This window comes from Melanotaenia boesemani, chromosome 24 (genome assembly GCF_017639745.1).
Source record: "Melanotaenia boesemani isolate fMelBoe1 chromosome 24, fMelBoe1.pri, whole genome shotgun sequence".
Classification (NCBI taxonomy): domain Eukaryota; kingdom Metazoa; phylum Chordata; class Actinopteri; order Atheriniformes; family Melanotaeniidae; genus Melanotaenia; species Melanotaenia boesemani.
In genome coordinates this window covers 12,899,502-13,032,515 of record NC_055705.1, presented here as the reverse complement: position 1 = coordinate 13,032,515, position 133,014 = coordinate 12,899,502, and the positions used below count along the sequence as shown (strand labels likewise).

The following is a 133,014-nucleotide window of genomic DNA, read 5'->3' as shown; positions in this document are numbered from 1 at the left end:
GCCTCGGCTCAATCACAATGTCACATATATACAGTACGGTGACACCAAAGGACAATGGTGACCTATAAGTCCCTGATGGAAAAAAGTGCGGAAGTGCTCTTCCGGTGCACTAAAACCCACAAGGAGAAGGAAGGATTACCCTTAATAGCTGGATCTGTTTGTAGTAAACTTCCGGCTGTTTGTAGTCGCTCAACTATGCAAAGAGGAGGGGGCTGTGATGAGATGTAAAAATAGGAAGCGAGACAGAGTAAAAGGGAGGGCTGTTGTAAAGTAGTAGCAGAGAAAAAATGAACATTAGATAAACGTAAAAAGCCAAATGTCAGTGTTGAAATGAAGAGAATGGGATTCAGACAGCATGCAGACTGAATGCAAATCATTTTGTTGCTGCTTTGTATGCAAGCCCAGAGGACCTTCAATGGCAGCATGAATCCAGTTTATTCGAATTCCACTCAGGACGAACTAGAAGCAGCACAAAGAAGACATTTATGTAAAACTAACAGAAACTCTATAAAACTGTATTTGAAAAACCTTATGAATATCCTATCAGATAGCCAAAAGAAAAGGGTTTGTGGAGAAGCAACTCATAATATTCACCCATTTAGATGCTAACATTCGCAGCATATCTTACCAATAACTATAACCTCCACAACTGCATGGCCACGCTTATTTAAACACTTAAAGAATTTCTGTTTACACTTTCCTTTGCAGGATTTGTATTTGAATATGGTTAAGTCTTTGGGAAGTCGATCTCCCACGCAGAGGCGGTGAAATTCCTGCACCAGTAGACCAAAGCCACAAATTATGATTAAGCCTCAGTGGCTCCTTCAGAGTTTTCATGTGGCTAATGTGGTTTTAAACTCTGTAATTAAGACAGTATAGGTGTGTGTTTCACCCAAAACAATGCTCTGCCGCACATAAACAGTATGGGAGCCTAGGACGTAAAACATGGCCTTTTCAATGTCACTGTAGTAGTGAGTACAAGGAGTTATAGTAATATTATTAGGAGAAACATAACTCATTTTGTAACCACAACAGTGGTAGTGTAAGTTTTAGTTTATCTGTCCATTTATCACAGTTACAATACACATGAAGGTGGAAAGCTCACAGGAAGAGTTCTTAAAACCTGTTGTGACTTCCATAAATGAACTTTTTAATGAAGATTAAATATTTTTAAAATGTCTTGTTGTTTTCCAAGAGTCTATTGTACATTGTACAAGTGCATTGTAAATGTTTCACTATGGTGCAGGTTGCCCTTGTTGTACTCAAACTATTACGACCTTTAGACATAGTGTGACGTTGAGGCATTTAAAATGTTTAATAATCAAACCAAAAGCATCTGGGTTTCATAATTGTTATGGTTTGATAGAAGTTCAGCATTGGACAAAAAAATGTTCAAACAAAAAATGGGTCATTTCAACACAACCAGCTCTGATAATTTTCTGACCCTCACCAGTCTGAGGCTTATTTAGGAAAGATATAAATGATCACTAGTTTTGCCTGACATATGATGGAATATTGTCATAGTGATGCTCTCATGTTGTATTTGGATGTAAAAATACATGCTAATGATGAAGCTTTTGCAGCGTTCTGCTTCATCAGAAGACTGAATGAAGTTTGCATAAACATCAAAATATATTTGAAAAATTGTACCAAAAACCTTTGCTATAAAATAGAAAAAAAGTCCTTAACCCTAGCTTAAACTAGGAGATGCACAGACATTTAAAGGAGGCTATAGATACATTCCTAGGAGCAGCAAAGCTGAAAAATGAATACAGACTCTACATGGACAAGCTACAAGAACAAATAAACTCATAGTTCAGTTCTATCCACTGAAGTAATTTATGAAAGAACACAATATGACAAAAAACTTATTTAGGCTGCAAGAGACATTGAAACTTGAGTTCATGTGTTGAATATTTGCCTTGTAAACTCAATCCTCCTCCTCCTTCTGCAGAGAGCCTGAATAGACAAAGATCCACTGTCTCCTTAATGAGCCATCACAAGACTTCAACTAAAACCATGACTTTCCTACAAATACTTCTCATAGAATTCCTCTTCAGTTTTATTTGTTTGTCTCTTATTTGTTGGAATTTAATTAGAAAGTTTTTGAAACAGCATATGCACTCACTGTTTGGAGCCACAAGGTTTTAAATATATTATTTAAATGATTTTAGCAATGCTGTTGTGTTATCATTAACATTTTATTTAAACTGTAAATTTCCTTAGCTTACAACATTTAAACTATATATATATAGTTTATATATACAGTATATATATTGAAATTGAGTGATTGAGACATTGACTCACTGATCCACACCACCAGGATTTACAGCAGGGACATTCGGATTGAATAAATGTGGCCAAATGGTAACAAATAGGGAAGGTGGTCCATACAGAGGGCATTGCACTCCCAGAGGGCAAAATAACTACAGCGCTACAAGCACCTTGGCACACCACAAGTAAATGGCAACCACAAAGAAGCCAGAAGGAAAGCTACCACAGTCAAATTTCTGAAACAAGTAAGTCAAGTCCTCAGAAGTCAGCTCAATGGCAAGAACAAGATCCGGGCAATTTACAGCTATGCCCTGCCAGTGATTAGATACCCTGCTGGGATAATATGCTGGCCAAAGAAGGAAGTTCAGACCACAGATGTTAAAACAAGGAAGCTCAATGAATGGAGGGATCTACCCCAGTGTCCAGAGACTATATACTAAGCACAAAGAGGGAGGCCGAGGACTACTGAGCATCAGAGCCACTATCCAAGATGAAACATCCAAGCTCTATGAATACATGATGAAGATTATGCCCAAGGGATGAAGCACTGAGTCAGTGTCTCAGGCAATGGAATCTGGAGGAGAATGAAATGGAGGAACCGTCATGGGAGAACAAGCCCCTGCACAAGATATACCACTGACAGATAGTCGAAGTAGCAGATGTGAACAAGTCCTACCAATGGCTAGAGAGAGCTGGACTAAAGGACAGGACAGAGGCGCTAATCATAGCAGCACAGGAGCAAGCCTTGAGTACCAGGGCAATCAAGATACAGGCTGTGCAAAGAGGCCCCCTGACACAATCTAGCACCTCACACAAGGGTGCAAGATACTGGCAGGCAAAGAATATATGGAACACCATAACCAAACAAATCCCAAGGTGGTGGAGAACCAGAGGCCTGAGATCCTGTAGAACTTCCAGATACAGACCAACTAATTGGTGGTGGCCAACCAACCAGACATTGTGATCATGGATAAGCAGCAAAAAGCTGCTCACTATCATCGATAGTGATCGATGTACACATTCCAAATAATGGAAATATCAGGAAAAAGGAACACAAGAAACTGGAGAAATACCAATGATTCAAGGACAAACTGGAGAAAGCCTGGAAGGTGAGGGCAGCAGTAGTACTACTGGTCATCGGAGCACTGGGGGCTGTTTCCGCCACACTGGAGAAGTGGCTCCAACAGATTCCTGGAGAAACATCAGACATATCCATCCAAAAGAGCTCAGTCCTGGGAACAGCTAAGATACTGCATAGGACCCTCAAGCTCCTGGGACTCTGGTAGAGGACCTGAGCTTGAGATGAACAGCCACCCAGCCTACCCAGGGGAGATGGGAGGTTTGGTGAGTATTTCTAAAAAGCATTGCGTAAGTAGATTCTACATTTTCTTTTTGTAAATTACTTGGGATGACAATATATTTATAGCTGTTTTACACCCCCATCGCTCCACTATGCTATTTATATGAGACTTATATTAGTTGTTTATTAAGTCTTGATCCAACAAAAGAAGAACTATTATAAGACGGAGCTTTTTCTTGGCTCTAGATTTCTTTGTTCACGTAAAACTATACCACGCAGTCTGCTCTTCAAACCGATTAACTTTACCTCTGCTGTACTACTACTATAACATAGCACATGACTTCTATTTGATACTCCACATGCTATCTCTGTTTGTCAACTGTAACACATTCCCATGCCATGTAATTATCAACAGTAAATCTCTCATTAGAATAGCATATCTTGGAAGCTGAGATTTGAGGTGTCATTCTGCAATTAAGTACAAGTTTTGAAATATATTCATTCTTAAAAACATGTATTCACATGAGACTTTCTGTGCAACTTTGCTGACACATCAGCTACTCATAGCAGTATACCCTAGTTACTGTAGGTTCTTTATCGTATCTCTAGTTTTCTCAATTGAATAAGATGTCACCTTCCTTTTCTCACTGCAGAGTCAAGACTGCAACCAATTTAGAGTGAAAAATTCACTTTTCTGTAGCAGAAGCTGAAAGGATGACATGTCTTACTGCATTTCAAAAACAGGAATATATGCCAACCCTTCACTACTTGGACCAACTTAACATATGTTGGGGGACTGGATAACACATAAATGTAGCTTTTGTGCATTGGAAGGATGCTGCTGTGTCAAACCAAACAGCATGAAACTGCTTACACGCCACAAATACTCTGTTAAGGATTCTGCCGTATCAAAAATGAAATCACTCCATGGTAAGACCTCCAGTTCCCATGAGAGGATCTATTTGGGACACACTGACTTAATTACCCAAACCAGACTTAACGCTGCTGCAAGCCTGTCTTAGTATGAGGCATACCAACAAAGAAGTGAGCCAGCAACCTGTAAGTGAAAAAGAAGAGATAAAAATACGCAGTTGTTCAACCTTTCAAAAATACTTTCAGAAACCCTCAAAGGAAACATTCCAGATAGGCTTGAAATTTCCAACTAACCTCTGTGTTAGGTCAGTTTAGCACATGCAGTTTCACATTTTTACTTTTCGAACATTTTGGTTTGTTGAAGTATAAAAAGAATCAGTTCCATTGGAGTGAAAACATATTTCTAAACAGCATGCAAACAGGCCTCAAACAGAAAAAGAAGAAACCAGATCTGTAACCCTACCATCTTTACCCTTCTCACTCATCTGCTAGTAGAGAAATCTATCAATGGCCAATATTCTTCTATGAGCAAATATGTAAAGATGTACAAAAAAAAAGCTAAACAAGAACCCCCAAAAAGTGTGTCCCTATTAAGACTGGTTAAACCTATAAGGACAGCAAAGACACAGAGAGATAGTTTCCTTTGTCTTCAACACATAAAAAAGACCAGTCTACCAATAACCGATGTTTTAATGCAGAATTAAATACTCATACAAAGCAGTTTGAAGTGATCTACACATCATATATAATTCTGCCTACAAATATTCCAAAATCCATTAAAAAATCCACATTATGCCCAAAGAAATTTCCTCATTTGTAAGCCAATGACCCCTCAAAAATGTATGAATGAATTTAATCGTTTTTAGCCTTGTAACACAACTAAATAACAAGAGGAAACTGCAGTTAAGTTGATGGATCATGGTGTAAATTTAAACCAATTAAGGCAACCAGGTCAGACTATACAGGAGGAAGAGGGGAAGAGATAGAGAGCCCTGCTATTTATAACTTCAAACATTTGCCAGAAGCTGTACTCCCACCAAACCAACCTGTTTTAGAGTACAACCAGCAGGATTTTTATATAGGAGCAAAACACTTTTACTAAGATATAAAAAGTAAATTTAGCTCCTGTGTCAGCAAGAGACAGGATAGCTAACAGATCAAACTGTAAACACACTAGGCTACAGTAACACAGTCAAGCATGTCAGTCTCGACAAAAATGCTTAATTGTTTGGTTTAGCTGCTTCAAAAGCTGCTGGATCACATCGCTCGTACATGCAGACATTCATTGAAGAGTAAATTTGGATTCTTGTCAGTTTCCACCCATTAAATAGAGATGGAGATCGAGTAATCGCTGAGAGATCTATTAGGCATCCATTCAGACCACACAGACACACACAAACAGACCGCATACATCCCTTTAATCTGGCAAAGGATTAAGCATACAATTAGAGGAATGAGAAAGAGAGATGCTTGGAGGAGATGGAAACAAACAGGGTAGAGATTTTATTTAATTTATTTTTTTTTTGTCACTGATGATTGCTATTGTCAGAACAAATGTGTTCACTATTCATTGACTATAAAAGCTACAAGTCAGCTAGAATCTTATGTAGTAAGACTAAAAAAAAAAAAGTCAAGTCTAAACTTTGAAGTAATTTCTGTCAAAAATGTTTCTGTGCAGCTCACTGAGAAGACCTCATTCAAAATATTTCCATAATGTCTAATCCAGTTATAGTCACAAACATATCTGTTTATGGAGTAGTAATTCACACATTCAAATTTTTCATGTTTAATTCTGAGTTCATCTTGATCTTGATACTGAAGCTCATCCCTGTTGTGAATATAACCTGGTCTGTCTCCTTGCAAAGGAGTAAATATAATAACTTCTATTTTTACTTAGCTTAAAGAAACACAGAACAGAATGTCATGTTCCTAATGTAATATACCCACAAATCAGGAGCTGACTACCACTATTTGAGAACTGGATAACTTTAGATATTGTATTTTGGTTTTTAGCATTCTGCAATGTAGAAGTATCAAAGCCCAGAGACCTAGTGAGAGGATAAAGAAAGAGTCGCTGTAGGCCCTGCTGGCCTGGGTGATCCAAAACCTTGGCAACAGCAACAAAGAGCCACTGTTTGCTAACTCGGTCTCTCTCGCTCTCTCTCACACACATACACACACACATTCTGTAATGTGTAAACCTCAGTGGTTGCAAGCAAGCTTACTCACAGAGTCACACCAAAAATGGCCACCAAATGTGAAAAATGTGATAGTGAGTGTGTTTTTTTTTCTCGACATACTAACTCACTAGCCTATAGCTTGTGGTTTCACAGTTTTTGCAAGAACCCAGCTACCTCAAAAGTAAGTACACATAACAGAGTCTGAAATGCTGTTCACTTGCAGCTCCAAGTCAAACTGTATGACCTACGTACAAGCAAAGGATTCATTCAAGGATTCATTCCAGTATGATCCAGATGGAACAATTACACCTAACCTGATGAGCCAGATGGTTGCACATGCTCAACTGTGATGTAGCCACTGGGAATTATTTGTAAAAGAGCACTTGACAAAATTTTCATGGATAACTTCAACCAGTCAGATCAAACTGAGTGGGTCAGTGTGTATAAAAGAAAAGCATGCCACTAGGTTACAAATATGAAACCATACATTGTTCCCTTAAGGTGCAATACCACTGATGACTACTATGTACTTGTTTAAAAATATTTGGCTGTTTACTTGAACATATAACAGGTTATTCTGTCTAACAGTTTTGGGTAAGGAAACAGACTCCATCTTTACTTTTAAGATTAGACTTAAAATCTTTTGTTTTGGAGGATATGGGGGGGTATAAAGGTTATGGTTAGCTAGCTTGGGTAACCTTTAGTGACCTATTTAGTTGAGTGCCATTGGGATATGTCCCATGATGCACCTCACTGTGCTCTGGGTTTCTCTCCTTATGCAGTATTCTTCACATATAAAATATGACACTGTTGCTACCATTATTTTGTTTTTGTCTTTTTCTTTCTCAGTAGGTATGCCTGGCCTTGTTGACCTCTCCTTCCTGCCCTCTACATGCCCAACTTGTTGAGGCTGTTGGGCGCCTTTCCTAAGTCTGGTTCTGGTTTAGGTATTCCTTATTGTTAAAAGGGAGTTCTTCATTGTTCTTCATTCTTCATTGTTGCTTTATGAGTGCTTTTGATGGAAAATTGAATTGATAAGAGGATTTTATGAAATCTGCTGGTTTCCTTAGTGAGGCAGTTATTTATTATGAATTGCCTTACATGAAAACTATTATTAAAATTGGACTAATGTGGATCATATAATGAATTTGTTTCAATTGTATTATAATTAGTCTACAATAAATTGGAGTGAGTTGGGCTATATCTTTAAAAGTGCCTTGAGATGACTTTGTTTTAAATTGGCCCTATATAAATAAAACTGAATTGAATCGGTCAACCAAATGATTTGGTTGTAAATGCTTATGAGGGAACAGCCATGTCAGGCCAAGCTTTTCTTTGTGTTAAGCCAGTCATCTATCAGTCATGTACTCCCTAAACTGTGTCATTGGGAGTCAAACTATGGTAAAAGAAATCTAAAGGGTCACAAGTTTGAACGTGTTGAAATGACTTTTAAACACTGTTGTCTGATAAGGAAAAGGTGTTGCTTCACAGTTTGAGAATGAAAAAATTTAGCCTGCTAGAGCACAAAAAAGATCAACATCCAAAATCCAAGCTTGCTAAAGGGATACTTTATATAGTAAATTGATATTTTGGCATATGTAATTGTCAACATGTTGCTATTTGTTCATTTTATTTGCACTATGCCAAAACAAAACAACATGTAACCAATGTCTTAAAAAAAGAACATTGTGTTTACACCAACCGTGTCATGGAAAAAGGTTTGCCTGGAGCTGAAAACAGTTCCCTTGTAGTGTGTTCACGGAGAACTCAAACACAACAAAAAGATTAACAAAGTTGGTACACGGATTTAAGCAAATCAAATAACATTAAATAAATGTAAGTCTCCAAATTAGTGACCACCATGACAGGTGCAAACTATGAAACAGGACATTGTGAAACACACAGCTGATAAGTGAGTCATTTATTTATTACATGTCTGCTTCCCGTCACCAGTGATGCATGAATCATTTGAACATGGGGCTTTAAGACAGTTTGACTACAGTTATTTGCATAGCAGCTTCACCAAGTAGTGAGAAAGTCTTGAATAGGGGAATTTCACTAGTAGACCAAGTTAAACAAGAAATTTGAAAAGATGATATGTTTAAGTGTTTAGTGTGGAAGAGTGTGAAGCTTAAGTCTGTGCTTCAAGAATATTAAAGGGCTGTAACCTCTCTGAATTTGTTAAAGGATGATTATCTATTAATAAAATGGAAAGCCATGATTTATTTAAAATATATAGTTAAGGATATGAGGTGAGAACTTAAATGTTTCAAAGAAAGGTAAAAACAATAGATAAACAAAAGATGTGTGTGTGTTTGGTATGTGTCTTGGAAAATGTGAATTGATGTGAGATGAACTTTGAGTCTGTGTGTACTTTTCTTTGTGAGGGGAAACGGGGTATATCTGTCTGTGTTTGTATCTTGGTACGTTTCTTTATCTTTTTTTTTTTTTTGCTAATATGCACATGTTTGTCTTTTGATTACTAACTTTCAGCTGATCACTTTTTACAGCAACATGGCCATGTGGTCGAGACTACCTGTCAATAAAACTACCAAAGCTCTGAAAACTTAAACATCCTTCACAGTATCTTAATATCTTGTCACAAACAACAAGCTATTTTGGAGTTGTGGCTCAAAAACTTTGGAAACCACTGTCTTAAAGCAAAATCTGTTCTTTTTTAATGCATAAACATTTATGTCGTCAGCAAAGATGCATATCTTACATGTGCTAGATAATTATATGCCTCTATACAAGCGGTTAGTTTATCTTCAGTTCTGAAAAATTATACAATACAAATACTCAGTACAATTGTTTTGTATAATATGTTATCCTGCTAGTGCATCTACGGTGTCCACGCAGGGACAAAATACTGTTATTTACATTAGATAACTGAAATCTATAAGAGATATTAACAATAAGGAAGCTTATAGGGCCTTCTGTACAGAAGCGTTATGTTAACAGGGCTTCAACCATGCCTAGGACACTACTCTTTTGGAAGGAGATCTCTGGGATCTGTTAGCCTTCCCCTTCAGTATCTGTCAATATTCTTGTGTTTTTTCCCTTTGATGTTGCTGCTGTACGGAGCCACTACATCTATCACTACTTCTCTCTTGTGTAGTTTGTCAACCACCACAGTGTCTGGTTGGTTAACCATCACCAGTTTACCAGTCTGGTCTGAATCCTAAAGCATATTTGCCAAGTCATCTTCCGCCAACTTTGGCTGTCTTGACCCTGCCACATTGGGCCTAGTTCTTCAATCTGTCATTAGGAGTTTATCGTTCCGTAACGGTTCCACTTTGAACTTGTGGCGAAGCCCTTGTGTCCTTACACAAATCATTACACTGTTGCAGAACCAGAGGAGGTGTGAAGTTAACTCAGCAGAGCTCCGTTGCATTGTGGTGTGTAAAATGTTCATCTTCATTATCCTTTATACCATTTCAATTTTCTGTCTTTAATTTTCTTTTTTTAATGTAAAGTTCATAGTTTTATATATAGTATTATTGGTATTTTAATGGTATTACCATTTTTTTGTTATTGTACTTGCAATTTCTTTTCTCCTTTTTCTGGGGGGAACCCAGGGAGACTAGAAGGCCTTAAATGGATAGCTAATGGGGATCCTAATAAAACAATGAAAGAATAAACAATCACCTCAGTTAGCCATAAGTGGCACACAGTGTTACACACCATGATCGCATGATGTTAAAAATAGAAACAAACACCATGCATAATCACGTTTTATGACATAATGCCAGCTTGATGCATGAGAGCTTGCAAGAGACAGGCCCATTCCATTTCTGTCCTCACATGCCAGCTCAGACATGTATCAGTGGTGGGTTAAGTTTGACTCCACCAACCTCTCAAACCATCTCGGGACATTCACACGTGACATGATGCAAAGTGAAGGTTCAACAGGCCTGGACTGAAAAGGCGTATGTGAAAAGACCTACTGAGGCATCTCTGGTATGAGCAACCAAAGAGGAAAAGTAGCAGCTGAACAAGAGACTCTTTTGTTGTGTCGATATACAGTAGTAGCGGTTTAAAAGTTCCCATCCAAGCTGAAAGCCAGCCGAATACCTGCCGGCTTCCAGCCCAGTTCCATTCCAGTTCCAGCCAGCTGCCTTCCAACTTCCAGCCGCCAGAGAGGCCCCCTCCTTCTCCTGGGAGTGTCGATGTTTTAATCAAACTCCACCCATTCCTTGTAATATAGGGTAGACCCAGAAGATGGCGCTTCTCTCACAGACTTCTCATCGCCCGTAGTCTGTCAGATTTTATCTGAATTTACACTGACCGGCAGAGGCGCCACTCAAAGCACCTCTGATGGCCAGTCACAATTCATAAAAATGCATAAAACTTAATACATAATCATCGTTTGACGTGGAATGTGAAATTGTAACATGCTTGTGCGCTGCCAATTGTTTTATTCAGAAATGAATGCTAGTAGGTTAATAAAACCTTTCAAATACTGGATCACAGCCCCTAGCTCTATTCTCAATAGGATGTATTTATCATACTGATTAATCTTTTAATATTAGCATTATTAACATAGACAAATCAGATTTGGATCAAGCAACACAGAATCTGTTTGAGGTAGCTAGGAAGGGTTATTTTATTCTCATATTATTTATTTCACCTCCATAAGAAGACAGGGCGACAGATAAAAGCCCCACGCAGGATCGGAGATAATTTCTTCCACTTCAATGTGTCTAATCGCGGGGGGACATCCAACACTCGCTGTGCTGCGACTTCCTGCTCGCCGGGAATCCCGATTACGTCACCCCTCCAGGTGGGCTATTCCCCGACACGCTCTGATTACCATTCCAAAAGGTACTGTATGCAGCCCCCAACTTGAACATGCGCCTTCTTCAACATTCGCACTTGCTCCAGAAAATTACCATCTCTTAGGCTCCTCCACCACCACTTTGACTGTGGATTGATACGTAAATGAGCCGCAATGAGGCAGCTGAACAAGTGACCCAGTTTTGTGATTGTTGCACATTGGGTAAGAGTGGTCAAACGAGTCCAGTTTGTGTTGTCATGCTACCAGAAATGAGTCTTCACTCTGAAATGGTTCAGTCAGAGGAATATAAAGCTGTTTTAAAAATGTTGAGCAAGCTTAAAATAAACATTCATAGGCTATCTATGTGTTTTAGATTAACACAATGATAAAACAACAATAGGCTATAATAATGGAAAAGAAGCGGTGCAGCATGGCAATGATGCGTTAATGGCTCGGGTCGCGGGTTAAACATCAGTCTGGTTCGGATTTAAATGGAATAAATACATTGGTGACGAGTCGGGTTCGGGAGTCATTCTAACGGGTTAGAGCAGGTATGCGTAGCAAAACGGAACCGTGCAGGACTCTGCTCTAAGCAGTTCGGACTTGGTTGACCTGGAACCATTTGACAATAAAATCTGGAGCCATCCTGCAACGCGCTCGCTTAGGCGTCCAGTTAAACCGTGTTTATTCAACCAGTCCCTACTTCATTGCATTCATTCTTTCCTCATAGCCTACGTGCACATTTTTTTCAAGATTGTTTATGTCAGTTTTGTTTTGGAAAATGAAAAAGGAGTCTTTGCGCAGAACTTATAACATTATTCTAATCTTGCCACTTGCCTATTTTATTATTGTGTATTTTTGTAATAACATGTAAATTCACTGCATAGGAACCAACTAGTCTACTGAATTTTGTGTGACAACACTAACAGAACTGTTTTGACAATGCAACAATTACAAAACTGCGGCTCATTTACTTATCAATCCATAGTCAAAGTGGTGGTGGAGGAGCCTTGGAGATGGTAATTTTATGGAGCAAGTGCGAATGTTGAGGAATTTAGCCTTTGTTCAAGTTGTACAACTTGGTATACCTTTCAGAATGATAATAAACAGAACAAGACACACCAAACCAGGAGCTAAGACCACGAAGTTCAGCATCATGCTTATCTATCTTTGGCGTTTTTACACCAACATTTTTATACACTGGATAATGATAATAATTATCGATTAAAGCCACGGATAAAACTGCTGTTGTTAAAACACACCCATCTCTTACAAAATCTAAAATGTAAAACAAAAAAAACAACAAACAAAAAATCTGGATCACTGTAGAAATATCTTTATTCATTGCTGATCATCTGGCCATTGAAGCGTTTTTATTTGGAATTGGGAACAAATATTTTCCACCCTGTTATATTCTGTTCCACTCTGTTATGTTCCATTCCACCCTGTTAGTAAGGTGTTTTTTATTTTATTTTTTTTTTTACTAAAAACATTGAGGACTGTGAACCTTGTTGCACCATATTAGGAAGTGAGGAACATTAAATTGATTTTGCTTTTCTGTTCCCAGGTCAAAAGGAATGTAATTATCTCTCATTTGAAATACTTGATTATGCTTTCCTTTTGGCCTTTGTGGAAATAGAAACGTGATAATCTCTCACTTGAAAGCAAGCTGGGCGTACAATAGTGTGATGACGATGAAAACTCACATGACCAATGCTCAATAAAGGGTACATGAAAATGTGAGAAATGGTCAAAAGCACAAATACCGTTTGTGGTGAGTGAAACTATACAGCACAGTCCACAAGGCTCTTTTCAAGCACACTCCTCCCCCCAAGGAGTATGCTTGAACAGCTAACGGCAGGTAATGGCTGTGTTTACAAATGTAAAGGTGCTAATTGTTGGCCATTGAATTGTTAATTTCAAACCGGGCAGCCTTTTGGTTGTACTCTGGGCATGGTAGAGGGATAAGAAATCTCTGGGTTTTCTAGTGTTAAACACTGGAAGCGCCGCCAGCGGTCTTTTGATGACCGCCAGTCATGCTATCATGCTTATAGTGTATTAAAAACTAAACGGCTGAACCTGGTATTTTAGGACTTTTATTATATAGTTGTTGTCTATAGTTTTACCTGCTTACTTGTTTGGAAAAGTAAACACATCAATATTTACGAGCAGTTTAGCACGTCTAAACTTCCACAGAGCCGCTCAGGGAGACTCTTTCTCAGCCAAACTGTCGTATATCACGGCTATGGAGTTGTAATAAATGGCCGCCCTACTCTGCTTCTGATTGGCTGTAAGATCACAAACCCTGTGTGATGATAGGCTGCTGGTTCCTGTCATTCCTACCAGCCTTTGCGCATGTGCCTGCTTCAGACAGCGGGCAGGCAGCTGTCCCACCGCTGAGACACAGTTGTATGACGTTTTATCACGTTTTATCACTAGATCGCTATGAATAAAATCCAGGGACACTTCATTTCACAGTATAAACCATTTATTTACTTATCTACTTAGGATAATAGCACTTTGAGGCCTAATTCAGAATATAGGTTGGGCTGGGTCCGGACTTTTGTGATCCCTGCTTTACACATTATCAGTATTATGTTATTTTTACCTGCCGATATTACGTTATGATTTTGTCAATATTCAGTTATGCAGCAGCTGTATCAACCCCCACTGTGAATAACTTACGTTGCAGTCAAATGACCGCTGGCAGCGCTCCTCGGGATGTTTAGAAAGCTCGCTGCTAGTGACATTCACCACTTAGCCGACTTGAGGAGGTTGTGCTTTGCCTCATAACACCATTAGCTACACATGTCGGCTTTTTTGATACATTTATTTGACGCCATTTTCAAATCAAATCATTTTTTAAATGTTGGCAAAAATGCAACAAATGAGCGACACAGCTCATTATAAACTGTTTAGAGAGCAGCAAGATCAAATCACTGCTCCTCCCCGTGGACAAAAGAGGGATTGCAGCTGTTTTTTTACTTGGGCTGCTTAGGGGCAGAGCCTCGCTGACGACGTCATTGCGGGGGATTACATTACCCCCACAGACCTGTGAAGGATCGGCCAAGGATCAGTCAAGGACCAGTCAAGAACCAGTCAAGGACCCATCATGGAAACAGGGGAACTTTTAAACCGCTACTACTGTAGTGCAACTGCTGTTAAAAGGGCTATTTAAATAGTTTTTGAAATCTACAATTGTATATTCCCTCAATTAATTTCTAAATAGCTATTTTTGGAAACTCTAAGCTACACAACAATATGACAGCTTGCTTAGTCGGAATTAAAAATTTATCAACTGAACAACTGAACAAGATTTTTAACTGTTTCTGGCAGCACAAGAAAAGCACTAAAAATCCTTTTAATGGCACGCAACTTCCCAAAGATCTTTGTGCACTTTTGACTTGTTTTTCCTCACTAGTATTGCTGCAACTGACAGCTTTCTCACCATCTCATTCACCTCTGCCATACTACACTGGAAAAAGAAGGGGAACTAAGCTGAGGGAGGCCAAGAGCAATGGAGAAAGTCAGATGAGGGGCAAGAGGAAGTTGTAGAGGGAGGAGTTGAACAGGGAGAGGAGTAGATGAGGAGGAGGAGACTCCTCACATGACAGTAATGGCATGTCTGCTTGTCCTTGGAAAGGACACCGGTGTCTCAAAACAAACTATTTCTTTGTCTACATTTCCTTCACTTTCCCTGTTTTGTTTTCTCTCTCCTTCCCAAGTCCTTCCAAAGTCAAGTCTTTCCTGTCCTTTCTGTTTTCAATGACGCACACACAACCACCTTGTATGTTTTTTTTTTTTTTTCATTCTGCACTTCTGCTGTTATTGCTCAACAGGAGTTTATTCACACACACACACACACACCTGTAACCTCCCACTTACATGCCCCCTTCCTCTTCATTATCATAATCATGCTGACACACACACACACAAAGAATTCCTCTGCTGACTCCTCCCCTCTGTAAAAACCTTTCCCTGGGGCCCTTACAATATTCCCTCATGGAAAACTACCAGTACACACAGTACCCCACACACCGGCACCCACAATGACGTCTGTGTTAACATAGAGAGCACAAAAATGGGCAAGTGTTGAATAGAAAAAAAAAAGATAAACTTTGATTATACTAATAAAATCTGATGTACTCAACATTTCAACTTGAAAATTCCTAAAACTGTATGTCAACATACACATGACAACATAAATACACCCCCGAAGGCTGACTGACGGTTAAATTAACACAGACCCTCTTCTTTCATTGAACAAGTTGCAGGGAGAGAGAGTTAGCAGTTTCAGCCAGCCCCATTTAAAGCAACACCACCTCCCAATGGACTAATTCTCCATTGACTCAGCACTGGCTGGCAGGCTCTTCACTACATTTATTACCTATTTCCATTTCCATCTATTGATTGAAGATGCAGCTGTAACAAAGTCAAGATAAATGTTCATGTACATACCTGTGCTTGTCATAAATCTAGTGTAACATCTAAACTCTAACATCAATTAGGAAATAACGAATCACCCAAGCATGATTATGATTCTAAGCTACTGTTCTAAACTGGAAACACAAGTCTTTTTTACAATTGCTGTGGAGCTTTGAATTTTTCTATTGAGGCCATGTGTAACTGTATGGGGAGTTTAAAGCGAACAAATGGGCACATTGATAAAGTTTATATCACAAAACTGGTACAAAACCTATAGAACACAATCATAAAAATGACATGAGAGAATGTTTGGAACTTGTGTTGAAAAGGAAGAAGCTGGGTTGTACAGCATCAAACAAATAAAGTGAAAGAATAGGAAGAACTTCAACTACTTACTCGCAAATGACTGATGTCCTCCCTGTTGAATTTCTGTCCCATCAGTGAAAAAGCGTAGAAGACATCTGTAGTCATAAAACAACGTTTTTCTTTTCTTTCTGGCCCTGGCTTTACCTAAGTTAATCTTCTCTCAAATTTTATTTTCTTTTTTAAGGGTATTTTTAGGACAATCAGTGCAATTCAGCTTTATTTGTATAGCGCCACTTCACAACAATATCATCTCAGGGCACTTTATAGAGTCAATTCGAGCCAGTTCATAATAAATAATAATATAGTAAAGGAAAACCAACAGATTGCATTGAATCTTGACTTTGATTCAATCCCCCTCCTAAGCATGCAAGGGGTGACAGTGGGAAGGAAAAACTCCCTTTTAACAGGAAGGAAAAACCCTATGGCAGGACCCAGCTCAGGGAGGGTGGCCATCTACCTCGACCGGTTGGGGTGGAGAGGACAGGAAAGAGAGACCAACTCTAACTATAAGATTTATATATAAAAAAAAGGAAGTTTTTTATGATCAAGAGTTAGACATCTTGATCATAAGGATAGTGTCCAAAAAATTTAAGGGCTGTAGTGTATTTGTTAAAACTGTTGTCTCGATGTTATTCAAGACTGGGTAAACTGGCCAGATATAATCATATTTTACATATCAGAAAATGCTAATCTGAACCTGTTTGGAGAATCCATATTGGATATACAGTGGATACAAATAATCTACTTAACTGCCACTAAAATACAAGGGATTGTTGGCCACATGGTAACAATAAAAAAGTAAATAAATAAAAATGTTGCCCATCAAGTTCATTCAGACAGCTTGTCAAAAAATGCTTAAAGTCAGTAAGAATACAGAGACAAAGTAAAGCATGAGATCGGCAAGATGATTAATGCTCACTTTTGTCAAACAGAACAATAACTACTATCCAGTCTATCAAAAACGCAAATTATCTTAATCTTGTTTAGGTTTTTCACTAAATTACACACATTTTTTTTATTCCATCCTTTAAAGAGACAATCAAATGAAGTCCAAATAAACTGAGTGCTCACAGTTGTTTGGGATAAACTATTTTTTGCATATTTGGGTGCAACTTTATTTCCATAATGAAGCAATTTTTACATATTTTTACTCAACCATGCAACCATACTCAGTCAGCAGAATTTAAAACTATGCCACAAATGTTCCAGGAATGTCCAGTTTACCAAAAAATATGATGTTAAAAAGCCTTTAAAAAGTGCTTTCTCCCCTATTATTTCATGTAAAAACTCTTTAAGATAATTCTGTTTGTGTTCAGTGATAGTTAATGAATCAAATCTCTTTATTTGGATTTTCTATTTTGGTCTATTTCAGCGATAACATGTTTTTAAATCTAAATGACACAAAAATAAGCTTTTTAACAGAATGAAGAGGCATTAATAAACAACTATAAATTAAACATGTGCTTGAATCTGTATTAGATTTTGTTCTTTCACTCCTGCTGTCTAAAAGGATTATTCTTATATCTTTTTATACAAAAGTGGTGTTTTTATACAAACACGGTGCTTTGAGAAGCCTTGTGCTAAAAACCCAGGGATTAGACAAAATGACAGCTTTTACCTTGTAACCTCACTTTCCCATGTCCCTGCCATCTAGTTCAGAATCAAATTATCGGCTTTGAGAACTGAAAAAACAATAATAAAAATAATATATAAATATTCATGCATATGTTTCTATAAACACAATAATAGTATAATCTGCAACAGCAAGGTTTTGCCTTTTTGAAAATACCCAGTTTTCTGCATCAATCACTTAACATTGCTGGCCTCAACTTTGTCACTATCATACACAAACATGATTTAATTAATCTAATAACACATGAACAGTTGCATATTTATTTATTTTCTTAATTTATTAAATAATTTAAACAGTCATTGAAGCACTGCGCATCAAAAAAATTGTAGCGGGAAATTTTGAAACACAATATCAGACCTTTCAGTCTGAGAAATGCTAATTCATCAGTTTGTACTGAAAAGTATTAGTACATACATGAAAGAAAGAGCTGTTCTACACCTATGGAATAACTGTGAACTGTGCAGTCACGAATAGTGTGGACAGTCTTTCATTGATTTTTTTATTCAGGATCATCACGTCAGGTCTAAAAAAGGGAGCTCCAGGGCACAGAAGAGTAAATATTTAAAGTGTGCAATAGCCAATTCTAGATTTAAAAAAAGTGCTGAACTGGAGTTATTTAAACTTTAGCGGATTTATTTTTATTTTAACGACTGTTAAAACCTCATAAGCATCTACAGTAAATATTGTAGTTGGAAGGTGTTACCACAAATAAGGTTTTATGAGTTATTAAATTCAAGAGTTTACTTCTAGCCTTTGATGTGAATATTCTGGAAAATTAGGACACATTTTTAGGTTAAGTGTCATAAACTATTTCATGCAAATCTGTAACAAATTTCATTCAACTTAGATTTCGAAGTCTTTGGTTTACATAGCAGCTATTAGCATCTTCTTACCTATGGTCTGGGGACTATGTTGCATTTTTTCAAATACATTATATAGTGTATTTCAGTGTTTTTTTTTTCTGTTTTTCTTTAGTATACAATCAACACAGCTTTTCCTTTTATTTCACTTTCTTTAAACTTGGAGATATAACTTTTTAAAGAAAGAACTGTACATCTCTACTGAGATCAAGCTCAGAAGATGTTACAGCAAGGAAGCAAACTGACATTTTGTGTCTGTATGAAAAATAAACACAACATAGCACAAAGAGTACACCAACAAAGACATCGTGTTAAAGAGAAAATGTCTTTAAAAAACTGTAAAAACTGCTTATATTTGGTGTCTTGAATATAATAGTTGAGCAAAAGCTTCATCAATAGATAAAATATACAAGATACAATAAGTGATAATGTTCAGCTCCTTATGAACATAATGAGCACAAATATAACCGATTCATACCTATCAATAACTTTATCATAGCTTTAGTTCACACTTCACTCTAACCTAAAAAAAAAGGCAAAATAAACATACATGTCTCCATCTTTTATGTGACCCTTCTGGATCAGGATATGCACAGACCACATTCTGAGAGTCTGATGTGGGGACACACTAATATAGGCCGGTGTTGCCTGGCAACAAGGTTTCATCCACAAGTGTCGGGGTGTACTGTCTCCACCACTGACATGGTGGTATTTGTGTGAACGGATAGAGGACAAAGTGACATAAAGTAGTAATCATGACTTCATGAAGACAGGAGAAGCAGGACAGATTTAAACGGTGTGAAAAACTCTAAAGTATCTGAACAGAGCGCAACGTCTGAACTAAGTTTGATGCGGTCCTCGAAAACAAGGATATCTCAGAATGAGGCTGAAGACAATGACATAAAAGGCTGAGTATGTTCTGACCATTATCATGGTTATTTAAATAGGAACATAATTATCTCAGATGTTCATAAGACATTTGAGGTAAAATATAACAGGGATATTTCTACCGAAGACGGGAAAGTTTTCCCTGTGAAATCTTTTAAAAAATTTTAAAGCAGCTGCAACTACTGACTGGAAACTGCCACAAGAAGTTCTGATCTGCTTTAGCCAGACTGTAAGTCTAAAGCTAAATGTCCTCACCAGAAAGTGACGATCACCCTTTAACCATAAACGTGAAAGAAAATGTTTATATTCAATGTATAAGTCACAGTATTATAAGGTTAATGGAAAATTAGATTGTTTGCATATAACAGATAAGGCTAACCAATGTTATATTTTTCCTTTTTTAAAAAATGCAATGAATATAAATGCAAGCACAAACTGTAGAAGATAGTATAGTCACACATTTAAGTCCTCACCCTTTCCTGACATCACATAAAAGAGTTCAAGTTCATGAGGATTTGTGCAGAAAGGGGGGCCTTAGGAGCTGGTTTTGACAGGGGAACAGCAAACGCATTTTTGGAACACACTCATGCTTGCACACAGTAATAGAAATTGACTTACAGAGGGAACCTCCTGAGGCCAGTATGAGGCTGGCTGCAAAGTAAAATTACTTAAGATCCCCTCTGAGCTTCTGCTGTGGAAAAACCTGAATTTAGACGTAGATTCCACTTACTGCCCTGCTGGATCATTTTCTTGGCCACACACACGAACAGCATGAGCACGGATTTGAATCAGGAAAAAAATGAAAAAAGAAGTTGAAACATGCACACACTGAACATCATGGATTTCTTTCAGGCGCCCGAGGGACCGAACTTAGCCTCTTAATGATGACGGAGCCAGAAAGATGGATTTACTGTGGTCAAGAGGGATCGAAAAGGCCAGCCATGATGGAGTTCAGTAAGTTTCCCACTGGCAGACACAAGTCTCAGCATCCTTTTTATTTATTTTTTTAATGTCTTCTTCTCTATCATTTCAGAGGACAAGTAGAACTGTGACATTTTAAATAAAAAGCAAAGACTGACACACCGTCATCTTATCCTCATTACTATGTTGCCATGACAACAATCTACACCCCATCAACCAAAATAACCTCTCCAGAAGTACACTCCATTACACATACACACATGATACAGTGTATAATAAACTTCTAGCAGCACAAGAAGGCTGTAAAATGAGTGTGAACAAGCTCATTTACTGGAGTTGTAATGACCCTTTCCCATGACATTTGCATTGAGGCTCCAGTGAATGTTGTCAGTGGTCCTTGTGACAGTTCTACAATTCGACTTGAGTTCACCGATACCAAACCAAATTCACTGGACAGAAAACCAGCTCATTAGGTTGAGAGAATTAATCTGTGTGGAACGATGGAGGAAGATTTCTGCAGCATTAAAAGTGTCTCAAAAGCACAGAAATCAACATTATTAAAGAAAAAAAAAGGTTTTGAACCACCAACAGACTTTTTAAAGGGATGAAAGACTTTTATGAGAGGAAAGCAGAAAGCTAGCGGAGATTCTTTGAGGAAATTACAGGGCTTTTTTTTTGTTTGTTTATGGGTATACGGTTCTTCTTGATAATCTGATTTAATTATTTATTTGCTGTTATTTATTTACTTTGAATTATGGAATCTATGTAATCTTGCTGGACCAGACTGAAGGGGACAGACAAAGGAGGAAGACAGCAAAAAAGGAAAGCAGAAAGAAGAAACACAACAGATAGAAGGCAACGACCTTTCAGTCCAAACTATCACCAGACAACCAGTTACAGGACTTCAACCAGCCTCCATCAACCAGGCCTTTATGGCAGTAAACAGATGGGAGCGACTCCTCGGTGACCTGAATGACTCTTAGAAGAAGCAAAATCACACACAGACAAACAACCACAGGGAGAATTTAGAGTGACTAATTACCCCAACATGCATGTCTGTGGATGGTGGGAGGAGGCTGAAGAACCTGGAGAGAACCCACGAATAGACAGGGAGAACATTCAAACTCTGCACAGAAAGGCCACTTTTTACCCCCCCTCCCCCAGACAAGGCTCGAACCAGTGCCCACCGTGGCTTTAAAAGCTCACATAACATATACGGAAACTTAAAAGAAATCCACATGTATTTCTTCAACTAAATAATAAAGGATGTCACAATACACTGTACGTCACATGTATCTATTTTAATCTCTTTTACCCGGCCTAGAATATGAGAGAAACATGAATATATTGGAGGATTACAGCCCGCTGCAGGTCAGCCATTACAGAAAAGCCTCATTTTCTTTCAATCTGATCAAGGCAGGATTTGCACAAAGCTGTAACATTTTTAAGCTGCATGTTTTTGTTCCATGAGTGAGGCAGCCACACTTACAGCTGCTATCATGAAAGTTTAAACGGGAATAAATCTGTGCCAAAAATCACTGAAACTGTCATAAAGAATAAGTTCAAAGTGATGGAAAATGAACATCTTGTGACATTATGCATTGATTTTTCTCCCCTATCTACTACCTCTCCAGCCCTCCTCCCATCTGTTTGTCTGCCTGTCGTTTTTTTTTACACACTCTTGTGAATGAAGCCATGACACACACACACACACACACATAGATATGGACACACACAGCAACAGGCGCAGCATGGTGTGTGGTGTGGGCAGCTGACATTTCACTGCAAGCAATCTGCCCGTCAGAGTTGGATGCACTCACGCGAATGCGAACACAAACTCAAAACTAAATCACACACACACTCATACACGAAAATTTTCTCGGTGAATGAGATTTTTTCATCTTCTGCCTCGTTTACTCAATCAAACACACGTGCGCTGGATTCCCGTTACATAATATGTCATTCCCTGTACTGACTTTTTGCCATTTAGTTACCCGTGTGTGCATGGAATCACCAAATGCCTCAGTTTCAGTGTGGAACACGTGTGAGGTCTTATGTAACCGCCTTATAAACTGGCAAATAATCACAGTCATTAGCTCATTCAATGTAAACCGATAAATTTTACATTTTACAAAATCATGAAGACACAAAAAGCTTAATTTATATAAAACATCTAATAAAATGAATTAAATAAAAAATAGTAAAGAAAGATATATTTTAAAAATAGGTGAGTTTTGTAACAGCTGGTAAAAACTACAGACAGAAAACCTTATAAATTTACCTACTGAGCTACTGAATGTAATATATTTTGTAAATAAAAAGGCAAATTAGATTTTTTTTATTAATATTAAATCACAAAACAGAGAACTCAATCATCAAATGGGTAATTTTCCACAAGAATAGCCCAAGGATTTACAAATAATTCTTTGTAAAACAAGCAGGATCTTGACACAAGCTGCTTCAGAAGTCATGATTACAAAGAAAGGAAATAAAATGCAACTGAATTACTTCTAAATGATTTGCCTCCACTGACTGCTACAACATTAAAAACAGAAGAAAATAGGTGAACAAATCATCGCTTCCTCCATTATGGTAAAAGTACTATTAATCGTTACTAATCCAATTAGTGTAAAACACTAAGCAGCAACCACTGAGCAGCAAATTATCATTATGTTTCATTGATGTTCAGAACCTTCAACCCAATCCAGTAAAAATGAGTGACTAGCGAGGCTTAGAAATAATCGCAAAAATGATTAAATTTGGAAAAGAGCTTTAGGATTTTGCAAAGTCCTATGAACTTAGAAGATTAAGTGAGTTGGCATGGAAGGAGCATTTATTCTCGGTAATAACACGTGCATATTAAATCATTAATGCACTTTATTTCTGCTTTTATGAAACTGTGATTACATTTTTAAGTAATTTTCTTTTTCTACATATATATGGATTTTATAAATTAACATAAACATTCTTTATGTTTAACTGAAAACAGTATAAGCCTCATTTTGTGCTAACTCAATGAAAACTAGAACTGCTGCGACATTACTGTAATCATATTACGTTTTCCTGTAAATGAGTACAGTGTGGCATCACTGGGTCCTGTAATCTCATTACAGCTGCTGTTAAATAGAGCAGTTGATCTTTTAACTTGCTAACCGCTTAACCCCTGTAGTATGCCGCTCATGTGGCAAATACTAAGAGCAAAGTGAACATGGATGAGCAGGAAGTATACAGCATAAATGAATTTATGCACACAGTTATGGTTACTGTAAAAAAAAAAGAAGAATTTGTTGCCAGTCAATTTTAAATCTGTCTGTAATGTGGGCTTAAGATGCTTAATGGAGTTAATCAATCAATCAATCATTACTCCACTGCAGCCACACCTCTGTGATCTCTTCCCTCATAACTGTAAGTCTCAGAAGGAGTAACTCACTGACTAATTTTGGCTAATTAAATATAAGCTAAACAATCCTATATACATCACACTCTGTCAGTAAAAGGTACAACAGATTTATCCATCTTTAAGTTTGATTTCTTTTTGTTGCAAATGAAAAATGCATGACTTACAGCCAAGGTGCTGCAATTGAACATACACTCCACATATGTATGTGTGTCATACAGTAAGAAAATTGAGTGTATTTAGAGTCAGAAATAGGCATAATTGCATTTCCAAAAAGAACAGCAGCTGTTAGGAGAACTCAACATTTGCAGCTTTTCCAGTGACTAGTTGCTGAGCATGTGTGTGTGTTTGTGCATGTGACATGGTAATGAGATATCAGGAGAGGTAAAAGATGCTTTAGAAAAAGTGTAATGAGAGCAGAGATCATTACCAGCTCTGATCTGCACTCATACTGGAAAGACTGACATGATGCATGATGTTTCTTTCCTCTGTAAGCTTTTTTCTGCTGAAGGGACACTTTCAGTTTGATTGAATCAGTAAATCTCCTCTATGTGTGTTTGTGTGTGTGTGTTTTTCCAGAAGCGCTGCTAAGAGCAATAATGATGACAATGCCATGTAAGCTACGCATAGTTAGTGTGTGTGCACATCATTGCCTGAAGGAGGTTTCACACCATCATTATCTCTCCTCACTGGAGCTGCAAGTTGCTAAAAAGTGGGCCACTGTCATTGTCAAACAAACGCGGAAAAAAGGGAGAAGTGGAAAGATGTAAAGAAAGTTTTTGGTTTGCTGAAAAAAGAAAACAGAACTGTTTCATAAAATTTGACGGCCATCATCTGTTTTCACTATCAGCTTTTAATATTTAACATCAGATCATAACACTAGCTAACCGCAGCCACTAAATCATGTTTGTAAATCCGAACGAATGAAGCTTTCGCTTTTGTGGTTTCGGGAATATGAACATATGGTTAAAATTGTGGAGATTATAGGTGATAAAACCACATCTAACACACTGATATTACATAAATGTACACCTTCAACATGTGGAGACATTAGATGGGTTAAAAGGTAAATTATCTCTTTGAAAGCAGTTTAGTTGTAGCAGTTACAAATATTTATGAAAAGCTTGACTTGTCTCCATCACAAGACTTTTTCTGTGTATTTTGTAGACCAAACAAGCTTAAAACTTAAGAAGAAGTAAAAAAAAAAAAGCTAAATCTGACAATTATGGTAGAAAGTCCATTAAAACAACAGGATTTGGGAGGTGTGGAGCACAGTTTTGTTCTGATTAGCTTTCCCTTCGGAGAAGAAAGTAATTGAGAGGGGTTTATGTGGCGAAACACGTGCATGCACACACTCACAAACTGGAAGCCATGGCAACCGTAGCTCTAGCATCAGGATGTGTGCTTTAAATAGCCTTCATATCTGTCTCACTGTATCAATTGTTTGCTGAGTATCTTTGGCACTGTGTAAAAAGTCTGGATCCACCTTTTATGAAACAATAAATAGGTGCAGTGATTTATTGAAACATGCAAATATAAATAACAAAATAGAATATAAAGCAAAAACAGTTTGAAAGTTAATATTTGATCTGAGCACCTTTATTCTTGAACCCTCATTGTCAAGATTTCTTGTAATTTCTTGAAGTAGTCTTCAGAAGTAGCTCTCCAGGCTTCTTAAAGGACTTTCCAAAGCTCCTCACTGATGGTTAAGATGATCCCACACTGCTTTTATAATGTTGAGGTCCGGGCTCTGAGGAGGATTCACTCCATAAAACCTGCTGCAACTGATTTTCAGTCCAGTCCTCTGTTTCCTGAAAGGGTTCTTGGCATCAATACTTCCATGTAGACCATTTCTGATGAGGCTGTTGTTTTCTAATGGATAAATATTGAGTCCTTCTATTGCCTATTTATCTATCTATCTATCTAGCTAGCTAGCTAGCTAAAGCTAGGTTGGCTTTCATATCTCTTCTCTGGTATACCCTTTTTATATGGTTTACAAAGTTTGACTGATTGCTTTTTAATTTTTAAATTAATATATGTATCTTTTCATATATGCTGTCCATGCACACAACAGTTTAGGTGTTAAAGGCCTTTTCTATCATGTCTAATATATAAATTTGTCCACATAGTTTTAAAGATAAATGGAGCCAGAAATCTAGAAAAAAAAATCAGATTAAACTGAATAATGGAAATAAGTCAATGCTTTGTCTCCAAAAAATTAGACTACTAAAAAATGAAACATCCTTCCACACTTAACAGACACACAACACACAGATTGCAGCAGTCACATTTCACCGGGCTTTCCCTCAGCTATGCTCTCGCCTTTTCACACACACTCATTAGATAAACAAGCCACTAATTAGATGCATTGGTTAATTAAGGCCAGCTAACCACATGAGCTTCACAATGAGCAGCTGTATGAGAGTTTGTAAACACATGATTGGCATGTGGTGAGGTATAGCTAGCTGCACACGTGCTGCACCTCCATGTCAGAACAGCTTTACACACATGCAGCATACCGTACAACTACAAACGCCTACACTGCTGCATGCTGTCATGGAGTCCACAAAGATCAGAAGCAAAAAAGTGACAAGGAGCGAGCGATAAAGAGTCAAAGGAGACAGATCAGCTGATGTAAACGGTCAGAGTGTACAGCAGATGGTTACCAGCAGCGACCCAGTGATGTGACGGCATCTATAGCTCTCCTCACATCTGTCATAACATCCCAGAGTGTGTGCGTGTGTGATTGTACGTAATTTACTTCCACATCTGCTGCTAAATCTCTTTTTGTGCATTACGTGTTTCTGCTCGAGAGCAAATGTCAGTGTGCTGTAAATCACTCTCATCCCAGCTGCATTTAGGGCAGCAGACTTCCACAAATAACAATTTGTGCTATTCACAATGTTGGCACAAAATGTCAATGAATTGTCATCATGTCGTTCTCTAACAATTAACAGTTTCTGTAGAATTTAGTACAACACGCAGAAGGATGGAATGTAGTTTATTATGTAACTACGTTTTCATTTGGATTGCTTGTGGCTGCATAATCAGACTGGAGGTTTGATTTTAAATCCAAATATATTTAGAATATTTAGCTGATGGAGGCTAAACAGTTGCTATACACAGTAGAAAGGAAGGAAAACTAAAACTTCAATTCACACTGTAAACAAATCAGTGCATTTTTTCCCCTCTGGAAACATTCCTCAGAGGTTTTGCTCCATATTAACATGACAGCATCACACAGTTGCTGCAGGTTTGTAGGCTGCACATCCATTATGAGAATCTCCCGTTCCACCACATCCCAAAGCTGCTTTGTGAATAGCATCCCAGAGATGCTATTCTACATACCTTGGTTGGAACCAGTGGTTAATTGAGCCACTGTCGCCTTCCTATAATTTAAAATCAGTCTGCCTGTTCTCACTGGATATTTTCTCTTTTTTAGACCATTCTCTGTTAATCCTAGAGATGGTTGTGTGTGAAAATCCCAGTAGATCAGCAGTTTCTGAAATACTCAGAACAACCATGTCACATTCAAAGTCATTTAAATCCTCTTTTTCTTCCTCATTCTGCTGCTCAGTTTGAACTTCTGCAAGTCGCCGACTTGTCTTGAGTTTCTGCTATCTGATCGGCCTGTTAGCTATTTCTGTAAATAAGCAACACTCATAGCTCCAGCCGAGGAAAAAATATCACAAACTTGGAAACTGGTTGAGCTGTGCAGTCTTTAGAGGTGAGAAAGGACCCAGTACAATACCCCTCCAACATCTATCAGCTGTGAATGTGTGTCTATTTTCTCATCAGGGAGCCTTTTTTTCCACATTTCTCCACATCTGTTCCTGATCGTGAAAGCTAACACAATATTTATCCAATAGAGCACCTGACACGCTTTATTAAAACAAACACAATATGGAGCAGACTTATAGGCCAAATCCAGGATCGGGAGTGTATCAGCTTCTCGCGTTAGAACACAAAATACAGGCCTGGGTTTACACACAACACAAACAAGAACTGATGAGAGGTTCAGAGTAAATGCTGGTGCAGCTTTGAGCTATCAAGCACCCTCTTTTGAGCTAAGTCATCAAAGCAATCTTTGATTAAATATAAACAAAAAAACAAATAAAACGAGTAAGATGCAAGGTTGGAAAATGAAAAACATCTAGCAACATGACAAATGTATTATTGACATTAGGTATTAGGTTGACAGAGATGCTGGCTAGCACTAAAGATTAGAGAGTGCCCTGTTTTATGAGCAGGTTTAATCCCAGTAAAGAAAATAATTGTGCATTTTACCTTTTATTGTAAAAATTCCCAGAAAAAAAATGAATGAACATATTCTAACTACCAAAATGCAGTGTAACTTAAAGAGAGTTGCTTGATTTAGCCAATACGTAGTCATGCGGTTCATGTAGCATTCCATAGTCCCAAACAATCCCCTTAGCGATGTTAGCAGCTACTAGGTTTCCTGCAGTTTCAGGTAATTATTAACCTATAATGTGTACTGATTACTACACTGAGGTCTCCCTCATGCAGTGTATTAGTCTTATTGGAAGAGGTGAAGTGGTTTTATATTGGAGGAAAGAGGTTTACTAACATAACATTACATACATTTTAAGGATATGTATGCATGATTTAGGTTCAACCAATTAATAATAGGACTTGCTCAATTTCAGCATTTGTGAGGTTTACCACAATTTTTAAAACCTTTAATCACAATTGTTTTTCTGTATGAGGAGCCGGAAGCTTTACTTAACTTGGCTCTTAACTGCAGGAATATTACTGAGGTTAAGATCGATCTGCTTCCGTCTTCTCTTCAGACTGTGAAACCTGAAGAAATCAAGAAATATTCCTTTTATCTGTCCCAAAGAACTGCACTGAACTGAGGAAAATTTCCATTCAAGCAGCCTCTTCTGCTAAAATCAGATGAAAATAACTTCTTAAGTTAAAGTAGTTCAGATGTCTTGCATAAAAAGCACACCTGTTTTTTAGATGTTTCATCCATTATGCTTCTGACCTGTCATAAAACCTAGATCTTCATATGATTCATGACTTATTCTCATGTAAATTGGTGTATCTTGATGGTATTGTGGCTGTTTTCTTAACCAGCCCCTGCCCACTTAAAGCAGAGTATGAGCCAATCTACCTTCAGAAATTTTAAATAATTTCTGAAGCACACAAAAATGGCCGCCATGTCTGATGAATCATGGTCATCAGACCACTTTGCTGAAGATGGGATGGCAGCAGGATGTAACTCAGGAGGAAAATAACCCAGTATAGTAATTCTGGCAAACTGGGTCCTGGCCTTCATGCTGGTTGACACCCCTTCACACGAACACAATCCTCTCTGTGTGGGTTTCAATGGGATCATTAACCCTGCTACATCGCAGAAACTTTTCAGGAAGGAAATGAGAACATCAAGCTGTGGACTTGGTTTCCAAAGTCTCCAGAACTCAATTTAATTCGGCATCTGTGAGATGCATCAGGAAAACATGGAAATCCCAAGAAGCCACACCTAAAACTCAGCAGGAAAAAAAAAAGTCAATTACTTCTTTAATAGTTTTGAATGAAATCCAACAAAGAGGTGTGCTTCACGGCCTCATGAGCAATATTCTCTAACTTCTACCTCTTAAGACTGAAAGAGTTGATTTCACACTTTCTCTTTTATTGATTGCTTTATTTCACTGAACTACCTGGTCAGCCAAGCGTAACTGTTATTCCCCAGAGCCGACCTGTTTTTTGGGATGTCCAACAGTTTGTTGTTATGACTGTCTGCAGCATCTGTCCTAAAGAAAGTTCAAATTTTCAAAGCAATTGCATGAAAACAGTTAATTTTATTAACATAAAAATGGCTTCACTGCTTCACCCTATAACAAATATAGGGACAAATGCTGATCAGATCTAATAATAATAATAATAATAATCTGATTACATTCAATCCTCTCTGTGCCTCACACATATTCACACAGATGTTGTTTATATTTTTTAAAAAAATGCCCTCCTCCTGTCTTTCCCAGAATCCTTTGTTGTTTCTAGCAGCATGCTTGCAGGTTGCATGGAGAAAGGGGCGGAGTTAAGATGTCAGAGGTCACTTGACAAAAAAATGTTTGATCTTTCTTCCCCCCCCTCTCCAGGTCTTTATATTATCTACAACTTCTTCACCCCAACCCCCTTACTTTGGTTCTCAGTAGACAGTCACTCTTCTCTTTCATAGCTGTGAGGGATAGGGCTCTGTCTTAAACTGTCTACGTGCATTTGAACACGCTTCTTCTTGACTCTGGGGGGCCATCCGACAATGCCTTCACAGATATCCAGAAAGATGTCGGTAATTTCCACTGAATTCATCTATGGAAACAGGCATAGATCAAGAACTGAGACACACTTTTTCTTAAAAAAATAAATTAATAAATTAAACTTTCCTGACACATAATTTGTATTTCAAATTTTTTAGAGTCTGATTAAGTTCATGACTCTTTCCCAAAATAGGTTTAGGGTGATTCAAATGAGAAGGGGAGTCTTACAAGTCATACACAAGTAATGTGAAGCTATTCTCTCAACCTCTACTTACTCAGGGACTGTAAAGGTCAGAGTAATGTACCTTAAAGAGTAAACCTCCTAAACACTCATATTCATTCTAGGAAGTTAATCCCAAACCATTTTATCTCAAGTCCAACACGTCACCTAGAATAAGTCTTGAGCGCCATCTAATGGACAGTATTGAAAAACACACTGTCAGCCATGTAAACACTATGCCTCAATGGTTTTGTTTTATATAATCTGAGATAGCAGCTGGAAAGTTTCAGCTCATTCTTATGGGTAGAAAGCTCAATCTGGTGAGATGGAGACAGATGAGATGGATGGAGATTTAGGTGTAGACTTGACATTTATGACTCCAAGATACATAATCGCCTGTGTTTTCTTGACAGTGTGATTTTGATTGTTGTCTTGTTGAAATGTGATGGGCTAAAAAAAGTTTTAATTCTGGATTGCATTGTATTTTATTTCCTTTTCTTTAAAAAAAAATCCTTTTCCACCAGTTTCCCAGCCAGACTGATTGTAGGGAGAATATGTACACCTCCATTACCATGTCTGACAGTTTGGATGGTATTATTTTTAATTAATGAGGCTCTGTGCCTGGTTTTGGGGATTGTGGTTAAATATTTACTCTTAGTATTATCAGATCAGAGTTTTGTTTTCTTCTTGTGGTCATTCTGATGCCTTTTGACAAAGTTCCACTGGTTAGATATTGAATATCAAAAATATATTCTGTATGTCTGGCACGGTCTGGTACGTCTGTTAAGACATTAAAACGTGTTTTAGAAACCTATTAAATATGAAGAAACTTTAAGTGGTAAAACTTTTGGTGTGCATCACTAATACAGGCTCTTTTCTTGGCTATTTTAAAACTTTAAGTACATGAATGTAATGCATCTTTATTTAAGCACAAAGGTTAAACATCTGCCCAGTTTTTACACAGCTGCGACATTGCACTGTTCCATAAATGAATAAATAAAAACAGCAGGGCCTGCTGTCTACACAAACAAAGGATGAAAAGTTTTCTTGATTTGAAGCCCGGTTGACTAACAGTTTGCTTGCAAAATGTCGTGGCCTTTCTCAATCCTGCTTTTCAAACTGAAACCCAATCTCTGGACAAAGAGCAGTGCTGTGCTTTTGAATCCTGAAGCAGTCATCACACCTAACAGCTGCAGGGATGACTGCATGGATGGGAATGTCACAGCACCCGTAAATGGCATCGGTATTGTGGTGCGAGTCCTCCAAATGACTGATGTGAATTTAACAAACTGTTTACAGACAGACATAAAATAGATTAAATATTGTTTCTCCTCTTTAGTTATCTGCTTCATAAAACTCTAGTGAAAATCTAAGTTTTAGATGTTATTCCAACTACAATAAGTAAACATATTACAAAGGGATCATAGTTATGCGACCTACACTGAAGGTCAAATATGTATGCTGACAGCTTGCAGTGTGTATCAGTGGCTTCGGCTGTCTGAAATACTCTTGAAGCGATAACTTAAAGAGCTATTGTCTGAGAATGCAAGCAATAAGTGTTAACACTGGATTCAGAGACGACTGTTAGCTTCCTAAGCACCTACTTGTGCGTAAAAGACAAAGATTTAAGGGTGACTTGCTCTTTAATGTTAAGATTTTACATCTCATATGATAAAGCTTTTTTGGGGCAAATTCTGGAGAGCAGGTTGATTTTGGTTTTATGGTTTCTACACATTTGGTGAAAAAACAAATCACTATGCACATCTGGTCATCTAAAGATTAAAGCAACACCATGGATGCTTCTCACTGGGGCACTCCCGAACGAAGGCTACCTTGGCATCCTTCTTGCATCCTCAGTCTGATGTTGACTTATCCTGTTTTGTTATGTCCTTTCTTCTTTTTCTTTTCTTTGCAACCTCTGATAAAGTTCTCCTGCGTTTTCTTTGATGAATTAGCGATGGTGTATATTCAAAATGGCCGGTGTGTTGATATCCAGTTGCTGGCGTGTGACACAGTGCCGTAAACCAAAATGCAGCTTTTAAGTGATACTCAGGGATAAAAAAAAAAAAAAAAAATTGTGAATCTGAGTTTTTGCTGAATCGGGTGATTTGGGATGCTGTAGAGCAACAACGGTTCCAAGAACATACGTAATTAAAGTCACTGTGCCAACAAAATGAGTCAGAAACACAGAGTTTTAAGGTTGGAAAGTTAAGTAGTGTTGCTTTAAGTTTACTTGCACTGTGTACAACAAAATCATTCTCTCAAGTAACAAAAACTGCTCATAGCAGTCTATTATCATCCATGTGGTAATAAATGTTTCGCTTTTTTTCTTAATTAAGAACTTTAGAAACTTGTCAGCTACTTGCCCAATGCTATCAGTAAAGCTAAATTAAAGGAGGTGATTTAAAGTTTTCATCCAACGCATGAAAAATGTTTCGCAAATGCTAAATGCTTTTGACTCCCTGTCACAGATTAAATTAAGGCCAATTTTTATTGTTGTATTCAAATTGGAAAAGCATTTTCCTTACAAATGTGGCTCCATTAAAAAAACGAAATAAACTAACTTTTCAACACAAACAATGTATTTTCAAGAAGCATTATTACAACCAAGAAATAATCAACCAATCTTCTCATTTTATTTGGGGAAAGAATTGTTAAAAGGGAACATCTGAGAGGATTAAATGTAATAATATGCAGTGTGCTTTTGAACCAAACAGTGTTTGTAATGTCTGAAAAGTTGATATAGATAATTATTGACTTGATCACTGCTCAATATAAATCATGTGCTAATACTGACGTGAGACAAATTTGACCCTATTTATGGGTCAATGTGATTCATGACACACGGAACTCCGACAGGAGGGGTGTCCTTTCTCTTCTGAGGATCTGTTGAGCCGAGTGAGCCAATGCAGACCTCAGCCTCGCCTCTATCTTTAGTGGGCCAGAGTCTATGAATGGAGAGCCTAACTTTATCTGGCCCAGCGTCATCGAAGCTGCCGGTATTTTTAGTGGGTGGCTTGAAGTGGCAGCAGCTGCGAAAGCATTTAGTGCCCCCTCTCCACCCATCTTCCATTCCTATCCTCTCTCTCTCACTCTTTAGCTACTGGACAATGACAGAATCGAAGCTGATGCAAACATGGCCCAGTCCACGGAAAAGCTGCTGTAATTTTCCTTTATGCCACCTGAAACCTAACACCAGAGGGGACTTAAGCAAAAAGTGACAATGGAAGGTCTAATTTTTCTTGTTGTTCAATGAGGAAAAGTACTGAGCAGGAACAAAAAAAAACACAAATCAAGAAGAAGAACAAACACAGAAGAGTTTCACAGTTTTACGACTGCAGCAGATCGTCATTTTTATGTGTCAACGATTAGCTGAAGGTGGGGCCTTATGTCATCTGAATGAACTTAACGCGAGCATCACATTTTACCCAAACGCTTTAGGAGAGCAAGTCTTAAAGAGAGTGGTAAGTTTCTCCGTTAAAACAGACATCAAATGGTTCATGTTGTAGCTAAACTTTGAAGTTGCTGATAAAATGAAAACAATGCCACAATTCTGAGGCAAATAGAAAACTTCCACAGCTAAGTTACAACTGATTTAAATGAACCATAGATGCGGGAATTTATGTGCCAGTTTTATCCTAGTTAATGTGTGCAGATGTGTTTCTGTTCAGTTTGAGTATGCTGTGTGACACATGCTCAGTAGCGTCTTGCTTTGGAAATACTACTTTATAAATACACTCTTCAATGAGTTACAGCACCAGCTGTGAGACAAGCAAGAGTGTTGTACGTTGAAACCAACTCTACTAAACCACTAAACATTATGCAAACACTACTGAATATGCTCATCTCTGTTGAGCTTTGGCAGTTGCACGGAGCTTGCAATGAAGACGTTCAATATCAAAATCTTCATTCAGCTTTGAAGTATTTTACTCTGAATGCTGATTATTATATCAACTTTAACTATCTGGATATTCAACCATAAGTTAAAAGAAACGTTAGTACTTTCCTGGAAATAGTTATTGTTAGGATTGCCTAAATTGGGTCTAAGTACTGTGGTCTGGGCAAGTTCTGAGAGTTCAAGTTGACTGATTCTTACACTTTCTTTAACTTACAGCTCAAAACCTAACTTGGTCCAACACTGAACCAAAGGAAACTTCTTCACTAAAAACTAGACAAAAAGTAACATTATCATGGATATTTTTGGTGGTGCTCCTCGTGTTTTGGGCTATCCACGCCCTGTAGTGGCGCAGCGTGGAACAGATGCAACCCTAAGGTGCCAAATTGATGGAGATCCTCGTCCAGATGTCATCTGGGAACGTAAAAATATCCAAATTGTGTCTGAAGGACGATACAAGCTCTCAGAGGAGGGAAAGGTGTATTTGCTAACCATTACTGGAGTGAGCCCACAAGATGCTGGTCAGTACATCTGCAAGGCTAGAAATAGCATTGGTGAAACCTATGCAGCAGCCTCACTCAAAGTGGAAGGAGAGGTGCAGGGACAGGATGGGGAGCTGGTGCAGCTGGGGGTTGATGGTGTAAAGGAATCAAAAGAAAATGAAGAATTTGGAGGCCACTTAAATGGCTACAATACAGTGCAAAATGGTGCAGGAGGCCAAGAAATTAATGGAGGGTGCAAGTGGAACAATGGGATAAGTGAAAAACTGGAAGAGGTTGATTTAACATCCAGCGACAAACCTCGATTCCTCATCAAGCCCTTGTCGCTGCGTGTGGATCGTGGAGAGGATGCCGCCTTCTCCTGCAAAATATGGGGCACGCCTTTGCCCGAGGTGACTTGGGAAAAAGATGGTAAAAAGCTGAATGACATCTTTGAGAGTTCACACGTCAGTGTGAGCAATCAAGAAGGGGGTTGGTTCCAGCTCAAGATCTACAGGACACGCATGCCAGATAAAGGCGTTTATACCTGCAAGGCTGTGAATTGCCATGGTGACGCATTGGCTGGAGCTGTCCTTCTTGTTGAGCCCATACCAGAGCGGGAGGATAGTAAAAAGTCCTTAAGTGGTCACACTAACAGCCAGTGGTCACCAAAACACAGAAGCGGGAGGCACAGTTTGTCGAAACTGGTGGAAGAACCACATGTCAACGCATCCAAAGCCAAAAAGTTTGCCGTTACAGAGGGGAAGCATGCCAAATTCCGCTGCTTTGTAACCGGAAAGCCGAAACCTGAGATCATCTGGAAAAAAGACGGGGCTCCCCTAGAGGCCGGCAGACGTCACCTGATATTTGAAGACAGGGAGGGTTACTACACATTGAAGGTTCTGTACTGTAAAGTCCAGGATACGGGGCTGTATGTGTGTGCTGCATCAAATGCTCTTGGAAACACACTTAGTGCTGTTCACCTGTCTGTGAAAGGTAAGCCATCGTACCCCGTTTTTATGAAAACTGCTCAACGCTGAAAGCTTCAAAACTGTAATTACCTGTGATATCCATTTTAAATGCAAACTTCTTTAAATGAATAACAATGAAAATAGTTTAACTTTAGTTAATCTGTCTTTCAGGGACAAAGACAAGGGTTGACAAAAGTATTCACCCCAGTTGGCATTTATCCTATTTTATGCGTTTTACACTTCACCAATTTACATTATTTTGTCATAGACAAACCAAAAAAAAAAAAAACTAATAAACAAACAAACAAAAAAAACTATTTAAATTACAAGTTGCTATTAAAAAAACAAGGGAAAAATGCCATGGGGGTAAGCTTAGATTTAACATGGATTTTAGATAATTAAGATGTGTTTTAATATTTAAATTCAGTAATTCAGTGTTTTTTAAACATGCAGAAGACAACTGTGCTTCACATTAAGTTATCAGAATCTAAAATGAACAGATATGATTGTAGATACTGATCTTAAGAGTTTACAAAGTGTACAAAACTTGTCCTGAACACAGAATTCCTCTTCTGTGCATACAAATGACAGCCTCGGAGCAAGCAAAAATATAATATAGTGCCTAAACCAATTTAATTAGTAATAATGAGCAAACACTTAAAAAGTAATCAATAAAATATTATTTTCCCCATTCATTGTAAAAATTAGGGGAATTGTCGCAATCACATTTTTAAATCTTTCGTGTTTATGGCAGAATAATGTATATTAGTACAGTGCTGCATATTATACACATTTGGTGCTGATAAACCAAAACAGGTAGTAATTTCACTAAATACAAAATATTTATCTACAAAAAGGATATTTTTTCTTTGGCCTAATAGTTCAGTGTAATTATTTCAGTGCTGTTAAAAATATGCATAACATCCCAGATGTCCCCAACATCCCTCATGGCCAGATAAATGTCAGTGATGCATATTCCCAAAAGCATTATTAAAGCATTAGATCATGTGCTGCACTTGGTGCAGGCTAAATGGCCTGAGTGCATAGTTGAAATGCACAGCATCACCTTTTAAAGTGGTTAATTATTTTGTCCTAATCCTTTCATAATGATCAGATAACTCTCAGGGTCAAATAGCTTTTCATATGTGCAGCTCTGCATCTGCCAGCTGCCTTTATCATATGCCTCCATTTTGTCTTAGGGTCAACATGCCAGTTCCCAATATGTGGATAATATCAAGTAGCATTACAATTAGACATGGAGTGATGAGAAAAGTAAATCAAATAAAATTCAGAGTGTGTGCTGAAATTAAAATCATTGCTCAACATTTTTAGAAGCAGCTCAAATCTAAAGCTTGTCCACTTTTAAATTTGAAAGTGCAAAATTAAATCAAAACCTACTTTTTGATCAGGCCCAGCTGTGCGGTTCAGGCGGCCATTAAAAGACTTGGAGGTGAAAGAGAGGGATGTGGCTGTGCTAGAGTGTGAGGTACCAGATGAGACGATCCCAGCTGCCTGGTACCTTGAGGACCAGAGGCTGATGCCCAGCAGTAAATATGGCATGGAGCAGAAAGGAACCAAACGAAGGCTCACTATCCATGATGTGGGAACAGATGACGATGGAGTCTACTTGTGTGAGATGCCTGATGGAGCGAAGAGCATTGCAGAGCTATCAGTTAAAGGTAAGTTGTATCAGACATTAGTAGTAACCTTTTTATTATAAGTCTTAGCTGCTACATTTTTAACCTTAATATCAAGGTTTTAATTAGCACCAATCCTAAATCACCTCCATTTCCACCAGTACTTGTCTTTAAGTGCTCAAAAAATACTAAAGTAGCTTCTGAGTAAAATGCTATGAAATATGCTTACACAAATGCAAAGAAAATATTTTTTACAGGTATTATTGTACGCAAACTTCCTCGGAAGCTGGAGGTCCTGGAAGGCGAAAATGCAGCATTCTGCGTTGAGGTGGAGAGCGACGATATGGAGGTCCATTGGTTCAAAGATGGTTTGAAGCTACACGAGACACACCAAACAATCCTCAAGTCATTTGGCAAGACTCACATTTTAGTCTTCGTCAATGTGGAATATCACGACTCAGGGGTTGTGACATTTGTCGCAGGAAGATCCAAGACTTCATCCCGGCTTAAAGTCAAAGGTACTTATAAGAACACAGATCACTCAGCCTTGATCTATAGCTCTGTATGCATGTGCATTTAATTCATATATGGATAGTTAGCATTGAAAAAAGCAGTCACTCTTCCAGCTCTATGCATAGCCCCTTCATTAAAAATGTGTGTTTTTTAATTAATGATGATTGGAGGAGGGCTTGATTAACCTTTAACAGAGGTGTAAATTATGATTAACACACTTTCCAAGCCAGATATTTGCAAGCATAAGCATATTAGAGCTCAAAGGGCTTAAGACAGCCATGTTGAGCAAAATCCTCAGTTGTGACATGACACATAACAAAAGCACCACCCTTGATGCTCATAATACTGACATCTGAGTTAATCTGTTTTTATTAGCACATATTTTATTTTTTAGTGGCTAAGAAAAGTAGTGCCAATGTGGATGTTCTGATTGTATGTGCATATGTAGCTGCATTTGCAGAGCAGCCAACAGGCATCCCTCTTTTTGAAAAGCCTCCCATCACACAGTACTTCCTAATACCTGGAAACATATCTAAATAATTTTTCAATCCACAGATTAAAGCATATGCTCAATTAAATCTTCTTACTACACAAATAAAAACACATTTTTTTACATTTAAAGGCTAAATAATTAGGATTTTTTTCTGTAAAAATAATTTAAAATGTTCTCATCTGTTGCAAGGGACAAAAGGAAGCTACCCTATAAACAATCTGTCTCTCTACATTAACAACGTTTTTCTCAGGTTTTTCTCCTTCAAAGTAAGAGTCATGTGATGGAATAACTTGCGCTGTGTAGCTCTTTCCTACTTCCTGGTTCCTTAACCAATCATATGAGACTCCCCACGGTTATGTTTACACTCTATTTTATGCTAACGTAAATTAGCGGGTGAAATTAGCACTAACATAGCAACTTACTGTGTAAGAATCATCTTCGCTTGTCATTGTGATGTTTGCTGGCGCTATGTTCTTCATCCTCCATAGACTGTATATAAAAGAGCCGTCCTCTCACAAACCGGCAACCTGCGCAAAACTCTCTGGGGGTGGAGGGAGGAAGAACGCTCTCCCTGTTTTTCTCTTTCGACTGCAGTTCTGATTTGAAACACTAGGTGTCAATGCTACTTATTTAGCCTTTAAATATGAGGCAGACTTTCACCATTTCTCCACCCCCATACTCAGTTTCCTCTCTTTTTTAAAGCCACCAGACACAGTCCCCCTATCTGTCCTGCGGGAGTCAAAATGGATGTCGATAGACCCAACAGTGCTCTCCTCACCTGGGTGCCTGCCCCCAACAGCCAGACCTCAACACGCTCTATCTTTGTGCTGGAAAGGCAAGAAGTGGGTTCTCAGGAGTGGCAGAAGTGTTTCACTTCAGAGACCGCTACATCGGCTGAGGTCACTGGTGACAGCGTGCCATGTGAAGGCGACTATCGCTTCCGTGTCTGTTGCATGAATAAGTACGGACGAAGTGGCCATGTGGAGTTTCCCAAAGTTGTCCATCTCAGTGAGTAACGCATCATTAGGTAGAAATACACACACATATTTGTTTTCTTTATATGGGCAGAAACAGGGATTTTGATTTCCTTTTGTTCCTTACTCTCACTTCTCTATATTAAATAGTACCAGGCCCCCAGATTCACAGCCACCTCAAAGGCTGTGAGGTGATGGAAGGAGACGATGCTCAATTCTCCATTGAACTGTCTGCTCCAATGGTTGGAACCTGGTTTCTGAATAGCACACAACTTCAGCATGGTGCACGATATTCAATTAAACAAACGCAAACAAGGCACTCACTGGTGATCAGAGAAACTCAAACAGCCGAGGATGCGGCAGAGATCACGTTCATAGCCAATGGAGTCCGAGATTCAGCAGTGCTGAAGGTTAAACGTATGTGTAAAACTCTGTTTCTCTTATATTCAGTATTCATTGCATTGGAGATAATTGACAATTTCACAATTTTGCAGCTGCTGTGGTGAAATTCAACCCTCTGTCAGAGTTAGACAGCAATAAGAGAGTGGACATGGGTGATGCCATTGTGCTGTACTGTGAGGTCTCCCACCCCTTCGCTAAAGTATCCTGGTTTAAAGATGGTGAGCAACTCCAGGCAACAGATGGCCTCAACATCCAGTCAGATGGGAATATGAGGAGGATTGTGATCCAATCTGCTGAGGCGTCTCACTCGGGGATTTATACATGTGAAACTGCAGGAGATGCCATCAAATTTAATGTGAACGTTGCAGGTACCAAATTTTCGTAAAGCTTCAGGATACATCTAAAAACTCCCTCCATGCTTATTTCATGAAACATTTAGTATTACTTTTAGTAAGCTGACTAACACTTCTTAACCTTTATGTTACAGTTCTCACAACAAATCTTTTAATCATTAGGATTCAGATGCCCGCATCTATTGTTTGACTTAAACAGATTTGTTAGACAGATATCAGTAAGTTTAAGTAAAAATTAGGATACATAGTGCCCGAGTTCATACACATCAAATTAAAAACAGTTAACTGCAGCCATATATGGTTTTATGATTTATCAAATCCTAGCGAGAATGCTTAAAATTTTATAGAGGAAACCTTATACAGTACCTTGTCTTCCTGTAAGGGATAACAATCATGTTCCTTCTGATTTTTAGGTCCTCCCATTGAGTTCACTCCAGTCTCAGAGGATGAGCTCCATAAGAGCAGCATGGAGCTGGACCCTGTGGTGCTGCTCTGCCATGTTTCCCAAGATGATGCAGAAGTTGTGTGGTAAAACAAAGAAAAGTGACACTTATGTATATATATATATATATATATATATATATATATATATATATATATATATATATATATATGTGGGGGGAGGGAACCTTGAGGGTGGTGGCCTTTCTGTGTGGAGTTTGCATGTTCTCCCCGTGTATTGGTGGGTTCTCTCCGTGTACTCCGGCTTCCTCCCACCATCCAAAGACATGCATGTTAGGCTAATTGATGACTCTAAATTCTACATAGGAGTGAGTGTGTGTGAAAATGGTTGTTCGTCCCCTATGTGTTGGCCCTGCGATGGACTGGTGACCTGTCCAGGGTGTACCCTGCCTCTCACCTGTTAATGCTGGGATAGGCTCCAGCTTACCCGCGACCCTTAATGGACTAAGTGGTTCATATATATAGATCTATCTATCTATCTATCTAGATAGATAGATAGATAGATAGATAGATAGATAGATAGATAGATAGATAGATAATTCCCAAATGTTGCTTCTACAGGGTGTATCATGGATTAAAGTATACTTGGAAAAATACCTTCAAAACTTTTTCATAAGGTGCAAAGAAATGGTGGCAGACTAAGTGTTAACACGATTATGTGGAGGAAATTTATATACATTTGTTTAGAAAGAAAATTCTCTTGGTGCTTGATCCAAGATCCAAGTTTGATTGAAATGTCCATTTTCAACACAATCTATTATTAGAAATGTATCTGTATTGTTTTATTTAAAATCCTTCATTTTACAGTTGTCTGGATCTAATTTATGACTCAGGTATAAGGACGACTGTGAGATCCAACCAAGTGACAACATCACACTGCAGGCAGAGGGAACCATGCGGAGGCTAATCATCCGCTCTGCTGAAACCTCAGATGCTGGAAGCTACACTTGCCAGGCAGGAAACAACAGCATGACGTTCACTGTCAATGTCAGAGGTGTGTTGACCTCTCTGAAACCTGCTGGTCAAAGTAGTGTTCAAAGACACAGATTTCAAACAAAACCAAGAGCAGAACATCTTTTATTTATTCATGAAAATTAAAAAAATTACATAACCAGATTTATCCATACGTGTCTTCCTTGCAACTCTAAATCAAGAACCTCCAGCGATGATTGTGGAACCAGCGGATGATGTTGTGATGGAGAGCTACATTTCAGAGGAAATCCGCCTGCAGTGCGAGCTATCGCGTTCCAGTGGGAAGGTGCGGTGGTTCAAAGATGGCCAGGAGGTGCAGGAAAGTGACAACATTCATATGATATCAGAGGGTCCTTACAGGAGGCTGACCATCCTCTGTGGCTCAAGAGAGGATACTGGAGAATATGTCTGTGAAACAGATGGAGACTCTGTCTTTTTCCAGCTTACTGTTACAGGTAAAACTTCAGACTACACCAATATAAGAGTATAGAAAGTACACTATGACTAATTTAAATGTATTTCTTCTGTAAAAGATCCACCAGTAAGAATCATTTGTCCCAGTGAGTCAGAGGTGGAACTGACCCACTTGACCTCAGAGAGGCTTGAACTCAGCTGTGAGATCTCCAAAGCAGATGCTCCAGTTCAGTGGTACAAAGACAGTTTAGAGGTAGAGGAGAGCCCTAACTTAATCCTGGAGGCAGATGGAGCCCAACGCCGGCTGATTATACCTTTAACTACTGCGGATGACACTGGGGAGTATGTATGTGACACTGAAGATGACTCTGTGGCCTTCATGGTGACTATTACAGGTAAACAGGAAGACATTTAGCCAATCTGTTCTATACCAATGCAGTGTTTATTTTTCATTTTTAAAGGTTTTTTTTTGGCTTTTTTTTTTGGCTTCATTTAGAGCCACCAGTGACACTTACTCGCCCTAAATCCACACCTGACAGACTGGAGAGTTTTGCTGGCAAACCAATCATTCTGGAGATAGAGGTGTCACGCCCAACAGCAGAAGTCAAGTGGTGGTTAAATGACAGAGAAGTGCTGCCAACTAGCAATGTCACTATCACAGAAGATGGCCTCATTCGTCGACTGACTATCCACTCTCCCACTCCAGAAGATTCTGGGAAATACACATGTGATGCCATTGATGATAAAATAGATTTCCAGGTCAAAGTTTCAGGTAAGACGCAAAGTCCTTGGAGATAGTTTCAGAGCCATATCATAATTTTAAAAAATTAATGTGTAATTCTGCTTCCTCAGAACCACCAGTGAAGATTTTAAGAAAGTCAGAGATCAACACAGCTCTCAAGTTCCTGGTTTCGGATGACATTGTGCTGGAGTGTGAGCTCTCCAGAGCCAATGCCAAAGTCAAATGGTACAAGGATTGCTGCCGTATTGAGGGTGATGATAGGTTCTGCGAAGAGGAAGAAGGTGCTTTTCGATCACTTGTCATCCTTAATGCGGAACTCAAAGATTCGGGAGAATACTTTCTGGATGTTGGAGACGACAGCATCAGTTTCGAGGTTACAGTAGAAGGTAAAATTAATTTGACTGATTTTAGTGGTCTAAGGAATTTTTTTTTTAAAAGATAAGATTTATATTAATCTTTTTTTTTTCTCTTAGAGCCTCCTGTGAGCATTGTGGGAAACTCATATGACCCTGACTACCAGGAGATGGTGGCAGGTGATGATCTGATCCTAGCCTGTGAGGTTTCCCGCGCCAGTGCCCCTGTCCAGTGGTACTGCAATGACAAGCTGCTTACCAGTGACTCCCGGACTTACATTGAGAGCTATGGCACTCTGAGAAAACTTATTATTTCATGTATACAGCCCTCAGATTCTGGAAAGTATGTGTGTGATGCTGTGGATGACAAGATGATCAGCATTGTCAGAATTCAAGGTAAAAAGAAAAAAAAAATCTCCAGGCAAAGAGAAACATCTAAAAGGTACCTGGCATTTATGTTTCTTGTCTTTATTCCATCAAAGAGCCTCCAGTTACATTTGTGAATAAAGAGGATGACACTGTCGAGATGGGTTACGAAGCAGAGAGTGTGACTTTCACAAGCTATGTGTCCAAGGAAAGTGCTCCGGTGCGCTGGCTTAAAGACTGGACACCACTTGAAGGCGAACGTTTCAAATCTCTTATGGAAGGCCATAAACGTACGCTTACCATTGATCCTTTGAGGCGTTCTGATGCTGGGGAATACACCTGTGATGTCAACACAGATCAGATCCACTTCAGTCTGCTTGTAAAAGGTTAGAGTTTCATTTATACTCAAAAGTATTTCTAAAGAACCTTGGTATGACCTAAAAAAGCAATAAAATCAGCATCTTTTACTCTACAGAAATGAGAATTAAGTTTGTAAGACCACTCAAAGACACTGTGGCCCATGCCGATGGCATGGTGACCTTGCGGTGTGAGGTGTGCAAACCAAAAGCAGATGTCCAGTGGCTGAAGAATGGAGTAGAAGTGGCCCCAAGTAGGAGATTCTCCATTCGAGCAGATGGGGTTGAAAGAAGCTTGACCATCCACCGTTTAACTCGAGAGGATGCAGGGGAATATGCTTGCGAGTCCAGAGATGACCGGACCATTGCAACCCTGAGAGTGGAGTGTAAGTATTCATGGCATCAGACTATCTGTCATTTCTTATGTGAGTTTGCAGCTTAAATAACTGTCCGCTGCCCATTCAGTGCCTCGAGTGGTTGAGTTTCTCACAGAGCTTCACAACACTACTGTGCTAGAGGGAGAAGATGCCACCTTCAAGTGTGTAGTTTCTCCTGATGATGTCCAGTTGATCTGGCTCATGGACAATGAGCCTATTAGCTTGAGTGATCGTTTCCAGGCAACCCAGAATGGACTGTGCCACACCTTAGTAATCAAAAAGTGCCAGATATTGGACTGTTCAAAGATTACAGCAGAAGCTGAGGGAAAGATGAGCAAAGCCAGTCTCAAAGTTCAGGGTAAGACCCTTATCAAGGTAAAAAGAGACCAGACAGTGTTTCGCTACAATTACCAGCAACTCAGTTGTCTTTATTTCTCCCTTTCATCATTATCTTTAGAGGCTCAGGTCATGTTTGCAAAGAAAATGGACGCCGTTATGGCAGAGGAGTTTTGCGACGCCACCATGGAGACAGAGATCAGCCTGGAAACTGGTGAAGTCCAGTGGATGAGGCAAGGGGTGGTCATCCAGTCAGGTCCACGGTATACGCTGGCCCAGAATGGCTGTGTTCGCAGCCTCACCATCCACAACCTGACTCTTTCTGACAGAGGAACATACCGCTGTGAGACTCTTCATGACCGGACACAGGTCAAGCTAAACGTAGAACGTAAGTGGCCTGTGATGAAGCTTGGATGAAATGTTTTGAGTTGCTTTAAAGATTTGGCCAAGTTCTAAAGGAAAACTAACAACCAATACTGAATCCAAATGGATATAAGGAGTTTGTCCAATATACATATTCATACACTGACTACATAATCAATAAAACTTCACAAAATCAAGCCAGGTAAGCAACTTATAATGTAAAAGGCATTTTCCCTAACAATGAAAATGGAACTTATTTGTTTATGGTATTTAGTAATAAGCAGGAAATATTCAGATTCTGGTGTACTGCATTTCTTTGTAAATGGAAAAGTGCATGAATACTGTGGGGAATTTTCTCAGTAAGTCACAGTCCGAAAGATACTAAGAATAGCATGGCTAGACCTATAGTGTGAAAAGGTTTTGAATCACAGCTTTACTGTTATACAATTATGCAATGAATGACTCTGGGACCATGAACTGCTACTCTGTTGTTTTTGTGATCTATATTTGAACCACCTTGTGTTCCCCTTGAAACACAAAGTAGCTTGGTGGTACACTGAAAATGTAAGCTTTGCCTTTATACATTTTTAATACATTTAAACTGCATAAATATAGATTTAGAAAAAGTTGAACACCTGAAACTTGCATGTAAAATGAATCTATCTCTGATACAGCCCGAAAAATCACCATCCGCAAAGGCCTAACTGACCAAGAAACCTTTGAGCGAGAAACTGCCTCCTTTGAGGTGGAGCTCTCGCACACAGATGTGGAAGGCACTTGGCAAAAGGATGGCATCCGGGTGAAGCCAAGCAATCAGTGGCGAGTGAGCGCCAATGGGCGGGTCCATGGCCTCACCCTGTCCAACCTGACTGTTGAGGACACAGGCACCATCATCTTCTCTGCTGAAGGGGTGCGGACCACGGCAAGGCTCACAGTCAAAGGTAAATGTGGTGTTCAAACTAAAGTGTTTTCGATTTTATCCAAAAACTCTGTTTGATTAACCGAATTCTAACCAAGTATTCTTTCTAACACAATACAGTAATGAAGCGCATCAAATTAAACGAATCATTAAAAGAAATTGGGACATACTGAAGAGTGATAGTGTTCTCAGGCAAGCTCATCTGGACTTACCAATGATTAGCTTTAGGAAAGCCCCAGCATTAAATTATAAATAAGTTAAAAGTCACCTCGCCCCCCTACAGCAAAAACCTGATTTTCAGTTATCTCTTTATAGTATAACCGGAATCCCCGAACTGAAGAGCAACAGAGGAAAGATATTCTACACACCCAAGTAGCACTCCATGCTTCCTTTTCGTTTTTGTTTTGGATTTTAGCCATAAAATGCTTTAAAATCATGATGACTTACTGTACTGTAACAAAACAGACATTTTTGAGGACAAAGACACTGGATTGAAAATTAAGTTAAAAAAATGCAAAAACTGATTAAGCTGTTGAATTGTGCAGTTTTTTTGGGTGATTAACTAGACTGAATTGACAGAGACACCGGTGTCCATCCTGAAACCGCTGGCTGACGTCTCTCTGGAGGAAGAACTTCCTGCAACTCTGGAGTGTGAATTCTCTAGACCAAACGTTGAAGTCAGATGGTTTAAGGTAAAACAAACCCTGAAATTCTCTCATTTTTGCTCACTGCTGAATTAAAGAAACATGTTTAATTGCTTTAGAAAAGTAATATAAGAAAAAATATTTCTTTCCTTTATAAATCAGAATGGGACTGAGCTAAAGCCAGGGAAGAACTGTAGGATATATTCCATGGGTCGGAAGCGGTTCTGCCAGATCCTACAATGCACTCTGGCTGACTCTGGCTCCTACATGTGTGACACAGGGGATATCAACACTTCCTGCTCACTGGGAGTTTATGGTAAGTTTGATGATACCCTGCTTATACTTTGCTTCCATCTAGTGGTCAACCATAATCTGTCCACAAATATATTTTAGATTGAAATTCCCCTGGATCTCCTGAACCATCTCTGCTATTGCTATGCTGCTTTTTATCCATCAAAAAAGGTGCATTACAGGCCTATATCAAAACTTCCTTTTGTGTCAACATTTTATTATTGAATAAAATAAAATTTATTATAAAATTATAGAGTAGTTAATCTCCTTTTTATTTCAGAGACAGCAAATTTGAGACTATTTTCAGTCCGGCACCCCACAGAAACTGCATTACTTTAGGTTTCTAGTGACATTATGATGGCAGCAGACTGCCAGATACTCATTTATCCTTTGTTGGATCTCTCAGCAGCATTAATTATAAGATTCTGATTAATATTTTATAAGATGGGGTTGTTCTGGGGTGGTTTTAAATGGGTTTCCTTCATACCACTCAGACCCAAGTTTCAGTCTACATTGACACAGCTTACCTGTGGGGTACCTCAGGTTTCTGCCCAGTGCCTTTTCTTTTAAATATGTTTCCTCTAAAGCAGATATTAGCATGTACAGTGATGTGTCTTACCAATTTTATGATGCTATACTGCTCTTTTAAGCGCACTGAGTTCAACAAAGTATCTTCCTTAACCAACTGCCTCTTTGATATCAAGCAGTGGTTAATTGGGCAACATGAAACCTTAACTGTTGTCCCTGACACTGTCATCCCCCAAATAATCTAGGTGTAATTCTTGACCCAACAATGTCCTTGTAGCATTACTCCATACAAAAACATGTTTCCTTCATCTCCACAACATTTTTAAATTGAAACCTCTTGTGTCCATGGTTGAATTGGAGATGATTATCAATGATTTGCTATCTTTAATAGCATATAGATAAATTTAAAAAGCAGTTAAAGACTTGGCTTTTTAAACAGTCTTTTAGTTAGACATTCAGTTTTATTACTTTTTTTATTCTTTTTATTGTGTTTTTGCTTTTAACTTGTGTTTTATTTTTTTCTGTATTTTATGTAGCTTTAGTTAAATTGTTCTGTAAAAGGTTCTGTAAAGAAATTTTATATTATTATCTTACAGAGCATGAGCTGGAGATAGTAAAGGATCTAGAAGATCTTTACATTCAGGAAGACCAGAATGCTGTGTTCATGTGTGAGGTTTCTCTGGATGATGTGACTGGGGAGTGGTACAAGGATGGCCACAAGATTCGCCCCACCAGCACAACAAAGATGCGAACTGAAGGTCAGAAATGAAAGGAAATGATCGGTGGCAGAGAAAAAAATACTCAAGACAAAACAAACATATAGCAGTTAATGTCTTTCTCAGTCCGGCTATCATTTTTAGCAAAGGGAAGTGAAATCTAAGAAAGGGAGCAAGTGTACAGTGCCATGTTGGTTGGATGAACCAAAGGAAAACAGGCTGCACACAAATGAGATGGGCCAGTTCCTTTAGATGGGCCTTTACAAGTATCTGGGAGTTTAATATAAATTAATACCTACTGTACTTTGAGGAAGAATCTGTGGAAACTTCTGCATTCAGTCATTTAGGTATTTTCCTTTTCCATCTGTGAGAATTAAAATAGATTTTATCATCCAGGGACCAAGCACTTCCTGTTGATGTGTAACATTAAAGCCGAAGATGCAGGAGAAATACGTTTTGTAGCCAGAGATATTGAATCAACAGCCTACCTTGAAGTAGAAGGTGAGTCTAGATTTACATTTACTACACATACATCCACTCTCCCTTTATCAAATCATATCCGCCCTAAATCTAAAAGATTTTTCTCTATTTTCAGAACTTCCAGCTTCCATTGTAAAGCCCTTGCGAGATCGAACAGCCCTGGAGAAACATCGCGTTATTCTTGAATGCACTGTGTCCTCACCTCGCTGCAATGTGACCTGGTACAAAGGCAAGCAGGAGCTGGATTCCTCAGATCGGATGGAGATTGTAGCAGATGGCTGCTCCCACAAACTAATCATCCACCAGGTGGCTGTTGAGGATGAGGGCACCTACTGTGTTGAGGTTGGGGAGCACACATCCAAAGCAAAATTGATGGTTGAAGGTAAGCTGGACAGCATGTATTACAACATGTCAAATGTCTTAATAAGTAAAAGCCCTTCTCTGTTTGCTTATTTCCTGTCATACCATAATTATGCTTCTGCAGCCCAGGCTCTCGTGGTGGTGAGAGATCTAGAAGATGTGGAGGTGACAGAGACAGAGTCTGCTTCTTTCCAGTGTGAGGTATCTGTTGCTATAAACAAGGCTCCAGTTTGGACTTTGAATGGAGTGACCCTTCAGTCAGGTCCTTCTGTTCGCCTGGACAACCACGGGACAGTACACAAGCTGACACTGAAGGACACCAATGTGGATATGAGTGGGACAGTGAAGTTTACCATGGGCAAAGCTAAGAGCAGTGCCACGCTCAAAGTGACTGAAAACTAGAAAGAAAATTAAGTGACTCTATAGGGAGCGGGCTGATTTACTACCCATTTATGCTCCAGTTACGTGTGTAAGTAGGTACATCCATTTCAAACATCACTGGCCTCAAACTTCCATGCATCTTTTACGTTGGTATGGTTGTCAGGCGATACATCCACAAGAGGGTGGAGCAGAGTTTAGAGTTCACTCTGACGTCAGTTTCATACAATAGCGAACATGGTGACAGTGGATGGGATCATAACTCTCAGAAAGAGACATTAAAAGACGCAGCGCAGCAAACGCCAGTGGTCTGTGTGGCCATTGAACGCGTCGCAGCTGCTTCTTCTTCTTTGTTCTTTTCATTGGTCGGATATCAACTATACTGCTCGACATTACCCTCACGGTTTTCTGTGGTACTGCTCTGTTGGGTTACACATACACAAGCTCTCTAAAAATGACCGAATTATGCACAAAAGATGGATAGAAGAGTCTGTATCCGTCTTTAGTGTACACCATAAATGGGCCTTTACTCAGTCTAAAAAAAGAATGGCTTGCATTTCCTTTCACATCATCCATATTTAAGGTTTAAGTGAGCTTAGACAGACTGGACATTTGTGTTAGGCAAGACTTTTTACAGTGTAGATAATATTTACAATTGTCTGATCAATATTTTTTGTTGACTTTACAGAACATTCTTGTATTTTGATGAAAAGCTACCAAAGTTTAGCCGGTTTAAAGACAAGACAAGGTCAAAAATAAATAAATAAACAAAAGAAAATCCATAAATGTTGGTTTTTTCACTTGCACTTATCAAAAGGTAAAAATCCAAGATTAGTCTGATAAACTGTGGTTATTGTGTTATGTGTTAAAATATATCACACTACAAAGTCAGAATGGGCTACTCTTCTCTGTCTCATGGGAACATTTCAAATAATGTTAAGGCATTTTCACTAAAGCTCAGTACAACAGCTGCAGCCCTGATGTAAGACATGTACTTTGACATTTGGGCCATTTTGCTTCCATCGTATATCTTTTATCAGACTAGCAGAGGAAAAAATGGCCACATTACTCAGAAGGTCATTTATGAAAATTCTAAACCCCATATTTAAAAACCTTGGACTCTGATTTGTCTGAATGAAAAGAATATTTTGCATCTAATTTTTTTCAATTTTTAAATACTACTTTTGCTAGTAATCATATATTTAATTGAAACAGGCCTAATTAAAGTTTTAAAAGTGTATAATTGAAAGTAATTACCGTGCTATAATAAATTCAAATTTTCACCCTGCAATGAAGCTTTCTTGTAACTTTGCACGTTTAACATGGGCAAGAATTCGTGCGCATGCGTCGTGGATTAGCATGAATTTCGCTCAGACAGCTAACGGTAGTTGGGAAAACAAGACTCAGACACAAAGAATCAGTATAAAATACTTACCGCTGTCCTGCATGTACAGCTGGAACAGTCAAATCTCACCTAACGATGTAAATAAATATGTATCATCCTTGAAATGATAAGGGCATTTCCCCCAAAATACGACTTTTATTTTAACAAAGATGGCTGCCACCACCTGTATGGTGCCCCCACCTGGCCAAAATTGTGAAAAACTCACCCGGAAAATAGCAAGCCCACCCCCAGAGGTTACAAATTAAACTATATAGGTGTTTTGACTGATTTATTTACTGTTAAAAAGCACACAAATTATGCTTTGAGTATTGAATTAAGAGTCTTTTGAAGGCCTATTCCATTAGCTGTTTCACTTGGAGACATTTTAACTTTATAAACAAATAAAACAAGTGCAACATTACGTAAAATAAGAGGAATAGTTGGTGAGGTAGCCTAGTCATTTAATCCAGCAATTAACTGATCAATGCTACGATTTTATTTTCTTTTAAAATAATGAAATTATTTTATTGGCATTATTGTGCTGGTGCACTTTGTTGAAAATCCAATTTCCAGACATACAAACACTAGATTTCTGTTCTTCCTGTCTTAAGAGAAAATGCCAAACAAAAGAGCACTTGGACAATCTTCTTTTAGGATTTATGGAAAAAAATTGCATTATTACATACAGTCCATATTCATACATTATTTGGTATGATAAAACAACAAAAGTCAAAAATTAGGTTACATCTATCTGAATCATGAGTACAGTAATATGAATATTCCATATATTAATGAAATTTGTTTGCTTTATTACTGTGCAAAACAACATATACATATCTACTGAATGTGTAAGAAGTACAGTATCAGCAAATGGGCCCCCATAGTGACACAATACTTGTTATAAATGATGACTGAATGTTCCTATAAATACTCCTTATCACCAACAAATTCAAAACAGCATCAGTACTTTATCTAATCGAGATGTGAAACACATTTCAAAAGGGTTACCCTGTTATGTGCCTACAACAGTAAGATATTATATTTTTAGTCTTTTGCTGGTGTTTCTGATCCATATTCTACCTACTAATTAATACATGAGGTATCCAACCAGGTCTTGCATGAAAACAGCAAGATCAACTTTTTCGATTGGAAAACATACATAAATATTGTATCAGAGGACCACTCCTGGGCAAAATAAGAAATAAAATCAGTAATTCAAAGAAAAAAAAAGGCTAATTTGATTGACAAGAACTTGTTTAACATAGAAAAATAATGCTGCGGTGGATTTTAATTCCATCCCTGCCCCATAACAAGCCTGCTATCCAGGCTCTTAGTCAAACCCACCGTTTTCATTCATCAGTGTCGACAGGATATTGTCAACGCAAATAAGGGAGATAACACGAAGCTCTCAAGAACTATGTTGCTCTTTCTCTGACAAGACCAAAACATTAAAATGAGGAAAAACATCAACAAAAACTCTCACAGAGTATGAGATTATAAAAGGATCATTTCACCCTTAATCCACTTCAGCTGTGAATGAACAAGTCTTGAGGTGGTGCATCCTGCTATGTTCATTTGTTGGCCAATATACAGTCTTTTGCAACTATATTTTAAGTTTAAGAAAAACCTGACCTTTATAGATTTTGTTCTCTATCTGTTAAATACTGCTGTAGCTGCACTATGTGGAATTATTACATCATTTACATCCAACAGAGCAAGTATCTCAGCTAGGTAACAAAAACAATCACAAAGTACAGAGATGCACTCTGTACCTGCATCTGATAGTTGTTTATTAATAGTGTTTCAGAGTTTCAGGGCGGTTTTATCCCTTCAATCTGGACTGAACCGAACCACTCTTTGCATTCGAAGGTACCGCTTAGATAAGAAAACTATGACAACCAAACTGACGAACCTACCGGTAGCTTTGTTGGGAACAACTTCCGTCTATCATTCAAATACAGATGTAGAATGCAGTGAAAAATTCAAGGTTTGTGCGTAGCTTTAAAAACATATGACACACTCATGAAGTCACAGTTGTGATGCACCATTAACAGTGACTGATTTCCAGATTTTGGAAATCAGTCCTGGTCCTCTTAATTCTGGACTCAACTGGTAATGATATTTGTCGACACACAGGTGCACATGTGCTGCATTTTGGCCGTTGATCTGTCTAAAGATGGCCTTCCGAAAGCTAAACCCAACAAGCATTGACACATACAGCTGCAGAAGGTTTGATATGAACATATTTGCATCAGGTTTTGAGAAAGAAATTACAATCAGGAGCTTGGGGCTCTCTATGCAGCTTTTTGCTTTCACTGCAGATCAATAATCATGGATTAAAAGCTGTAAAAATGAAGCTATATTGCTTTTCTGCAGCATAAAAACACACGATTAATAGACTTGGCAAATTTGATGCTAAGGTAAATATCAAAATTACCACATAAAGATCCTGATTTCTTATATAATGTTATTTTCTAAGCCATTTACTCGCTGCAGTGGAAGGAGTACTTGCACTACAGACTACACTAAACCTGTAAAGTGCTGTCCAATCATTTCCTTATTAGTGATAAACAACTCCTTATTATGCATCAATATTACAACCCCCGCTGAGTTTAATTTTTTTTTTTAGAATTAGATTCATCCATAACACTGTCTTAATTGTTCAAAAAATACCTGATCACATTGATCTAAAATCTCTAAGACGACACCCAGGGATCACATGCTTTTGACTTTAGACAAATAGTGTGACACTTCACAAAATTAGGATGTGTGACAATGATAAGGTAATTTCAAAATGTTTAACAGACATTTACAATCTACAGTACGAATACACCATCTGCCCTTTCAAAGACGAATCAAGTGTGTTTGCACGTAAACCTTTCCAAAAACAATTACTTTCCACCTGATTCCTGCTTACAATCAGTTTGCAGGACCAGATTCCCGACAGGTCTGTGTCCAGTTCCCATTCTGTGTCCAGAGGATTCCTGGCTCTACAGACGTCTGCGGCAAGTTCAGCAACACTGCAGAAATGTCATTAAACATTCGCTCATCCTTTTATCCGTTCACTCATACGAGGCCTGTTCTCCGTTTGACCAGGAGGTGGCAGCATTGACACTGTCAAAGAAGTCACTGAAGACACCCACACATGAGGTTGGTTTGATACTGGGAGGGTAAAGGCTTGGTCAGCTGTGAAGCAACCTGTGTTCTGGTGGGCAGTGATAGCTGGAAGCTGGAGCCTTGCTGGTGTGTGCATTATTGGGTTTTTTTTCTTTTTGTACGCCATTTTGTTCGGAGCTGAAATGAAGAGTCGGGCGCCGTTAGCTTGTGGTCCCTTGGTGCTTGAGGACTGTGTAGACGTTATCCACTTTGCTCAGCTTCTCGAAGAAAGGGATGAGGTCCAGCAGCTCAGTGTCGGACATGTCGTCAAACCACGAGGCCACAGGCACCTAAATAAAACAAAAATGATCAGCAAACACACCCACGATATCCATATTATTGTAAATATGGATGAAAAAAAGAATAAATTATATATATGAAGAATTATCTAAGCATACACTTTCTTAAGACAAGTGGAAAGTCATCAGCATCATAACTCACTGCGTTATCAGGGTGGAAGATGTAGGAGGCTGGGGAGTTGTCCACAATGATGACTTTGTTGAGATCACGACCCAGGCGACTCAGGTCCTTGACGTAGTTTCCTCGGTGAAAGACGCAAGACTCCCTAAAGAGGCGGCAGCGGAATGCACCCCACTTGTCCAGGAGATCAGAGACTGGATCTGCATACTGGTTCAAATGAAATTTAAAGGATGAATCAGAATGTTTTCCAGTAGAAATAATGGTCTCTGAATGTGTGCAGAGGTCTATGGTATATTTACCATTTTCCCCCCCTTTATGTTCTACCTCGGATTCTAGTGTTCACTGTTTACTTATATATATATATATATATATTATTTTTCTATGAGTTATCACTGGCTGCTGTCCAACCCTATTTATTAAAAAAAGGATGCTGTGCCAATCATTTAACCCCCACATTCAGCTGAGAATAGTACAAAGACAAATTTTCAGATGCAGCAGCGAAAGCATGTTACCATCTTTCAAATGCTTGTTTTTATACTGATGCCTGCTACACGTTTCAAGAAAGTTACGACAGGGGCATGTTTACCACTGTGTTGCGTCATCTCCACTTTGAAATTGTGTGAAATGTTTCCTATTGTTGCATCAAAGAAGATTTCAACCTCCTTTGTCATAAGTTTTTATTTCATAATGCGTCAAATATCTGAAAGGTTTGGCCTACAACCAGGTCATTTTAGCACCCAGATCTTTGTAGTATAAACAAGCACACTGCCTTTGCTCCTTAAATTAATACACAAATTCAAAGTGATGCATAGTCATTGTTACCTTGGCTAAACTGGCAGTAAACAGGACACACTCAAACAGTTCTCCCATCCTCTTCAAAAACTCATCGACATGCGGCCGCTTCAGGACATACACCTGGAACACACAGCAGTTTCTAAAACAGGTTCATATTTCTAAATACATGTTTCTACAGATCATGGGGGCCTGAGGAAATCCATTATTTCGTCTGGTTAACTTATAGACTGCAGTTACATTTATGTGTGTAGTTTTTAAAATTTCACTAACATTTCTAAGCAACACTGGGCTTGTTAGACCTACGTGGCTACATTTTAAAATGCACATAGATTACAGAGAGAAAAGCATCTGTCTCTTTGAGGTTCCTCCTCCATTTCTTTTTTTTTTTCCTTCTTGTTGCTGTGTTGGTGTCTGAGGGTGGCGTTCCTGAACCAAGTCATCCGGAACAGGCTGTGCTTGTCTGAACAAACCTATCCTGGATTACTTGAATCAGGCCCAGACCCATGGTATGTCATCACGCTCCAAGCGGCCATCCTCAAATCCCTTAAATGCAGACAGCACCTTCTACCCTCAGCAATAAAGTCAAGAGGAGTGCTGTCACACAGCTGTAATCACAAGACGAGGACAGCAGATGAGCACAAGTGAGACTATGAACACATTTGAGCAGGATGCTAGCATTACCTGGTGTACTGTTCCATCGATTTCCACAGGAATGATGAAATCTGCGTTGTTCACAGGCTGGTAAGAAAACAAGAGAGTCCATTTTAACCAACATGGACATTTCCACATGTAAAGGTTCATTTCTTGCAGAGTAAATCATTGAATGGACATGACGATGCAGGTAGAGACAAACAGCCGCCTCAAGTGTTTGCACGTAGAGCTGTTTATTTGGGTTCATGAACCCACTGGTCTGGGTTTGGAGTTTGCCAGCGACAACAGAAATGTCACAGTCAGAGCCAACAACTACGATATGGGGGGAAACTGTGGAGCTCAGAGTGTTTCTTACTGCTGAACATAGCTATCTAATGTTGTAACATGTGATCACAGGGGACAACTATGTCTGAGAAATTAAATCTTACCTTAAAAGAGCTGTGAACTAATGTCTCATCCAGGTCTATGACCACACAGATCTTTCCAGCGTCTTTTGACTTCACTGGAGGCAGCAGTGGTTTTGCCTGAATCTCAAAATACCACAAAACAAAATTTCCTTAAGCCTGGGCACAAGATTGTGTAAAGAAAGTCAGAAGAAAGTGGGGAGGAGTGCAAAATTTTTCACTTTCAAGAACCGACATTAGTCCTTTTTTTTTTTTTGTCTGACTCCAGAATATGTTTTATCCTTGTGCTCTGATAAACAAGGAAGAAATAAACACACCTTGGAGACAGTTCCATTCTCTTCAACTAAGAGAGGGGCATTGTTATTAACTGGTGGGGGTTCAGGTTGGTCCCGACACAGGCAGCAGAACAGGTTGGAGAAGAGGCCTCCGCTCCGGGGCTTCTTGCTGGATGGAGAAGGAGAAGACCCTGCAGAGGATGGCAGCAAAACTTAGAATTAGTACTGTTTTATTAATCACTATCTATACAACTTCTAGAGTTATAAAGTTATAAAGAAAATCTCAATAATATTGTTCATTCAGCATTACTTAAATACAGAAAATGTGCAAGTCTTCCTGTGTTAGCTTCAAATGACTAATGTCACCTGACTGATGACGCCATCTAAACAGCTAAACTGAACATCCAAGCAGCTTTTCTTGTACTTTCGTCTCATGCACAAATACTTCTGGAGATGCATGTCAGCAGCTCTTGCGTAACTATCTCTCATTTGATGTCAGCAGAAAACAGCCTCAGCCACTTGAGCAGCACTTGAACGCTTCACTTACCGCACACTGTGGTGGGAACTTGCCATTGGAAAGCCACGTCAAGCAGATCAGGAGTTTATAAATGAATGCAGTGAGCCAATCAGAATACAGCAGATGAATTCTTGCACACGCTTCATGCTAGTACTTCCGTATTCACTGTATGTAAACATTACACTGATGGCGTTCAAAGCATGAAGTGTTAACTCAGATTGTGAACTGTAACCTTAATAAAATGTGATCTAACAGCCCAAACGAAGACAGAGTTACACTTCAGGTTCATCACAATGATGCACACACCCACTTCCCTGTGTAACAACTGTAATCACATTTATTGAGAGAGAGGAAAAAAACTCTGGCTACATGATGTGCATCATTTAGTTCAATGTTTGACTTGACTTAATACAACAAAAGCTCCTGCAGATTGCTGGCAAACTGATGATTAACCAGAGCAAAATGGCAGTTAGTGTGGGTTTATTCTGACAGGTAGGAAAGAGAGCTGTGCTCCTGTGCAGCTCAATGCTTGTTCAAAGATCTGCTCTTCAGTCATTCTGTGTTGTTTCAAAACATTAATACATTTCTATTCACACACACCACAGTTTACGGTTCAATGATAATTATATTTGTGGCATATATATATATATATATGCATACAGCTTATATAATTACATAGTGCATGCACCATTTTTTGGATGTAGTTTGCATAGCAGATTTGACATGCATGATGCATAGAAACCGTTTTGTTTTACTAGCTGTGATGCTAAGCTGATCATTATCAAACCTTCCTGGTTCTAGTTTCCCAAACATGTTGTGGTTTCCTTTACCTTCTCTCATATTCCAAACTGAATACTGAATACATTCAGTCTAATCTGATATATTAACGTGTTTGGTTTCAGAGCTGCTAGTCACAATAGACAGACACTGATGAAAGATGTTGTGACAGACAGAAGCAACTAGGGCCACAAAAATAAGTTTAAAAGAAGTTTTAAAGCATGTCAGAAAACTCCAATCAAATTACAGCAAAAAACTACAAAGTGAGACATTGTCTTCTAATCCTATCTCTGCTGAGAGTTGCACATGCGCAATAAAGTACGGCAGGGGGAAAATATGGTGGCGGACTAGGGAAGAAAACTGCGGTGTAGAACGTTAAAAGTCTGCGATAACTTCACGTTAAACTTAGAAAATAAATTAAATACGTGTGAGAAAGCGGACCTTGTGTACCACAGAAGTACGTCTGCAATGCTCAAACATTTAAAGAGGAGGCACGTCGGACTTACTTAACAACCTTATGCAAAATTTCAAAGCTGAAAGTGAAATAAGATCCATTTGTAATGATCATGAAATACATAATCCGATTGGTCGACTAGTCGTTTTAATAGTGGGTGACTAATCGACCATCAGAATAATTAGATGCAGTCCTAATATTATATATATATATATATATATATATATATATATATATATATATATATATATATATATGAAAAAAAGAAAAGCCAGAATATCAGAGAGATATAACTTAGGTACAAGAACAAGGACAATGTGATGCACTGCATATGAACTAAAATACTGAAAAACGCTTCCTCTCTGCAGCATTTCAATATCAAGTCAATTTAACATTTAAAATGTTTTGTGGCAGTCAAGGTATCATGAAAAATGTGGCTGTGTCATTTCTGTGGTGGTCTATAAGAAAAAAAAAACTCCAATCCAGCCACTGCAAAAGGTGTTTGGGTAGATCTGTTAATAGAAGCAATGTGCAGTAGGTGGAGACATCTAGTGGTAAAGTTGCAGACTGCAACCAACTAGTTATCCCTTCCTTTTTTAACAGTGATAGACAAGCAGAAGTTCTGAATATTACCCTGAATTTCTGCTAATAGACCAATGACTTCTTAAAGTTAATATTTTAAAGAGTTTAAAGCTTTTAATGTGAATATATATATATATATATTCATTTCCTTGTTTTCAATAAAATAGAAATATTGTTGGTTCTGAGCCACAAATGTTTATCTTAGTTGCTAAAATGGTTTCTTCTTTGTTTGTTAAGCCCTCTGTATCCAGTAGATCTGTAATTAACACTTCTCCCCACTTTTCTTTCTCACATTAAGACTTTGTTTCTGCCTCTTTATGCTCCATACTCCCTCTCTCTTTCTGTCCGGACGTGACTGTGTTACCAACACACAAACCTCTGTTGTCCATCTCTCACGCCTCTTTCATTCCCTCTCTGCCATTCCCTCCTCCTCCATTTGCGGATTCAAACCCTGTGTGACCCTCCGCCGGCCTCCACCGCATGCAGGCCAAACCAGGAAAAGGAAACAGACGGGTATCAGTGGAGGAAGCTACTCACTAACATGTTTTAGAGGAACAAGCGTAAGAGTGTGCTATTATTCACGTGGCTTCTTCTTCATGCTCAGTTTTACCTCAATATCTTGTTTGTGTCGTCCATGTAAGATTCAAACTGTTGTTTCCCTTTTATCTCACACTAATTCTTAATTGCTGGAGATCTTATCTCAAATAAGCTAAACTAACCTTAATTCTTGCCAGATAAGAAAGGCTCTGTTTATGAAAACAAAAGCAACACTCTTGCTTCCTTTTTAACTCCATGTCTGTAATTTCCAGCATTCACTCCCATGGTCTTAATTGTATATTTTGCTTCTAAACCTCTACATTCAATTTAGTATTTATATCTTTTATCATGTGCTTTTCTGCAGGAAATACTAACTATACAAACTGGGTGCTAAGAGCACAAAGCATGCATTAATTTACAAAAAGAGGCATTATGAAGATGACAAAGATGAGGTAATATGCAGGGGAAGAGAACTTCCTGCAGGCCGTGGATTAAAGAAAAATATTCCCCCGACTGAGACTTAAACTTGACTCATCAGAAAGGATGGGGCCCTCTAGCAGTAGTGATATCAGCACATTTCATCAGTGGGAGTAATAAAACAAAAGCATGCTTGCAGTTTTAAGTCACTTGGCAGGAATGAGTTTTTAAGGGTTCTTTAGAGGTCCAGAATCCAGATTTGTTGATCTCTCCCTTGTTGCAGCGACAGCTATTCTTTATGTGAGTTACGTGACTTCTGTTTGGCTTATCTGCTCTGTGCAATTTGACACTGCTCCCCTCAAAAATAAACTAGATGCATATTTTTAGTGGGGTAGAAAGCCGCTTTCACAATCAGCTCTGGTGGCAGATGGAATGTGACCCAGCCAGACCAGGTGGAATCCAGCGTTTTCTTGCCATCACCTGCTTTCTGCACCATTCATAAAGTCAGTCCTACTCTGCTCCGGTTTACCGCCTGGTGAGGAATCCGGTCAATCAAAGAACAGGCAAAAAGCAGGCGAAGAAAACTGCTAAATAACAGGAAGGAAAATGTAACTAGTGCCATGAAACGTGGACAAACAGCACGCCAAGAGTGACTTTCAGTTAGTTTTTTTTAAATCTACATAGTTATGTTTGGTGGCCTGTTTGACCGACAACCGTCAGAGAGTTAAAAGTAGAAAGTATGTTACATTTGATGGTTTTTAATTTCATGTTTTCTGTCTAAGATCAAGCCCTTAATCTTGTTGTCACTAAAGATAGTTCTTTAGGATTCAGACTGTGTCAGGTTGCCATCCTGCTGAATGTTAAATGACTTTTCTGTCATTCTTACTGTATCTAATGAATGTGTCTACTGGCTAGGGCTGGGCAATAATATATATACTTTATCAGACGCAATATAGAAGGAGGGAATATCGTTTATATCGAGATGGCTTGTTTTGAGTTAAAAGCATCTTTTGCTGTATTTTTGTTATGCTCATTGAAAAGTATTTTGAATTTATTTTGTTTTAGGAGCATTTAATTTAATATAAAGGTACTTTAATTTCAGTCAGCTGTTTTAATGCATATGTGCTGTTGATCCTTAATAAAAATATATTTAGCAATGAAGGCTGTAAATTAGAACAGTCTCTTTGGTTACTTGACAAAATAAATAAATAAATATATTGTGATATATATCGTATATCGTGATTCAGGTAAAAAATATGGAGATATAAGATTTAGTTCATATCGCCCAGCCCTACACTGGCTAAAGAGTACTACAGAAAAACTGCTGTGATAATCATCTATCACAAACAGATGGCTACCTGAATGCAGCATGCTTCTACATTTTTACTGTTTTCTATAAAAACAGGGGTGTGGTCAGGCCTTCTGGCCATTATTCTGCATCAACTCTTTTAAAATTTAAGTAAGTTTTTTATTAGTAGATGCCTCTGAGTACAAGATGAAGTACTAATCTTTTTTTTCCCCCCCTGGGAGAAAATTAACTCTTTAAAATCAAAAATACCTGCAAAAATTTGGGCTCTGATACCAGTCTATACACCAACCAGCCAAAACATTAACTCTATTGACATGTATGTGGCTAACTCAGCCCTCCCTGTTGAATAGTGTGTAATCTGATTTTTAACATTCACACAGACACTAGCTACCTAAAAGCTTTTACAGACCAGTCATAAATCCTATTGGGTAAGAGTAGCAGCCCAGTAGCAATGGGTCCTATAAAAACACCCCAGATACCAGTCTGATGGGATATAACGACATCTGTGACAAGTATTAAGATCCCACCCCACAACCCTAAAGGATTTATTGTTCACAGCCAAGTAGCAGACAGCCTGGACCCAAAGATGCTCTTTTGGTGGCATCAGTATGAATCAAGAGGTCATTATGGTCTGGCTGATTGGTGTAGATGCTGCATATTTGCACTACAGGAAAAAAAAATATTTTTAAATGTATTAATTTACATCTATTTTCAGGACTGCAAAACAGTTTGATTAGTTGAAAAGTTGCCATGTAAGGGCAGTAATGTGGCTAAAAACAGAATTATGTCAAAGCAAAGGACCTGCAGTTTGTCTAGAAAAATCATTCAAATGTATAAAAACAAGAATCCTGAAAGAAAGATGGGAAGGGCTTTGCAGGTTTCTCCTCTACAGTGCAGAATATCATAAAACTATTCAAGCAACCTAAAGAAATTTCAGTGAGTAAAGGGTAAGGGCCCGAGCACAAGGTAAACACCAGTGATCTTTGGTCCCTCAGATGTACTGAATCAACAACAGTCATTTCTCAACAGCTGACAGAGCCACATGGGTGATAGATTACTGTGGGAAACCTTTGCCAAACACTACAAAATACAACTCAAGACTTTAATATAAAGTCTAAAGATTTATCTTAACTTTATCCAGAAGCAGCGTCAACTTCTTTGGGCTCGGAGGCATCAGATATTAGATTGTGAAGATCGTTTTTAGATAGAAATTGATGCTGTGTGCTTCAGACTAAAGGTCAAAAGACCCAAACAGACTATCAGCAACCAGCCCAAAAGTGACATAATGATTCTGTAGGAGTGCTCCTAGCAAAGCTCTTTTATACTTAAATGATTAATGCAGAAAAGTTCATTAAAAGCAACACATGCTGCCTTTAAAGACATCTTTTACAGCATGGCTTCAATTAAAGTCACAATAAATGGAAGAAGCACTGGGTTACTACAAAGACAATGAGTCCATCTTTAGATTCAGTCATATTAAAAAAAAAAACAATAATGCTTCAAAGATTTTTACTTACATTTATATAGCTCAAATTCAACCAATTAAAGAGCCAGACGTGCTTTTAAAAAAAACCCAAACGCATCTGGTTTCAAACAGAGCAAACAATCGTTTGAACTGAAAACTTTTTCAGAGCTGCTGTTCGCTATGACTTTAAATAACTCCTAAGAAACCACACAGAGTGAGAGAGGTTACCAGTGTGAGCCGAGAGGTGCTGAAAGTCAAGAAAAAAAAACACAATTATCAAGATTTTTTTTTTTTTTTTAAGTGACTAATTCTGCTGAGTAACAACGAACATGCAACTCTACCTTTTTTCTAAACATGACTTGAACATTACACACAAAAACCTCCGTCATATGTTAGATCCTCACCCAAAACTTATCAAAAATGAATAATTCAAATGCTGATCTGTCACATCATGATGAGATGCTCTGACTTATCAGACCTACAATCTCAAACCACTTAAAAACCCCAAAAACAAAAACAAAATAAAAACTGAGCAGCTTTACTTTGAACAAGTCACATGTCTGATACTGGTGTTAACATAGCTGATTATATATTTAAATTAGCAATCAATCGATCAAATAGAATTCTGCTTCAGGGATTTGAGTCATTGGGAGTCATTTCAGAGGGCTTTCATGAACAAAATATGCAATTTTCTTTAAATATGTGGTTTGATAGAAGAGGAGTCTTCATCAAAGTGGCTGCAGAAGTTTCATTTAGTTGTCACCATCCTCTGAATCCAGCCAATGTCCATTTTATTCACCTTTTTTTGTTTAAGGCTAACAAAATCTACAACATACACCATGCATTCTCACTCTACAAGCAACTGGATGGTCGGTACCAATCAATCACCCCTGGATTTCTCTCATTTTACTGAACTTTTTCCCAGATTTCTTTGTAGTTGCATGCAGAAATTAGCCAAAAGCAACCCAATCCCATATTTATTTTTATTTTTCCTACATGTGTCAGAGTCCGTTCAAGGTTAAACAGAGTCAACATGTGGTTTTATACAGCAGCTATGTGTCAAAGTGAGTAAAAAATGCTCACAAGTATGCAGAGGAGGCTATGCAATGGATTAAGCTAATATACATTTACAAAAAAAAGAAACAAAGTTGTGATTTGAAGCATCATCAGTTCACTTTTCACTTGATCCTACTTGATCCTACTAGCACTACTGTAGTCAGCTGAATATAGTCTTCACCTCCAGCCACAATTTAAATGTCAGAAGCATTGGATCATGACTGGCAGGTCACCAGATTATTAATTACCAGCTTATTGGTAACCTGCAATACGCTGGTCTTTTCACTGTGTTTAGAGGAAAACAGAAGGGAATTTTAATAACTACGACCAGATAGTGGCCAACACGATCACATTCGTGGACGTTTTATGTGGCTGCAGTGTGATGTTTATGCTTTTAATGGCTTTACCTGCATTTATTCCTTATTTTTAATCCAATAAACATTGTGTTCAGACTTGGAAAACTCAAGCTGAAAAATGTATTGATGGTTACAGCTGCGTGAAATCCAAACAGCATATCAAAAGATGCAATAAGACAGTTGATTAAGATGTTTGATCCTGTAAGTTCAGGTGGGCAGATGGGCGTCTGAGACCCTGACATTACCAAAACAACCATCCCAACATGCTACGCTTTATGGATTCTCACAATATGCTCCAACTACCAATTGAATTGAATGTTCTAGTTGTCATCTTGTGTGGATGGATGCCTACAGCTGAACTCATTTATTAAAATCCCTTTTGCATGCATGAATACAGTCCTGATTTATTCTCAACATACAGAATTTCATAATAATAATAGCAAAAAAGTACTGCTTTAAATCCTCCCTAGTTGATTAAAACTTGTTATATATGTATGTAAATAATTGTGTCTGTGACAGGTCCATGAGAAACTTGTGAGTTGGCCTGTTTAGTTCTAATCAAGGACCTGAACGTCATTTCCTTCAGTTTCATCACAGGCCAAAGGGCCGCATCAATGATCACTGACAGTTAAAATCTGCCAGTTTCAGAGCTGTTGTTTGCTTTTGTTTTTGTTTTTTTCTTGCGTGGGGAGACAGAAATGTAATATATTCCTGCCACGGTGTCTACTGTAAAATGTTGTAAGCAGATTACTGCGTAGGCTGTGAGTTTTAGGGTCTGATCGCAGAGCTGCAAAACTTTTTCTAACATTACTGCAGCGTACAAAAATGAAGAGTCTCACCCCTTTCTCCTGCAGCTTTACTCCCCTCTTCATCCCGGCTGACTTGGGTGATGATTGAGGACGGATTGTCCATCAGATCCAGATCTGGTCCAGAGTGCTGACCTCACACTTTAAAGTTCGGGATTGTTCGCCGACTCGGTGCTGCATGAACTTCACGTGAAAACAAAACTAAAAGGCGCCGGGAAAACACCGCAACAAGTCGCTTACAGCGCGTCCATTACACCTCGAGTTTTGTTGTCCACTCGGATATCCGCTAACGTTTGAAGACTTGAAGTTATAAAACATTTGTTACGGAGTTGGCAACTTTGATTCAATATGGTGCTCAACTCCGCTTGCAATTTCAAGATACAAACATGGAGGTTTCAAGGCTTCCCATTTCACTTAAAGTGGCGCAGGGAGGGAACGGTCGCATATAACACTCCGCCTCGACGTGTCTACAAATTTGACGATGATCCCTAAAGAGCAGTCTGAGCAAAGTTGTTCAAAAGTTACGCCGGGTTCACTTTTAGACTACTAAACTTATTTAAAGCTGAATAAAGAAACACATTTTGCCACATACAGTTACGTACAGTCACTCGAACAATGATTTATCTTGTTTTTATATCATTAAAATGTTAAAATAAAGTGATACATAACTTCAGCTTCGACGACAGCTCGCAAAGTGATCTTAAACTGTGGCTTGAGATCACTTGTAAGTACTGTGTTTGAAAATGGTTCACATGTACAGTGTGTGAGTGTAAATTACAGTCGTCGTGTAATGACCACTGTGGGCAAAATGTTACTCAAGAGCAAAAGTTTTTTTCCTTTTTTTAAAAAAATAAGGCGCAACAGTAAAGAAACGCCCAGTTTGGGTCCCCTTGAAACTGCCTTAAGCCAGGGAGCGTCGCACAAGTGCAGTCCCTGTTTTAGCTATGCATATTCATTCTGCTCTGTAACGTTTACATCCGATTGTTGCTCAATCTTTAAAGGGGTAGAGCACCAAAAATGTGTTTTTTGAGCTGTAAACGTCACAGTATTACTTAATTGTAATTAAAACCACATATACTGTTGATAAAATTAGTATTTTTTTATTTATTTTAAAAACGGGATTTTGTGGGTAAAATATGGCATATAACTCAATCTACAGGGTAAACCAGGTTATGTTTTTCATGATATAGAGAAGTTATCACAAAAAATTAAAAAAAAAAAAAAACACAGGCCCCCCTCCAAATGCTGATGGAAGGGTCATACCATGCAGGGATAGACAACTAGGCCCACCAAAGCATTTGAAGGGATGTGAACTTATATGGTGTAGATTTTCTAGTTTCAGACTTCTGTTCTTTCAGAGTTTCTGATTAAATATTCCTGCAATGGGATGGATTTGTGGTTTTGAGGGGTGTAAAAGTAACACCAGACTTTATTCTTTACCTGCTGATCCTCATCTGGCGACAGACAGCAGCTCACATATAGCAGCAGCAACTTCCAGCAGCACTTCCTGCAGCTGCCACAACCTGCCTACTCTCCGCTCCCTGATCACCCCACATTTTCAAATTCGGCAGTGGGTGGTGTAGGGGGTGTAATTACAGTTTAAGTACAAGGAACCAGAGTGGCAAACACAAGTGAAAACCTCCACCTGTAAAATGTGAAGCCTATGCCAATTGCAGTTCACCTCTCATCCACTAGGGGCTGGCTCCAAAACAGAGCAAATCCCCATAGACTCCCATGTTAAAAAGTCAACTTCACAGCAGAAATGAACATATAGGCCAATTTGACCTTCATGGCATCTGTGAGGGGGGTAAATTTTTTTCTAACTCATCCGTTTGGATGTTATTTAATCTTGAAATTCAGCATAATTAGGGGCATGTCCTTTTGATTGATAGGTATTTAATATTCACGGAAAGAAGGGAGAGTGCAGCGCAACTGCAGTTTTTAGCCGGCTAACAGCGTACGTTAGCTTTAGCCCGCCTACCTCCGTTAGCTGGTTAGCTTCCGTTTCTAGCTCAGTTAGCTCTAAGCTACATTCAGCTCAGAGTTTTATGGTTGTCAAGCATCCACCCCACCATCACAGTCCCCCACTCAGCTCCACCTCTTTGCCCATTTTTGGATTTTCCAGGACTAAGGACTCGTGTGATGCTACCAAGATGGCGACTGGGGGAACCACCCAATGAGCTTCACTTTTGCTCTTCAGAAACCTACAGCTAACTTCATGTAGGCTCCGTCCATCTTTTATATACAGTCTATGGTGTGGGCCCAGTGTGTCAACCTCTCTTTTCTGGTGGCGGCGCCTTATCTGTAGGGTGATCATATTTTAGAGATGTGAGCAACAGTCTATGGGCGAACATTGATGTAAATTTAAAGGGACCATCATAGTTCATAATCATGAGCACTGAAATTATTATTATTATTATTATTATTATTATTACCTAATTCATTAGTAGTAACTAATGAACTAACTTAAATATCAAATTAACTAACAGTGGCTTGATAAAAAGAAGTGGTTAACTGAGGTAAATTTCCTAGTCATACTGGATTATGATGCTAATGTTAGCTGTGATTGTCATAATCATGTGAGGTGACATGTGTTTCTGTGTCAGGGTTTTATTTATTCACAAAACAAAAAAAGGGCTGTTATCATTCGACAAGAGTCGTGATAAAAATTTTTTGCAGTGACTGAATCACAGATGCTGTTAATCTGTTAATCTTAAAGTTTTTCTTACTGTGCATCTGCAACCTGCAATAACATGAACAACAACAAAGGAATTAATAAGTTTTTGATTTTGCTCTGGTTTTAGTTGATTTGCTGTAAATTGTATTTGTTCTAATCTTCTATTTATTAATGCTTTTACTGTTTAAAGCGTCTCATATTTATACTTAATGATATAAATTATAAATATTAATGTTTTAGATAAGGCTGTGATGCCTCAGTGTATACAGAATGAAGATAAAATGTAAGATGATGAATAAATATAGTTTAGGTTTTTTATAAACATAATGCAATGAAAAAGTTTATATATTTGCTAACAGAGGCTGAGATTTACATATTCAGTCGTTTTGTTTTCACCTGTGTTTAAATGCTCCTTCACAAGAAAACATGGTAATGAAATAAACAAATCTTAAATATAATGTTCCTGCACTAGGTTATGTTGTTTGCAACATTATGCAGCCTCTATAAGAACATATTTTAGCTGTTTTTACTTCTTTCTTTAAATCCCTGATCTGAAATATCCCAGAATGTGAGAAATTTAGGGACTATGAGCAGGTGTCAAGTAAAACAAAATCAACATTTCACTCAAGTGTATTCCCAATTGTATCAATAGTTTATTACATACTATCTCATAAAAACATTTTCAACTTTATTCAACACATATAAACACCGCAAATTGGTACATTTACAAATCTTCAACCATCCAAATTCATATAAAAGGAACACGGTGATAGAGCAATACACAAGACATCCTAATATTACAAAGACTTTATGTAAATACTGAATGCATGTACGACTTTACACTCAGTTACTTTTAATGTCCAAGCACTGTAACCAAACTTCTGCTTTATAAACTGATGGACATACATTTAGAAGATCAACATTGTGGACGTTAACCTGATTGAGGCACTCACTGGACGATCATGATCTTGAGCAACCAGACCAACCAATTTAATACTGACAAACTACAGCGTGATTTCTGAGAAAAAAAAACATTATCTACATTATGAACGGCTCTTTATTGTTGTCTTAGAGTTTAGGATTAAGCACAGAACAAGAGGTTGTACAACAAATTCCTATCACACCCGAAAATAGTTCACCATGTGACTCTTGACACCAATCACAAAGACTCTCCTTAGTTGATATTTACCCCCACTACTAATTTAAAGAGTGGATTTAAAACTGCTCATACACACACACACACACTCACACACACATGCATGCAAATAAATTAACATGAAAAAGTAAACAAATTTCCAAAAAATGAAAAAGAAATATTTTTGGTTTTGAGTTTTAAATGTTAGTAAATGCAAAAATAAGTTAGCAGCTTAAATAATGGTACATTCACATGAGTTGTTAACTATTAAACTGAGTGCAGAAGAACTACTGATGGGAACATGTTCCAGGTTCATCGTGCAGAGTGGAGACTGAAAAGGATCTAAATTAAATATCAATGTGCAATTTCAGAATTCACAATGTGACCGAGCGGCTGTGCAATCAAAAGAAAACCAAAGAACATCTCGTGTCCGAGTACCGGCTTATAAGCTTAACTTCATCTGGTCAGCACAATGATCGGTGCAGTCTGTTTTTTTTAATTTTCTGGTGCTGAATCTTAAATTTTCCCAAAATAACTCTGAAGTGTGCTCCCTTTGGATATTTCAGCAATATCCGTTGCTCTGTTGCTCGTCCTCAGTGCTTTTAACAGCACCTCAGAGCAGCAGTGGTTCAACTTGTATTTCACTTTCTTTTGGGAAGATCCGACTCTACAAACTCAACGCCTGGTCCTGCATTTCCATCGTTTGTCTCAGTTGGGGTTGGAAACATGTGGCAGAGTCCCGGTTGTTGGGGTACGGGGTGAGCTCTGGTAAGTGCGCAGCAGAACCTTATGCTTGGTGGCGCTCTCGGTGCGACGGCTTTGCTGTTCCACCAGGAACTCCTTGAGTCGGCTCGAGGTGAAGGTGAGCGTCTGCCTCCTGAGCTTCATCAGGTAAGAGTCCTGCAGCCAGGCGTGTGTGAAGCAATCACGTGTAGTTGGGCGGGCCCTTAAAACACACAAGTATACATAATTTCATATATATTTTTCTTAAAAAAAACAAACAAACCAAAACAAGTTATGCTTGTTGATTAGCAGTTACCATGGATAACTGCTCAACATCTTCTTGAGAAAAGCTGAAGCACTTTGGGACACGTTTGCATACAGTTTTGTGGGGTCAAACTTCGCAATCAGGATTTTAGATTCAACTTGTTGAGGGTCTTTATCTTCAAAGGGCAGTCGACCACTAAGCCTGGTAGAGACAGAAAAGAAAACAAGGGTGAGGAAATACATTTTAAAGAATAAGAAACCCATTTATGTCATTGAAGTTAGCATACTGAACCAAAAACACCTCCAATATTTCCAGTGTTTTTTTGCGGAAAGATTGTAAAAGTAGCAGCAAAAACATGAATAAATGAACTTACATGATGTAGGTGACAACTCCAATAGTCCAAATATCAGCTGGAGGACCTACAACTTCACCCTTAACCATCTCAGGAGCTTGTCAAGAAAAGGGAAATAAAACAAAATAAAAAAGAACAATAAGGTATTAGAGTCGAATGTGTGAATTTTTTGCAATGGTTGTACTTCACTGCAGAAGATTTATTGCAATTACAGCATGAAACAGGATGAAGGGAGGGGGGAGCATCTATCTACACAGCAATCAGAATGCAGAACATTATGAAAATGGCTTTTTTTAGGTTTTTTTTTGCATATAAAAGGAAACTCCTTGACTGTTTTTTGTAGCAATATCACTGCTACGTCTAAGAAAATATCCACAATGAGTGAAAAGCAACATCTTAGTATGAATCAATAATTCTTACCAGTACACACGTTCAATGTCTTGCAGTAAATGCTCTGTAGGTTTAGCTGCTACATTCAAACCACGTCTCACCTGCTAATCTCCCAGATGTTTTATGCGTTTTTTACAGATAAACCCTTTAAAAAGTCTCTCACATTACCCCAGTCCTAACACCTCTCGAATTTAATTCAGACTGCAGTGATGTGTAACAAAATGGCTTCAGAGTGTAGCTGTAATTCCTGGAATATGCTGGATGTAGTTTCTCCTGCTTCTCCTTACACATGTATTCCAGTGTTCCTGCTCCAGAGTCCTGGAGTTTCAGGTTGAGGGGGTTGAAACTCTGAGCGCTGCCAAAGTCCACAATCTTGATAATGTTGAGGTTGGTCACCATGATGTTGTCAGGCTTAAGGTCCAGATGGAGGATGCGGCGACTGTGGAGGTACTCGACGGCCTGGAGAATCTGGACCAGGTAGCCTACTACATCATCCTCAGAGTAACGAAACCTTTGGGGAGTGAAAATAGAGGATATTGTTGACAGCTTTCCCTCAGTTAATGAATAGCAAATCAGCAGCTGTCTATAGTCACAGTTCATCTTCTGATTTGAAAGTAGTTTATTATGAGCAGGTTTATTGACAGAAGGCTCAACCCACCAGACAGGCTGACCCTGACTTCATGTTCTTCAGTGTGAAGTCCAGCATCCTACCTGTCTATGAGGCTGTACAGCAGCTCTTTGCCTGTGCAGTACTCTGCCACCAGCACCAGGTAACGCGGCGTAACATAGGCCTCGTGGAGAGCCATGACCTTCTCGTTGTGAAGGGACTTCAGGATCTCGTACTCCTTCAGCACTTCCGGCTTGCTCTCCTGGCTGTAGGGTATGATCTTTGCCATGTAGATTTTACCTGTTGCATTCTCTCTGCACTCACGAATCACTCCAAATCGACCCCTGAGTGGCAAAAAAATTCATCCTGTAACTTGATGCAGAGAAATAAATTCAAACATGTACTAAAGAGATGATGTGTCATAACTTTCCAGCTATTAGTTCAGATCTAAACAACAACTTAATAAAAAAATAAAAATAAGGTCAACCAATCACCTATTTATCTGTCTTACCTCGCTTTCTCATCGAGGAAGGTGTATGGTTTCTGTGGAACTCCCTGTCGTAGAGCAGTGGAGGGTGTGGTGCGTCCAGATGGGGTGCCTCTGGTGGGGGTATTGGCTCCCTCTCCGAAGGGGCTGAGGCTGGAGGACTGGAGTACTTGTGGAGAAAAGGACACTGGAGTCGGAGCCACTCTTGCAGTGGCTGTGGTTGTAGGGATGTAGGTAGGAACTGAAGCCACTGCTGGCTTTGTGGGCGTTGGAGGTGGGGTTACAACAGCAAGTGGGGGTGATACAGGTGGGGACTGAGTCATAGGGGTCACCACATTTACTGGACTCTGGGGTTTGGGGAGGACAAAGGATGGAGGGGCTTTGGCGGTGAGAGAAGATGGAAAAGGGGTGCTTGATGTTTGAGTGTCTTCACCTGCAGGGCTGGATGGAGGAGAGGGAATGATGGCCATTTTGGGAGATGGGGGAGAAAATGCAACCTGGGGGACTGCATCTTTTGGAGAAGGGGAGGTGGAGGGGATGGTGGAGACTGCTGTCCTGACAGCATTGTTCTGGACCGGTTTGAGCTGAGAGGCTGGTTCAAGGGGTTGGTCCGTCTTTACAACAGCTATGGCAGGTGAAGCTCCTCCAGCTGTGTGACACATAACAGACTTTCAGGATTTTCTCAGTATGCTTCGCAGTGCTTAATTTCTATTCCTATAAATATAGCTTTGAATATATTTTCATATGTTTTTGTTTTATTGCAGAGAAGCTGACAAAATCTCTAATTGGTTTTGTGACTCAGTATTTATTGTATGTTTCTTTGTGTTTATAATCCTATTTGTTATTTTTCCTTTTTTTATTAGATCTGTTTGGCATTACTTTGTGTTTTGTGTCACATTTTATGTCTTTTTTTTATGTAATTTTATGCCTTTTTGAGGTTATTTTTGAATGACTTTCATGTCATTGTTCAACTTTTTATGAATTTTGTAACATTTTGATCATTTTGTTTTTCTTTGTAGTTGTTTTTGACGTCGTCAAAGAAAGCATCGGCACATTCTGTGTCATGTTTTGGTCATTTTGCATTTCATTGCATTTCCTTCCATGTCTGATCATTTAGTCTCTTGTTATTCATGTGCTTATCAGTCCTTTCTGGGCAAATTTGGGTTGTTCAACACATCTGCTGGTTTTGTGTTACATTTATTACTTCTCTAGGCATCTTTTTATATTAATTTAGCTTCTCTGCATATTTGCTTGTGTTACATTAGTCCATTTGCATCTATTCATGGCCATTCTCTGAGATTATTTTGATTGGGTGATTTGTTTTGATATTTTTTACATTTCTTTGAAGCCATTTGGGATCTTTTTGTAACTTTATGCTCATGTCTCAACCAACTCTCATTTGTGTTTATTTTTTTATGTTTGTTTCTTTCTGGTAAGTATTATATCAAGGGGCCTTTGACTTTTTGTGACCCTGTGCAGGTGGGTCTCTTTATTCATACCTGTTACTTGTTCATATGTTACCTGTTGAGTCCAGGTTGGCTGGAGCAGAGCAGTTGCTGTACGGTCCCTGTCCGGCCTTGTTGACACAGCAGACTCTGAACTTGAAGGTGCCACCTGGTGGCAGGTCAGTGACATTGCAGTAACAATCCACAGCTCCAGTACATACAGTGACCCAGTTAGAATCACCTGCAGAAGAATGAAGGCATAAAGCATGTCACAAAAAGCCCTTTGAAAAGAAAATGAGTGAATAAAATAAAAAGATAAAAATAAACCCTGATTTTCTTTGTTCTCCTCTTTGAATCTAAACTTCTTGCAGTTCACCAAAGAAACACAAGATGGCCATGTTGGCAAACTCATAAGCCAGTCATTTGTGCACAAAGGTGCAAGTGGAGTCAAGGCTCAGTTTGTCTGCTGAAAAACGACTATATCTCATTTCCTTTGCAGACATGGTGAAAGCAACCTAAATTAAAACATAAGGCAGTGACATAATCTACTCCCTCGTCCCTCATGACAAGGATCGTGGCAGTATTAGACAAAACAAATGTAGTTTAAAAATGACTACAGTTCACAAAAGAATGAAACATCTCTCTTTTTCTGACTCTCTCACCTTCTGCTTTTCTCTCCAGAGTGTAGCTGCATGGAGATTTCGTGTCCGCTGGCTTCCACAGCACCAGGGCTGTGTTGTTGTAAGTCTGAGCTACTTCAGGAGTTCCAGGTTGTTTTGGGACACCTTGAGTAGCAAAATGGGTAAGAACAAATTAGAAAGAAGGTGAGACATCATCAAAAAAAAAGCCACAAAAAGTTGGATAAAATTATGGTTTTGTTTGTTGCTAAAAGACAAAAACAAAGTCTCTACTTAATTCATTATATTTATATATTTTTATAATTATGCTTTTAAGAAACTGCATGCAAAGCTTTACGGCCTTTGCTGTTGGTTGTGTGAATCATTGGATTTTTTTGTTCTTTTTAGCTTCATATCTCAGATATTGTCTATACTTTTTTTTAGCAGTAAAAGAGTGAAATCATCTCTATGAAAATACAAGTTTAAACTGATGTGGCTCTTTAATTTTTAAATTAATTTTACATTATATTGGGACACACCACAACAAAGAAGCCGATACTTCAGATGAGGTCACTGTTTTTCCCAGATTTACTCTAATTATAAAGGGGTAGATAACTGGATATAAGTAAGGCTACATGTGTAAAACCATAACAGGGAGTTCATTTACAATCAGCATCAAAGTATAAAAACTTAGCCTTGACAGACTCTACACACTGCTGCTCTCATTATAGACTTGGTGCAACAGCATGACTGAATATTTGATCAGAACTGTCACAGCTGATTTCAATTAGCAACACAATTGCAAAAAACATCATTTGTTCTTATTATATGATGAATATGTGAAAAGCCAAAAATCCATTAAGTTAATCTGCTGTAAAGCTAATCTGTTTGTGTTAATATTCATTTTAACTGCATTTATATTCACGCCATTCTCAGTGCAATTAAAATTCAATAATGTAAAATGTGATTTGAGGGAAATTACTGTACGTCTTTGAAAGGCAAATGAGCAGCTGCTCCTCTGAGGGGAAAACTCAGTGTATTTGCAGCACAGTAAAAAGTCCCCTATTCCCATTTTCTTCACTCCACAACACAAATTAACTACAAAATAGTACTGACATTGCTGTGGTTAAAACAAGCTACTTACAAGCTATAGAGAGTGTACAGGAGGTAGTGATTGTCGCTATGGGATTGGTAGCTATGCATTCATAAACACCAGCGTCCCTGTGGATGCATTTTTGGATTGTAAGAAGCTGCCTGCCATCTGGGTGGGAGATCAGGTTGATCCTGTCATCTGTTACTTCCAACGGTTTCCGATCTAAAACAGAGAAATGTAAGGTATTTAGCAGCAGTGTTTGAATAAGTTTTACAAATCTGTCATGGCTACATTGAGGATACCTTTCATCCATGCTATTTCTGGATGTGGACTCCCAGCTGGAAGGCAGCTGAGAGTGACAGCTTCCCCCTCTAATAAGACATGGTCTTTCAGTTTGATGTGAAAAACTGGAGCAAAATCTGAAGCTGAGCGGTTAAACTGTTGGCCTGTCGGGCCTTCTTCTTTAGGGACAGTTGAGGGCAAATCAGATTGTGAAGGGGTTTTGTCTCTTTTACCCCTCGTTAAGCCCCACCTGTCCCACCGCGATCGTCTGTCATTCTCTGAGGCTTTTTCGGAATGGATGCTTGACGTGGATTCAACAGACTCCTTGGATGCAGCTGCGCCAGCTTGTTTTGCTAACTGATTTTCAGGGATGCCCAGTCCAATTCCACGACCCTCAGACTGGGAATGGCGGTGGCGAGCAAACAGCGGCGTGCTCTTGCTCTCTGCGTCTCCTTTTCTTTCCTCTGACTGGCTGCGGATTTTCGTGGATATTCCTGCCACTTTGTTCTCAAACTTTTGCCGCATTGCCAGCACAGGAGACTCCGAAACCTTATTTATATCCTTCTGAGCCAGCTCTTTCTGGCTCCCTCCAGTTTCTTTAGCCTTCCTCTCCTCTGACTGAGTCCTTATTTTGGCAGAGATTCCCGCCACTTTGGATTCGAACTTGCGCCTCATAGCAGAAACCGATGACTCCTCAGCTTTTCTTTGCTCTCGCTCATCCGGCTGCCTCTGTGCCCCAGCACTGTTCAGCTCCTTTGTATCCAGAGACTTGCTGCGTCCAATAGCCCACGAAACTCTCTTATTCACAGCAGTTTCCTGCACATTTGCTAGCTTTTCCTCCTTTGTTTTCTCACTCTTCTTCTCTGTGGATGTCGACCGCTTACCTCGCAAGGACAACCTCCCAATTAGACCAAGGCCTGTGTCCTGATCTACTTCTCTTAAGTCTTGAACAGATTTGGATTTCTGTGGTAGTTCTTTAGATACCATTTCAAGTGGTGCTCCCCTTGGACCTGGTCTGTAAATCTCCTCACCCCCTTCAACTGCCTTGCGGCTTAATACAGGAGATTTTTCCTCCGATTTGTTTCTGGTCAATTTGCGAAGGCCACGGGTCAAAGATGACTCCCGTTTCTTAAACCTGGCTTCAAAGACCTCCTCTGAGTCAATGTCTTTGATGTCTGTTCTGAGCACAGGCTGGCGAGGGGTGGTGGGAGCGTCAGGGTTTGATGAAGAGGAAACAGAACCAGTTGCTATTTTGGCAAAAACTGCTGGATGCTCAGGTGAAGCAGATGTCTCAGGAGACTTTGAATCACTTGGCTGGGCTCTAGCAGCAAGGTCTTTGGATTGGACCGTGGCAGATTTCTGAGATGGTGCTGCTTGACTGATTCCTTCATATGCAAATGATTGTTTATTACTCTGTGGTGATTTCTCATCTCCTTGTGTTTCCTTTTCATTTTTATCTAAAACCTGATTGGCTTTGCTCTCATCCTCTTCATCATCCTCCTCTATTACAATTATAGGTGTAATAACAGAGGGTGATCGAGACTCATTTTCTGCTTTATCTCCCTTTTCTAACTGAGTTTTGGTCCTTTTCCCTGTTATAACATCCAGATACTCATTTTCTTTCACATTGTTCTGGTTCTGTTGTTGGTCCAGTTTTCCAGGAGGTGGGAATAGAAAGGACGTTCTGTCTCTAGGAGACTCAGATGTGGACTCCGGTGTTGCCAGTTCAGTCAATGCAGACACTGAAGTTGCCTCCTGGAGAGTCTTCCCATCTGTGCTAGCATTGCCCACAGATGGAATCTCTAAGGGGGCTCCAAACCTGCGGTGCAGGGGCATGGGCTCAGAATCACCCTGAGTGAAGGAAACACTTTTTCGGAAAACTTTGGTCTTTGGCGTGTCCTCTCCAGGACTGTCAGAAGATGCTGCCCTGGTGAGCGTTGATGGCCCTGTTCGGGATATCCTCAAATTCCGATCAAGAAACCCCGTCTGCCTCTCATCATCAATGCCAAGTGTTTCAAACAATGGCCCTCGAAGGCCGCTCATCTTTTTATCTACGTTTCCTCCCCTGAGCAGCCGCTGTCTCATCAGTTCCAGTTTTAGGGCATAATCCTCCTGGCTTAACTTTGCAGCCCCAGGGCTTGGGCTGCGATTAGGTAGTTCCATAGAAACTGCCTTTTTCAGGGTCTTGTTACTTCCCTCTGATTCCCCAGCTGCATTTCTATCTTCTGGGTCAATATGGAGAAGCAGAGCTGAATCAGCAGAGCTACCCCTCCTCATGGTAGCTCGCCTGGCTTTTGTTTGGGATTCATCAGTCTCCACACTTGAGCCTTTCTTAAGAGCCCCTCGTTTTCCCTTTCTTTCCTCATTTGGGGTTTCCTCTTCATCTTTCATTTCTTTGCCCTCCCCTCCTCTAGCGTCTGCCATACTCATGCTATTATTTTTCGGTACTCCTTCAGCAACAACACCCAGCCGCTTGACTTCTTCTTCACCTGTGATCTCATTGAGGGAGACCCTAGAGCCAGAGAAGACCATGGACAGTGGCATAGGGATGAAGGGAAGTTCATCTACATCTGCATCTGAGTCTGAGGAGGAAGAGGGTGGTGGGGAACCTTCTTTTAAATGCCGAGCCACGGCAATGGAGACGTGATTGGATGAGTCATTCAGCAGCTCTGGAATGGACCGCATCACCATTTTGGATTTATAGCTGATAAGTGAACGCTGAAAAGGAATTACACATGATTATTTCATCTCCAGATTTTATATAAATAAAGCTGTAATAATTTCATGCAGGTAGATTTTGTTTAATCTGATCGATTCTGATTAGAAAACTGTATTCTATTAATTATTTACTCATTTCAGGCCAAACTTTGAGGTCTTCATATGCCTCCATCTGTCACTACTTACCTGCCATCGCCTTCTGGAAAGAACCTGCTTCATCATAGCTGTGCTGATGCTTTTATTTGTTGGTGACTGTGAAACAAACAGGGAGAATGTCATTAAGCTAAGAGCAAATATAAATGATGAAGGTTTAAGGCCAGCAGGTACATTTTCTAAAGAAATGCTCACCTTGAACCAAGGATGACGAAGGCATTCAATGGCGCTTGGCCTCCTATAAGAGGGGAAATAATGCACTAATGATTCATTTAAAAGTTCAGGCTCACTTAAGCTCTGCTGGGAATTATACTTGGTCAAACTAAATGTGTATTATTATGTTACATAAGTCATTAAGATACTTACAGTCTGTCCACCACTAAAAGCTTGATGACAAATCCCTTTGCTTCTTTGCAGAAGTCAGAAAACATGCTCTCTTCAAAAGCCACATTGTAGTTTCGTATGTTGAGGGCAGTGGCTCTGTCATTCTCCCCAGCAAAAGGAGACACCCCAGTTAGGCTGGAACACAAATTAGCAAAGAAATAATGAATTATTTATTGTGAAATGTTAGTGCTTCTTCAGTTTTGTCAAAATATATCTAAATTATATAACATACCAGAGGTAAGTTATGACCCCAACAGGCCTGTGGAAGAACATGACAGATAAATAGTGGAGTCTCAGGAATAACATGAAATCACTCAAAATGGAGATTTGATTAGTTGCCAGAAACACAGCAGTGCCTGCAGTGTGGAGTCATTTCTCCATGCTAGGAGACAGGTGGCTTACCAGATGTCTGTTGCTGTGGAAACGGGGGTTTGGTTAACAATCTCTGGTGCAACATATTCTGGGGTGCCATATTTGCAGTAGTACTCCTCTGAAGGCTCCATTTTTACAGCATTTCCAAAGTCACAAATACGGATATGGTCACTTCCTGGACTTGCCATTAAAATGTTTTCAGGCTGGAAGGAGGTACAGACAAAAACAACAATGCTTGGTACTTCTAAAACATTCCAACAGTAAAAAAAACTGTTAGGATGCAGTAATACCTTTATATCAAGGTGAGCAATACTTTTTTGGTGAAGATAGCGTAGACCCTCCAAAATCTGCTGAATTCCACTGCGGATCTGCAAAGTAAATTATAAGTGGATAAACTATCAAGTCATGTTACATAATGCCAGCGCAGTGCGGTCAGTAGAAGCACACAAACCTCCAGCTCCATGACTGTTGTTTTCTTGGCCATTCTCTCCAGCAGCTCCTCGTGACATCTTCACACAACAGTTAAGAAAAAAGAAATCCCACAGAGATGCAACTTGACTGCATAATCCAAGTGGTAGGTGCATGAAAAATGAATTATAAATAAGAAAAACTCCCACACATCCCACTGCTTGCTGATGCCACTCAGTAGCAATGAGTCAGAGAGTAAAAGCTGGGGTACTTAATTCATGTCTCCAGGGGGCTGCAGTCAACATTAGGATCAATGGTTTGGATACATTTTGTTTTACAATGAAGCCGATAGGAATGTGGCAAAACTGAAGATCAAACGTAACCTTTTTGACTTTAAAATAACATCTTAAAACATAAAAAGAATATATGGATGTAGTGGAAAAGTGGAGGTAAAGGATACAACTCTGTGATGAGCACCACTATGTTCTTCTTCTCAAAAGCATCATGAAAATAGAGAATCCTCTCATTCTCCAGCTCAGATAGCAGATCCATCTCCCTGAGGGCCAAGGCTTTCCTTTTTCCCCGAGCATAAATAAATTTGGATGCAAATTCAGTCTTTCCCTTCTTGATGGTCACCCTCTTCACATAGGAGAAGGCCCCCCTGCACCAGCAGTCACACAGCAAAGACATTATTAGTTTCACATTCAATCATTGTTCTTTTCTATTTAATTAAAATATTACAATACTATATCCAATAATAAGTTTTTTTAAAATAAAGTCCACTTAGTCAAGTAAATTTTTTGTTTGCTGGCTAAGGAGGAAGGGCTTATAAAATCCTAAAGGGAGAGTATCTATTAAAAATGATTTTCAAACGCATACAAAGTGGTTTAATGAGGCTGCACAGTGGGAGTCAACACACAACTACTGTGTATTCATGCTTGACTATCAAAAGTCTTTTACATCTGTAACTGCTTAGAGTCACCAGTCTGTCATCTGGAATCTGGTCAAAGATTTAAGAAAAAAAAAAAAATAGACAAAGGAAAAGAGATGTGGCGCAGTAGATGGTTTTGATGCAGGTCTGTAGTGGCGAAACTACTAAAGCCGGACTAAACCATCTACAGCAGGGATCACCAACCCAGGTCCTCGAGGGCCACTGTCCTGCAGGTCTTCCCTGATCCCGTAAAAATTGGTACCTCTGGATTTAGTAAGTTTTTAAGTATGATTTGCTGTTAGTACATCAAGCTCTGATTGTAGTAAAAGGCATTACTTATAGACAATTGGGTTTGGTGAATATATTCTTTACATAAATTATTTTAATTTTCTCTTTCATACTTTCTTTGATGACTTACATAAGCTATGAAGTGTTTTCCATAGAGTAGATGGTATCAGAAGTCCTATTAATGCTCAATAACGCTCAGTTTCATTAGTCAAGTCTACAAATCTGAAAAAGGACATATAAACACCATGGGGTATACATGTTAATCGAAAGTTGAAGCTTCAAGACCAAAAAAAAATTGCAATTGTTTCCTAAGTTCTTAGGAAACAAAAAAAGAATATACCTTATCCATTGGATAAAAACACACCAGAGGTCTGATATAGAAAACCTCCCAGATGTTTACAGACAGTTGTTAATCCTACACAATCAAATAAATCAAATAAAGTATTTATTTTTTGCAGAGCAAATTACACTATTCATTTTCATTGAGCTTTTTTTCTATGGTATGTAGAGGTAAAAACAACCCGAATTTCATTTCAATTTTGTCATCTCTTTCATTCGTTGGAAAACAGATTTTGTCATTTTCCATTTTCCCATTTCAGTGGCTCAATGCCCGTCTCCGACGAGATGGACGAAAACAAATCATCCGTCGGCTAATGCATTCACTCCACTCAGGCTGGTGACTCATCTCTTGTTTCTGTCTGCTGTTGTTAAGCAGGTGCAACCCCTCCCACCTCCTCCCACGCCATCTCCTCCCACAGCCCGACCCTGAGTGCTCAAACAGCCACAAGCATCAGTGTCCTTGCTGCGACTGAGCGATATGAGGCAGCTTGAATGTGTCTGGCGGCACATACGCACTCACCTCCCAATCTCTTTGTGGATATCATAATAATCTGTCAAACGCCTCATCTTCCTCAGAATGGTCCCCTCGTCCTCCATTGGCTCTGCTGCTTCTTTTTGCTCTAAAGGGAGCACAGGCATTTTTTATTTTACTTTGTGTGTGTGTGTGTGTTTGGCTGTAGATGTGTGCCAGTATAGTGACAGATGGTTTCATACTGTAGTTTCAAAACACCTTGTGGTCTTGCCCATATGTTGCAGATTTTAAGTGTAATATTCAATAACAACTAGTTCCTACCAGTATGTTTAATAACAGAGTAAATTAAATGGTAAATTCATTTAGAAAACATCCTAAAAAGATGCTACTTCTCCAAACTTCTCTTATTTTTGTCTTTCACAGAATCTCTTAAACTGGACTGAATCTGTCTGCATGCAGACGTTTGTGCATGCAGCACTGTTGATGTTTTACTGCAAACCTGTGTGAACTGTGAGCTCAGCCTTGCAGGAGTTGGACCCGGCCAGATTCTTTACAGTGCACGTGTACACACCAGAGTGTTCCGGTTGAGCATTAAGGATGACGAGGGAATACTCAGGATCATCGTACACAAATGTGAAGTGGCTGCTCTCAGAGAGAAGAATGTCATCCTGCAACAGAGCAACAAAACCCCCTGAGCTTACTGCTGTTTAAAAACTTGGGTAAAGATTATGCCATAGTATTGGAGATAATACCTTATACCACAGAATATCTGGATCTGGCTTCCCTTCAACCACAACAGCCAGACGTGATGTTTCCCCAACAGTCACATCCACATCCTCCATGATACTTTCAAACTTAGGAGCAACTAAAAGGTAAAATATTTATGATGATTAAAAAAAACAATCTGGATTAGATGATAGTAATAACTGCCATACTATCATGGTTTCCACTAACAAAATATAACTGATGAACTTTAGTCATGGATGTATTCTCAGTTTCAGCTTCTAAACTAATAAAGAAGCTGCATGGGGATACTTTAATCATTTAAGTTAAAATAGCAGCACTTGATTAATTTCAAAACACTTAAGTAATTTTTGGAGAAGTTATTTTAAAGTTTATGGTCATTTAAATGAGAAGTGGCTTAACATATTAAATCACAAGCAGCTTGTCTTGTTTCCATAGATACTGCTGCCTGTAGTAAATAGTAAGCTCTTTAAATTCTCTGTAAAATGCTAAATTTATCCTGTAATGTTCTGCCTGAACTGACCTGCCATTGCAAGCTGAAGTGTACAGAGGTCGCTGCCAAACTGGTTGCAGGCCGTGACCACCAGCTGGCCAACGTCAGTGCTCCTAACCCGCTGTAGCTTCAGAGTGTGTTGATCATCATCTGGCATGCTCATCTCAAGTGTTCCTGGTCTGTTGACCAAAACCACACCCCTCCTGGGGATAACAGTAACAAAACATGATGGAGCTAGAAACTAGGAATTCAGACCTCTACAGTCATTCACAGTAAATTCAATCAAGGATACATATTCTTTACAGTTTCAATAAACAATACTTGCACATAGAGCATTTAATTCTGACTGAGAAACTTTATATTTAACAAAGAGAATCTTGAACACCCTGCAGATGAAGACCAACAAACAGCATTGCTCCACAGGGAACATATGCTTGAACGAAAGATGTTAAATTCAATCAAAGCAGCGTAAACCACTGCACAGCAGTGCTTCTTAGCCCCGTGTCTCTAGATCTAAACTCATTATCTGTAGAGGCTGGGATACTGCAAGTATATTAACAAGTTCTGTTCCAATTTGTATAAACAGCCCTCTGATGAAGAGAAAAACATAAAAAGTAGCAAGGCTCTGGCTGCTCAGAGATTTCTTCTGTAGGAATTTGTTCCCCCTACATAATATGTGTGATAACACACTGCATCTGTGCTTTAGCTGTTACATAACTAATCAACTTAGCAATGTTCATTTCTGTTTTAGAATACATTTTAAAAAAATGCATAAAAAACTTTTAAATATTTAAAATATTTAACCAAAGCTTGGACTTACTTAAGTTTAAAGAAACTTGCAAAACTTCTTTTTAAATATCAGGTTGGTCATTTGTAAATATATCTGTGTTTTAAAAGAATCCTTGAAGATAATTATTCTAATCCTGTGTATTCTTTTGGCAAAAGAAACTAAACAATTAAACACAAGAGCTGACCTTTTCCAGGTGACAGCTGCATGCACGTGGTTCAGCGTGATGGTGATGCTCGCAGGCTGATTCTCAACCACATAGACAATGTCTGGTTTGTCCAAAATAACTGGTGCTTTCCTTAAATACGGCCCTGAAGAAGTAAAAGATGTGAAAAAGTCATGTAGGAAGTGTATTCTATCTCCTCATTTGGATTATTTTGGGTGAGTGGGAGCCTAAGCTCTGTGTAGACTCTCTACCTCTGTCCAGCAGCTGGACCAGGTCAGTGGAGGGTGATGGTTTGCTTAGTGTCTTCCCAGTAGATGTTAGGACTCTAAAAGCGTAACGAACTCCCTTGGACAAGGAGGTGACAGTGTAGTTTGTCTCCTTCAGGTTAGATGCCACAACAGACCACTGGATAGAGCCCAGAGGCTGCTGCTGGACCAAATACAGCAAAGAGCTGGCATCTGCAAGTACACATGCATAATCTGGATGACAGCCAAAGACAGTAAGGTGCTTAAGGAGCTGCAAGAAGAAAAGAACGTTGTTTTATTTTCAAATCTGTGCTGATAAGACATGATATCCCAAGAGGCCTTAAGATGTCCCAGAAGAAAAGCATCAAAGTCGTGCATGTTATAAATACTGATTCCCTGAAAACGTTTCATGCAAATTATATTTAAACCTGTTTTGATAAAAACCCTCTTGAGATTCTTGAGGATGTATTTTTTCCTTAAAGAAACTGAGCAGTATATCATTTACCAAAGAATAAAACAGATATCAGAGAAATATGCAGCAAAGAACCCACCTAATGAAGGGTCAAGCCTCTTTGGTCTTTTCCAGCTGAGGCTTATAGTTTTTCCTGTAATGGCCTCAATAACTGGAGGACCATCAGGGGGGTCAGGAACAATATCTATTTTCAAATAAGTAAACACAAGATTAGGAAATTGTTCCTTTTTCAACTATAGCATCAAGCAGTGAGTCTGCATCCTTACCTGTGACATACAGATGAGCATAGCAGGCTGCTTTGCCCACTTTGTTGGAGATTACAGCTTTGTAGACACCTCCGTGAGCATGACAAGCGCTCCGAATGACCAGACTATGGACATCCCTGTCTGGAAAACACACACACAAGTTACTCACCATCTCCCTGCCCCATTAAAGGCTTTGCTTTGTTTGGTGACTTTGCTTACACTGGGTCATTTTGCGTTCTTCACTGCTCTCAATGCGTTTGCCATTGTGGTACCAGGCAATGGTTGGATAGGGCAGACCTGCCACTTTGCATTTCAACACCGTCTCCTTTCCTTCTATTACTTCCACATCAGCGAGAGGTTTAAGGAAATCTGGCATAGTCCTTCTCTCCACTTCATTTTCCAGCATCTCAGGCTCCTCAGGGATGGATGGCATCTTCTCTAACTTTGCCCTGCAGGAACAATGAAGATAAATAAGTATGCTTCATTTCATTACATGCATTCACTCCTGCAGAAATGTTACCTTCTATGACCTAAATAAAAAAAAAAAAAAAAAAAAAAGCTGAAATGCAGTGCAAAAATGATAATAAAAGCAGAATGCAATGATTTGCAAATCTCATAAAAAATATTTAATCGAAAATAGAAAACCTACCAAATAATGGAAGTAATATATTGTAAGTGCTACTAAAAAGAAGCAGTTGCAGGAACATGTTGCAACTAATTAGGTAAGATTGCAAAAGTCTTTCAGAAGTACAAATAGTGGAGCAATTTGAGAAACATGTTCCTCAATGTAAATTTCCATCTTCTAGACCAGGGATCACCAACTCCGGACCTCTTGAGCCAGTGTCCTGCAGGTTTTCACTGCATCCCTGCTGCAACACACCTGGTTCAAATTAAATAGTTCTCCAACAGCTTGTTGTCAAGGTCTGCACCAGCTTCTTAATGACCCATTGTTTGAGTCTGGTTTGCTGCAGTATGGACATATTGAAAACCTGCAGGACCCTTTATCAAGAGGTTCAGAGGTGGTGATCCCAGGTGTAGACCATGGGTGTCAAACTCTGGTTATCGAGGGCCGCTTTCCTGCAGGTTTTAGTTATTTCCCTGCTCCATGGCTTCTTGTCAACCTTTGCACAACAACCCAGGAATTTCTGTTTGGTGGGTTGGAGCAGGGGAAGATTTAAAACCTACTGGATTGTGGCCCTCTAGGACCAGAGTTTGACACGCCTGATGTAGACTGTAAAATATCATGAAAAGAGTATCTAGAGCAGGGGTCTGCAACCTGCGGCTCCAGAGCTGCAAGTGGCTCTCCGGACCTTCCACAATGGCTCCTTATACATGGCTAAAAATCCTAAAGAACTAACTAATGTATTTATATATAGATATAATAACAAATTCAGGTTTTTAGCTATTTTTTTGTTTCTTTTCAAGGAATAATTGCATTGAATATATATATATTTATATATTATTACATACTTTTCCACAAATATTCATTAGAAGAAATTATGTCTAACCTCTTTTTAAGTTTTAGGTTTTTAAATTCTAAAAAACTAAAATAAAATGTGGTTTTTCTAAAAAAAAAACAAATTTCATTTAATAGATATTTATCAAAAATGATCTTTTAAACATTTTGCCTTTTTTCAAAAGGTCTCGTAACATTTGCGGCTCTAAACAAGTTTTATTTAGCTGGGCTGAAGGAAAAATGTCTCTTTGGATTGTAAAGGTTGCAGACCCCTGATCTAGAGGCATTTTAGAAATGAATGTTCATGATCATCAGATCCTCATGTGCATTAAAAACAAGCATGGTTCTGTGCGCTGGAATGCTTCCAGAAATCACTGTCGGTGAGCATGGTGACATCAACAAATGCAGGTTAAAGCTCCATCATGTAAAAAAGCCACATGACGATAAATGATCTAAAAATACTGCCATCGTCTCTGAACCAAAGCTCTTTTAAAAAAAAAAAAGAAGAAATGTTCAGTGATCAGACTAATTTCAGACAAATTCCTTATGGAAATCATGGATGCCTCCAGACAAATAAAGGGAGGGGCCATCCAGCTTGTTATCAGTGCCCAGCCTGCATCTTTGATGATATGGAAGTGCATTATAGAACTTTCAATATGTAAAAGCATTAATAATATTGAAAAGAATAAACAAGTTTTAAAAGATTTCTGTTTCAGACCTTTTGCCAAGGACTTGCATATTTTAGCTGCATCTATTACAATAGCATGATTTCTACTTAGACATAGGGGTAGAGCTAGATGGGTGGCCACGATGGCACTGGCCAGCTCTAAAATCCGACTGTAGGTGTCACTTCAGAAGATTGACAGGCCACTGTAAGAGTCTGACATAAACGTCTTTCCAGACACGCATAGATTACCAGTTTTATATAAACTGGTTTCCTAATGGTCATTCTTTAAAAATACTGACGTTTGGCCGCAAATTTCTCAATTAGAAGAGATTTGTCCCTGTGCAAGAACAACTACTAACGCTATATTAGGATATTAGGACATAAGGATACACTAATGTTAGCTCAAAGCTACATAGCAGTGCTAATCTAGTTATATGGTAGCGCTAGATTAGTTTAAACTATTGTGAGAAATCCCATGTCATATTTAGGTTTCAGTGAGTTACTAAATCTTGCCTATCTGAGATAATGTGTAGTCCCATAACATTTCAGAAAGGCAAGATTTTTCAAATTGTAGCTGAAATAAATTATAAACATTCTCAAAAAGTGTCTCAGTATCTAAGTTACTTAGCACAGACTAAGCTACAGCTACATGATCCAGTTTAATCTGAACAAGCTAGCAAGGCTGCTAATTGATTTTAAACTGGCTATAGTGTGAAAATGTGGAGGATGTAGCGTTTTTCCTTTAATAGGAAGATATAAAAATGAAACAGATTGACTGATATGTCTGCAGTCCAGAACTGTGACCAACATTAAACATTTGCTTCATCACAAATTACAATATAGAAGACCCGGACGTGTTGAGGAGCTTGATTCCTGCATCAGACAAACATGGGACAACATTCCTCTCTTAAGTGGCTGGTTTCCTCAGTTCTTAGACATTTACAGACTGTTGATAAAAGAAGAGAGGATGCTACATAGCGGTAAACTTGGTCCTAAAAGTGTCACACTTTTTTATGGCCTGCTGCAAATAAAATATTGGTGTATGTCAATTGTAAATTACTGCCTTTAGTTTTAAATTCATATCTTTGCACATCATCCCAGCTTTTTTTGTAATCGAGTTGTATGTAAAACATTGTTCTTATAAATGGCACAATGACAAATATAGCTGCTTTCCATATGATGACTTTGCTTACATGTGAGAGGAGATGGCAGCTCTGGGTTCTTGCATGTAGAGCTCAGCAGTACATTCAGACTTTCCATGAATATTTTGAGCAACTGCGGTGTAGAAGCCTTCTGTGTCGCTGCTAACGTGGGTGATGACAAGTGAGTGACGACCCCCCTCCTGAAGAATGCGAACATTATCACTCTCCTCGACTCGTGTCTCTAACAAAATGTGACAAACAAAAGAAAAAAAAAGAAAGAAAAAACATTTTAAACAGCATTTTTTCTGAAGATGAAATGGGTTTTTATCTGGAGGTTCTTACCAAAGTGCATCCATGTGACTCGTGGAGCAGGTGATCCGCTCACCTTACAGTCAAACCGTGCAGTGCGTCCTTCGATGACTTCCAGGATGTCCAGTTTACGAGTGAACAGAGGCTCTCTCGATGGACTGACTCTCAGGTTTGCACTTGAGGTCAGCTCCTCTGTAAACACTCGTGCATTAGTAATACAGCTTTCATAAGCTTTTTTATAACTATAATAAATCTTTTAACTTAAGTATAAGTATGCACTTACTGCTCTTCAAGAACAACATCAGGGATTTGACTCACCTTTGGCAGTGCTCAGCTTGCAGGTGTATGTTCCACTGTCATCTTCATGCACTGAGTTTAGCATAAGACGGCACCTAAAGAAATAGTGGGTTACAGCAAATTATTGTAGGTCATAAATCATTTGAAAATGACCATATTTACAATATTATAAAATGTAGAAAACTCACCTCTTTCCATCAAAGTGCATCTTGCAGTTAAGCAGTGCTGGCTGGATCAGCTTTCCATTGGACAGCCAGTCTACATCAACATCTGGAGGTCCTGTAATATGACACTCAAACAGGGCCGACTCTCCAGCCCTCACTGCCACATTTTTTACCTCCCTGATGATTTTCAGCGCCGTCTGTGCTGCAGCTGTTGATTGACACAGTGAGAATATGTTCACATATACCTGTGTTTGATTACTCACCTCTGATCGAGTGTTTGATCACTCACCTCTGACCTCCACTCTGCACTCTGCCTGCTTGGTTCCATACTGGTTCACAGCCTTACAAACATAAAGTCCGGCATCTGACTTCTGAGCAAAGCCGATTCTCATTTCACTGGTACCATCTTCAGTCTGTTGTACGATGAAGCGGCCGGCTGTTTTCAGTGCCACTCTGTCCTTCAGCCTAGGTCAATATAAAGCGGTTGTCACAACCATTTATCCTCAGGTGTTTAGAAGAGAGCTCGGTGTGAGACAGGCTCTGACCTTGGTTGAAATCACAACTAAATGTGTCTTATGGATTATTTCTTTGAAAAAAGAAACTTAATAAAAGGAGTCTTACCAGTACACCATGGGTTTGGGCTGTCCTTTGATTTTCACTGATATAACAACATCTTGACCTTCAGTTACTCCCTGGTCACATGGTGCCACCTTTTAAAGATAAACAGCATGGTTACATACCCAAGTGGTAGAAAAAAAAGATATTGATTGATTAACATTTAACAGTATTTGGCTTTAGAACAACAAATCGCACTCTGTCCCACCCCAAATCGATGAGATTGAGGTTTGAAATCATCGCTGCTGTTAGAAACAGACCATATTTGAGTTAGATGTGTGCTTTAGGTCTTTGTCCTACTGAAAGACTCAAGATCTTAACTTGCAGCTAGTCTAATAAAACTGGATAGCGTTATAATTCTTTTCATACATTAAATGTCTTCAGTGACAGAGGAAACAAAGCAGGCCCAGATTGTTTTTTATTTTAGGTAAGATGTTGTTTTTGTCCTGGGCTTTATTTTGTTGCCTATAAATAAATACATGCACTGCATTCCCAAAGAGCTCTACCCGTTGAATGTTATCCTACAAAGGATGTGACTAATTTATGAAACCTTTTGATAACTTAAGTGACATTAATTGCTCAAATCAAACTGGAATCCATACCCTCATGCTACATGACGACAGTTCCTAGAATCAACGAGAAATTAAAAACCATGATGTGAAAAGTAAAAAGATTAATCCCTTTCCTTCTTTCTTGCAACATGCTGTTATGTTATATCCATCCATCCATCGGGTTTAATGTATGTTTTGATACTGTGTGGCTTCTGTCTCAGTTTCACACAACTTGCCAAGCTGTCTTGGACAAGGTCGACCTGTTAAAAATCAGATATCTTAAGCTGTTAAGCTTAAGATATCTAAGATATTTAGCCATGGCTAAATGATGCTACTCGTGCAGCCTGAAAAGTGTTGAAGGGCTGAGCGAAAGTGGAAGAGGGACAAGCTGCAGGTGTCTTTTGAAATTTTGAAGGACAGCTAGCATCAGTATCAGAAGACTGTGACAACAGCTAAAACTAAATATTTGTCAGGTATTATCCTGTCAAATATAAAGAACCTTGTGTGCTTTTTAACACCATAAACAGTGTCCTGAATGGTTCAGAAGCATCTTCAGCAGTCTGTGAGAAGTTTTTGCACTTTTTTATTGAAAATATTCACATCATTAGGGCACATTTCTCTCCCCCATCACTTGCTCTATCGAGGGCTTCCATTGTTCTGCTGTATTTCAGCAGTTTGAAAAGGTGTCCCACAGTGTCTAAGAGGTTATAATTGGTAAGCTTAAACCATTAGGCTCATTAATGGATGCTGTGCCTTCTCGTCCTTTTAAAGATGTTTTTCTGTGATTGGCCCTGTACTAAGTGTAATTAACAGTGGTCTGTCCTCTGGGGTAGTGCTTAATGATTGTACACTTGCAATCATAAAAACATTCATTAAAAACCTGGAATGGACCCCTCAGCTTAGTCCAGTTTTAGACCAGTATCTGGGCTTCCTTTTCTTTCCAAAATTTTAGAAAAAATGTTTTTATCCAACTAAAGGACTTTTAAGATAGAAACAAAAATTTTAAGGTCTTCCAGTCTGGTTTTAAAACCCATCACAGTGTGAAACTGCACTTTTAAAAGTTTTTAATGACATCTTACTTACCACAGACTCAGGGGATAATGTTTTTCTGATGCCTTAAGATTTGATGGCAGCTTTTGACACGGTGGAGCACTGTGTTGGCATACAAGGTTCTGCCCTGGGCTGGTTCAAATCCTATTTATCTGAGAAAAGCTTCTCTGTGGGTCTTGGAGATTTTATGCTTCATCGGACCACCTTACTTGTGGGGTGCCACAAGGCTCAATTCTTGATCCTCTTCTTTTTACTTTGTATTTGCTTCCCATAGGCACCATATTGCGTAAATATATTATTTCATTTCATTTTTATGCAGATGACTGCCAGATATATGCTCCATTATAAAAATACTAAGGAGGAGGCTCTGCTGTGCCTTAGGGACATTAAGGAGTGGCTGGACTCCAACTTCGTGAGTTTTATTGCAAGGAAGATTAAGGTAATTTTGTTCGAACCCAACTTCTCTCCCTGCATGTCTGAACTCTTTGTCAACCTTTGTTAAGCCTATTGTTTATGAGTCTGGGTGTAAAGGTTGACTCTGAGTTGAAACTGGACAAACAGATTAATAATGTGGTCAAGTCCAGTTTCTGTCAGTTGAGGTAGCTTGCCAAAATTAAGCTGGTTTTGTTAGAAAAGGATTTTGAGGGACTCATTCATGCTTTTATAACAACAACTTTGGATTATTGTAGCGCTCTATGTAGGGGTTAGCCAAGTTGCTCTCTCCTGTAAGTCGGAGCACATCTCACCTGTTCTGGCTTCACTTCATTGGCTTTCTGTTGGTTTTAGAGTCCATTTTAAAGTTCTTATTTTAACATATAAATCCTCGAATAGTCTGGCAACACCATATTTATCTGACCTGCTTCAGCCCTACACTCCTTCACAACTTTTAAGGTCTGCTGACCAGCAGCTCCTGGTTGTTCCTAAGACGAGGCTGAAACTTAGAAGGGATCAAACTTTTGCTGTGCCAGCACCAAAGCTGTGGAACCAGTTGCCTTCAAACATAAAAAAGGCCTCTTTTCTGTTTGTTTTTAAAATTCTTCTTAAAACCCACTTATTTTCTTTGGCTTTTAACACCAGTTGAGGTGATGCTTTTATGTTTTTAAAGGTTTTATTGTTATAATTTCTTGACTGATGATGTTTCAGGCCTATGTTTTAGAATATTTTTAGATATACATGTTTTATGATTTGTTGTTTTATTGTTTAGCACTTTGGTCAACAGTGTTGTGTTTAAAGTGCTCTATAAACAAATTGAATTTTCTATACTGCTTAGAGCATTTCCCAGCAATTAGCAGGTGAGAGGCAGGGTATGCCCTGGACAGGTAGCCAGTCCATTGCAGAGACAAACAATCACTCACGTGACCATCTTGCTCTAAAGCTGGGATGCTAACTACCACACCACTGTGGAGCCCTGTTGGCCATGTATGCATTCATAATTTTCCATAAAATCAATTTGAAATGCAGATTGAAATAATGCTTCTATTCACTTTACCTGAAACGAAGGCGGCTCTTTCAAGTGGACAGTTTTATTCAGAGATGACACTCCAACCTCTATGGCCTCCTCTGGGCTCAGATACTCCTCATCTGACTGGATTGGACTGCTGACTTCCAGTAATGCAGCTGGCTCCTTACACTGGATGCAGGTGGGCTCTGGAAGATCAGCAGAGTGGCACTGAATATAAATGTAATGATATTTTAAGCATATTGCCTCTGTATATAATTCACCTTTGAGTTCATGACAAAGTTAAATGATTTCCACACATATTAATTTGAATGATTAACTATAAATTTTAAATGTGGTTACACAGCACCAGGGTGGCTCATTAGGCTTTTCAATAAGAGCAATCTGTCAGCCTTTCTTGCTTTTCTGTAAATGATGCTCATCTTTGCCTAGATGAGCTTTTAGCAACTTAAAGTGGTGAGTTAGCGATGAATGAGACATGTGTACCCCCTCCCCCTCCTCCCACTTGTGCACAGCTGAACAGATAATGAATTAATCCCTAAATCCCTGACCCAATCACTCACTTATTCCCATGAGTTCCAGAGCAGACACAGTGTCTGCACTCCTGGTAGCATTTGCTGCAGCCTAAGCTAATTCACCACTGGATAGAGAAATATAAAACACTTTCTATATTCCTCTTGTAGCCGTTCTCTATTTATCTTTCAACATACATATCTGGAAAAAACAGATAATGCTGTGACAGCTGACTGCAACTGGATAAAGACACACTCTTTTAAGAAGACAACAGAAGCAGAGTGGACTTAGAAATCAACTCGACTTTCTAAAAAGCAAAGGAAGTGGAAGCTGTGGCTAAAATAAATCAAAGCATAGAAGACCTTTACTGTAAATCTGTACTTGAATGGCAATACAATAACAATCTTGATATGCCTTCCACACAGAAACACACCCATACTAAATTGTTGTAAGTTTTGTAGGAGCATACTGCTGCAAAACTGTTGACATTTAGAAGAATATATATATATATATATATATGTATATATATATATATATATGTATGTATGTATGTATAAAAAACCTACCTAGGCTCACTTCTCTGAGAAGCATCTGTGCACCAGGGGATAACTCCTGCGAGTATTTATGTAAACCTGCCAACTGTTACACAACTGCTGAACAGTCTGAGTTGGCTAACTCTTTGTTTTTTCATCCTCTGCATGGACACTGCTGTGTCCATGTTTTTTTTTTAACATCCTAGACTTCACAAAATAATTGATGAAAATGGAAATTTTTGGTGATTTTTACATGCTACAACAAAACAAATAAAAAACAAAGGGGGGGCAATTGAGGTTTGTCTAGTGAAGCCTATAAATCAATCTCTCCTTCTATTTTTGTCTTGACAGGCTAAAAAAATCTGCTCTCATAATCTCCCACCACATTTTAATAACTTCATCTCCAAGCTCTATAGTACTAAATCTAGGGTGTTGAGAAACTCCATGGCTGCAGCAGTAATCTCACGCAGGGACATAAAGCAGACAGCAATTACCCAAGAGAACAAGAGGTTGGCTAAAAATAATCCTGCAAGTCAGACTCAGCTGGCCTAATATGGAAAGAGAGGCCCTCGTGCTGCTGGTGAGACAGGACCAGAGTGCATGCTCACATTTGTTGACAAAACTGTGGAAGAGCAAGTTGCATTTACATGAGGTTAATCAATACTTGCTGGGAGCGATACAAGCTTTTCATGCACGCCGTACAATATAAACACCCTTCCACTGCAGACATACTTCTGAACAGAAACCTTTTCCAAAAAGAGAATTTATTTTGTTTACTCCTGACTTTGAATGCCATGGTTGCCTTTAAGCCTCAGGAGACCTTTGTGTGATGGGCTAGGTCTGCATTTTGAATTCACACCAGGGGGAGATCAGTGCCTTCAAGAATTAATGGGTTGTCATGGCAACTATCGCTGCCAGGAGACCTAGCTGGGATGCTGAGCTCCAGTGGGCCTTTGTAGTCATTAAGACAGAATGTCAGGCGAAGGATGGCTGGCAGTGGATGAAAGAGTTTTCCTGAGAGTCAACATGTTCATGTATTTCAAAGACACTATCAATTTACGTCATTACATCATCTCTTTCTTCATTTAAATTTGTGTTATGATTTTAGTTAGTAACTATAACACTGTATGTCTTTGTCTTGGGACGTCCTTCCATCTGTGGCCTGGTCTCACCTGACTGGATGTAGAGGGTAGCGCTGCAGGATGCTCTGCCCGCTGTGTTGACAGCTGTGACGCAGTATGACCCTGCGTTGTGAAGCCTCATCTCCTTTATCACCAGACTGTGCTTCTCACCCTCAACTTTAACCACATGGAAGGCATCATTCCATATCTGGACATTATTCTTCCTCCATGTCACTACAAATGGAGACAAAAAGAAACAGTTATAGAAAAAATTTGAAAAAAAAAAACAACTCCCACAGCAAAAACAGATATAGCTCGATGCACTTTGAAAAGATCGGCAGTGACTAAGGCTCATTGTTTTATACAGATTTGTAAATATTCACCCTCTTTCTGCATGTTCTGGTGAATAGATGTCATCGTTCTTTTAGCAATTCCTTCCAACCAGAGGATGTGGTTAATTCAAGGGAGGAAAAGCTAGATTATTGCTTGCTTCATTGAAGACTCATGTGTTCAACACAACATGAGAATTAAATATGAGGCCCAAGCTGCATGGAGTTATCTGCTGCTGATTTTATTTTTAAAATTCTACATATAACCCTTTTAAACTACAACCTGAAAACAGGCTAAATTCAAACTTTGAACTGAAACAATGAACAGAAAAAAAAACAGGGCGTTCTGTGTCATACCTGTGGGGGCTGGGCTGCCAGTGATAATGCACTGCAGCGTGACCTCTGAGCCACTGGGTGCTGTGGTGTCCTCTAGGGGCTTTTCAAACTTTGGACCCTCAGCTGGCTCCTCATCAGCAGACATGTAGGAGTCATCAGATGACCCCCCTGCAAATAAAGAGACTCACGTTATATATATATATATTTATGTGTGATCTTATCCTCTTCCCTACATGACACTTCTGAGCAATAGGTGTACAGTAACATTTAGGAGTAACTCCATACTGCCAGAAAATTGACTTTTGCTGACTTGCATTGGTTTGACTTCTTATCTTTCTGTGAGATAAGCGAGTATATTTTAGGACCCAGTGGCATCACTGCTGGTTGTCAGTACATGTGCAACAGGACACATTTGTAACCACATCAATACAATTCAGCAGTGACACTGGTGATGGTTGGGGGTGACCAAATTTTTGACCAGACAGGACAGTAATTTTCTGTCTTTAATCCAGGCCTGGACAGTAGAAAAGCCACCACTGTGCTGAATTACCAGGGAGACCTATCTAACAACTCCCCACAACCTCTGAAAATTAAGCCCATCTTGGCTTAATTTTGACTTTTACAGAAATGCTAGTAAAATTTCTACCTTCCTCTGGAGACCTGGGTTGAGTTGAACGTCCTTTCTTGCTTTTACGAATTCGACCCTCCCTCCTCACGGTCTTGCTTCCCTTATTGCTCTTCTCTGTGATATTTTCCGTTTCCATAGGTTCATCCTCCACTAGGATTGTAGGGATGCCCATTGTCAAGGCGGGAGATATCCGTCCTGCTTCGGCTCTCCTCTTTTTTAGGAGTGGGCTAACTGAAGGAGTGGGTGACGGAGTGAGTCGGGTGGGTTTGGGTGGATACTGGGACACTGGTTCCCTCACAGTTACAGGGGATACTCGCTTCCCTGTTGGGTTGGATGATCTAAGGTCAGATATGTTGATCTTGGTAGCTTGCTTTGAATCCTTTCCCAGATCTCCAGAGAAAGATGATTTATGGGGGATGGCAACAACTGAGTCTTTGTCAGCTTTCAGTGAGCTTTGTGGGGTTTCACTGTGTGAAGAAACAAGAAAATTGATGTGTAATACTGACAATATATATGGAGAAAAAAAAAGATTTTAAGTAGTGTTAAATTATTTCACGCATGATGACAAATTCCTCAAACCTGATAAGGCTTTTCCTTGTGGCTGTTGGCAATGGTTGTCCTGGTAACGGGTGAACTGGTGCCGTTTCCATGGTAACAGAGATTTTCCCTGTGCTTTCTTGGGATGAGACATCCAATGTCTGTGTCATCTTATTCTTTTCAGGTTTGTTACTTTGATTCCCCAGACCTTTGCCTTGGGCCTGTGGAGAAATCTGGGATATGCTGTCCCCTTCCCTCCCCACAGCTTTTCTTTCCTCCAGCGCTCGTTCCCTTGCCTCCAACTTTTTAACCACTTGGGGAGGAATGGGCTCTATTTTCCCTGTGTTCAACCTGTCTTTCTGTGACAGCTGCTCGGTGGAATATGCCTTCTTCAAGCTTGGCTTCCCCACAAGTTTCTTGATCCTCTGGAGCTCTTCTGCAAACTTACTCTGATAGCTCTGGACTCGCTGGGAGTAGCTTGTCTTGTCTTCCAATGATGAGGCCCGTTGCTGGAATGCTGCTCTCTTCTGGGCTGTTCCCGGCATTACTTGTCCCTCCTCTTTCCCGGGGCCTCCTGTCTTTCTTCCACTGTCATCTGAGCCAAAGGAAGCTGCGCCTCCTGGCAGATCCACGCTTGCCCTTCGTTCCTCAAAAGCCCGAACCTTGTCAAAGATCTTGGGTCCTGCACGAGCCAGTTTGGGAGTCATGATAATACTGTTAGCTCCAGATGACTGACCATTCTTAGAAGTTTGAAGGTCGGAAGGTTTAGTTTGATCCACTTCTTGTTTTGGGTTATTGATGTTGTGTTTATTTGTGCTGAGAGGTGGCTGAGGAGAAGACAGGGGTAGACGGGAAGACAGCCTCTGTGATTCCTCAGCAGTTTGAGTCCTAGAGGAGTGAGGATTGAGTGGAAATGGAGGTCTGATGTTAGAGCATGAGCACATTTGCACAAGTTTGGAGGAGCAGTAAAGATGCAGATGAAAGTCCATTTCTATGTTTTGTCCAATGTTTTCTTATTCCTCATTGAGTTCTTTGTGTTTGTCTGTGCTCTTTATGTCTCATCTTTTTAGCAACACATCAGATAATTTAAAACGAAATGGAAAGTGAAACATATAGAATAAAAAAGCTGTCACACATATGTGTGACTTATTAAAATACTTAATCAAAATGAAGTTGAAACTCTGAGAATACACATTCAAAACATGAACTCTTACAAAATGCCAGAAAACGTGCCCCTGCTTTAACTTCTACAAAAACTTCATGCCTAAAAAAGAAACTGTGAGACACATGATTATTTATTTGTGATAACATTCATGCTAATACCAGCTTGAATAAAGCAAGCAACCCATGCAAGCCACTGCAAACTTATAAAAATGTGGTGTTAATCCAAAAGTGAGGGGCTGTTCGTGAAAACATGCAGTGTGTATAAAGTAGAATCACAGTTTTCAGAAGCTCTGAATAATCTAAGCTAGCAAATTGCACAAATGCGTCCTCCCTAAAAGTTATAAGAAATACAAACAATATCAACACAAATAGTTCATTAAGTTATTGACACCGTTAGATTAAATTAAACCACACAATAACAAGATGAGTCCAAGGAAAGTGTGACCTGAAAATAATAACAAGAACACTATGAAAATATGGAATAAATTAAATGAAAGTGAAAGAAAATGGAGAGCTTTTGTAACAAAGATTTTTGCCACTTAAATGGCAGAAGGATATACTATTGTGCAGTTTGCATCAGTTTGCTTTGCAAATTAGGGTTTGTGGTCAGTCATTTTGTTTTTTTTTTTTGAGGAATCCTGGGTTAAAAAGCCATGTGCTATAACGGCATTGAAAATGTTCTCCCTCTGTAGAGGCTGAACATGCTCCCATAGTAGTCGCTGCCTACAGAAACACTTTCCTCTGACCCCTGCACGGGCAGAGCCAGGTTAGCGTGAGAAGCTCGGATCAGCGGTTCCACACCCAGGTGACGGACAGGGAGGGCCCCCTCGGAGGGACCCCCACCAAAGGCTTGCCTGGCTGGGTTTGTGGGGTCCAAATGTGGCCCAGGAGGGCGAGAGCCCAAAGTGCGGAGCTCTCGCTCCACCACGGGATCATAGGTACCAGGTAGGGTGGCCCTGCGGTCTGAAGCATCAGGGTTATAGTCCATCATCCGGCCTCCCTCACCTGTGGAGAAGAAGAATTTGATCACCGGTTTTTGTAAAACACAATAAATAAAATTTGAATATAATTACTAATTATGATCTCATGTTTCTGAAGGTGCCAACCTTTCTAAAAGAACAAAGTATATGTTTTATATAGAGTTATTCCCATCAGGGAAAAAAGAAAACAGTATAATGTCCAAGTGTTTACAGGCATTAGTTGTTATTGGGATCAATTTGTTTCTTTGTTTTAGTTAAATACATTATCACTGGACACCAGTTTCTTAAAAACTGGCAGAGGGTTCTTGAAAAATAAAACATAAGACAAAGCTAAAGGATATTTACAGTATCATTTGAATAAAGATAATTGATCCTTTTAGAAACATTACTCCATTAAAAGGGAAAGCAATATGAAGGTACTGACTCTTCAGCTGGGATAAAATGACAAATAGAAGTGCAAGATCATCACCAAGATTTAAAATGTGTACGATAGATAAGCTGTCAATTGATTGGCTGAAAAAGTGAAATGAAGCACAAAGTGTAAGAGCTACATTTGGAGTGTGCATCACTTAAAGAGAGACTTTCCATCACAAATCAAATAATGATTGACATTTTAGTGATGAGCAACAGAGACAGGAATGCTTTAGAAGCAAAAAAGAAAGAGCTGTCAGCATCTTCGGTTAACCAAGGAAATCTTGAAACGGCGATGGTGTCGAGGATATAAAACGTCAGAGTGCTTGACTGATTGAGTGACATAATACTGACTCAGCCTCACCATTGGGAAGCAAACTGCATCAGTTTTTTGCTTCTCCAGAGAGGACACAGATAAAAATAAGTCACACTTTAGGCCTTGATACACTGACTTTCAAAACAGCTTTCATTTCTCGCCAAGGTTAGTTTTGACTCCAGCAGGAAGATTGGGCTATAGCGTCATGTTTTTTAACGATGGACGAGTCGTTTAAAGAAATTAATCTTTTGAGAAGAAATTGAGAATCATCCAGTTTGTTCATGAACAAAACAAAGGATGTGTCACTTCATTCCTCCTTTAATTTTCATAACCTTTTATTAAAGTGTTGCTCATCTCTAGAGGGACATGATGAGGCTGTAGTCAGCCCACCAACACAAAGGCTAAAAAAGTATTAACACTTTGCATTAGAGAGAGAAAGATATGTGTTGTTTCTCTGTGCTAGAGGAGAAGGATATTAATATTTAGGATCTTTATTCAGACATTCGATGATAGGAGCATGGAAGTGCTGTGATACCAATGCATTTACCACTTTTTAAGGCTTTTTGACAACAGAAACTGGCTTACAAGATGTCTGTAGATCTGAAATGGCTTTGTAATTATTGGTCAGTTAACAGAGAAAGATCCAGTTATGTGCTTATTTGAGAAATTGTTTTTATGTATATTAACCCCAAATAACTTGCAGCTACAGAAATTTGATTATGTGTTTATCTTACCATTTATAGAAGTTCAAATAGAGCTCTTTTTGGCTTTGTACAATTCATTTGAGGAACATTTCATCATGCCGGGTAATTTATTGACCAAATTATGAATATGTACATTAAAAACAGCTTATGTCTGATAATTCATGTTGCAAGAAAAAACAACAGGTATTACTGTATACTGTGCAAGTGAAACTTCACACACTTGAAAGCTTTTTTCCCAGCTTAGAACATAACTTGACAGCTGCATTTTGCTTTACGCCCCTATGTTATACACCAGCAACTAGATATGAACACATTGGCAGTTTTAAATGTGTGTTAATGCTGATTTGGCAAAGAAACCAAAAAGGGATATTATCAGATAAAGTGAGAAAAAGAAAGAGGGCAAGTCATAAAGGAAGATATAAGACAAGAGTCAAGACTGGATTGATTTTTACTGGCTGGAGAGAGCTCAGAAAAGAGACAGGGTGCAAAGCAGATGCCAAATTAGCCTTCGTTAGGGGGTGCTAAAGCACAAGAATTAGCTAAAGTTCATATCTTTAAGTTTTAGATATAAATAATGACAGTTAAGAAAATATTCATTAGAAAGAACCGCAGACTTAGACATACATTTGAAATAAGTTGTAGATATAGTTAAAATGTAGGACTACAACTTCCAACAGTTTTCATGGTAAATCAATGCTTCGCACAGAATTTTCCATCTATACTCACTAACTATATTTTTCATACTTCAGCCAGTTGGAAGCCTTTTTTTGTCCAACCAACAATCAAAAATCACAAATACACTGAATTTAGGAAAATAGGACACTAAGAAAAGTAAAACAGAGAATAAAACGCTTTTGAAAAGGGAGATAAATGACAAAATGTGGTCACAAAAACACAGAATAATCTATTTCTAACAAATATGCCTTAACATATCTGGCTAAAACAGTCTTATTTTCTAAGGTTGTACACTCTCAGGTGAGCTGGACAGTGAGGTTCAGACCTGCAACAGGTTTCCTGCTGGAAACTAGGACAGTGTGTCAAACTGTTGCATCACACCATGAGGGATTAATGCGTCTTCACATATCGGATTTCATCCAACATGCGTTGTCAGCCAAGCTGATAACACCCAACATTAAATACAGCAAATTAAACTGAAACATAATTTTGTACAAGTACGTTTTTGGCAGCAATACTGGTGCAGTTAATCATACTGGATACAACTTCATAGATTTTGAGAGCCAAATAAATATGCAACTGCTGCATTTCGGGAAACCTTTTGGACTGCAGCAGTAGTGTAAGCAGAAATAAAAAAAATAAAAAAAAGCTGGAATGTCAGCTGTCTAAACTAAGAATTTGTTAAACTAAACCAAAACATCTGAAGATTTTGGAACCAATACCTGAGGGCACTCTCCGACCAGCCTTGTCTTGGTGCCTCCCGGTCCCTTCTTTAGTTTCCATCTGAGGTTCTGTGGTTTCATCCTCTGTGGTCTCTGAGTCTGAAACAGAGGTAAGAAAAAAGAACAGTGGGTAACACAGGAAGGTGTTATAAGTGGGAAAACTGGGGGTTGAGGTTGAGGGAAGCAGGCTCGGGTAAAACGTAAAAATGATGTGACATTTGCTTGATAGCACACATTTTGAGAAGTCCTTGAAAAAGGTCACAGGGAGCCCCCAGAGTGAAAAAGAATTAACTGAAACTTTAGTGTGACACAAAGCCAGCTGTGGCCTCTAAAAATAAGTAGGTCATACATGGCGGGGTGTACAGATGGTCATCCCTCAGGTTCAGATCAGTTTAACTGGAGAAACAATAAAGCAGAGTGGGATGATGGGATGGTATTTGTCATTTTAAAAGACCAAACCAAGCTATAATCAGAATTATGACATGAGTACTTAAACATTCTAAAATGATAAGTAAAATAATATTAACAATTTCTTAAAACAACTAAACAACTAAAGAAAATGTAATTAAAAAACAAAGAAGATTCAGGAAACAATCCCCAAAACGCATTTAAGAAGGTTCTAAATTTAATTATGGAAAAATAATAAAGAAAAAGGAAAAAGAGACAGAACACAAATGATGGCAGTGAAGAGAAAGAAAAAGTCCTGGAAAACTGAACTGCAGAGGAAATTGATCTCAAATATTAAAAACAAGACAAAAGGCCTGAGGGAAACACAAACCACAAGCAGGGTGAAAATATACTCTTTGAAACAACATGCTTGCGGCTGAAATCACATCACTTCAGCAGGGGGAGCAAAATAAATCAGGGACAGATGGATGGATGGATGGATGAGGAGAAAAAAGAAAAGGCAGCAGATGAACGAAAACAGGAAGGTTTACCATAGCTTTGCTTTCTGCAGGAGCGGAAAACTTCGCTTCCATAGTGGCAGCAAGAGAGGGCAGACGGGAGAGCACCGTTACTATGGAAACCAGCATCTCTCTCACCCACACGACCAATCCTCTTCGTACCCATTAGAGTCTAAAATCACCAGCCAAACTGCTGGGTGGCTGACAGATATATTTACTGGTTAGAGAGCCTGTAGAGGAGGACGACGACAACCACAAAACAGGTTGTACCTCATTGCGCCTCACATCAAGTCAGATCCCTATTAGTTGATTCCAAGAGGTCTGTCTAATGATATGAAAGCTACTGTAACATGAACAATCCCCATTAAGTTGGTGGTTGGCATATGTGGTTTTGTATGTAGATCCACCCATCAATTGAAGTCAGCTTGCACGCTGAGAAATGAACAGTAATGTATTTATGTGGAAATACTGTGCATGCAAAAATTTCAAATTTGAAATTTAATGTAAGCAGGATTTAGAAATATTTTAATCAAGTATGTGTTTTTGCTTGGGTCATGAACTGAACAAATATTTAAACTATTCTTCCATAAACCACCAAGACTAGACATTATTCACTCAAGGGTTTTATGCATTGAGGCAGAAACCTGAAAACAAAAATACAGCCTTGTGGGGGTGGAGGTACAACAACAAAATTCCACTCTTGTTATAGGCAAGTATAACAGTAAAACATACAAATAAACCAAAGCAATATGTGTCCTAAAATAGTACCATATATGAATATCAAGGAGTTGCTAGTGGAATAAATTACACTGAACCACAATATGTCAAAGGCTACACCACAAACAGATAAAAATTAAGGAAAAGACGTGAGGAAAATAAAAAGCTAGAGGCTTAGATTTGAAGAGAAATAAAGTGAACATGCTAATACATGGTACTGGTGCAAAGCTCATACTGACAACACACCATGGGTAAATCTGCCAAATGTCCGAGTGGAATGCCCAGTTCTCTGAAACAAGATACAAGAGTACAATACATTATTCATTAGCAATCACAGCCAAATATTCTGTTTTACACTGAACACTGAAGTGCAAACTGCTAAGGTCCCATTTAGCCTGAAGCACTGCTGGTGTCACATTTATCACTCTGAGCAGTAAAAGATGTGATTTGTAGCATAATCTTTCACTTTGAAAACAACTCGTTTGTTTCCCTTTGCCCTCCTTCTGATATTGCATGTGTATACAAAGAAGTTGTCTAAATAATGGGTCAAGAAAATCTGTGATTCTTCATAAAGGTTTATTAAGCACCGATGTTCATTGTTCACAGTGGAAACAACGTTTTCTAGTTTCTAGTTTTTGAAAGCAGCTCACCGTCTTTATGAACAAACCGGCAAAGACTAACTGATACACCAATAAGCCATAACATTACAACAATGCTTAATATTGAGTGAATACTCTGCAAGCTGATAAAAAAAAAGCTCTGACTTGTCATGGTTTTGACAGACTTCTGAAGCTGTCCTGGAGTGTTTGGTACTGGGACATTAGCAATTGATCCTTTAGGTCCTGTAGCCTGTGGGGTGGGATCTTTGAAGGCCAAGTCAACATCTTGAACTTTGAGTTCTTCTTCATTGGTCTGCTTATTTAGGGCTGATGGCTAGTGTCAAAGTAATGTTTATCATGTTTACAACAAAATGAGCAGTGTTAATCATTCATTAATCATAAATTAATTAAATAGAAATTTTGTCACATTGCAACCTCTAGCAAATTATAGTAACAGCACACTTGAAAGCTGTTTATTATGTTGTTTTTTATTTATTAGTGTTTTGGAATATGTCTAATAATATGTCTTAAAATAAAAAATACACAACTGAAATGAAAAATAACTTGACAGAAACATGAATTAGTGACTCTAACTGGAACTGCATTTTTATTATAAATGTGGCACCATTTAAACCAGACAAAAACAGGCTTTCCAGTGGTCTAAGATTTATTGCCATAAAGCACTGTTAGAAATAAAAAACTAATCCACCAAAAACAAATTTCCTTACTTTTTTGTGCTAAGTTTATATAAAATTGTACTGTGTCGTGTCTGTGTTTTATTTATATGTATAATTTCTACTAAATAAGTGTGGCGCTACCTTGATATTTGTCAGAGGGCGTAGCTACAGTCTGATTTAAAACACACACAAAAAATACACAACTTAAAAGAATAAATATTCAACACATCATTTCAACTTTATCGTTTTTTCATGTCGTTGTCATTTTTGTTTATGTAGGTCAGACAAAATCGTTATTAAAAACTTTATTAACTCTGATTTTAGGAAAAGCATGCCACCACAGCCTTTTGAGAAACTGTAACATCATCATTGCACAGTAACCCTAGAAGGCAATATGTGTCTCTAAAACATTAATCTGACACACTGCAGGCTATCTTTTGAGTGAGTGTCCATGCTGATGAAGCATCTGATAAAACTGCCTTCTGGCCGGATTGTCAATCAGCACCACGGAGAGCGACTCAGAATGACTCACGGCTTTGCAGCGGATGGAAAGCAAAAGTAGAAAAAGTGAAATGACTCATTTTGCACTCATTCCCCCCATGTTAACTGCACACTTCTCATTGGTTGACGCTTTTGTGTAAGGCAATTTGATTAACTGCTGGCTGGTGGTAACTGCTGTTCTCCCTAGAAGCTTCCATTGTTGTCGTGATTCCCATTGTTAAGCCCTCAAGGCAATCATATCAGCAAAACCAGCCTCAAACAGCATCCTTTAGAACATTTGGATTTGGCAGATGCTTCAGAAAATATTCTATGGATGTAACTCAAATCCTTCCAGCATTATACTGACAAATTTTCAGCTGGAAGCATAAAAAATGTCTCAAGAGACCAAAATTGATACAGAATTACAAAGAAAGAAAACAACCATCGGACTGGATTCTGTGCTTTGCTCACTTTGTAGCCCTTGCGAGTCGCTGGCCTGATTCTCATGTCTCCATGGAGTGTAGCCTACTGACACACTTTTCCTCTGCCCTGAATTTGTGAAACCTTTTAAATGAATTACGTATTATATAACAAAACTGACACGAATGCCAGAGCAAAATATATAATTCACAACACAGAATGTGCACAGTGTTACTCAGGGAGTGCATTTGGATTTAAAAATATGAAAGTAATTTAAGTAATTCAGTGCCAAGGATTGATATATATTTAAGCTATTTTTGCTTTGTTAGGTTGTTCTTATTGGTATTTTTATATATCAGACAACAGCTTCCATAATTTCTCCTAAAACATTGTGTCTGTGTGTGTGTGTGTATGTGTGAGTGAAAAGCAGCTACTAACATATCCCCCCTAAAAAAATAGCAAAACGAAAGTAAAATCTATTGTTTTACGCTTTATGAAAAAGCCTTGTTATCAGGTAAGGGGTGTGGCATGTTGTTCCATATACCACCCCCCCAAAAAAGCAAAAACTACTAAATTCTATGAAAAACAACATAGATGTAGCTCAATAACACCATCACTGCCCACATTTTTTTCCCATAAGGAAGCAAACTTACCTGAAATCTCTTCTTGGACCAGATTTTCTTCATTTTCAAATAGTGGTTCCTGTTAAGCGAAAAAATTTACCTGTAGACCAGGCTCAAAAAAACATCCCTACAACCTGAAAAAAGCCCAGGGTGTGGTGTGAAGACCAACAGCAACAACCCAAAAACAACAACAACAATAAAAAAAAATCAAGACCGAAAACAGGATTCAGCTCCGTTTTGTGTGTGGGTGTGTTTACTCTCCAGTCTGGTAGCAAGATGAGGAGAAAGAGATCGAGTGAGAGTAGGTGAATGCAAGTATGCCAAAGCCAGGTGTCTTTGTGTCTGAGTATCTGCTGATGTGAACAGCGTCCTTCTCTGACGTAGACGCTGCTTTTACAGGGGCAATTCTCAGAAGCTTTCTCTGTCTCTCCAGCCCTGCTTGCTCTGCCTCAATCAAGAGCGCACTCAAAACAAGAGGTGGGGGATGGACGTCTGAGCAAAAGGGGTGTGTTGTTCTTGATTGCAGTGTAGAGAGGAGAATAAGAGGAGGAGGTGGAAAATTGGAAAAGAAAGCAACTGCCATCAGCAGAGCAAGCTGACTTTTTTTAGGGTTGGGGGAAGAGGGAAAGATGGGAGAGAAAACCAGTAAGACTGATGCAAAAAGGAAGACAGAAGGATGAGAAAGAAAAGCAGGCAAAGAGAAGGCGATAAAGAGCACAGAATATTGAGAAGATAATGAATGGAGGAGGATGGAAATTGGGGTAGAAATGTGGAGAAATAGGTAACATGATAAGGTTGAGAAGAATAAAATATCTAGACATAAATGGAGTGAAGCGAATGTAAGTAAAATGTGTTAAATATGAATTAAAAAAAAAAAAAAATCACCTCCTATTATTACACCTGCTATTGTATTTCTAAGAGTAGTCTTCTCTTTGTTGTCTCCTCTAAGGAAAATAGCAACCACCAGCAAAAGCCATAAGCCATCAAATATTTATCTACTATATCCCATGCCTTTTAGCTTTGACCAGTGATAAGATCATGGCCTCAGGTAGCTGAAAGCTTTTTGAGCTGGAGGGTATTTATTTCAGAAGTATTGTTTTTTCTTTTTTTTTTTTCTTTTTTTTGTTTGTTTGTTTTTAGATAAATGACTGTCATTAACTTGTAGAGTATTTGTACTGTTATTTTTAAATATTTTAATAGATGTAGTTCTTAATAGACAAAAATTGTATTTTTATCTGCACTGAACCTTAAATGTCTTCTTACTTTTAAGCTGCTTCAATTAAAAACATCTACTAATTGACTAAATGGATTTTCACTGTATAATCTCAATTCCAAAAAAAAAAGTTAGGAAAGTGAAAATTTAAACAAAAAGTAAAAAGAACGATCTGCAACTCTCCTCAGCCACTCACAACAGATGATACAACATATTACATTTAATGAAAAATATTATCAGCATGTCTATTATCAGCATATAGCAAAAAAAAATTTAAAAGAATTGGGTCAATTACAAGAAAACACAGATAAAGTAAGTGGTACTAAAACAAAACAAAACAGCTGGAAGAACCTGTTGCAACTAATTGGTTGAAATGGCAACAGATAAAAATGGGACATAAAAAGCACCTCCCAGAGGCAGAGACTCTCAGAAGTTAAGATGGGTGAAACACATTAAATATTCCACCATCTAGAGTATGTAATATTACAAACATCCTGAGAATCTGGAGACACTTTGGCGTATAAAGAACACAACTAAAACTCAGTATTGGATGGCCATGACCTTCCCTCAGGCAGCACTGCATTAAAACAGATGTTACGACTGCCTGTCATTTCACTAATTACCCTCTCATTTTGCATGGAAATGCCTGTGTGCCATCACCCATCAGAGATTGGTTATGCTCTACACACCTTGCTTCCTGCTCCATGCGCCACACCTCTGCCTTCACCCAGTTAATTGGATAATTGCCGGGCCAATCATCATCTCTACAGCCACACGATGAGGAAATAAAAGCCAACTGCAGCTGTGGATTCTTTGGCAACTGTTTGCACAGACAGTCGGCCCTTGGCTTGAGAACTTTGGTTGTGATCGTGTGCTTTGCTTGGTGGTTTCGTGCTTAGAAGAACTTAGAGGTTTGTTGTAGATTTCCCACAGTGTTAAAACTGTTTGAGCTTTTGTGTTCTTCTGTTGTGGTTTACTGACTGATGGTCTTGATTTCTGTTTGTGGTAAGTCTTAAAGCCCTTTTGGCTTCTCCCTTAGCTATATTTTGTTAGCTTAGTGGTAAAAGTAGAATGTGTTGGGCTAGTTTAGGTTTGTAATTGTTTATAGTATTTCTTTTGGTTAAATTTTAAATATTGGAGCTGATTCACCTTTTGTTACTATATAGAAGATTACTTGGCCAGTTTTTGTTTACCTTTTTTTTTGGTTATTTTCGGTTTTGCTTTTTACTGGTTTGTTTTGACTTTAAGTTAGAAAATAGCTGTTATACTGGTTTCTTGATTTAAGCAGCTTCGCTAACCCCAACATGTGATTCACCACCATTTGTCTTTGTATTTATCATTCTCACTTGTACCAAAAAATTCTGTTATCTCCTGGTTTTACATTTGTCCACAATTCTCACTCTTTTGTTACGCCCATCATACACCTGTACGGGGTCGTAACAACATACATTATTTCATCATGGAAATTACTGCATGGACTCAGGAACATTTCCAACACACCAGATTAAATTGAACAGACCTTTTTAATAGGTGGTCACCAAGTTTGAGACCCAGAAGATCAGGACTAAGAAACATTAAACCAGACTGAAAAGGAAAGGGGTCATTTAGCTTGTTATTAGCACTTATAGTATGGGGTTGTTGAAACTGGCAGCTTTACATATTTTAGAAGACACATTTTTCAGGAAAAGTCTAGGATATTTTAGTAAGACAATGCTAAACAAATACTTATTTTATTAAAACAGCAATACTGGGCAGGCCTGTCTGTAATCCACAAAAGGGATCAATGTAGGAATCAATGACTGGCGGTGGCTTGGTCGGCTGCAACCTCACAGGCTCACAACAACTTTTTATATTTTCGATATTTTGTGTATTTAATTAACTACAACTGGTGTAAAAATGCTAGGGTTTTGTCTCAAGCCATTGCTCACCAGACATTGAGTTTTTGACTGTAAACTGCAAACCATTCTACCTGCCCTGGGAATTCATCTGTGTTACCATCACAGCTGTGTACGTTCCCCCCAGTGCAAACACAAGGTGGCTATAACTGTTCTCTACCAGACCATCAGTAAGTTGCAAACCAATCACACTGAGGGCATTTTCATTGTTGCTTGAGACTTTAACCAGGCCAACATGAAAACAGTTCTCCCACATTTCCATCAGCAGGCCAAGGGAAAGAACACCCTGGAGAAGGCCTACACCAACATCAAGGATGCATTCAGAACAGCCCGGCGCCCCCACTTTGGCTCTTCAGACCACCTATTTGATATGCTAATCCCAACATACAAGCCCATGCTGATCAGAGAAAAACCCACAGTGAGGCAGGTGAGGGTGTGGTCTGAGGGGGCCATGGGGGCACTGAGGCAGACTGGGACATGTTTAAGACAACTGCCACCTACAACAACTACACCAACATTGATGAGTACGCCATGTCTGTGTCAGCCTACAAAGGACGTCAGCGTCATGAAGAACATCATCACCGGAGCAAACCAGAAACCCTGGATGACGGCTAAAGTATGTAAGATGCTAAAAGTACAGAACTCAGCATTCAAGTCTGGTAGTTGGGAGGCCCTGAGAACAGCAAGAGCCAACTTGAAACTTGCCTTCAGGTTAGCAAAGCATGCTCACAATCAGAAAATCCAGGACAATTTCCACAACTCCACCAACACCTCCACATGTGGAAATCGGGCTATCACGGTCTATCACCAACCAAAAGTCAGTCCCCCAACTGTGGGTGAACCTGACGCTGACTTCCTCAATGAACTCAATAACTTCTTTGGGAGGTTTGAGATTCTAAATAGCACCCCTGCAGAGAAAGCTGGCCCCCAATAGGAAGAAAAGGTACCCTGCCTGGATTCAGCTGATGTACGGCAGTCTCTGAAGTGGGCCAACACCCACAAGGCCCCGTCCCGGATAACATTCCTGGGCAGGTGATCAGGGAATGTGCAGGAAAGTTAGCTTGTGTCCTGACAGACATCTTTAACCAATCTTTGACCCCTTCCAGTTTGCCTACCGACCAAACCACTGCACTGAGGATGCCATCTTCTATGCTCTACATGAAGCCTGAACACCTGGGGGAGAAGAAGAATACTAATGTGCATATGCTGTTCCATGACTTCAGTTCAGTTTTTATTACCATCATCCCACAGTACCTGGGAGGCAAACTGGGACACCTGGGCCTCAGCACCCCCCTGTGGAACTGGGTGCTTCCCCACTGACAGGCCACAGTTAGATAGAACACCTCTAGTGTCATCACCCTCAGAAGAGGATCCCCACAGGGCTGCGTACTGAGTCCTCTGCTGTTTGATGACTTTGACGACACACAACTTATGACCCCAGAAATACCACGAACCACTTTGTGAAATTTGCAGATGACACAACAGTGGTGGGGCTCCTCAGGGACAACAACGACCAGGCCGAGCAGCTGGTGGGCTGGTACAGAGTTAATAGCTTGACCTTGAATGTGGACAAGACCAAGGAGATCATTGATGACTTCAGAAAGAACAAGCCCAGCCAAGCCCCACTTCTCATCAACCATGGAGGTGGTCAGCAGCATAAAGTTCCTGGGGGTTCACAGACCAGGTGAGGTCATCTGTGAACACTGCATCACTGGTCAAGAGGGCACAGCAGCAGATGTACATCCTGTGGAGGATGAGAAAGGCCCACTGCCCCAACCTATCCTCACCAAATTCTACAGCAGCACCAAAGAGAGCATCCTTACCAGTTGCACTTCAATGTGGTGTGGAGGCTGTAGTGCCTCTGGCTGGGAGGATGTGAGATAAGCAGTGAGAACAACAGAGAGAATCATCAGGACCCCTCTCCTCTCCATCCAGGACTGTGCTCAGAAACGCTGCGTGTTTCGGGCTAGGAAGATCTGCAGTGACTCCTCACACCCCACCATGGACTGTTTAACCTGCTGGCCTCTGGAAAGAGGTTCCACAGCATTCCATGCAGGACCACCAGGTTCCACACCAGCTTTGTACCCCAGGTCATCAGACTGTTAAACACTTAAAATCACACACAGCTCTGAACATTACTGCTCTATCACCTGCATTTTCATTCTTTTCTTATCTTTTCTTTTCTTTATTACTTACTATTTATTATTACTACTTCAATTTATTTATGTAGTGTTTTATATATAGTTTATATAAAATAGAAATATCCAAATCCCTGCACCTTATCATCACCAGCACTTTAATGTATCCTTGCTCCTTCATGTCTGCATACTGTAAACTGAAGCCTGCGCAAACATTTTGTTCTATATACACCTGCTGTGTACAAAATGAAAATAAATGTCTGTACTCACTGTCTCTCTTTCACCAACATTTGGAGTATCATGAACTAACCCTATGATAAAGACTAGCTACAACACCATATCAAACAAGAACAGGACATGATTTCCATCTCAGTGATCCAGCAGATGGTCTTCCTCACTTTGTAGATCTTTAGAAACAGTTTTAAAAGAAGAGGTGATGCTACAAAGTGGGAAATATTTTTTGAGATGTGTTACTACCACCAAATTCAAGGCAAGGTAGGTTTATTTATATAGTGCATTTCATAGATAAAAGCAATTCAATGTGCCTTACATAATAGAAATAAGATATAAAGAGAAATGGAAACAGTCTAATGATTTTGCTTAGTTTTGGTGATCCCCTTTGGAAAATTCCTTCTCTGCTTTAACCCAGCTACACTAGGAGCACTGGGCTGCCAAATTCTGGTGGCCAGGGAGCAGTTGGGGGTTAAGAGCCTTGCTCAGGGCCCTACAGTGGTCCACCTTCTGTCTTCTGAATCTAAGCCCACCTTTTAACTATGGCACAATTAAAAGGGTGTGCAAAGATCATGAAAAATCAAGTGTATGATGAAAGATCAAACTCCACTGGCAGTTTGTTCCACTTAACAGATAGATGCTGCTTGGCTATGTTTAGTCTAGACTCTGGTTTAAGAGGAGCTAAAGTTTTTCATTTAAAACGTTTCTCTTTCGATTCTGAATTTGCTCTAGTTACATTAAACATTGCTTTATGAGATTAGCAAATTATTGTATTTTACTCATATTTTATTGACATTGGAGTTTTAGTGTAAGTGGAATTAGTTGTAAATTTATCTAAACTTGATCATCTTGGAGTAATTTCTATTTTCAGAAAAGCAGCTGGATGAAACAGACAGAGAAATGTATTTTCATCACTATTTCCTTGCCAATGGTTGTACATTTCCACTGATTTAATGGTATTAACGTTTCATAATCAACCAGCTCCATTTTGATTACATCTACTGACATAATAGATTTATTTGCAAGGTCACCAACACAACCTTACCAAAGTCAGTTTTAAGCTAAATTAAACAAGAGGACCAAAATAAAGTCAAAAGCATTAATGCTACTTATATAAATCTAACAGTGGCATAAAATCAATGTAGAAAGGTTTTAAACTGTTATTTTCAATTATTAGAATTTTGAATAAAGCATTTGGTAGACTGATAAAAGCTGCATCATGGTTTCTGAAATGGCAGCTAAGCTATTACTATAATATCTAAAAAACAAAAGAAAAAACTCATACAGGTAGTATTCTAATGTAAACTCTAAGTAATCTGTTGTTGTTATTAGCTTGCCCATTAATTACAGCCTCTTTCTGAGGCTGTTATTAGCGTGCCCATTAATTACAGCCTCTTTCTGAGGCTTTGGAGGCAGAGCTAATCACATCAGAGAAGAACAAAACAGGGCTTCAAGTTTTAGTTACTCAAATTCTTCCCTCTCATCTCCTGAAGGTTACTAAGGTCACCTTTAATTGTCAACTTAAATGTCATGGTCACAATTTTGCAAAATTGAGGGTATCCAAACATACCCTCATCCTGTTAAGTTGAAACAGCTGACCAATGACTGAACACAATTCTTCCTCTTAGACTTTTTGCAAGCCTTTTATTTTAGGTATGATGAGGTCGTGTATAGCTCCAGTCCTCAAAGGCCACAATCCTGCAGGTTTTAGATGTTTCCCTGTTCCAACACACCTGATGGTTCTCCTCAGAAGCTTGTTGTCAAGTCCTGCCCAAGCATGTTAACCTAATAATCTAATTCAGGTGTGCTGCAGCAATAAGCATCCAAAACCTGCAGGACAGTGACCCTTAAGGACCAACTTTGTATACTTTTGGTCTAGCTCTTAGACCAGGGTGTAGTAGGCCATGTGAATGATGAGATAAGCACAACTCCTTAAAGCTCTAAAAAGAAAGGGTCACCTAACCTCTGCTAAGAGTGGTAGGAGCAAGATTACAAACTGGAACTTAACTACACCATAGAAACAGTCACTTGTGCTCTATAGTTGCTACCTATACTGTCTGCCACATAGGAAATTCATCATAGGAAATGCATCCTATGGTTTGTTCATCACATAAGTTTCACAGGAATTCCAGCTTGCTGCAGCAGGACATTAACTTGATGAGAGAAGCAACAAGACTCACAACAGTTTTTGTGGTGTAAACAAACAGAAATGCTTTGCTGTGAGGCTTAGAGGATAAAAGGTCTGTTGAAGTGATGAAAACAGTAGGAAGGCAAGTGATAATTCTTAGTGCTCTTCAAGGAGTGGCTGCTTTCACGTCACTAAATCTTGCCCACACATTTGTATATTTATACATTTCTCAAGTCTCTTTTGGGATGTCTGATTTGTTGAAAAAATAAAAGTAAATCAACATGTAACTGCTTCTTGTCATCTACCTGCCTCCTCCTTCAAACCCTTCTGCTTCTCTGGTACTTGCTTTGACACATTAATTATTCTCTCAGGCACTTCTGTTCTCCAAACACCTCCTCCATCAAATTATTCTAAAAATAATAAGGCAAACCCAGATTTTACTCCAATTATCCACATATAAGCACAACTTTTCTACCATTTCCTGCTGAACGTTGTACTTAGTGTTGTAAAGTGAGGCCCGTTTCTGTTTATAGTCTTGTAAACACAGAATCAATGTGAGAGTTACTTCTGCTTGGTAAATGTGCATTTTGATTCTACTTATCAGCTTCTTTCCCTCAATAAGGTGATTATTACCCAGCGACAAGATTGAAGCCTCTCCAAATAGATTTCACTGTAACAGTCATTCTTTTCACTAATCACAAACCTAAATACAGTGAATTGCAATCTCCAACTGTTATTTTAACAAAGCTTCCCTTATTCACCCCCACCCGCCTTGCACTCCTCCATCCATCAACAGTGACAGGCATTCAGTCCAGCAGAAAGTGAAGCAATCAATACCAATGCTTTATGTGTGATATGGGATACACCCCCAAGTAACAGTTCAAACGCCCCCAGATCAATAAGCTCATCATAACACCAGATTCCATGACATCAACCAATGAAAAGTCAGATACGGTGGCAAAACCGTCGATTTCATGCTGCTTGGAAGCATCTCTCAGATGTTTTTTTTCTTTTATCTGCTCACTCAAAGCCACACCAACCAGCTTTAACCAGTTTCTGGCTGGAATATCATAGTATACCAGCCATTAAGAAAAGATAATTAGATCTCACTGGTGCATGTCATTTATCATTCTCTGAATCTGGTTTCTACTGTAGCTCAGGAAGCAACACTTTCCAACAAATTGCTTAGACCTTAAGTACACAGACTTGGACAAAACCCAGTGCCACACACATGTGTACAAACAAAACGCAGCTGATTTTTTTCTGTTATCTGTTGAGTCAGCTTGCTGTGTGAATGTATAAATCAGTACAATAGTAATAGAGAATTTCAGAACTGAACAAGCATTAAGACTTTGGAGTGGTACATTTTGGAGCATGCTATAGTTTAATTAGCTTAAAGCAACAAGAGAGTAAGCAGACTTCACGGAAACCTATTGATTTTGCGATAGAGGCTGCTCTCTGTGCAGCAGCCTTGATGAATGCCTCCCAGCCGTACAGCTTTATCAGCAGTAAGTCCGAGATAATCTCTGTGGAACAGAAAACAGTTTTTGCTGCTGTTACATCACACCAAGCTTGACTATACCAAACAATCATGGGCATGCATATTTTAAAAAAATTTGTGTGATAAATCTTACAGCGGTATTGAATAAATTTAACTCTCAGAACCCAATATGGTGGGAAAACTGTTGTAATTTAAGGATTATTACTATTTGCATCTGCAGCATTTAAAAAAGAATGCATCATGGAGAAGTCTGACAAGTAAAAATAAATGGCTCTAATTTATTTTTAGTCATTTTTGGCAGGATAAACTGCATAAGCTTTGAAACCCCTCATATTATTTCAGTCAATGCACAATGATTCCTGCACAGTAATATGCATCACTCTTTGGATCATGAAAAGACATAACTAGGGAATGAAGGGAATGGTGATAATTGCCTTTAAAATGGTGTGTACATCATATATTAGACAAAAAATACAGATGCAAAAATTGCTAAAGCACCCTTCTTGTTCCAAAGGTTAAATAAAGTTGTTCAAACACCTGATCTGACAAAAACTTCAATAAAACTGATGTTTTATTCTTTACATGCCACTAAAGAAACATAATAGAAGCAAATGTGAGCTGTGGTGTCAATTTAAATCAGATTGTGAGGTAGTTTGGAAATCCAAAACGACACTGGCCAATGTTGACAGTCACACTGCAACCTGATCCTACCACCTAATCCTGATCAAATCCCTGAGGGTTCCTGTAAATGGCTGTGTACTGGCAGGATGGAACACAAACACAGCCTTTGCCAGACAGACCACTGGGGAAACAGCACTTGCTTTCTCCTCACATGTTTCCACAGCTGCCTTGTGTGAATAGAGCACCCAATTAATTGTATCGAAACCTTAATCCACTTAAAACATAATGTCTACAGAATGTGAAGCCATCAAGCAACTATAGATGATTTTTTTTCTTGGGATGCCAATGTAAGCCAGGGGTGATCCATAAAATAAGTCTTGGTTGATATAACATTTAAAGAGCAGAATGCCATGTTGTGCACAATAAAAAAAATCAAAACTTATTTTAATTAAGCTTTAAAAGGCTTGATTTGTAGCATGGATTCAGATTATTTGCACTTTTTCAATTCATAAAACACAAACATTCCTGTTGAACATGGTATTCTTATGAAAAAATAAAGAAATAAAAGCACTACAATACTCAGCAAGTCTAGAGGCAGTCTAATCGTGCTGGTCCTTTAGGTACTGTCAGATTAAATTCAGAGGATTTCTGAATTTTTTTACATCTAAATAATGGATCAGACCTTTGAGTGGTCTAAATGTCATTTTGTAAAAAACTCTTCCCAGCCTCGCGCTTAATTAAAATACATCACAATTCTCTTTATTATTACTTTGATTTAATTTCCATTACAGCTGTTTGACATATATACAAGGATTCTAAAACCATTAGATACCACACTACTCACCTCTTTGTTTCTTGCTTCTTGGCCCGCTCACACCTTCCCTAACACTCCTCAAAGATTTCCGTGCATCCAATAGTTCCTTCCGCAACATGGCTCTTTTTACCTTCTGCAAGATCCTTTAAAAACCACCTAGATTGCCTTTCCTCAAATAGTTCTTTTCCAACAAATAAACCCCCAAAAGAAGGGAACTTCCTCCAACAGGCCTCCCAGTTTCTTCTTTCCTCATAATTAAGTCATCAAAATGGCTTCTTATGCAGCATGAAATAGAAAGATGGTTAAGTGAAGATGGACAGCCTCAAGATGACTGCCAAATCCTAAAACTAGCATCTTCAGCCCATATCTCTCTTTCTCTGTCCCCCTAAAGTCTCAACTTTGACTGCCAACCTCAGTGGTCTATTTCAAGTCATGCATAGTACAACCCATCCAGTTGTGCTTTCCCTTTGCACCCCCTTTCAGTGAGCCTGCCCCCTCCATCCCAAAGTTAGAGCAGGAGATTAAACAGACTGCTGCACAGAAACAAATTGACCTTTTACTGTCCTTTCTGTGTCACTCCTCTACTGGGAGTATTGGAAATCTAGCACTGGCAGACATGCTCCAATACAACATTAATGACCATTAAAAGCATACTGATTCGCATGTATAGATTTGGGGATTTAGAACAATGGAGCAGTTTTTTTGTAGGGAAAGTTGTGTCTATTTCAGAGACATTCAGAGACCTTGTAACTGGAGGTTAACATGGCACTGTAAGTTTGAATTAATGCAATTTTTTCCATTATGTTTTGTTTCTGTGAGATTCATTGCACTGTAAATGATTCATAATTTTCAGAGCTGTTAGAAGTATACACCAGGGCTGAGTCCTCTCTGTCATTCTGTCACTGTACAGATGCCTTTTAGGTGATGTAACAGATCCTCTGGCACTCAAACTGGGGTTTTACACTGCTGGAAACCACATCAATCAAAGTGATGCATTGATCATTTGAACTTGCAAATACACAGCATCAAGTTTGTTCATTGTAACACCAGCCCCTCACCATGTGCTGCCCTCCAAGCATGTCTGACTATCTTGGATCGGGTGTTTCAAAACCGACAGAAGTGCAACTTTAAGTACTTCAGATTTCTCGAGAAAGTATAAGAGACTGGTCCATTTGTTACCCAAACCCAGTCATCTACCTGACCAGATTGTTCACAACATCTCCCAGCAGTGCCTCAAAAATTCACACATCTTTTTTTAAAATCAAGTGAAAATAGATCCAAGCGTCAAGTTCAAGTGCAAGCCTGTGCAAAATAGAGGCATGGAAGAGTTTGGATATTGCACAGATCTAGTTTCAAATTCTCCTGCCTCTTCACATATTGGTTCCATAAACGAAGGCAAATAAACGCAAATATAAGCACAAACTCTTTTACTGTCATCTCAGAGGTTGCTTCTAGTTTTACCATTTGACAGTGTTGTAAACAAAACACTTGCTTCCAATTGCTCGTTGATAGACGTATCTAGTTCTAGCCATTTTCTCCTACCTAGAATAATCAAGGCAATACTATCAAACAATTCACAAAAGCAGAAAAGTTTGTTTCTGTGTTCAGAAATGTCAGATGTCTTTCAAGCCCTCATTCTGATCCCAGCTTGAAACTGTGATTTTAATGGAATAAAGACATTTTCAAAGTTACCTTATGAGTTACATGTATATGGTGACATGCAACAATATAACAGATATGTGATCTATTGTAAAATAAGCTTAAAATACCACAGATTACTAATGTGCCACATCTTCAGAGCTTCTATCATACTGCTTATCCCACCTTTAGATGCCTGATAATATGTTAATGAAAAGCTGTGAGCCAGAAGGTGACGTCAACAAAGTAATCTAGACAGAGCACTGCTCTGGTTTCTGATTGGTCTGATCTTTCAGTGCGTTACCTTAAGTAAAAGTCTGACTGTCTGACTCACTCAGCAATGCTTAAAAGTAGCCAAACCAGCCATTAAAACCAACCACACAGAGCATTAGCTAATACACACAAAGTCTCCATCTTGTCTCTTTTCCATCTCAGTGACCGTGATTGTGTGTGACAGTGCCGCGTCTTGACCGCGGTGACGCTATAATTATCTGTGATGTCAGCTGGTGCAATCTGAGAAGGGGGCCGGTGACATCCACACATCACTAGAGCACGAGCACTCAAGCCGGCACAGCACATACCAGGCCGTAAATAACCACAAGGAGAGAGAGAGAAAGGGGCGATCCATGACGAAGACAGAGGTCAGACAGATAAGAAAACATCTACAGCCTATAAAACGTATTTAAGCATCTTCTGTTTGCTGTTAATGCAAACAATGAAAAAGAGATACATATCCAGACTTAGGAACATCTCATCAGGCCGGTTTCATATATTAGGCTTAAAGCTCTATCGTAACACAAAGTAATTTGCAAATCACAATTTACCTTATTCTGGATTAAACTAAATTAGTTGCAAGATGGATGATTAGAGCTAATCTGGGACCAAGCCAATTCTCAATTAATCCTTTAAAGGGGTAGGTTTAACTATCTGGATTATTTAATGAAGACTAATATGCAATACAAAGAGCTGCCACAAGACTGCTTGTGGATTGGAGTAATCCCCTGATTTATTTTGAATAATTAATTTTGAGACACTTTTGTATGTACAAAGGAAATTATTCAGCTAGGAGAGAAACTGTTGAATATTCAAATAAAAAAATATTTTTACACATTGAAGTTATCAATCATTATAGGTAGTCACAGTTGTTTCATTAGTGATACTTTTCTGCATCACACCTCTGTTCCAATGTCATTTTCAATTCAGTGTTTAGCATTTTTATTTTAATTTCAATCTCGTCTTTCACATATTTTAATTTCTCCTCATGAAATTCTTTGGCTAATTTCTCATGAATGATTATCTTTTTGGGACAGCTTCTTGGTGATTTTGTTCCCGGAATGGAGGGAACACAGGAATGTTGGGCTGCCCCCTGCTGCCTGTTCAAATTCCTTCTCTCTGGGATAAAAAGGGGCATATATTACATAATAATAATAATAATAATAATAATAATAATAATAATAATAATAATAATAATAACTTACCTGATGTTGTTGCACAGTTCTTGTGATTACTAGGGCTGGGTCTAAACAAATTGATTTATTGATTTCAATCGATTCCAATTTAATCAATCCAACATCTATTCATAAAATTCAGAGATCTATATATATATATATATATATATATATATATATATATATGCCTTCTTTTCCGGTGACGAGACCCTACTATCACGTGACTTACTGACACACGATCGGCACACATTAGCTGTGTCCCAATTCAGGGTCTGCACCAAGGCCGGCTTTACGCAGGGGCAAGAGGGGGCAGTGCCCCCTCAAACAAACATTCTGCCCCCTCAATCAAATGCGCCGAAATGGGCAAATCTCTCCAAACGCTCTCTCCCCTCTGTACTGAACTCTGTGTGTCGGAGCTTCACAGGATCCATTGTACTGTCTTCAACAAGTCCTTCCCACCACCACAGAAAACAACCAATCAGTGTTTAGTATGCAAATGAGTTGACATACAGCCTGATCTTGCGGTGTCATATTTCTCCCCCTCGTAGAGAGAGCGGCTGCTGAGCTCCAGCGGTAAAACTTATAGAGTAAAGCTCTGTTAAATGTGTTGTAGCGATACTGAATAAATACTTATAATAACAGACGTATTTATTGCATCTATTCTGTCAACTGGGGTTTGTTTCTGTTCTATTTAAACGTGTCTACGCCTGTTAGTAGGAGCAGTGATCAATCACGCACGGGCCATAGATGTGACTGCCTCCTCGGTACTAGACTGAGGGAAAACGAGCTGCGCATATGAGACCCCTCAAGCTCCGCCCAGCCTTTAGTTCAGCATGCTAGTTTGAAGAAAAAAATAACAGAAAGTTTCACTCTACATTCCCGCTGCTTTCAGCAGTTCAGCTCAGAGCTTCATGTATGCCTTGTTGGTTCTTAAAATTTTGATGAAGGATCATTTAGTTTTTACTCATTTTCATTTATTATTATCATTATTTCCCCCTGAAGGTTCACTGCCTTATTTTGGTAGGGGGTTTAATTTTTTGCTCTGTTATTGTTGTGCTTGATAGTTATGATTCTTTAATCATTATGGTCTATATACAGACAGAAACAAACACACAGATAGTTGAGTTTATTGTTATTAGTTTCAAATTTATTCAAAATGCTTAGACATCTAATGGCTGTCCAATAGGGCAATTGTTATTTTGTTGGTTGTTAAAGCTTTGATAATGGATCATTCTTTTCTTTTTTCTTACTTCATTTTGTTATTGATATTTTCTGTTCCCCCCCTGAGGGATTGCCACCTTATTGTGGTCAGGGGGTTTGCGTGCCTCAGTGACTCTAAGAGCTATACCAGCAGGAGCTTTGGTTTCAGGTGGGACACCCAAGCTGGACAGGTCTTAGAGTAGAGGCCTGACAAAGTGCAATCCATTTCTTTGAAGTTGGACTCCACTAACAGCACAGTTCCGTTAAAGAAACACTTAAAAAACAACAACAAGAAAATGCTGAAGTATGTACTCATAATGCCCCCTTCAAATTTATGCCTGCCCCCTCATGTATGCATTCCTAGAACCGGCCCTGGTCTGCACACTTCGAAGTGCGCAGACTACGTAGGCTACAGAGTGTCCTCCGTAGTCTACACACTTCGAAGTCTGCTTAACGTTCGTGAAATGGGACAGCCTACCTAGTCTAGAAGAATTTCCCATAGCAACAACACAGGACGTTTAATCACTTAAACCTCAGAAATTACTCGTAGGAAACGTCAGTAGACGCTGAACACGGAGCGGCAACACCGACAGTTTAAAAAAAAAAAAAAACGGTTTGAGGCTCTGTTGTTTTCCAGCCGGTACACACTTCATTAACCCCTTAAAAGTAACTGAATATCAAATATTACCGAATTTTAATGTCACCATTTAACAAACATGCTTTAAATGTACTTGGTTTTGTAACGTTTATACTAAAGTGTAGTTAAAAAAACGAACTTTTTTTCAAATAAAACTTTATTTAAACTTAATACAACTCTTCTGAGGTTGCTGATTCGCCACGGTCCTGTGCGCAACGAATTATGGGAGAAAAGAGGCCGCGAAGGATGCATCACCAGCATCCTTCGTTTGAGGCCAAACGAAGTGCGGATTCGAAGGGTGATCTCAAATGACGTCACATTTACTCATCAATATTCATGAGCTCCGGCAACAGCGCGAGTTCGGACAAACAAAGAGTTAGCTTACAATGACGACACCTAGTGTACGTGTAGTTTTGGAAGAAAAAGACGTCCCGGGAGCTTCATTTCAGTACAGTTCAATCAATAAACACAGTGTTGTTGAACTTAAACGTTGGTTGACATGTAGAGGCCTCAAAGTGAGCGGAAAGAAAGCTTTATTAGTTGAAAGGTAAGCTGTTTTTAAGCTAGCTCTCGCTCAGTTATTAGTGTTGTATGCGGTGTAACTAGTGTGTTTCACATTTCAGCAGACCTAAACACACTTTAGCCACCAAAATGTAGTAAGAATGTTATAGTAGGAATTTATTTTAAATCTAGGCTATTACCCATCATTAACTCTGACAGTGCAACCCTAACTTGTTAAGGAGCTAAACGTGATATTAAATCAGTTACAGAAGTTAACTCCACTGTCCGAAAAAGTGGCCTGCCACTACCAATAAAATTGTTTTGAGTTATTTTATGGCCAAATAGTCTTTTTCTTATATTTGCCCCTTTCTCCCTTGTTTAAAACTGTGGCCTTCTATTGCTTGTTGTACTAACAAAACTTAACACTGAACAAATAATTATTATGAAAATGGATAGGAATGGAAAACAAATCTTTTTGTGAACAAAAGATGATTTGTTTTGAACGTCATCTTCATTGATGCATTACATGCAAATCAATTTTCCTTTTTTCTACATCGATTTCCATTTAAACCAGTTTGAATTGATTTTAAATCAATTTTCGATTGTTTCCTTACATCCCTAGCAATCAATGAGTCATTCGGTTTTATGGACTTACCCCTTATACCACATAATATACTATGTAAAAACCATTCTTCTTAGACATATTAAAATAATATCAGGTATAGCTCCTTTATGAATTATAAATACAAAGGCAAGATATATTTATTTTCAGAGACATTGTTCTGTTTGATTATTAGATAAATACATTACTCCATGCATTGTGTTTGTACAGATGCCAGCATGCTGTGGATCAAAAATTACCAATTGATCCAGCTGTAGACGGTGGTGCATGGTATAACATCAAAGCTGCATTACAGCGAGGGTCAAGTCCAGCAAATGAGGATCTTCAACCAAGATCACAGTGAACATTATCAGTCACAATAAAAAAAACAAATGCATCTGAAATGTTTTTATTTGAACTTCATTTCTATTACAATTAATGGACGATGGAGTGTTGTTGTGGGTCAATCTTTTCCTCTTTCTCTTTGCTTCAGAAACAGCCTCATTTCTTTGGGTAGGAGCTTTCCTTTTGCGGGCTATTTTCTCCACCTAGAAACAGAAAATGAGTTTTATAAGATAATACCTCATTTGGTTTATAAACACAATCACAAAACAAAACATGACAATAGAACATTGGCTGAGCAAGCTTGGCCTGTTTTATTGACACCCAGCTGACAGGCAGGTCAAAGAAAAATAAATAGTGGCCCATTAGTCTTAATACTTTGGTGGCTTTGAGAGGTAAGGTCTAAAAAGCCTGTGTTACAAAATGTGGAGTGTTCAGCTACTGGATTCCATGACAACTGCCCACAGTAAAGCAGAGTTTATCATCTGTTGTTCATTCTTGTCTCATGAGACTAGTTTGAGCTTCTCATACTCGTATCATTCTGTGATCATTTGTTGCTGAATTACTTCTCCTAAGGTTACCATAGAAGCAAGAGGTAAGCAAAAAAGGGGAAAAGACATCATTGAGACAAAGGAGGTTGAGTTGAGATAACTACTTGAGCAATACTTGAGAAGTGGGATTAACAGGTGGGATCTCACTAATGTCTCAAATTCATCTGAATCCGAGACATTATAATTAATAATAGTTATAATAGTTCGTCCAGTAATGAAAGACAAGAAGTTGCCTTAAGTTCAGTAAAGAGTGGAGCTGTGCGTAGAGGCAATTGTCTGGACAACCAGCTACGGAAAAAGGATATCATGGACTGTATGAATGACCATTCTGCCGCGGAAAAGGCAAAGAACCTACCTGTCCAGATGTTGTTGCTGGTATTGGGTCTGGATCATCAATTGTTGGCCCTTTTCCACCGAGGAAATGCAGAGAGCAAATGTATGTATCCTTCGTCACATTTTTCTCAGTGAATCCCTCCCGTTTACAAGCTCGTACCCAACGTTGGCATTTCTCTGGTTCTCTTCCGGGCTTTGGAAATGGAATGAAAAACACTCCCTTCATATGTTCACGGTCACTATATTGCGAGTCACTTCGGCAGACACCGAAGCAGCAGTGTTTAGTTGTTACCATAATGGTTTTGTTAAAGAAATATTCGGCTATTCGGAATGCAACTTTGCTCGTACAAACACAGTATACACGCTCTACAGGTTGTTTGTCCGAATCCAATATGGCGGCGGCGCCTGCGCAGTACGCTGTTCTAAAAATAGCATTTTGACGTCATTCGTGATCAGTCCTATTGGGACAGTACTTCGCGCACTGCGATGACGTATGTGGCCGACGAATCCGCACTTCGAAGTGTGCAGACCCTGAATTGGGACACACCTATTGGCTTCCTGTGTCGCGTCTGTCCAAAATCAGCTTCTTTTGTTGGGATAATGTCAAAATCAGATGTTTCATTCACCAGTGTGGATTCACGCATAAACTATTTTGCAGCATATTTCCGCTCACATTAGCAGCTAAAGCCAAGACCGCGAGCCTTGTCATGTTCAACAGGAAATGATGTCATCACACATGTATATACTTCCCACAATAAATCCAATATGGTCAATTAATGTCAAATTTTCTTTAGAACAGGTTCACATTTAATCCTTTTAGAAAAAAAAAAGTGGCCCTCTGTTCAGGCAGTGAGCACACACACTGAGAGATGTGTGCATGTTTGCACATGTGTCACACTTAGACACATGCTTACACCATAGACTGTATATAAAAGATGGACGGAGCCACCGTGACGTCACCCGCAGGTTTCTGTAGAGCTGAATTGAAGCTCATTGGGCGGTTCCCACCATCGTCATCTTAGTAGCATCAAGTGTGTTGTCAGTCCGAGAAAATCCAAAAATGGGCAAAGAGGTGAAGCTGAGAGGGGGACTGTGAAGGTGTGGGTGTTCACACTCCAAGCTGGCTGTAGCTAAGAGCTAACCGAGCTAACCCGGAGCTAGCGATAGCTAACCAGCTAACGGAAGTAGGCGAGCTAAAGCTAAGGCACGCTGTTAGCTGGCTAAAAACCGCAGTTGTGCTGCACTTTCCCTTCTTGCCACGGATACTGGATACTTGTCAATCAAAAAGACACGCCCCTAATTATGACAAATTTCAAGATTAAATAACATCCAAACGGATGAGTTGGAAAAAAGTTTACCCCCCTCATAGTTGTCATGAAGGTAAACTTGACCTATTAATCCTAAAATGTATTTTTGTACCAGGCTTTAAACATGTTTGGATTACTGCAACTCTCTCCTCTTTGGCCTCCCACAAAAATCCATTCATAAACTCCAAATGGTTCAGAATTCTGCTGCCCGCATCATCACCCGAACTCCTTCCATTCATCACATCACTCCCATCCTGCAAGAACTCCACTGGCTTCCCATCAAGTACAGGATAGAATACAAGATTCTCCTCCATACATACAAATCCATACATAAACTCTCACCCCCTTACCTCTCAGATCTTCCACATAGTCACCCCTTCCAGATGTCTTCGCTCCTCCTCTTCTATCCATCTCTCTGTCCCTCCTGCCCGTCTCAGCACCATGGGGAGCAGAGCGACCGCACTTCCTCCTGACCTCCGCAATACCGATTCTCTCCTCATCTTCATTTCCAAACTCAAAACTCATCTTTTCAGAACAGCATACTCTCTGTAACATTATTTTCAATCACATCCTCGCCACTCTGCCCTTTATGTTTAGATTTTTAGATTGTGTTGTATATGTCTGCCTCTCCTGTATTTTTAATGTTTTATTATTTGTTTGTACAGCGTCCTTGGGTGCCCTGAAAGGCGCTTTAAATAAAATGTATTATTATTATTATTATTATTATGTTTATTTCTGCTGTGAAGTTGGTCTTCTTTAACATGGTAGTCTATGGGGATTTGCTCTGTTTTGGAGCCAGCCGCTAGTGGATGAGGGGAGAACTGCATTATTTTGCACTTCTGCATAGGCTTCACATTTTACCAGCGGAGGTTGCCGCTTGATGCGCATACTAGATATTGTCACGGTTGTCATGGGAAGTCACACAGCTGAACAAGCTGAATCTACCATCATTAAAGGAATTTCTGAGTCATATTACGATTTGATCCAATATTCTTTGTAGGTTTTTTGACATCAACACGTTATCTGAGAGCTTTAACAATATTTAGAGTGACTCCACTTAATGAATCGGTTTCATCAGGACATTCAGAAATGTAACTTTTTTTCCTGTCCTGAGTGGGGTTTTATTTTGTCACAGCATTTCTGGTTGTGAATCTGGGGAAACATTTTATTGTTATGAAATTTCAGAAATGCATGTAGATGTGTCAGATCAGATTATTACAGTAATCTGATTACTCCCAGATAACTGATTTAGATTGTCCCATCAATGGAGTCAGTGTTTTTTTAAATAGTTATCTGAGAATGTCTTTAATAATCAAGAAAAATAGGTGGTGTTATACAATTTGCTCGAATCGAGATAGGCTGTTGTGAATTGAATTGAATTGATTCAGGAAATTAGTGAAAATGTATTCATGTCAAATTTCTGTCCAACCGGTTATGGGTTTTTGATAATTACATAGTTTGGCACAATTTGTTACAAAAACATATTTTCATAAAGTTTTATTAATTATTTTATTTTATTTTTACGTCTGTCATTGTTTTATTTTCAGATTCACACTAGAACATGATGTTTTTGACTCCATTCTGGGTTTTAATTATTACCAGATTTATTTAAATTAATCCAGGACTCCACAGTCTCAGACTAACTTAAATAACATTAAACTGAGATTAGCAAACCTACTTAAATGTGCCATCTTAACTAGTTCAGATTAAGGTCTATTCCTGGTTTTCTTTAAGCCCTGTCTCTGTCACTTAGCCCTGTTCTCAGGTTTCATGACTTATTTTTAACCAAGTATCAAGTCCATATCTCTGAACAGAAAATGAAAGTAAGTAAACAAGTAATCAAAATAAATTAGATTAAATTAAACATCTGCTTAAAACTAGGTGAGCAAGATAGATTGTGAGGTATGTATACAAGTGAAGGTGCAAGCAAGAGACACAATGCAGTGGCCCAGTAGTATGCAAGGAATGCTTGACATTTTAACTTGCTAGAGTTCCTGTTTTTTTCCAAGTACGCCTGCACTGCAATGGTGACATATGAAAAATAGAGCAATGTAAGTACATACTGTACTGTACAAGGTCTCTGGTATACATCTATATTCTAGAGTTATTTACCAGGGCTGAGCTAAAAAAAACAAAGTCTCAAATCCTTCACTGACAAATGCAGACATCATATCTGATAATGAGCTAAAAAGGAGAATGATAAAAAAAAGATTAAAAGTGATCTTAGTAGAAGCTAGCTTCCCTTGTTCTTTTTTTAGTTGAGCTACAGTAATTAAGCATGCACATAAATAATGTAGTTTTTCCAGGAAAAATGGTTTATGTATTGCCTGCTTTACTGTCGCAATTTAAACATGCAGATGTGGCCAAACTGTGTCAACAACATAATCAAGCTGCAGAGATGTTAGAGAACTGCAACAGCAGCAAAATCCTTACAGCTTAATTTAATTTTGCAGCTTATTCGAGGTTTTATAGTCCCATTCAATCAGGTGGCAAGTATCAGCTCACAAATCTCCAGTTCTTATTTAGTCTCTAAAGAGGCAGAGCCATAGCAGGAATTTTCAAATTTGCATATACAGATTCATTTTAAAATATTCATGAAAAACAGAGTTCCCCCTCAAGGTGATAGATTTTCACCACAAGCTAACTTAAATGTTGCCTCCATGGGACAAACTTAGAAACAGAAAATATGTCTGCCAGATAACTTCATATTTGAATATACTGTAAAACCCTAAACGCGACTTCTCCCATCAATTCTACCTACAGATGGTTATAAAATGCCAAACAAAAAGTATTACCTTCACCAAGGTCCATGACAGCCAGCACAGCGTTGCAGCTCGCCTCTCCCAGCTCATTGGTTGCCACACAGGTATACAGTCCAGCATCACTTGTGCGACAGTCCCGTATCCACAGGCCTCCTGAGTCCTGAGCTTCTGAGGGGGGGAGGGGCTCATCATTGTGGTACCAGGTCAGTGAAGGTGCTGGCCATCCTGATACCGACACCCTAAGTCTGATATCACAACCTGTTCCCACAGCTGCTTTACGGAGTTTACGGATGAAGACGGGAATAGTTGGCTCATGCATTTTAATTCCATTGTCTTGAAAATCTGGATTGTTGATGGTTTTGGCCTTCTTGGGAGGGATGTTGAGAGCGGGACTTGGCACAGGGCTGTCTGTCATCTTGATTATCTCTTCTTTAGACTTCTTTACCAAGTGTACCTTTTATCCATTCAAGATGAGAGGTATTTATTGAACATCTCTTCCTAAAGACTCCACTGGTTCAGATATCTCTGTGCTCACAGGGAGTAAAGAGGATGCTTTACTTGGGCTGCTGCACTGGGAGCTGAAAAAACCACAGTCACAAGATTACAATATTTTAGCAAAGAACCTAATTATAACCAGTGAAATTAAATTTTAAGAGCACATCAATTTTGAAAAATCTTAAAACAATCATTTCCATAAAGCAGACTAAAAAGTCCAGCATCTTATGTGTACTTCTCAATAAAATTAACAGGAACCCCCTGGCTGTATTGGCATGAATGCACTAGCATTGGCCGGGGTAGTCTAACTTCAGATGGTATTGAGTTACAATATGGAAACTAGGAGCCAGAGTTTTTCAAGCTCAACACATTTTAAGTAGCTGAAGGCACAATTCTCAACCTCTGCTGTGGCACTTTTATAACATTTACCTGTAGTCTCTAAATTGCAGCAGAGCTTTAACAAACTAAAATCTGCATTATGATTCATATATAAAGTACACTGCTTATTCCACACCAAGAAAGTCCAAATTTTTAATACCAAAGTTTTTTTTTTAATGTCTCTGACATCCTTGATGCAAATGTAAGTAGTCAGAAGGAAGATGTAATATTGCATATTAAGACATGTAAGGTGTCTTGCATTGTAAAATAAGTTTGTGAAATTGTGAATTTTCTGTATTTCTGCACAAATATAACTCAAATTACAATATTTTACCACAATAAATAAATTCAAGGACAAATGAAAAAAAAGGAAAATGGTTTTTATTAGCAATTCATTTAATAATAAATAAAATAACAGTGAAAAATTTGGACACAGCTACGCACAAAAATGAAAAAGGAGCCGTCTCCGGGCTTTCAACCCTGCTTTTATGTGCATATAGTTTGTCTTTTTAAATGGCTTTTCTGTTCATATTTACTTCACAGACAGATGTCGTGATACTTTGCTTTATAATTTGTCAGTTTAATTTAGAATAAAAAAAGAAAAATTGTACCTGATTTAACTAGACAGGCCATAATGATAGTACCACCACCATGTTTAAAGATAGGAAAAAGGTCTCATTGTGGGGTGCAGTCTTTTCCTTACAAACACTCTTTCAACAGTCATCAGGCTCTTTAGGGAAATTAAAAGATTTTGTTCTGATATAAATGTTGTTTAGATCAGATTTTTAAAGTTTTGTTTTTTTTATGATACAACTAATGCCCATTTTTAATTTTACTTAAAATATTGGGAGTCCAATTTCACGCTCAAACTAACTGTCCCTTTCCAGATATGTAATATTTGATCATGAATTTGTAATTTTATTAAACTGGCCTAATTTCTTCTGTCAAGCGGAAGAAATGCAATGTTATCATCACATGTATTTGCTCCATATTTTCTGATACTCTAGAAACTGTTGATTTTAAGAGTTAACCTAAACTTTTAAACAACAACGAAAGAAAAACGCAACTCACCTCAGTTTTCCTCCTAAAGCCAAAAGGAATTCCTCTGGACATCCCTGCAAAGTCCAAGTTAAGGTAACAGGATCCATGAGGCAAAATGTTTCATCTCAAATCATTTGCTAAAGCCTGTGTCTCTATGTGTCCTTTAGTGAGCACAGGTTGTAGGTGTAAGTCCAGCATAGATCATGAAGCATTAACAGTCACTGCCATGGTCCCTTTCAGCAGCTTAAACCTCAGTGTAGAGTGGTCAAACAAAGGGAGAGAGATCCTTTTTCATAATGTCAAACCACTCAAGTCCTCTGTTATATTGTATTTTAGCTTGAAGTGTTCCTTAAAAACTACACTTTTAACCTTTTTAGGCTTCTAAGTACTTAAATCAGCTCATGTTATCCGCCTCCCTCTCTCCCATGTTGCTGCTTCACCCCCCAGCTCCCTCAGGTTGGGAACGACAGCTGCACAGATAGGTCACATTTCTTGGACTGCCTTCTATGACCTATTCTCACACACTTACGCACATGCACACTCAAAGCGCCCGCAGTCTAAGCCCTTTAGATAATATTATCAACCAAAATGTATGTGTGTCTGAGTGTGTATGTGTGAGAAAGGCAGACACAGTCAGAGTGGGACAGTTGGAGTGTCTATAAAAGGAAAGTCTAAGAATAAAAGACGGGACTTTGTGATTCATACTGTAGGGCAATGATATAACAATACAGCTGGTTGGAACAATATGATGAATATGAAGTTTGATAGGTTTATTCAGCAGAAACATACATTGGTAGAGTTCTTATATGAACACTTTTGGTACTTACTTCTTTTTTGTCTCTTTATCTTGCTAATATTGATACTGTTTGCAGACAGTTTAAAACCTAATTTTAATAGAAATGTACATGAAAACAGTGTGCTTTTTACCTAATTAGGGAAAGGATAGATTTGTTAATGCTTGTCTTAAGGTGGCATTTAAAGTTAAAATGTTCCGGCTATAATAAAGTTGTATTCTCTGTACGATACTTCTTGCTCCCTCTATAGGCTGGGACAAAGCATCTCCAGTGTTTTGGGTCATTCCCAGTGGTGCAGCATAGCCAAGTACATTTAATCAACTACACTGCCTTGAGTGCAGTTCTGAAATAATTGACTGTTAACCTTTGATGTTATTCACTAATCTAAAATCTGCCAGGATTTCCACGAACAAGCCATTTTAATTCCATTTATCAGAAGCATTACTGGAGGCACAAAGATGTCAAATTATCTCGAGTCCATATAAATAAATAAATGCAGATGTGTGGCAGAGATTTAAGTTGTTTTCCTTCTTTCTTGGGTCACCAACATGTACACAAGCTCGCATTTATCAAATAACCCTTATGAAGGGTCTTTGCTTTCAGTTTGTGTACCAGTTGACAATGTTATCTCCCTTAATTAAAACAGTTTAGAAAGAAATAATGTCGTAGCATAGACTGTATTACTTCTAAACATGTTATTTAACTGTGAATGAAGTTTACAGCTGCCACATCAAATGAATTATTAATTTCATCTCACATTTAAGCCTTTTGACAACAAACAAAGAAGTAATTAAGACTGTAAGGATTGTTTGGAAATCTTAATCTGACATTTCTAATGAACTGTTACTGAACAAATGTGCACATTACAGAGCTTAACTAGGGATAGCCTATGAATGTATGGTTTTCAATAATATTATTATTTTTTATTATTACTTTCTGTACAGACACTTTAAATATTTAACTTCTGTGTCTTGCATATGGATTTTTGTTTGAAACTTAGGAGTTTTGTTTATATGAAAGATCAGCTCAGCTGTTTAAAACACAATTTCTGATCCAAAAGCAGGACATGACCTGAGTACGCCAGCTATTCTATGTGCTTAAATTTGATATGCTCAAACTGCAGATGATAAATGAAACTTTCATGAGAGGTTTTTCAAACCAACTCCTCACATATGTAAAATAGTCTGTCTCGTGTCTTATGATGTAGTATTTTATCGCCCTCTTCTGGTCTATACAGCACATTTCACATTACACTTGATTTAATCAAATTTATGTTTAGTTTTTATGTTTTCCATATTCTTTCCATATTTTTTTAAAAATCAAAATAGTGATAATATATTAAATTGTTTGCATGTACATAGCTTTGTAGGTGGTTATTAGGCCCTAACTGATAACTCAAGATCATACATATATCTCTGAGGTTTGTTCAAAAATATTGCTCTAGAGCAGGGGTGTCAAATACTGTACACAGTGGGCCAAAATGAAATAATTGGAACAAGTTGAGGGCCTTAAAATGACTTTTCTGGACATACTGAAACTGGAACTAGTCTGTTCAAGTCTGTTGCATTTATTTCTTATGGTTCTATATGCAATCATTTCAAGTGAAAACATTTTCTACAGAACAACCAAAATAATTTCCTCAGCTGAAAAGTCAAATGCCTTGTAATAGCAAGAGAAAAAAAGGAGAAAAAAAAATTAAGCTGTATTAAAGGTTAGTTTTATATATATATATATCCCAGTGGAAGTACTGCCAAGATGTGATGCCACAATATGAAATTAGATGAGTAATTTTACTGCCATTATTAACTTTGGTTCATATTCATAATTTTTTCTCAGTTTTTCTTAAACACTTTTAAAAACTCTGGCGCATAAAGGGTTAACGCTAATACCTTTTGGAGCTTTTGTTTCCTGTCCAGATGTTTGTATCTGTCGTGGTCCTTCGTTTCAAAGTGTCTTCTTACGTTGTATTTTTTTTATTACAGCCACACTGTCTCCACACAGAAGATACACAATTTTTTCCTTTACATTCGCAACATATATTCTCTGTTTTCAAAGTCCACTTTTCATATAGCCATTTTTAAGGGAAAAGAAGTTGCTGCCAAAGGTGAGTAGCTCCATCAAGCTGCTAGAGAAAGAGCGACGTATGTGCTCGCGGGCCCGTGATTGACGCCCCAACGTTCTGCTAGTGCATTGTGGGACTTGTAGTATTCACGGGCTAGCTCTAATAACGATTAGACATGATCATGCAGGGAAAAATAATTAATTCACGTGCTTATGTGGCCCGCGGGACTTGAGTTTGACACGTGCTTTAGAGTAAGACTGCTTAGTGGTTTAAGTAATCTCATTCCTTTAGCCCCAAATAAATAGGCCTAGCAGAATTACGTTTGCTGCAGATATGAGCACTTTCTACAGTAGCTAATATTAATTAACATTAGTTAAGTTATATTTTTGTGTATGTTTTGTTGACTTTTAGTTTAATGTGATACTGTTTATTTTATTGTATCATTTTAGCATGTTACAAATGAACATTTAAGCTTTTGCTTTTTTCTTTTCTAAAAAAAAATAAAAGAGAAAAAATTAAATAAAATAACCATAATAAGAAGTGAACTTACAGTGTTTGCTCAGGTCAGTTTCCTAGCTCACAGGTGTGAATAATGACATTGTAAAGTTTCAGTGAGGCTCAAATGTTCCAAAATGTTTTGCCTCTGTGACTTTATGTGAAATACCAGAATCCTGAAACTTTGTAGTTGTTGTAAGTTTTTATGAATAATATTAGTGTTATTTCGCTTGTACCATTTCAATGTAATCAGTGAAAAGGACTAATTTTCATGTTGCATGCTGCAATTACACATTATGGCCACATTAGCCACTGTTTTGCAATATTTGCATTGTGGATGTGGAACATTGAGGAACTTTTACATTTGTTAAACTATAATAATTGTTCTTGAATCATTTGAAAAGCTTATCACATTATTCTCATCTACCATATTAAAAGATATATGTTAGAGCTGTATATGAAATGATTACTGTGTGCCGGATATAGTTTTTTAGGGTGCATATCACACTTCTTTTAGCAGCTCATTTACCTGTTTTAATTCAGGTATTCCCACTTCCGGTATGTCAACTAGTACCTCCAAGTTGCAAGAACCTTTGATGCCAGTGTATCTATTCTCAAATTTAGGAGAAAGTATGATTTCTTATCCTAGAACATAACAGTCTAAGAAAGCTCATGTTAAAAGCTATCAAACATGCATCAATCTCTTAGTTAGCAAACTTCCGTACATGCAACCTGTTAAAGGGATAAAATGTCCTTTTACTGCAACTAAGATTATGAACAAAATGTTTCTCTGTGAGGGATTCAAGGATTTGAGGCCAATGAGATAAGCAGGGTTTCCTTGCCAGCAGACAAAGACGTTTTGTTAGTGCAAAAACAGGTGTGAAAGCATTGCATGTGTGATATGGCAGATGTTATCAATTAACACGTTTTCAAGGACTAAAGGCCACAAATAAGTGAAGATACGT

General features: G+C 38.8%; 3 protein-coding genes and 1 long non-coding RNA gene across 5 annotated transcripts; 1 reads left to right on the top strand and 3 right to left on the bottom strand.

The window, feature by feature from the left end:
* Positions 1-34,550: 34,550 nt before the first annotated feature.
* On the top strand, positions 34,551-50,383 carry obsl1a (obscurin like cytoskeletal adaptor 1a). Its single transcript, XM_041978329.1, has 24 exons — positions 34,551-35,768; positions 37,153-37,422; positions 37,638-37,898; positions 39,089-39,394; positions 39,511-39,777; positions 39,855-40,130; positions 40,529-40,643; positions 41,411-41,571; positions 41,732-42,004; positions 42,083-42,358; positions 42,460-42,735; positions 42,816-43,091; positions 43,179-43,454; positions 43,541-43,810; positions 43,900-44,166; positions 44,246-44,515; positions 44,615-44,881; positions 45,531-45,797; positions 46,355-46,467; positions 46,582-46,735; positions 47,835-47,996; positions 48,351-48,455; positions 48,550-48,816; positions 48,919-50,383. The coding sequence occupies exons 1-24, from the start codon at positions 34,589-34,591 to the stop codon at positions 49,194-49,196; spliced, it is 6,633 nt and encodes a 2,210-aa protein (XP_041834263.1). The 5' UTR covers positions 34,551-34,588; the 3' UTR covers positions 49,197-50,383.
* A 671-nt stretch (positions 50,384-51,054) lies between these two features.
* On the bottom strand, positions 51,055-64,955 carry LOC121635655 (carboxy-terminal domain RNA polymerase II polypeptide A small phosphatase 1-like). 2 transcript variants are annotated; one of them, XM_041978922.1, is made up of 7 exons: positions 64,567-64,955; positions 56,300-56,448; positions 56,007-56,108; positions 55,609-55,665; positions 54,955-55,047; positions 54,154-54,339; positions 51,055-54,002 (listed from the first exon to the last, which is right to left on the bottom strand). In XM_041978922.1, the coding sequence occupies exons 1-7, from the start codon at positions 64,637-64,639 to the stop codon at positions 53,874-53,876; spliced, it is 789 nt and encodes a 262-aa protein (XP_041834856.1). In that variant the 5' UTR covers positions 64,640-64,955; the 3' UTR covers positions 51,055-53,873. The 2 variants fall into 2 exon arrangements, with proteins under 2 accessions (XP_041834856.1, XP_041834858.1); XM_041978924.1 differs by having other exon boundaries at positions 56,007-56,102.
* A 2,888-nt stretch (positions 64,956-67,843) lies between these two features.
* On the bottom strand, positions 67,844-105,341 carry spega (striated muscle enriched protein kinase a). Its single transcript, XM_041979015.1, has 43 exons — positions 104,954-105,341; positions 102,371-102,413; positions 101,441-101,608; positions 100,503-100,601; positions 97,549-97,699; positions 95,573-96,418; positions 95,012-95,460; positions 94,387-94,533; positions 93,752-93,934; positions 91,564-91,721; positions 88,480-88,568; positions 88,148-88,323; positions 87,883-88,066; positions 87,716-87,789; positions 87,431-87,589; positions 87,140-87,329; positions 84,043-84,272; positions 83,845-83,964; positions 83,658-83,762; positions 83,113-83,319; positions 82,883-83,006; positions 81,939-82,111; positions 81,424-81,536; positions 81,171-81,339; positions 80,720-80,819; positions 79,102-79,302; positions 78,685-78,742; positions 78,524-78,601; positions 78,264-78,436; positions 78,094-78,120; positions 77,844-77,996; positions 77,673-77,715; positions 77,511-77,576; positions 74,627-77,324; positions 74,376-74,546; positions 73,277-73,399; positions 72,691-72,855; positions 71,194-71,818; positions 70,787-71,026; positions 70,363-70,586; positions 69,707-69,782; positions 69,385-69,534; positions 67,844-69,291 (listed from the first exon to the last, which is right to left on the bottom strand). Exons 3-43 carry the CDS (start codon positions 101,571-101,573, stop codon positions 69,054-69,056), a joined length of 9,888 nt encoding a protein of 3,295 aa, XP_041834949.1. The 5' UTR covers positions 101,574-101,608; positions 102,371-102,413; positions 104,954-105,341; the 3' UTR covers positions 67,844-69,053.
* Positions 105,342-121,882: 16,541 nt separating this feature from the next.
* On the bottom strand, positions 121,883-123,176 carry LOC121635710. The gene is made up of 2 exons (XR_006009516.1): positions 122,738-123,176; positions 121,883-122,037 (listed from the first exon to the last, which is right to left on the bottom strand). It is a non-coding gene; the product is annotated as an uncharacterized LOC121635710 (long non-coding RNA).
* Between the last annotated feature and the right edge of the window lie 9,838 nt (positions 123,177-133,014).

Coding starts and splice junctions, on each gene's coding strand:
- obsl1a (XM_041978329.1), top strand. CDS start 34,589: ATGGATATTTTTGGTGGTGCTCCTCGTGTTTTGGGCTATCCACGCCCT. Junction 39,778..39,854: donor AGCAGTGCTGAAGGTTAAAC/GTATGTGTAAAA, acceptor ACAATTTTGCAG/CTGCTGTGGTGAAATTCAAC. Junction 42,005..42,082: donor TTTCCAGCTTACTGTTACAG/GTAAAACTTCAG, acceptor CTTCTGTAAAAG/ATCCACCAGTAAGAATCATT.
- LOC121635655 (XM_041978922.1), bottom strand. CDS start 64,639: ATGGACAATCCGTCCTCAATCATCACCCAAGTCAGCCGGGATGAAGAG. Junction 56,449..64,566: donor TAAAGCTGCAGGAGAAAGGG/GTGAGACTCTTC, acceptor CATCCTCTGCAG/GGTCTTCTCCTTCTCCATCC. Junction 55,666..56,006: donor TAGTTCACAGCTCTTTTAAG/GTAAGATTTAAT, acceptor TTTTCTTACCAG/CCTGTGAACAACGCAGATTT.
- spega (XM_041979015.1), bottom strand. CDS start 101,573: ATGGGTACGAAGAGGATTGGTCGTGTGGGTGAGAGAGATGCTGGTTTC. Junction 87,330..87,430: donor AGTCACATGGATGCACTTTG/GTAAGAACCTCC, acceptor ACATTTTGTTAG/AGACACGAGTCGAGGAGAGT. Junction 77,997..78,093: donor GGGGTCATAACTTACCTCTG/GTATGTTATATA, acceptor TTTGTGTTCCAG/CCTAACTGGGGTGTCTCCTT.